This window comes from Carya illinoinensis, chromosome 16 (genome assembly GCF_018687715.1).
Source record: "Carya illinoinensis cultivar Pawnee chromosome 16, C.illinoinensisPawnee_v1, whole genome shotgun sequence".
Lineage (NCBI taxonomy): Eukaryota > Viridiplantae > Streptophyta > Magnoliopsida > Fagales > Juglandaceae > Carya > Carya illinoinensis.
Window position 1 is genome coordinate 6,746,501 of NC_056767.1, and position 136,223 is coordinate 6,882,723.

Consider the following 136,223-nt stretch of genomic DNA (forward strand, 5'->3'; position numbering starts at 1 on the left):
GCATTGAAAACGTTCAATTCAAGTGCCATGTTTCCAAAAGTAAGCTTCAGAACTCCACTTCTGCAATTAATCAAAGCATTTGATGTAGCTAGAAATGGTCTTCCAAGGATGACAGGAGCTTGGTAAATAGTGGAGGCTGGCTGCTGCATGTCAAGAACTACAAAATCCACTGGGTAGTAAAATTTTTCCACCTGAACCAACACATCCTCTACAATACCCCTCGGCTCCTTAACTGATCTGTCAGCCAACTGTAGCATGATTGAGGTCTTTTTTAGCTCACCCAATCCCAATTGCTCATACACTGAGAATAGTAGCAAGTTCAAACTACTCCCCAAATCAAGTAAAGCTCTTCCAATGTGTGACTCGCCGATCATAATGGAAATGTTGGGAGAGCCAGGATCTCCAAACTTCTGAGGAGTCTCGCTCAATATCAATGCACTGACTTGTTCTGTTAGGAAAGCTTTCTCCTTGACATTCAGCTTCCTTTTCACTGTGCACAAGTCTTTCAAAAATTTTGTGTATGAAGGCACTTGTTGTACGGCATCCAACAGTGGAATATTAATTTTTACTTGCTTGAAAATCTCCTGAATCTTAGTGTGGTATTTATTCTTTTGGCCAGCTGCCAATCTCTGAGGATAGGGAGCCACAGGTTGGTAACCCTTACTAGTTTCAGCATCTGCACTCATAGGTTTCTTCAATTCTGGTCCCACTACTTCTGGTTCTTTTTCAACTTCATCCGTCTCTGCTGCATCTTTAGGTGTAGGAGCAACTACCTCTGTGTCTATGGTCATCTCAGGTCGGGGAACTTCCTTCCTACTTCTCAAAGTAAGAACAGCTTTCGCTGTCTCAATAACGTCCCCTGAGACATTATGCACTTGATGTTGTTGTTGTCTGTATACTTGAGGATTAGGCTGAGGCTATGCTGGAAATTTTCCTTTCTCTAGAGTGCTCAAGGTCGTGCTCATCTTATTAACAGTGCCACGCAATTCATTTATGGCCTAAGTGTTCTGATTGTTTGTGGTAGCTTGAATCTGCATGAATTGCTGAAGTGTATTGGCCATCTGTGCCACACTATCATCTAGAGACTTTTTTGCAGATGATTGATGCTGAGAACTCTGAGCAGATACATGAGTCTAAAATCCAGGAGGAGCCACAAAAGTATAGCTCTGAGAACTCTGATATGACTGATACTGGTGCTGAGGAGCACCCTGATAAAATGGATGCTGTTGAGATGGTGGAGACCGGCCAAGCTGATCATTTCTCCATGAAAAATTTGGGTAATTCATCTACCCCGGATTATATGTGTTGGAGAAAGGTTGATTCTATGCTCTGTTAATCTAGTTAGCTGATTGCATCTGCTCAGACTCACTTTCTTGAAATATTGGCATAATTGGGCTGTCTGGGGTCTTATGGTTTGAATCAGCACATATAAAACATGCCTCTACTACTTTCACAACCTTCACTTTTTCCAGTTCCATGACCTCCAGTCTTCTGGTTAAAGCAGTTATTCGGGCTTGAACATCAGTGTCTTCCTTAAGCTCATATCTGCCTCCTCCAGAAATAGCCCTTATTGGCTGTGCTGTTAACGACACTCGATCAGTACGAGTGTTCCACTGTTGTGCACTCTCAGCAAGATAGTCAAAAAATGATAGTGCTTCATCAGGTTCCTTACTAAAGAATTCCCCATTGCACATCATCTGAACAAACTGCTTGCATTCTGGAGTGAGACCAGTGTAAAAATAGCTCACCAACCTCTAAGATTCGAAGTCATAATGTGGACAGATATTTATCAAATCTTTAAATTTTTCCCAACTGGCCTGAAAAGTCTGATCAAGTTTCTGATTGAATTGACTGAATTGCTCTTGCAAAAACTGTGTTCTCTGAAAAGGAAAAAAATTTTGTAAGAATTCACGCTGCATATCAGACCACTAGAGATAGAATTAGGCCTCAAAGAATTAAACCAAATCTTCACTTTATCCTTTAAAGACAAAGGAAATAAACGAAGTCTAATAAATTCATCAGTAATGGTCCTAGTAATAAAAGTAACGCAAGCCAATTCAAAATCTATCAAGTGTTGTTAAGGACTCTCAGGATCCATCCATTGGAACTGAGGTATTACTGACATCATACCATGCTTAATAGAAAAATTAGGTGCATCATTAGGTAAAACAATGCATGAAGGTGTAGTGGTGCGAGCGGGTTGCAAATAATCCTTAAGAGTGCGTGGTGCAGGTGCAGCCATGTTTTGTTCAATTTCAATATCCTCACTCACAGAAGAGACAAAAGAGCTATCTATCTCTGGGCTATGTATATCACTCTCAACATTTGATGTGACTCTAAGCAACCTATTTGAACTATCCCTCACCCATGACATGAAACATCAATCTAAATAGCATAAATAAGATTCAAGTGACTAAGATAAGATAGTGTAACCGGAGATAAGATAGTAAAAATAAAAAAAATTAAAAATAAAAATAAAATAACAAGTTTAAATTTAAGTTAGACAACTTTTCCCCGGCAACGGCGCCAAAAACTTGACTCACTCAAAAATGAATAGCACAAAGCCTATCCCAAGTGTAGGAGGATGTCATGTAATAATTAGGAATAAATTCCTAGATCGTCTCCTCAGGGAAAGTTACTTAAAATCAAACTCGTTTAAAATGGTAGAAATATTCACAAAGAGAAAAATAAAAATGATGGTATGTGCAATAGATGGAAGAGTGCAACAAGAATAAAAAATAAAAAATAAAAAAAGGCACTAGTCATGAACTAGATTCATATTTTTAGAATTTTGAGTGTCAAAATGAAATGTAAAAGACTAACAAATTGAAATTATTAATCAAAGAGTCAACTACACTGAACAATCTTAATTAATCTAAAAATTAAACAATGAAACTGAAATTATATAAATCTAAATCCTATTTAAACTTTAATCAATCTAATATGCAATTGAACTAAGAAATTAATAAAACTAAGCTAAGATTAAACTAGATTAGAAAGTAATTGATAAAATACAAACTGAAAATTGAAAAGTCCCAAAATCAAGATTCTAGAATTCATCCTTGTATTCAAATCACAAATTCTCAAAATTAATCCATAACAATTGTAATCAATACTATTAAATGAAAGCTTAAAGAAGTGAGAAAAATAAATAACATGAAATAAATAAACAGCAAATAAATTGCCCAAACTTCTAAGTCAAAAATCTCAAAATTATTCCATAAACTTTAAACTGAAGTTAAATAAAAATAGAGAATGAAAAGTCTGGACGAAAACTCCCCTTCACCATTCAGTTGAAATCCAAAGCAGAAAAGAACCAACTTCTCGCGTATCACTCTTGAAAATTAATCTCCAAACCTTTTATGAAAACTCTAGAACAACTCATCTACTTGAACCAACCGACCTCCAATGAATCACTCCCTTCCACGTACAACTCCTCCAAGAACCAACCTAAAAAAAATAAATCCAAACCAACTAAAAACTCATTTCACGAATAAAAAGCTTAACTCCCTCTACTCCCCACGTATCATGTTTCAGAAAAATCAAAAACAAAAACTCTCAACCGAACCCTCCTTGCAAGAAATTAAGGTAGTACACTTAATGAAATAAAATTTTAGAACAATTCTTTTGTTTCATGAAACGAAGTAGCACACTTAATGAAAACTTCTAAAACAATTCTTTTGTTTCATGAAACCAACTAGCACACTTGCAAGAAATTAAGGTAGTACATTTAATGAAAATAAAATTCTAGAACAATTCTTAGCACATTTAATAAAAACTCTAGAAAAACAAAGCATTGCAGCCAAAAGAAAAAAACTACCGAACAACAACTCCTTTCAGCATTTCAGCCCCCTCTCTTTTTATTGCACCGGTTCTTTCTTTTCCCTTTAATCATGCCGACATTCTCTCATAATGAACCCACCCACCGACTTCTTCAATGATGTCCAATTCGTTGGAAAGAAAGCAGCCTTTAATCACAACTTCAATGAAAAATTCGATGGAGACAGCCAGCCATTAATCACGCACCGGCTCCAGACGTGGGATCACGTTTCAGCCAACAACTTCCAGCTCATTGATTCCCTTTTTTATTCAATCACATGCACATCACAATCGCCCTCTTCTCTCCAACTCATCCACGTTTTCATCCCTTTTTTTTTAATCAATCATTTCCAGCCTCTCCCACGTGTTATGCAGCTCAAATGGACCATCTTTTCCTTCATTTCTTCCTTGGGATCCAGCTTGCCATGTGAATGGATTAAATTGATATGCAACCACTTGGAAGACAAAAGAGGTACTTTTTCATGGGTTGGAAGGGAGTTGGTGGATTTATTTGAGTAGAGAAAGGGACCTGAGGTGGGGAATGATTGATGAAAGTGAAAGACTTATTGGGTTGAGTAGGTGAGAGTGTGAACGGAAGAGGTGGTGGGGTGAAGTGCATACGGCACTCTTCAATCTAGAGATGGTCAAATATTCAATATAAATAATCCTCTCTTTCCATGCCATGTGTATAGGACTTACAAGCCAAAATTCATTGTTTTGAGTCATGCATGTCTTAATGACTTCCAATCTATTCAAAAAGTTTAACATATGGATCACACACAAAATTTATCTCATACCAAGCCTTCTATCTGTATGACCTTTGCCTTTTTCACTTTTTTTTTCTTTTCTCATTTTTAATTTTTGTATTCTTTAGACTTAAAAAAATAGAAATAAGAAAAAAATAAAATAAAATAAAATAAAATATGAATAAACATTATCCAAATTAATCTCAAGTTATAAAATTAAGCATAAACCCATGCTATTAATCAATTTAAATCACAACTCGTATTTATTCTTATGAACCATTTTTTCATTTAAAACCAATAATAATGTCAGAAAAATTTACAATACATTGGTTTTAAATAGTTAAAATATGCAATATTTCAGCTCAATCAGAGGAAGGTTTTGGGAGATAAAGGGCTTTATTTCATTTTATTTTAAATATTAATATTAAATAAATTTATTTTAATTTTAATTTTACATTTCAATTTTATTTAAAAATAATTCATATTATTTTGCAAAGTAAATTCTACTTTAGACGTTTTTCTTTGGGGGCCTTATTCCACTAGGGGCAAGAATCGACCCTGATGAGAAAGTCAACTATCACACAGACTTCTTTCTCTTTCTCTAATGGAAAGCAGAGGAAGAGCATATAAAGAACCATGAATCTTCTCATCACGGCAATGGACAATCTCCCATCACTTTTCCTCCATAGACCTACCTTCCCTTCATCCCAATCTCCCTTCCTTAGCTTCCCCATCGTTTCAACACCTTCTTCCTCTCTGTTGATGTCGTGTTGCGTACCCTAAGCAATAGGTTGTCTTCATTCATATGTGCTTGCAAGATTTAATGGAAGGGCACAGTGGGTATGGGAAACCTCCGATGCTTAAGGGCATTGTTTGCAAAAAAAATTCATCCAAAAATTCTCATCTCATCTCATCTCATCTCATCTTCTTCCAAAATATCACTTAAACGCAAATATTTTCAAACTAATCATTACAACTTTTCCCAAATTTTAAATAAAAAATAAAAAGTAATTCAACTTTTTCAAATCCATAAACAAAAATAAAATTAAAAAACTATATTCTAACAATATTTTAACTTTATAATATTTGTATTTAACATTTTCTCTCTCCTTCAAAACCCCATAAAACATTAATTCAAACTATCTCATTACTATTCACAAACTACCTTACTACTATTCACAACATTCTCATCTCATCTCATCTCATCTCACTCCCCAAGCTTTTCCTAAGTCAGTACCCTCGCTCACAGTGAATACAGGTTGTAAGTTCAAAGAGAGGAGAGAGTCCCCCTTACCTCTATCCTTGGTGTGTGTGTGTGTGTGTGTGTGTCAATATATACATACATATATATATACTTGGTCAAGGCGGTCCCCTCGGTTGTCAGTAGATTGTGTCGAGCCGTACCATGCACTCTCTATTTGCAGGGTCCTTTCTATCATGTCTACCATTGTTCTGTTCTACTGTACACAGTCCATCCCCTCTCCCTTCTGTTTCCCTAGATGGCAAGTGAGAGGTGGTGTTTCTACTACCCTGGTCGCAAGGGTGAGTGGTTGCTCATTTAATGCATCGTAACAGTCCCTTGCGTGACAACTTCTATATCCATTTAATGCGGCATGTCTATTGTCTGCCACTGTAGGCTATAGGTCATGTTGGTGGCGTGACCCTCATTCCCGTTGGGTGGGCCTTCTTGGGCTAAACTCGGCCTACCCCATTCCTTCCTTCTCTATTGGACTATTTGCTGGCCCATTTGGGCACTAAGTAGGGCAAACCTTGCACAGCACATGGAGGGACATTTATTCCCTTCTCAGTACCCCACGGATTCCTGCCTCACACGTGCAGTGAGAATTCAAAAGTCTTTCATCATGGTTAATCATGGGCCAATCCACAGTGCAACAATTTGTTTCCCACATTATTGACAATCGTTCTTGCAACTCTTGTACAGGGACAAGCCGCCACCTGATCATGGTTGGCCCGTGTTCCCCATGCGCACGATGCTTTTGCATTCACATTTGTGGCATGAGCTGCAATTCATCTCCCTCACATCATTATCCACAGCATGAACTTTGGGATTTGCTCCTGACATTCCCTTCCGCAACGTCTGTCAGTTCCTAGCATGGGAACTTCAACCAATGCAACCCCTCTTTTTATATCACACCCATTCACTCTCATTCCCTTCTATTGCTCCTTCTTTGAGTCTCTTCCTTCTCCGTGCTTCTTCTTGTTCCTCTCTCTTTGGTTGGTTTTCACCAAGTCTCCCTCACGTTCCTTATCTCCTTTCCATCTTCTTCTTCCTCTACCTATCGTGAATGGCTTCCAAGGATGCTTCTTAGTCCTCTAGCCGATGGCCTTTGTACTTCAAGGGCCTTGTTGCCATAGTGGACTCGAACTGAATGGCTTCCCAAGTCACTCTTTGTCCTATGATGTTTGAGAACGGGCTGTGTCTTCCTTTCTGTTGCCCAATCTGAGATGTCCTGGACTTTTTGGGGCTTGCTTTGGTGCAACTTCACCAGAATGCTTGGTAACTTTTGGATGACAACGGTGTGATTTTCTGCATGGTGCGAAGCTCGGGGCCAAATAAGTACCCTAACCTGATGGCCAGGGTGCTCTTGTCTATGTACAGGGTGCTCCACCTTGATGGTAGCCTGCACAACTTCTAGGCACGCTCTAAAAGGAGCATCTCCCCCTGAGAGAAACACTATTTTCACATCGAAGACTGGTCCCGATGCTTCTTCTTCATGTCTAGCTTGAGATGGGAGTACACTGAAGGGCCATCTAGTCATATGTCCCCGACAGCAAAAGCCTGTCCATTGTGTTATCCCAGCGAAATGGGCCAGGTTGGTGACCATGTTGTTATAGATGGTCACTCATTCTGGTGACACCGAGATCAACGTGGTGTTGACCGACACCGAGATCACGTGGTTCCTTACCATGCCCAACCGTTCGTGTGTTTTGGTGCAAAATTTCTTAGGGAATTCTTCTTCGTCTCGAGGCCATTAATGACATTCCAGCCGTTCCACAGCCAGTGTAGGTAGGGAGAGACGGCCTCATGCCTCCCATGAGGCAACTAGTAGGGCTCTGAGGGGCGAGGTTAGGAGCTTCCCATCCCTCAACTGTCCTAGGGGTAGGAGAAAAGCCCCCCAGGCTGAAGCTCCTAAGCAGCCCTTAAGGGCTCTTCCTCTAGCCACGACGTAGGTGGTTTGTCCAACCCTCCCCTCTGAGAGGCCCTTGTAGGAGAGTCACAGCGTCCTCACGCCACTATAATGGCGGCTCCACCAGATTTGGGGTAAGTTGTTCCTAGATTTCGAAGAGACCCCTCTCTTGGCTTCATCTGTGCCTCAATTCTTGATTCCTTATATCCCGATCTCTAGGGACCATCGGACTAAGAGTTTTTCTCCTTGAATTATCCAATGTATACTTGCGAAAAACTCATTGCCAAGGAACTGTGCACCCCCCTGGATTAGTCGAGACACCGTTCTAGACACCTAGTGCCAATCAAAAATAGAAAAATCAACCAAGTATGTTACTTTCTTTTGAATAGAGTTAGCAAAAGCATAAAACTTCATTAATATTTTATAATGAGAATTGGCGCAATGTTGCAATCCAATTAGGACCCCTTTTTGTTTTAGATTTGCCTTGGTGTGTTGTTTTAGTCTTGAAATTAGAATTCATGTAGAAAGATGCTTAGGTATTGTCACATTGTTTATTTGCTATTTTTCTGCACGACGAGCCTTAGCATGCCTTAGGAAGCAATGCTTTTGCACAATTATGCATATCTAGGGTAATTAGATAAGTTTCATGTTACACAAGAATAGCGACTAATTTATAGTCTTCTCTCAACTGTCTTCTAAAGGCGATTGAGGTGGAGTTTGTTGAGTCTGTTCCTACTTCTGTTGGAAGAGGAAGGTGAAGTATCTAGGATCTTCTGAAGCCAAGTGAGGAAGAGAATAGGCCTATTGAGGTCAATTGTAGCATAGTTGAGTTGATTAATGAGGAGGGAGAGGAGTATTGTGGGAAAAATATGCTCAGATAGGAAGATTGGAAGGGACACTGTCAAAGTGACGATGGAGAAAATTTGGAAGGTGGGTAAGCCAATGGAATTTTGGGAGATTGGTTTTAACTGCTTTGTCATTACATTAGCAAATCCAAGCAATAAATATAGAGTACTATCCATGGCTCTCTGATAACCATTTGTTCATTCTAAAAGGTATGATGGTGATACTCAGACAAGCTTGTTAGATTTTGATGATGAGAAGTTTTGGTTTCAAATGCAAAACCTCCCATTGAGTTATATGAATAGATGGATGGGAGAGCAAATTGGAAGCTCAATCGGAAAGGTAATAGAGGTAGATGTCCAAGAAGATGGACTGGCGTCGGGTCACTTTTTAAGGGTGAAGATTGAGTGTGATTTGAGGAAACCAATGGCAAGGGGGAGAATCATGAATGTAGAAGAAGGAATAATACGGGTGCCACTACAGTACAAAAAGCTACAGAAAATATGCTTTCATTGTGGGAGAATTGTGCATGGAAAGCAAGGATGTACTAGTGGAGAGCTTGGAAATTCTTAGAGAAGTGGTGGTGAGTCTCAGTACAGTACGTAGTTGAGAGCAATGACTATAAATCAGAGGCGGACTGAGAGGAAGGGGAAACAGAGCAAAAAGAGGGTTGACTTTGGTTAATCTTATCCTCTGAACTCGTGCTCGAGGATGGAGGAGAATAGCGTGATGCCTCAGAGGGAGAAGGAGGGTCGAAGGAAGAATGGAGCTTGGGAGTCGAGGGAAGAAGTGAGGATGATGAAAGGAAAGATGGGGGACGATGACGATGTGAGGGTTGTTGGATTGAAGGAGAATGGGCTTTCAGGTGGTTCGAAGGGAGTAGGCCTGGATCACTATAATACAAGTTCATGCAACAGTACTCTGGCCAAACAGATAGAGAGGACTATGGATAATACATCTTCATCAAGCCCAATCCAATTAGATTTGATCACTGGAGAAGAAGTGATTGTGAGCTCCATCGACCAAGGGAGAAACAAAGGGGTAGCAAGAGCTACTGGAAGAGAAGAGCTCAAGGGAGGATCCCGATAGGTGAGTGATTTCATCTCCATCTCTGTCTAAATGAGATTTTGATCATGTAGAGGGGGAGTTTTCATTGGGGGTTGCTGAGAAAAAAACTAGGAATGAAGATGGGGAGGACTTTGTTTTGGAGTTGTGTGAGGCAGAGGCTGCCTTGGCATTATGAAAATCATAAGTTGCAACTACCAAAGGCTTGAGAACCCTCGGACAGTTCAAGATCTTTACCCGATGGTAAAGGATAAGCACCCCCAATTGGTGTTCTTGATGGAAACTATTGTTAATGTAGGGAGGTTGGAGTGTCTGGAAATGAAATTACACATGGATGGTTGCTTTGTGGTTGATCTAATTGGTAGGAGAGGGCTTCTACCTTTATTTTGGAAAATTGAGAATGAAGTGGAAGTATTGAATAATTTTCAGTTGCATATAAACGTGTTTATCAAGGGTGAGGGGAATAGAAGGGAGTGGGGTTTCACAGGGTTTTATGGGCACCTTGATACTGGAAGAAGAAGTATTCATGAGAATTATTGAGTAGTTTAAAACCTATGGATCACATAGCGTGGTGTGTGGTTGGGGATTTTAATGAAATTTTATTTCAGTTAGAGAAGGTTGGGGGAAGACAGAGGGCTGAAAACCAAATGCGTCAGTTTTGAGAGGTGCCTGAGGGGAAAAAAAAGTGTTTGATCTAGGTTGTAGTGGTGGATTATTCATATGGAGGAATAAGCATTCAGACCATACATTTACAAAGGAAAAGCTAGATAGGTGTGTGGCAAACAACCTTTGGAGATAAATGTTTAAGGAGGTAAGGGTGTAAGGACTTGTAGGCAGATATTGAGACCACATTCCTATTCTATTATCTATGGTTGGGTTTGACTTTAGGCAGAGAAGAAGGAAAATTTCCTAGAAGCTATGGAATTTCGTGTGACAAGATTTATGACCGACCTCTTACAGAGAGAGTTCATAAGAGGGGAAGTGGAGGAAGCCTTGAAACTGATTGGTTCCTTGAAATCCCCAAGGCATGATTGGTTTGGGGCTTGCTTTTACCAAGCTTATTGGAGCATTGTAAGAGATGATGTGTGTGCTAAAGCTCTTAAGTTTCTTAATGGTGCAGGCATGGATAAGTCTCTTAACCATACTTATGTTACTTTTATCCCCAAGGTAAAACACCACAAGACAGTTAATGACTTTAGGCCTATAAGTTTGTGCAATGTGATGTATAAGGTTATAGCTAAAACCCTTGCCAATAGACTGAAAGTGGTGTTGAACAACATAATTTTCGAAAGTTAGAGTGCTTTTATTCTAGGGAGACTCATATATTACAACATTATTGCTTCTTATGAAATCCTTCATTCAATGAAAATGAGGCAGAAGGATAAAGTGGGTAGCATGGCTCTAAAACAGGTAGAGTGGAAGAAGAACAGTGGTATTCTGGAGTTGTATGAAAAGGCCTCTAGACAGAGTTTCAATAAACAAAAAAACTACCTTGTTTTTCAACCCAAATGCAAAAGCTTCTGTGAAGGAAATGATAGCAAAGTTTTAGTGGGGGTATAAAAACAATGATCATAAGATCCAATGGAGAAGCTGGTAAAAAATGGGGATGTCTAAAGCTAAGGGGGGCTGGGTTTAAGAGAGTAAGAGAGTTTTAACAATGCTATACTAACAAAGCAGTGTTGGAGAGTGTTGACGAGTCCTCAATCCTTTGCAGCAATGGTTTTGAAGGATAATACTTTAGATATTCAAAACTTTTAGAGGCTAAGCTATGCCACAGACCCTTGATGATATGGAAAGGTTTACGGAGCTCTTTAGAGTTACTCAATGAGGGACTTGTGTGGAGAGTAGGCAATGGTTATAATATAAAGATATGGGGAGACAAGTGGATTCCAAGACCTTCATTTTTTTGTATTCAATCCCCAATCACAATTTTAAGTGCTTATGCTAAGGTGAATGAACTAATGGATGCAAACTGTGGAGCCTAGAAAGAAGATCTAGTTAAAACAATTTTGAAAGAATAAGAAGCTAAGATTGTCTGTAGCCTTCCTATCAATCAAAACTAGTCTATTAGACAAACAAATATCGGCTCCAACAAAGAACGAGTTATTTAGTGTTAAAAGTGCTTATCATCTTGACATGTGCAAGAAGAGAAGGGATAAAAGGGAGTCCTTAGAGGGGACTATAAATGGCTAGAAGATGTTATGGAACCTGAATGTGCCCGATGTAGTGAAAATATTTTTATGGAAAACTCTTAATGACAGTCTAACAACAAGGAAGAATCTGGCTCGCAGAAAGGTGGTGGAAAACCCTTGCTACCCTGTGTGTGAGTCAGAAGAGGAATCTACTTGTCATGAGTTATAGAGCTGCAGAGGAGGTACAGATGTGTGGGTAAAACGGTTCATTTATAGAAGTGGTCTGGCAGTGAGGTGGAGTTATATGAGGTTTGGGATAGGCTGGTGACCAGAGTATCTAAGGCAAAATTGGAGTTGGTGGCAGTAGTGATGAGAAGGATATGGTTGAGGAGAAATGCTTTTCTCTTTGAAAAGAAGTTTGCAAGGCCGAATGTGACATCTAAACAAGCAGAAGAGAGTTTTGTAGAGTTCCAACTAGCACAGAGCAAACCTGCGAGGGAGATAGTGGGTAGTGCAGGAGCAAAAAGGGGTAGATGGAGGGCACCAATTGAGAGCCATGTGAAAGTGAACTGGGATGCAACATTAATTTCAAAGGAGAGAAGGAAGGGGATCGGAGCAGTTATCAGAGATGCTCAGGGTGAAATCTTGATTTCCTTATGCAGGTCAAAAGGGAGGGTTAGCAATCCTATTGTAGCCGAGCTTCATGCATTATGGAGAGCATTGAAGTTATGTGCAAAGCTAAGCTTTTAGAAAGTAGTCTTTGAAGGTGATGCATTGGCAATTGTAAAGGCTGTAAATAGTGAAGAAGTAAGTTGGGAGTGGTTTGGACCGGTGATAGAAGATATAAAAGGGGTTATTCATAATCGACCAAATTGGATAGTACAATATACGTATAGGGAATGTAATAAAGTAGCTCATAAACTTGCGAAAATTTCTCTTAATATTGATGAGGAAAGGGTCTGGATAGAAAGTAGTCCAGCAGGGATACATAGTTTTGTTACAAAGAATAAATTGTGTATTGTTGATCTGTAAGTAATACAAAAAGTATGTTTTTTTCTTAAAAAAAAAATAAATAAAAAATAAATAAATAAATGAAGAAGAAGAAGACGATGTTTCATGTTGCTTCACTTTTTTAAACGCTGGTCTGGTTGGTTTTGTCTTGGTGCCATGATGTCCATCCCGTTACATAAATATGAGTTATAAAGCAAACCCCTTGGAGTGGTCTAGGTTATCTCATCTTCTAGACACCTATGAGCAAGCAAGTGGTCAAAGACTAAATAAGGAAAAAACCTCAATTCTATTCAGCAAAGACACTAAGGCTGAAGCTCGAGATCTAATCACTCAAATTGCAGCCATTCAATCCTCTCAACCTTATGACAAATATCTAGGTCTTTCTGTGGAGATTGGAAGATCAAAAACCAAAACCTTTAGAAGTGTTATTGACAAAGTTAGAGGGAGAATTAGCAACTGAAAATTGAAGTACTTATCTCAGGCAAGCAAAGAAATCCTTATCAAGTCTATTATTCAAGTTATCCCTACTTATAGTATGGGTGTGTTTAAGATTCCTAAGTCCCTCTTATTAGAAATTGGTCGATTGACTCAACAATTTTGGTGGGGTTAGAAAGCTGAGGAGAGGAAGATGGTTTGGTGTCACTGGGATAAGATGGTTAAGGCTAAAGCAGTGGGTGGGCTAGGATTCAGAGACCTTAAACATTTTAATCTTGAAATGCTGGCTAAACAAGGATGGAGATTGCTTCATTTCCCTGATTCACTTGCTGCAAAAGTTCTCTCCTCTAAATACTCTCCTGATGGCCAGTTCCTAAAGGCTACAACTTCAAGGCATCCATCGCTTATATGGAGGAGTATCATGTCTGCAAAATCTTTGTTGGAAGAAGGATTATTCTAGCGCTTGGTAATGGTGTAGGTACTAAGATTTGGGACCATAAGTGGTTGCGTATTCCAACATCATTCAAAGTTCAAAGTCCTATTAGTTGTTTGGATCCTGAGGAGACAGTTTCTGTACTTATTGATCATGAAGCCAAAACCTGGAAGACAGAAGTGATTGATCAAGTTTTTCTTCAAAGGGAAGCTAAGATAATTCGATAGATTCCAATCAGTTTATGCAACAATCCTGATAAAGTTGTCTGGAGATGTACTTCTAATGGGATTTTTTCTGTTAGAAGTGCATATCATCTGCAACTTGAGCTTCATTAGAGAGATAAAGGTCAGAACTCTCAAGCCTTTGTTGACAAAGAAAATTGGAACAAGTTTTGGAGGATTAAAGTTCCAAATGCAGAGAAATTATTTTTGTGGAAAGCATGTCACAATTGCCTTCCAACAAAACTAAATATTTTTAAGAGAAAGGTTGTTAAAGATCCTTGGTGTCCTATTTGTAATCAACATGAAGAATCTGTGGAACATGTCTTGTGGGAGTGCGTGGCAGCTGGGGATGTATGGTGTCTTTGCTCCTCAAAATTACAGAAACAATGTAAGAACTAGATTAGCTTCAGGAATTTGTTGATGCAAATGGTTCAGGAACTCGAAGATGAAGTTTTAATGGAAGTAGTTGTGGTGGCATAGAAAATATGGAGAAGAAGAAATTATTTGGTTTTTAACCAAACTTTTTCTAGTCCTCAATTTATTATGAGACAGGCTACTTAGAAAATTGAAGATCTTGCTGCTCTTTCCTCTCAACAGACAACTAATCCTGCAACTACTATCCCTCAAGCTATCCAATGGAATGCTCCCCCTGCTGATGTGTATAAAGTCAACTGGGATTCTGCAGTGGATAAAGTGAATTGCAAAGTGGGTGTTGGGACTATTATTCGGGATTGGGAAGGAAGAGTGATTGCTTGTATGAGGATGTACATTCTATTTCCTGACCCTTATTTGGCTGAGGCTTTTGGAGCTTTACATTATGTAAAGTTGGCTTTTGACATTGGACTGAAACAGATCAAACTTTAAGGGGATGCAGTGAATGTAGTAAATGACATCAAAGCCAACAAAGCTAGTTGGAAACAAACTGGTTTAATTATTAGTGATATCAAACAAGTGTTGCAGGGTTTTGATTCATTTTCAGTTGATTTTACACCTAGAAGTTGTAATAGTTTGGCTCATTGCCTAACTAGAGATGCACTACACATCACTGATGTCCTTGTTGATATTGAGGATGTCCCTTATTCTATTGCTTCTTTATTGTAATCGGCCGATGCTTAATACAACTGTTCCTTTCAAAAAAAAATATGAGTTATAAATGTTGACGTGGTCAGGTGTCTAATTACGATTGATGTGGGTACTCATATATGCTATTTATTTTTTAAAAATTTGATAACTTATTTATTTAAATAATAAACCTCAAATTTTTTAACAGAAATGGATTATGTACTTTAGTATTATATCTAGCATTACTTTTCAAAAAAAATATTATCAAAATATTATGCATATCTATATTCTAGTCATGAAGAAAAATTATAAATTAAAAAAAAAAAGAAAAAAAATGTATAAATTTTTTTAGAAATATGAATTGTGAAAGTATGGAGTACCATACATTTAGAAAAAAGTAAACAAATCTAAAACTCACATGAGAAAAAATATATATATTTAAAAATTTTGAGCTGCCATGCCGAAGTTGGCCAAACGTTTGGATGGAGGAGGTTCCATCAATGTTTCGTCACCCTTTCTAGCTTCTTTTTCGCTCCCAGTTGCAGAACTTGCCCAAAGCCAAGAACCATATTGGGACTGAGTCACATCATCTTACATCTGCTTACCAGCAATCAACTTTGAACATCTTCTCTTCAAATGTTTTATCGTTCCACAAAGGAAGCAGAACGTCGGAAGGCATTCATATGTGAATGAAATCTACATATGCTTATCAACAATTTTCAATAACCTCCCTCTTAATAGAGGTTTGGTGACATCAACTTCGACTCTTACTCAGAGGAACTAATCCTAGCCGAAGCCCCTCCTGTCAGTGTTGACCATGTCCACCCTTCCTATGGCGGAGCCTATTTGTTCACCTATTTCCTTCGTCATACACCCCAAAGGCATATCATCTAATTGAACCCAAAACAAGTCTGAGTTGAAGATAATATCTTTTGGGGGAGTACCACTGTCAAATTCTTGCAAACACACCAGTAGTCTATCAAAAGACCAAGGTCGACCCAGCAATACTTTTTCTTTATCAGCTTCACATTGAAGCTCCACTATAAAGAGATTTTTCACCTACCTCTTTGGAAAGGAAAATTCTATACACCATACTACTATCCCACTAAGTAAGATATGGCACATTTATCACCACTGAATAATCATTTATTACATACTTTTTTTTCATCAAATGGTGATAAATGCACCACATCATATATAGAGAGATGCAAGTGAGATGATTGTGTAGTGTATAGCATTACTCCTTTAAAAAATATTAACCCCTCATGTTTCCACACTTTCAAAATGGTATTCTTCAAAGCCTCTCAGTTTATAACTTTTTCTATATCGATTAGAGGTATAAACATAGTCTCCCCTGAATCCTTAAATGCTTCAGAATGAAGAACTAAATCATGCTTCTCTTTATCTGTTAAATTGAAACCTTCCCAATTTTACATTAACTCGTCCTCCAATCTAACCTAATCTTCAAAGGTATGTCCAAGAGACGAATCTTTGCCTAGGCAAAGAGAGAAACACCTCACCCTACATAGAGGAGAGAACCAACTCTTCCATATTCTTGCCACTTGATTACCCATTTATTGTGCTTCTTGTCTCTTTCACTTTTTGGTAGTTGCTACTAATTTATTCATTATGATTACTTCCACCCTCTAGCTATTACCATGCACATTATTACATATGATCTCTTGCATTTCTCATTTCTTGTAGTTCATGTTAGTTACCACTTTAAACATGATCTTTGTTATGTTATGATGTATTTCAGGTATGCTTTAAGTCAAAAGTCTTGTATTTATATTGTTATTGTAAATATATGTTTATGAAATCATTTAAAACATGCTTCATTAGCTTTTATAATTAAGAATGATAAGATCAAGAAAGGAAAGAAATATGCAGAAGATAAAGGAAAGAAACATCATGTTTTCTTGTCTTTTAGATGTTGCAGGAATGATAGTTGTGCAGTGAAGGAAGAGAAGCGGGCTGCATCTTATATTTATATGATTTGAAACTCCATTTTAGGTGGCGTATAGAGTGTATGATTTGTTTCTAGCCCTCAACTCTCTAACCAAGAAAACAAACTTGCCCTCGCTATCAGAAGTTTTCGACCACCAAAAAGATAGTACCTAATCTTCATTTTTAGCCTCGTCTCTATAACTGAGAAAACAAACTAGTTTTCAGTATTTGTAATAGTTGATTATTGTTATATCATGGAATTCATTAATTCTCTAAGAAAGTTGAGAACATCGAATGCTTTGTACCAATTGTTAGGTGCTAATTTAAAACCAAAAAGAAATCATCTTAATAATATCAAAAAATTAAATTAAAAATTGGCTGCATGTTTGGCAGCCACTCCCCAAGGTTATATATCAATATAACTTTCTTTGACTCTTTTCATCTAAGAGTACTTACATGGACTATTTACCCAAAATCAATTTTTAAAAGTAATGTTATATACAGTTTTAATTAGAGTGTGCAAGTTTCGTGCACTCAATTAGAGTCTGTGAGTAATGCTAGGTACAAGTCCTGCATATGCCTTTTGTAAAAAAGTGGACTCCAATTAAAAAAAAAATGTTTTTTTAAGCACTTTTTGAAGATAGAATATGCTTCTTCTTCTTTTTATAAAGACTTGCGTAAGACTTATTTGTTTAAAAATTTTACAAATCATGTATCTTCTTCAAATTATGTTGGCCGTATATATGTCTTGAATTAGCCCACTAAAAAGTCATAATAATATGCCAAGAGCCTGATGGCCTATTGGCATACGATTTAGTTCTCCAATTGAAAACCTTAGTTTGAAACCCCTCACTTCCCCTTTATTAAAAAGGAAAAAAAAATCATAATATAGACCTTCATATTCTTGCCACTTGATTGCCCATTTATTGTGCTTCTCATCTCATGCAATTTTTGGTAGTTGCTACTAATTTATTCATTATTACTTCCATCCTCTATTAACATGCACATTATTACATATCTCTTGCATAATATCTCGTTTCTTGTATTCATGTTAGTCATAGCTTTAAACATGATCTTTGTTATGTTACGATGCTGTTTCAGGTATGCTTTCAAGTCAAAAGTCTTTTTTTTATATTGTTATTGTAAATAAATGTTTATGAAATATTTATTTTGATATTATTTTTTATTCTATATTCTGTAACATCTAGCTCATGTTTTCACACTCTGAGTCAATGGACTCACTTGTTTATCTTCACTATTTTTTTCAGATGACTTTGATAGTTGTGACAGATAGAATAGATGACACATGACACGATTATAAAATAAATGTAAGATAAGTGTCGTGTCATAAGTTGATTGGTGAGATTTTAGAGACTATGTAAAATAGTTTAGTTTGTTATACTTGAAAGAATTTTTTAGGTACCATATTTTTTGGAAATATTGTATTTAAGCTTTCTTAATTTTTCTTAATATTTATGAAAATAGCCTCAATTTAGAACTAGATAGTAAAATTTTTGTAAAAAATATAATGTCTTAATCATTTTCCTAAATTAAAATAAAAAATTATCATAAGACAAACGAACATGCTATCTTTTTGTGGTCGAAAACTACTCATATTGAGAGCTATTTTGCTTCTTGGTTAGAGAGTTGAGGGCTAGAAACAAATCATACACTCTGTACGCCACCTAAAATGGAGTTCCAAGTCATATATAAATATAAGATGTAGCCTACTTCTCTTCCATCACTGCACAACTATTACTCCTGCAATATCTAAAAGACAAGAAAAAATGATGTTTCTTTCCATCATCTTCTTCGTGCTTGTTACTCATGTTGGGTTTGTTATGCCGACCGGAGAGCTCAAACCCAAAAACATATTCCTCTTAGCAGGACAAAGCAACATGGCTGGACGTGGAGGCATTTACAATGACACCAAAACCAACTTGCACAAGTGGGATGGAAAGGTTCCTCCACAATGCACTCCCACTCCAAACATCCTCACACTATCTTTAAACAAGACTTGGGAGATAGCTCGTGAACCTCTCCATAAGGAAATTGATAATTTGAAGACTTGCGGGGTGGGACCAGGCATGCCCTTTTCCAACCAAATATTGGCAAAACATCCAGACTTTGGAGTTATTGGCCTGGTCCCTTGCGCAGTAGGAGGAACAAAGATAGAAAAGTGGCAAAAGGGTACTATTCTATACAATCAGTTGGTGGACAGAGCAAGAGCTGCAAGGCAATATACTAGTGGTAATATTCGTGCACTGCTTTGGTATCAAGGAGAGAGTGATTGTGGTGAGCGGGACTCTAGGCTCTATATGGGAAGGTTGGAGAGGTTTTTCAATAATCTTCGGCACGATCTTGACTCTCCTGATCTCCCCATTCTTTTGGTATATACTAATTTATATGCAGATATGCTAGATCTTGTTTTTAACAAAAGTGATTTTACAATCTAAAATATCACATCAAATTACGTCAATTTGTAGATTTACTTTTGTAGAATTATAAATTGGTTACACTTCAACATAATGCACCTTTGCAAATCATTATAAAAATATACATTTTTTTTTTGCAGGTTGTAATTTCTGCTGGAGAAGGAAACTTCCTAAGAAATATAAGAGATGCTCAGCTAAATATAAACCTGAAGAATGTTGTGCACGTTGATGCCATGGGATTAACCCTATTACCAGATCATTTGCATTTGGATACAAAGTCTGCTGTTCGCATTGGTCAGAAGCTAGCTGATGATTTTCTATACAACTTTTATCACTAGAAGTAATTAAACCAAATCGATCCCCGAAATTCAATAATCTAAATAAATAATGTTTTTCTATGGAACTAATGTTGGATATAGTATTAGGGTATGCAAGAATTGAGCACTCCTTTTGAGAAAGAATAAGGCTCCCCATAAAAAAAATACAGGGCATGAAGTTTGTACACTTTAAAATTATATCTAATATTACTCGTTAGTAATATCTTAAATAGCAATTCTGATCAATGTCCTCTTTCCATTATTTCTCTTTCCTTCTATGTTCGTGATGTTCTTTGTCCTAATATTGCACAAAATCTTTTAGAATGCTTCTCTATTATCTTCTATGAGAAAAGCTTGTATGCCACCCCATGTTGACCGCTGATCAAAAAAAAAAAATTACTTAAAGATTAAGGAAGTAATTTGAAGTGTATTAGTGTATTTTTTTTATTTTTTAAAAATATTTAAATATACTTAAAAAATGTGAATAGAAAAATGAAAAAAAAAAAAAAAGTTGCAAAAGCAACTAGCGGTAACAATGAGAGGTTCTGCTCTGGCAGTGCTCATCTTCTATATACCAAATCTTTTGGTTGCCCATCAACTTTTGTGTTAATGATTTTATCATTCTTAATAATACAAGTTGACAAAACATATTTTAAAATTTAAATGATTTCATACGTCAATCACTAAAATCTATCAAGTGGTTCCTTCAAAGTCCATATGTTAATTAATAACTAAAATCTAAAATTATAAAAATAACTTACAAATCTTTTACAATGATTTTATAATTTTTTTAATTTAAAATTATTTTATGAAATTAACAAAATTAAATTGGTCAATTATAAAATAAATTATAAAAAATTATAGAAACTATATAATTTACACCAATGATATTATAAGTATTAATTTATCAATAAATTTAATTTAAACTTATATTATAAAGCAAATTATATTATACCAATGATTATAAATAAGCGCTAAATGCGTTGGTATTAGTGGTATATTTCCTTTGAGGTTAAAAGTTTGAATTTAATTAGAGACAAACAATCTCTAAGACCTATTAAATTAAAAGATTATTTTTTGTGACGCCCCCAACTTTCACGTACGGACACGTGAAAATCAAGGCATTGGGATGATGACAACATGGGTCACGCATCCCATCACCAAGTGCCAAATGTTTGGACAAGCAACACGTGTACAACAAAAATAATGTTGCGATAATATAAAGTCTTTCAACTAAATATTAGAATTTTGTTTAAATACAAACTCGCTTAAAATAAGCGCAATAAAATACTACAAATTTTAACATTGTCTCAAATCCAAAATACATAAAATAAAGGTAAGGAAAAATAATTTCCAACAATAGAACTCCAAATCAGTACTCTAGCGGAACCGCCTCCTTAGGCTCAGCCTCCTCCTCCTCCTCATTTGTATCAAAGTCTACAATACTAAAGACGGTACCAAAAGTAAGTAATAATCTAACCAAAGCTCAAGATAAAAAATATATATATATATATCCATGCCACAACAATATGCATGAACATGATATCATATGCATATGTCCCTAAAATCATCAAAAAATTTTAACGCATGCCAAAATCCCATTTTGGCCCAAAACATTTCCTTCAAAACATTTCCTCTCCATTATCCCAAATAATGGCCCAAAAATCCAATTTCGTCATTTTTTCAGAAAATAGCCCATTAACCAAACCATCAGAGCACTGTAGGCAGGAATCACAAGCGGGACTCTACCACTATCCCTGCTCACCACCATCTCTACACGTGTACCATAGACTGGAATAATAGGCAGGACTCTATTATCGTCCCTACTTACCACCATTCCTACAAGTCCATCTGTAGATGGGAATTGCAAGCAGGTACGGGACTATACCACCATCCCTACTCCGCGTGCACCATAGAGTGGCAATAAGCAGGACTCTACCACCGTCCCTGCTTACCACCATCCCTACAGTACCTATGACTCAAACCACTCAATCCAATTATTCAAATATACCAAAAAATCATTTCTCACTCGAAAAACCAGTTTTCAAGTTCCAACACATGAACATGCATGCAATTACACGAAAACCCAGTTTTCCTTTTTCAACACATGTACATGCATGCACTATGCAATGCAAATGACAAGACATAAATATATCCAACAATTCTCAACATCAACCAACATACAAATAATTCCGTCCTCCAATCCATCCGACCCCCGACTCCTCGGACTCAATCCGGCATAACTAACCAATCATAATTTATTGTTAAAGTAAAAATATATTTAAATCTAAAAGGAAGATTGAAAAATACTTACAGCGCTATATGATATTTTTCGAGTGATCAATGGGCTGCAAAAACTATAAATTGAATAACTTTAAAAGCTATAAATTGAATAAAATAATTTAAACACAATACCTTGCTAAAATATAATAAATAACTAGTAAAAACTAACAACAAAATTTTAAATCTAAAAATAAACTAAATTAAATTAAACAGTAATTTAAACACAAAACAATAATTAATATTAAGAAAGCACCTCAAAATAAATTTCACAACTAATAAATCCAATTAAAATTCGATAAATTTAAAATAAAAGAACCAATATTTTAATTAAATTAAAATACTCCTTAATAAAAATACACGTAAAAATGGGGTATCACATTTTTCTTGAATTATTTAAAGTGTAATGTTACATACAATCGTCAAGTATGTAAGTATCGTGCAGTCATTTCGAAAAAGAGTAGAATCTACTATTAGAAAATTAATTTTACTTTTATATGGGTCCCGTACTTATTTATTTTTTAAAAGTAATTATGCGGCGCTTGCACACTCACGACTATTAAAAAATTAATAATGAACTAAACTCTTTTTTAAAATGATGATTATACGTAACATTACACTGTGTATTGGCAAGAAACTCTTCGTCTAGCGCTTGTATTTTGCTACATACAGTCGTGGAGTGCGCAAGTGCCGTGCAGTCATTTTGAAAAAGAATAGAGTCCACTAATAAAAATTAATTTATTTTAATATGAGTTCTGTATTTATTCATTTTTTTCAAAATGACTATACATTGCTTGTCAGTATGGTTTTTACAACCAGCTGGTGCAAAACAAAAATAGGAACAAAGAATCTCTACAAAGTTGCGACTGGGTATTACTGCTTGGGTATTCTTACCTGAGTTTGAAGTCGGATGTTGTGCAAGTTCTTTTATTCAACTGGAATTGAAGTAAGAAATTTTATCATTCACCATTGGGAGATAGTGTATCACCAGAAGATGAAGATTCTGGTACTGATTTTGCAAAGGCATTATTTAATTGTTTGTTCATTTGGTGGAGAAGTTTTTGTTGATTTTTTAGCCACCGTCTACAGTTGCATTGTTTTGATGGCGCTGAGAACTCACATATACGAAGATTCTGGAACAGATTATGCGAGGCAGCGAGGGCATTTTTAGTTACTTGTTTGCTCATTTGCTGAAGAAAGTTTTTGATCTTGTTGCCACTGCCTTCAGTTTCATTATGTCTCAACTTACCTGTTTCCCAATTTGTAAGTTTTTGCGAATAATTGTTTGGAATATCAGTGAAAATTGACATTTTGTGGCTGCTCTTATTTTATTTTGGTGTACCAGATTTTCTTGATTCTTTTACTCCAAAGAACTTTACTACAAGCATTAAGGGTTCATGTGGTGCCAGGTGTCTTATGACTTTTAAGGATTTTCTTGTACTTCCAAATTAAAATGCTTAATAATGTTTCTTTTTCCTATCCTCCCACTCTATACAGTCTTTATTTCTGGGCGTGTTTTATGTAATTAGCTTTTCATTCAAACTTGCAGTTAGGCGGCATTTGTTATTATTGCTTTTTCTCTTCTTTTTTTTTTTTTTTTTCCTCCTTCAATTCAATGCTTGGAAGCTGGAGATCGTTACCTTTCTTTGTATAGTTTCTTTATGGTATCTGTAATTTTGTTCTCTCCTCAATATAGGTTATCGCTATATGTTTTACATCATTTGTGGACAAGTTTTTGATTCTGGCAAACACTTGCTTCTTCCACCTTCTTAGTTGCATTTACAGTTTGCCTAATCTCCTTGAATAAGGGTAAATTCTTCCTTGAGCATTTTTCTTCTTCTTCTTCTATTTCTTCCAATTGCTTATAAATGTCCTGACTTATGATGATTGTGCCTGTTGAGTTGTTGGTCCCTTCCTAGGATTGGTCCTTGGCAGTATCAAAAGCTAAAAATTGACATCTAATCATCTCTGAACTGTAGCATTCTAGGGCTTGCTCTAGCGCAACTTGCTCGAATGCTTGGCGACTTTTAGTTGGAAACTAGGTGATTTTCCTCATGGTGCTGGGCTCAAGGCCAGAGGAGTACCCTGACCTGATGGCCAGGGAGTTCCTGTCATTGTATAGGGTGCTCCGCCTCGATGTTAGCCTATGCAACTACTTCCAGGCATGCTCCAAAAGGTGCATCTCCCACTTAGAGAAGCACTATTCTCACATCGAATCTCAACGCTTCTTCTTCATGTCTAGTTCGGGATGGCAATACCCCGAAGGGTCATCTGGTCATATGTCCCTTATAGCAAGAGCCTGTCCATTGTGTTATCTCGGCAGGAAAGGGCCAAGTTGGTGACAGTGCTATCTTGGACGACAGCTCTTTCTGGTGACACCAAGACCGACATGGTGTTCACTGACGCAAATATCACGCAGTTCCTTATCACACACGACCGATCGTATGGTTTGGGGCAAAATCTCTTGGGGGATTCTTCTTTGTCTTGGGCTCGAAAATGGCATTCCAGCCCTTCTGCAACCGATGGTAGGGAGAGACAACCTTGCATCGCCCGCGAGGTAATTGGCAGGGCAAGGTTGGGAGTTCCCCTCCCTCAACCTCAACCGTTTCGGGGGGTGCGGGAAAAGCCTCATGAGGCAAACCTCCTAAATAGCCCCTAAGGGCACTGAGTGGAGGGACTAGCGCCTAGGGCTTCCTCCAGCAGCGACGTAGGTGGTTCGTCTGGTTGGGAGTAGGCCCTTGTAAGAGAGTTACAATGTCCTCACGCCGCTGCAATGGCGGCTCCACCAGTTTCATGGCTAGCCGTTGTTATGGATGAGGACGATGCCATTTTTCGAATGGCCTTTTTCACTGCTTTCCTTAAATCGGCACCCCGCAGGCCCCCTACGAGGGGGAGCAGTTCCCAGATTTTGAAGAGACACCTCCCTTGGTTTTATCCGTGCCTTAGTTCTTGGTTCTTGAGACCCCAATCTCTAGGGGCCTTTAAATTGGGAGATTTTCACCTTGAATTACCCTAGCTATACTTGCTGAAAACTCCTTGTTAAGGGCCTGCTCACACCCCCCCTGAGATTAGTCGGGATGCTATTCTGGATATCTCGTGTCACTCAAAAAAAGAAAAATCATCCTAGTATGTTTCTTTCTTTTGAATAGAGTTAGTAAAAGCATATAACTCCTACATAAATTGAAAAAAATTAAAAGCATATAACTTCATTAATATTTTATAATGAGAATTGGAAAGCATATAACTTCATTAATATTTTATAATGAGAATTGGTGCAATGCTCCAATCCATTTCTGTTTTAGATTTGCCTTGGTGTGTTGTTTTAGTCTTGGAATTAGAATTAGTGCACAAAGATGCTTAGTTATTGTCACATCATTTATTTCATATTACAAAAGAATAGCTACTAATTTCTAACCTTAGTATGCCTCAGGAAGCAAAGCTTTTGCACAATTATGCATATCTAGGTTGATTAGATAAGTTTCATGTTACAAAAGAATAGCAATTGATTTCTAATCTTCTCTCAACCGTCTTCTAAAGGTGATTGAGGTGAAGTTTGTTGAGCCCGTTCCTGCTTATGTTGGAGGAGGAAGGTGGAGTATCTAATCACCATGGTAGATAGAGTGGAAGTTATGGAGGAAATAGAAGAGATTTGGGATCGTCTGAAGCTAAGTGAGGAAGAGAATAGGCCTATTGAGGTCAATTGTAGCGAAGCGGAGTTGATTAAGATGAGAAGGAAAAGGAGTATTGTGGGAAATATAAACTCAGATAATAAGATTGGAATGGACACTGTCAAAGTGACGATGGAGAAAATTTAGAAGGTGGATAAGCCAATGGAATTTCAAGATATTGGTTTTAACTTCTTTGTCATTACATTAGCAAATCCAAGCCATAAATATAAAGCACTGGGAGGATGTCCATGACTCTTTGATAACCATTTGTTTGTGCTTAAAAGAGTATGATGGTGATATTCAGACAAACCTGGCGGATTTTGATTATAAGAAGTTTTGTGTTCAAATGCATAACCTCCCACTAGGTTATATGAATAGATGGATCTGATAGCAAATTGGAAGCTCAATTCAAAAGGTAATAGAGGTAGATTTCCAAGAAGATGGTCTAATGTGGGGTCACCGTTTGAGGGTGAAGATTGAGTGTGATTAAAGAAAGCGATGGCAAAGGGGAGACCAGTGAATGTAGAAGGAGGAAGAATATGGGTGCCACAATATGAAAAGCTAACAAAAATATGCTTTCATTTTGGGAGAATTTTCCATGGAAAGTAGGGATGTACGAGTAGGAAGCTTGGAAATTCTCAGAGAAGTGGTGGTGAGTCTCAGTGCAGTATTTGGCTAAGAGTGACAGCTGTAAATTGGAGGTGGAAGGAGAGGAGAGGGGAACAGAGCAAAAAGAGTGGTGAATCTTACCCTCGGAACTCGTGCTCAGGGATGAAGGAGAATGGTGTGATGCCTTTGAGGGAGAAGAAGGATCGAAGGGAGAATGGAGCCCCGACATCGGGGGAGGAGGTGAGAATGACAAAAGGAAAGATGGAAGAGGAGAACGAACTGGGCGTTGTTGGATCAAAGGAGAATTGGATTTTGGGTGGAACGAAAGGATTAGGCCTGGATCACTATAATACAAGTCTATGCATCAGTACTCCGGCCAAATAGACAGAGAGGACTCTAGATAATACATCTTCAACAAGCCCAACCTAGTTAGATTTGATCACTGTAGAAGAAGTGATTATGAGCTCCATCGACCAGGGGAGAAACAAAGCAGGTAGAAAGAGCTACAAGAAGAGAAGAGCTCGAGGGAGGATCCTAATAGGTGAGTGACTTCATCTCTATCTCTGTCCAAACAAGCTTTTGATCATGTGGAGAGGGAGTTCTCGCTGGAGGTTGCTAAGAAAAAAGCGACAAAGGAAGATAGGAAGGACTCTGTTTTAGAGTTATGTGAGGTGGAGGCTACGAGGTAGCCTCACCTGGCATTATGAAAATCATAAATTGGAATTGCCAAGAACTTGGAAACCCTCAAATAGTTCAAGATCTTTACCTGATGGTAAATGATAACCAGCCCAAATTAGTGTTCTTGATGGAAACTATTATTAATGTAGGGAGGTTGGAGAGTCTGAAAAGGAAATTGCCAATGAATGGTTGCTTTGTGGTAGATACAATGGGTAGGATAGGGGATCTAGCTTTATTTTGGAAAAGTGAGAATGAAGTGAAAGTACTAAATTATTTTTAGTGGCATATAAATGTATTAATCAAGGGTGAAGGGAATATAAAGGAGTAGTTTTTCACAGGGTTTAATGGGTACCCTGATACTAGGAAGAAGAAGTATTCACGGTACTTACTGAGTAGTTTAAAACCTACGGATCATGCAACATGGTCTGTGGCTGGGGATTTTAATAAACTTTTATTTCAGTAAAATAAGGTTGGGGGAAGAGAGAGGGCTGAAAACTAAATGTGTCAATTTCAAAAGGTGCTAAAGGAAAATAATATGTTTAATCTAGGCTATAGTGGTGGATTTTTCACATGAAGTAATAAGCATACAAACCATACATTTACAAAGGAAAGGCTAGAGTGGTGTGTGGCAAACAACCTTTGAAGATCAATGTTTAAGGAGGTAAGGGTGGAGGGGCTTGCAGGCAAATGCTCAAACCACATTCCTATTATATTATCTATGATTGGGTTTGACTTTAGGCAGAGAAGAAGGAAATACCCATTCAAATTTGAAGCTAGTTGGATTAAAGAGGAAGGGTGTGAACAAATGGTTAGATAAAGGTAGTCAGGAAAAGATTTAATATCTAATCCTATAGAGAGGATCCAAACTCTTTTGAGATCATGTAGTGGAGCTTTGGTGAGTTAGTTCAAGAGGAAGGATAGGGATCGTGGGAAGGATATTGAGCAATTGACTATGACAGTAAAAGAAGTGTAAGATGTGGAGGTGCCTCAGAATGTTGAGGAGCTTAAACAACTGCAGAAAGATGTTGGAGTTTTTCTAGAACAAGAGGATATAAAATGGAAGTAGAGAGCAAAGATGAACTAGTATAGTATGGGAGATAAGAATACAAATTTCTTCCATGCCTATGCTACTCAGAGAAGGAAAAGAAATCAAATTGTATCAGTAGTTGGCTCCCACTCCAATATAAGGATGGATCAAGAAGGAATTGTTGAGGCTTTCAAGGAACATTTTTTGAGGTATATAAAACAACAGCACCATCAAGTAGTGTGGTTGAAACTTGCCTAGAAGCTTTGGAAGTTCGTGTGACAAGAGCTATGAATGACCTCTTACTAAGAGAGTTCACAAGAGGGGAAGTTGAGGAAACCTTGAAACTTATTGGTCCCTTGAAATCCCCAAGGCCTGATGGGTTTGGGGCTTGCTTTTACCAAACTTATTAGAGTATTGTAGGAGATGATGTGTGTGCTATAGCTCTTAAGTTTCTTAATGGTGGGGCATGAATAAGTATCTGAACCATACTTATGTTGCTTTAATCCCCAAGGTAAAAGACCCCAAGACAATTAATGACTTTAGGCCTATATGTTTGTGCAATGTGATGCATAATCCATAAGGTTATAGCTAAAACCCATGCCAATGGACTGAAAGTGGTGTTGAACAATCTAATTTCCAAAAGTTAGAGTGCTTTTATTCCAAAGAGACTCATTTCTGACAACATTATTGCTACTTATGACACCCTTCATTCAATGAAAATGTGGCAGAAAGATAAAGTGGCTAGTATGGCTCTAAAGTTTGATATTTCAAAGGCAAATGATAGAGTAGAATGGACTTATCTTGAGCTAGTGATGAAAAAATTGGGGTTTAGAGACCAATGGGTTAGTCTTATTATGGGGTGTGTTACATCTGCTTTGTATTCTGTTTTGACAAATGGTAGTCTATTTGAGATGGGGAGATCCACTTTCTCCCTACTTATTTCTCCTATGTGCTGAAGGGTTGAGCACTATGATAAACCAGGCTGAAGCTAAGGAAGAAATAAGAGGTGTGTCTATTGCCAGAGGAGGGACAAAAGTAACCCACCTTCTTTTTGTTGATGATTGTATTATTTTTGGGAAGCCAAGCTGGGTAGAGTGGAAGAAAATTAGTGGTATTCTAGAGTTGTAAGGAAAGGCCTCTGGATAGAGTTTAAAAAAAAAAAAAAGAGAGAGAGAGAGAGAGAGAGAGAGTAGTATCTTGTTTTTCAACCCAAATGCAAAAGCTTCTGTGAAGGAAATGATAGCAAAGGAGTTAGGGGCAAGGTTGCAAAATAACTGTGAGAAGTATTTGGGACTGTCTAGTATGGTTGGAAGATCTCGATATAAAACTTTTAGATGCATCAAAGACAGGGTGTGGCAAAAGATAAGTAATTGGAAAAATCAATTCTTGTCACCTTCGAGGAAGAAAGTTTTGTTGAAGTCTATCATTCAGGTTATTCCAAATTATCATATGAGTGTTTTTAGACTACCTAAAAAATTGTGCAAGGAAATTGAATTTTCATGACTAAGTTTTGGTGGCGAATAAAAACAACGATAATAAGATCCAATGGAGAAGCTGTTAAAAAAGTGGGATGTCTAAAGCTGAAAGGTGTTGGGTTTTAGAAAGCTAGAGAGTTTTAACAATGTTATACTAGAAAAGTAGTGTTGGAGAGTGTTGATAAATCCTCAATTATTTACGGCAATGGTTTTGAGGGATAAATACTTTAGACTTTGATACTTTTAGAGGCTAAGCTAGGCCATAGACCCTCGATGATATGGAAAATTTTATGCAGCTCTTTGGAGTTACTCAAGGAAGGATTTGTGTGGAGAGTAGGCAATGGGTATAATATAAAGATATAGAGAGACAAGTGGATTCCAATACCTTCATCTTTGTGTATCCAATCCCCAATCATAATGTTAAGTGCTGATGCTAAGGTGAATAAACTAATTGATGCGAACTGTGGAGCTTGGAAAGAAGATCTAGTTAAAAAAATTTTGAAAAAGGAAGAAGCTGAGATTGTCTATAGCCTTCCTATCAATCAAGCTGGTCTATTAGACAAACAAATATGGTCTCCAACAAATAACAAGTTATTTAGTGTTAAAAATACTTATCATCTTGACATGTGTAGGAAGAGAAGGGATAAAGGAGAGTCCTCAAAGGGGATTGCAAATGACTAGAAGATGTTATGAAACCTAAATGTGTCAAGTGCAATGAAAATATTTTTATAGAAAGCTCTTAATGACAGTCTATCAACAAGGAAGAATTTGACTCACGAAAAGATGGTGGAAACTACTGCCCTATGTGTGAGTTAGAAGAGGAATCTACTTGTCATGCGTTATGGAGCTGTAGAGGAGCTTCAAATGTGTGGGCAGAAGAGTCAAGTCCTTTAGATAAGTGCTCTAGCAATGAGGTGGAGTTATATGAAGTTTGGGACAGACTGGTGACCAAAGTATCTAGGGCAGAATTGGAGTTGGTGGCAGTAGTGATAAGAATGATATAGTTGAGGAGAAATGATTTTCTCTTTGAAAAGAAGTTTGAAGGACTTGAAGTGATATTTAAACAAGCAGAAGAGAGTCTTGTAAAGTTCCAGCAAGCACAGAGTAAAACTGTGAGGGAGATAATGGGTAGTGTAGGAGCTAGAAGAGAGGGTAGATGGAGGGCACCAAATTACCAATTGAGAGCCATGTGAAAGTGAACTAGGATGCAAAATTAAATTCAAAGGAGGGAAGGGTGGGGATCCAAGTAGTTATCAAAAATGCTCTGGTGAAATCTTAGTTTCCTTATACAGCTCAAAGGGGAGGGTTAGCAATCATGTTATAGTCGAGCTTCATGCATTATAGAGAGCTTTGAAGTTATGTGCAAAGCTAAACTTCGAGAAATTAGTCTTTGAAGGTGATGAATTGACAAATGTAAAATGTAAATATCGAAGAAGTAAGTTGGGAGTGGTTTGGATAGATGATAGAAGATATAAAAGGGGTTACTCAGAATCGACTAGATTGGATAGTGCAACATACATATAGGGAATGTAACAAAGTTGCTCATACACTTGAAAAAATTTCTTCTACTACAGATGAGAAAGGGTCCGGATAGAAAGTGCTCCAGTAGGCATACATAGTTTTGTTGCATAGAATAAAATGTGTATTGTTGATCGGTAAGTAATACAAAAAGTATGTTTTTTCTTCAAAAAGAAAAAAAGATAAGTTTCATGTTGCTTCACTATTTTAAGCGCTAGCATTACTTTTCATAAAAAAAATATCACCAAAATATTATGCGTATTTATATTCCAGTTATTAAGAAAAATTTATAAATAAATAAAAAACAATTTTGTATAAATTTTTTTTAGAAATATGTTTTGTAAAAGTATGGAGTACACTCCATTTAAAAAATAAATAAACAAATCTCAAACTCACATAAGAATTAAAAAAAGAAAATTTATTTAAAAATATTATTTTTTACACACCTAACATTTCGCTAATGTTAAAACTTTTCACATTAATTATACTCCCTTGAGGACAGAGGGAATTCTTTGGCCTTTTGACAATCCCATCTAATTGATGAGCAGTTACCTCAGTGAAAGAGGCAACTCTTTTCTTTGGCAACTGCTTGGTATTCATGTTAGCTGAGGCTTTTAACATATCATAATCAAGCTGACCATTTCCTCGTGCTCCTCTTCCAGATGGATGGATTTTTGGATTTCCTATCAGTACTTTGCTCATTAATCACATTAACTACGGCTCTTGCTTGACTTTACTGCATAGTGTGTGAGGTGACTTCTCTATCCCTCCATATAGGTAAGACTTTCCATATCAGCCACCTCCCCTCGATAATTACTCCTTCCAGGAACAAATATCTCCTCATTAAATACCCTGGTTTTACTCCTCTAATTATCTGCAGCTTGATTCTCGGGGGGAGGTGTATTGTGTGACGGCTCCAGAATCTCCTTAGTCAACGTGATTTGCTCCCTTTTCTCCTGTACCTGAGCCTGTGATCTTGGACTTTCCTTTCCAGTGTTCTGATCTACCTTGCCTAAGTTGGCCTGACGTCTGGCTGGAGGATGCAGAGGAGGTTCCATCGATGTTCCGTCATCCTTTCTGGCTTCTTTTCCACTCACAGTTGCAGAGATCCATTCTGGGATTGAGTCTCGTCTAACATCTGCTTACCAGCATTCAACTTTGAACATCTCCTCTTCTCATGTTTTATCATTCCTCAAAGGAAACAGAACGTCGGAAAGCATTCATATTTGAATGAAATCCACATCTGCTTATCACCAATTTTCAATAACCTCCCCTTAATAGAGGTTTGGTACTGATATCAACTTCCACTCTGACTCAAAGGAACTTATCCCAGCCGAAGCCCCTCCTGTCAGTGTCGACCATGTCCACCCTTCCTATGGCCGAGCCTATTTGTTCACCTATTTCCTTCGTCATACACCCCAAAGGCATATCATGTTTCTCTTTATCTGTTAAACTGAAACCTTCCCACGATTTCGTTAACTCGTCCTCCATACTAACCTCTTCAGAGCTAAGTCCAAAAGACGAAATCTTTGCCTAGGCAAATAGAGAAACACCGCACCCTATAGAGAGAAGAGGACCAACTCTCCTATATTGATCATTTTTTTTAAATAATAGTTCATCACCATTTATTAATAAACAGAACATTACATCTAGACTTAGAACATACATTACAAGTTAACTATAACCTTAAAAAGCGCCTCAGTACACAACCGTACCTGATTGACATGATATAGTCCCTACTGCAAATCTCTACAAATCCAAAGGCTGAGAGACCGCACATCTCTATCCAAATACAAAGTGACATAACCTCATATGCCGTCTAAGATGAAGAGGACAAAACTCTATGGACCACAGTCCAAGAGACCATATTTTTTGAACAGTACATAATAACATCAGAAACCATTAGAATAGAAACAATAAAAAACACTCAGCACTCATCCATGATAGACTCATGGGTAGCCCATGCCGCACCTCCACTTTTTGCCCAACAACATCCGCATTTCCTGCGCATTTTCTAGCACAACTTCCGCACCTCCCCCATGTTTCTGCATAGCAGCTATACACACCTGTCATGCCACCCCCGCGCCCAAGAGCGATATGCCTCCCCCACATTCTTGCACTGTAAAAGTCACTCCAAAGGCCATCATCCTAGCTGAAGCAATGGCGTCCACCTCTGTTTTATGCTCCACAAACATAGCATTTACATGACCAAACACACGCCACCAGTCCATGTTGCTCCCTTCATAAGCAGCTTAGTCTTCATTGAAACAACCGAGAACAACCTCCACTTTCCGAAACAAGGGCATGCTCACCCACAAGAGCCTCCATGTTGCACCACACCGTCACTCACCCTGAGAGACCAGAGGCCATCCCAGCCTTTCTCTGACAACCAAAGTCCACGCTACCACCACTTCTGCACCTAACTTGTGCATGGCCCCAATAGCACAACGACTATGTTTTTGACCAGAGAGAGAGAGAGAGAGAGATGAACCATCGAGGGTCTTGGGCTATGTGCATGAGCCACGACGATACAACCACACAAAACCAGCCATCACCGAGAACCCTATTCAAAATGCCAAAACAAAACTAAAACAAACTAACTAAAACCTTACACTAGAAAGAGAAGGGAGGGAGGAGGGAGTCGTGGCTCCCACCACCCATATTCTTAACACTTGATTACCAGTTTATTGTGCTTCTTGTCTCTTTTACAGGAAAAAAATTAATTTTTTAATAATATACTCCACTCTTTTTTAAAATAATTACACGATGTTTATGCAATTCATGATTGTACGTAGAATTTTTAAACTTCCATCCTCTATTACCATGCACATTATTACATATCTCTTGCATAATTCAGTTAATTCAGTGGTTGACTTAAGAAATCATTTAAAACATGCTTCATTAGCTTGTATAATTAAGAATGATAAAATCAATAATAAAAATTTGTAACACAAAAGTTGACGTGCAACCAAAAGATTTCACATATGGGGTAGTGATACTCCGATAGTCGGTACTGAATTGGATATCGACTAGTGTATTCATGTATTTTTTTGTTTTTTTAAAGCATTTTTTGTGTAATTGAAAAAACTATAAATAAATAAAATAAAAAAACACAATTCGGTCCAAATGATAGTTACACTTTCTCGGTGTACCTGTCATTTCCCTTTCTATATAGAAAATAATAGAGAAGCACGTTTCGAGATTTCGTGCAACATAGGGGCACTGTTTTCTCATAACCGTACAAATATTGCTCTAGCTACCAAAGGTCTTGGCAGCATATTTGACGAGTATCAAACTAAATAAAAACATTAACAAAGGGCATCACAAACATAGAAAGAAAGAGCAATGGAAATAGGACATTGATCATAATAATTCTCTCCCATTTCCCTTGTTAGATCTTATTTTATTTAAGATAACACAAACAACGCTAGATCATATAGTTCTAGAACATACAAGTCTCATGCACTCCATTTTTTAATAGTAGGCCTTATTCTTTTTGAAATGGAATATGCAAAACTTGCATACCCTAAGATTGTATCTAAATACATTATTCACATACAAACATATGTTATTTATTTAAATCAATATATGATTTTTGACGATCGACCAAGTTTAATTACAGGATTAATTACTTCTAGTGATAAAAAATTGTACAGAAAACTATTAGCTAGTTTTTTACCAATGCGAATAGTAGACTTTGTATCCAAATGTAAGTGATCTGCTAAAAAGGTTGATCGCGCGGAATCAACACGCACGACATTCTTCAAGTTTATATTCAGTTGAGCATCTCATACAGGTCTTAGGAACTTTCCTTCTCCAATAGAAACTAAAACCTGCAAAAAATATGTATATTTTTAGAATTTTTATAATGATTAATTTGCAAAGATGCATTATGGAATTGTAACCAATTTCTAAAAGAAGAAATGTTTTAGTAATACTGAAATCTCACAAAAGTAAATTCACACACTAACATAGCTTGATGTCACTTTATTATAAATTAGTTTAACATATCATATGAGTCATGTAAGTTTAGAAGGTTACTTATGAAGAAACCGAACGTGCATAAAAGAAATTGATTGAACTAAGCAATAAATAAACCAAATAAAGTACAATAAGAATGGGGAGGTCAGGAGAGTTAAGATCATGTTGAAGATTATTAAAAAACTTCTCCAACCATCCCATATAGAGCCTAGAGTCCCACTCACCATAATCATTCTCTCCCTGATACCAAAGCAATGCACGAATATTACCACCAACACTTTGCCTCGCAGCTCTTGCTCTATTCACCAACTGATTGTATAGTATAGTACCTTTTGCCACTTTTCCATCTTTGTTCCTCCTAATGTATAAGGGACAAGACCAAATCACTCCGACATTTTGCCAATATTTGGTTGGAAAAGGGCATGCCTGGTCCCACCCCGCAGGTCTTTGAATTATCAATTTCCTTACGAAGAGTCTCACAAGCTATCTCCCAAGTTTTGTTCAAAGATAGTGTGCGGATATTGGGAGTGGAAGTGTATTGTGGGAAACCTTTCCATTCTACTAATATTGATTTTTTCATATTTAAAATTAAAATTAAAATTATTTTTAATAAAATCTACTTTTTAATAAATTACATTAAATTGATATACATATTAATATATAGTTGTGATTATAATCAGATTTTTCCAAAAGAATAAGGCTCACCGTACAAAAATACAATGCACGAAGTTTGTACACTCTAGACTATATCTAACTGTACTCATTTGTAATATCTTAAATAACAGTACTGATCAATGTCCTATTTCAATTATTGCTCTTTCTTCGTTGATTTTATCACTCAAAAAGTCAAAATATTATGTAACAATGGATGTTTTTGAAAATTACAAAATTTAGGATGAAAAGAATTTATCCCTGAATGGCTCAAATAAGATGCTTTGATAGTCTATCCCGTTACTTCAAAGTCCATATGTTAATTAATAACTAAAATCTAAAATTATAAAAATAACTTAAAACTATTTTATAATTCTTTTTTAAATTAAAATTATTTTATCAAATTAACACAATTAAATTGGTCAGTTATAAAATAAATAATAAGTATATCATTATGTGTATAAATTTACACCAATGATATAACAAGTATTAATTTATAAATAAACTTAATTTAAACTTATATTATAATGCAAATTATATTATATTAAGTCGTAAAGGTCTTGATATTAGTGGTATATTTTCTTCAAGGTTCAAAGTTTTAATTTAATTATGTGTAAATAATCTCTAAGAGCATTAGTAATGGGCTCAATAAAGTCAAATTTTAGTCAAGAAATAGTTAGGATGCACAATTAATACACTTTAACAGACTCAACAAATGAACAGTATTTTAGCCAAAGATTAATTCACTAGCTAAATTTGGCCAACCCCTCGGGCTAGCTAAATATTATTTTGTGACTAAAAAATTCGTTCCTACTACCTTTACTCCTAAGCTGCTACTTGCTGATTGTCTCTCACACACACAACTGACACATTCAGAGGCACGTATTAATAAGTTATTGATTATGCAATTTGTTGAATTTCGTGTATTAATTTTTTTTTTCATTTTTATTCTAAGGAAAAAGTAATTCTCGATTATAACCATGTGTAATTTTTTAATGACGAATAAATATTTAAATTACACTTAGAATTAAAATAAATAAAAATTTTAAAATCAATATTTTAATAGAATAGTGAAAGATTTGTTGAGCTTATTATTTAGTATTGTAAAAAGTGACTAGTTAAAATTTGTAAAAGTGAATTTTCTAGTTAAATTTTAGTTAAAGTTTATTGAGGTCACTACTAATGTTCTAAGAGTCGAATAATTCTACATATATTTGTAAAATATGTAAATATTATGTAGTTATTTTAAAATATATATATATTATTATTAAAAAATAATTTTTATTTTATATAATTTTTATACTTATTTAATTTTTAAAAATAAATATGCAGCACTTAGAAACCATTCCAAAACATGCTGAGCCAATAAAAATAAAAATCTCTTGAAAAAATTACTAGATATTGTTAACTCAACCATGAAAGGAAAATTGTAAAATTACAATAAAAACAAAAAATAATCTAAAACCAATTAACGATCGATGCGAATGTTATCGTACCAGCTTGAGCTATGAAGATATGAAAATGGCGAGCGAAGGGGATGAGGAAGCCAAATATCACACTGGCTTCTCTCTCTTTCTCTAACTGAGAGCAGGGGAAGAGCATATAATGAACCATGAATCTTCTCGTCACGGCAATCGACAATCTCCCTTCACTTTTCCTCCACAGACCTACCTTCCCTTCATCCCAATCTCCCTTCCGTAGCTTCCCCATCGTTTCAATACCTTCTTCCTCCCAGTCTATAGCCCTACGTCTGTCGAGAATAAGAAGCTTCGCCTCCAACGGGGTCGTATCCTTGGCGGCTTCAGAAATCGACATGGTCAAGAACAGGCATGGGGTCTATACGCCAAAGCAGAAGAAGGTTGTGGTTCTGTGGGACCTCGATAACAAGCCCCCAAAGGGCCCGCCGTACCAGGCGGCCATGGCGCTGAAGCAGGTGGCCCAAAGGTTCGGCGATGTGATTGACTTCTCGGCCTACGCCAACCGCCACGCCTTCATCCATTTGCCCCAGTGGGTACTCGAGCAACGGCGGGAGCGCAAGCAGTTGGACATTTTGGAACGCAAGGGTCTGGCTATCCCGTCCGAACCCTATATCTGTGGTGTCTGCGGCCGCAAGTGTAAGACCAATCTCGACCTCAAGAAGCACTTCAAGCAGCTCCACGAGCGGGAGCGCCAGAAGAAGCTGAACCGGATGAGGTCGCTGAAGGGAAAGAAGCGGCAGCGTTACAAGGAGAGATTCGTGTCCGGGAATCACAAGTACAACGAGGCGGAGAGGTCGTTGATTACGCCGAAGCTTGGGTACGGGTTGGCATCGGAGCTGAGGCGCGCCGGAGTGTTTGTAAAGACGGTGGAGGACAAGCCTCAGGCGGCGGATTGGGCGGTGAAGAGGCAAATGCAGCACTCGATGAGCCGAGGGGTTGATTGGTTATTTCTAGTATCGGACGATTCGGATTTCTCGGAGATGTTGAGGAGGGCGAGGGACGCGAATTTGGGGACGGTGGTGGTGGGGGATTGGGATAGGGCATTGGGTAGGCATGCAGATTTGTGGGTCCCGTGGATTCAGGTGGAGAATGGGGAGGTGTCGGAGGAGGATTTAGTGCCTAAGAGTCAAAGGAGGAGGGAGGAGGATGAGCTGTTCTCTGTTACTAGTTTGGATGACAATGTTGCTAATGAGAGCCATTTTTTGGACGATGTAGTGGATGAACTTGTTGCAGCGAGGACCAGCATTAATGGTGTAAAGATTTCTGCTTTTTCTGAAGTGGAAGAGGAGGCAGAGAGAGGGGGGGAATGGGAAACAGAGGAAGAGAACGTGGAGAATTTGTTTTGGGATAGTGAAGATGAGGAGGATGAGTATTACTGATAGAGCCATTCTTGGTTTGAGGTATACAAGGCATTTATGAGCCATTTAATTCTTTTATGGAACCAGTATGTTTTGCTTGAACTAGAAGAATTAAGCATAGGGAATGGTGGGAAGATGTTGAAAACGGAAGCACCTAATATGCAGTTAACTGGTTTGGGAGTATACAGTGTTAATAGGTTAACCTTTGCCTAAAAATTACGACAATGTTTCACTTATGGGATATTTTGGCTGTTCGCTTTGAAGGAGCTTAAGGCTGTAATTTCCCTTGTGAATGTTTCTTTTCATCAACAAACTCTCGAGGTTGCTGCTATTAGTCTCATTCGAGTTTGCAGAAATAGCATTTGTCTGCTCCAAATCATCCAAGTATGTTTCTTTCTTTTGAGTAGAGGTAGTAAAAGCATATAACTTAATCAAGGTTTAATAATGAGAATTGGTGCGATGCTGCAATCCAATTAGGACCAGTTTCTGTTTTAGAATTTGCCTTGGTGTGTTGTTTAGTCCTGAAATTAGAATTAGTGGCGGAAAGATGCTTAGTTATTGTCGCATCGTTTATTTCATATTTTTCTGCAGGACTAGACTTAGTATGCCTCAGGAAGCAAAAGCTTTTGCACAATCATGCATATCTAGGCTGATTAAATAAGTTTCATGATGCTTCACTCTTTTAAACGATGGTCTGGTTGGTTGTCTTGGTGCCATGATATTATACTCTGGTTTTGATTCAGTAGTTCTTCTTTTCCTGAATTACTTAAAAGTTTATGTATAAAACCCTTTTACCTAAAAAATAGGTAACTAATGCCAAAGTTATAGATTGAAAGGAATCTGCTGTGGCAGAGAAGTTTTTAAGGGAGAGCAATCCTTTGATTTTCTAGAAGATGCAGCCCTAGATAAGGTTGTATTAATGTATTTTCTCAGAAGATAGCTACCCACCTTAACTAGATGGGATGAGAAGCTCTGTTGAGTTTTTGACGAACTTGAACCTCAACCTATTTTATTTCTTCAACTCATATTTAAGGTTGCATTGAAGTTTGAATAGCTGAATGTTAAAGTAGTAGTGATATATGAATTTTTTAGATGTAAATAGTATCTTTAACAGATATTAGTGCATGAGTTTGACTGCATGCACACGCACTTGAACTCGCACTCGCACACAGAAAAGGTTATCTACAGTCCCTAGCCACACATAATTTTGTTAAGAGTTCATTTAATGGACTAAGGATCTTGATCAGGAGCAACAACAAACTAAGCGTGTTTGAAACCTAGTTGCAAACAACTTTCTTAGCGTGATATAGTTTCCTCACATAGTTCTCAGACTCTGATGATGTTTGTGATGTAAGGCAGACCCTTGAACTTTGTTGAATTTACAAATCCTTAAATGTATTTAACTGTAATTTTCATTGAGGTTATGAGTTCTCTAATTTGAACCGATTATCTTAGCAAGTGTCTGTGGACATCTTTGTTAAGATTTGAGTGGACAGAAATATTGAATGAAGGAGAACACGAAGAGGATGAGATAAACATTTTCTTATTCATAAAGAAGTTTTCTGAATTCTATGGCTCTTTACAATTTTGCCTTATATACAACTCACTGCAACTACTATGGCTGGAAATAATAAATAATGCAAAGTCTGCTATCGAATTACACCTATAAAAAAATACAAAAGATAACTAACTCTGCTAGATGGTACATATAGGCCATAATCAGCTCACTCCAAATCAATCCTAGAGTTTCAGTTCTCAGTGGATGTTGCTGGGTGCAGGACCAACGTTGGTAGTGGCCTCTGGAGCAGAGTGACCTGTGTATTTCCTTAGTGGCTCAGTGTCCTTTTTCTGCAGGGGAATCAGTGCCTTTCCTTGATCCTTTTGTGTGCAATTCTTGAGAACGCCAAGCCTTAGGCTTAGGCTTAGGACTAGAAGCAACCACAAAGAACGCAAGTTACACACCTGAAAAAATCGTATGTATTCTTTTGTAGCATGAAAACACTAACCTATTGCCAGATCTATTCTTGAACTCTTCCCCTTTATCAGCTCTCACAGAACAGGTGGCTGGGTATGTCACCTTAATGAACTGCCTTTTATTATCATTATTATTATTATTAAGTAGGAAGATATTTATTGATATTACTATTTTTTTTTTTAATTTGTTGCTCTCTTATGTGCATGTCCACCAATGTCAAGTAGGTTTTCCTTAGGCTTACACCTATAGAATACTTCTTCTTCTTCTTTTATCAGTTCTTCATAACCGATAAAATACTATTAGATTGAACCTGTTGTATGTATAAGTTGCAATTTACAGTACATTTTCCAGTGTATGACAATAATAACTTGTAAAAAAAAAAACACTTACGAAGTTTGTCTGAACATTATATGCTATGGAATACTCTTCTATCTGTGAAAACTTGTCTGAACATTCAGCTCATATGAGCATGCTCATAACTTTCTGTTTAATCCATCTTCATCATAGGCACCACGTATTTTCCATTGGGGTTTTACCTGTTTTGTTGCTTTACAAAGTTGATGCGCTCCAATGGATTTCTAATATATCGTCTATTCCATGCAAGGAGTGAAAAATCATTATGTGCATCATGTTCAATCGTAGTTGGACGCTATTAATTCTTATAAATTGGGGTTAATGAAGCACTAGCATTAGTTTCTCTATATGCATCTTCAAAATCACAGTTTTTGAAAATTGATTTTGTATGTAAAGAAAAACTTCCACGATAGATTATACATCTTTGAACCAAATAATAATAAAATATTATTATTTTTTATTTTTTTCTTAAAATTATTATTTTTATATATTTTATAATTAGCACAGTGTGCTCAAAAATACAAATTTCATATATCTAAATATTACCAATTTCATATATCAAAATGACCAATTTTATCAATAAATATTAATATATACTAAAAAGCACTTTGTATCATCAACTTAATACAAATGTTATATCAAAATCATCTTAATAAAAAATTTACAAAGTTGATTTTAATTGGTAGGAGAGAAAAAATAATAAAATACTGTTTGGACAATGAATGGTGCTTTTTCAAATTTGAATAAATATTATTTATAGTTATGCAAAATTTTAAAGATAAATATAGATTAATTTAGAGAAATATTATGTAAATATAAAGATAAATACAAAAAAGCATAACCCATTGCCGAAAAAACCCAGTCAAGTCAGTCGTGCAGGTTGTGTTTGTTGACCTAATATTGCAGGATTCATTGTTTTGGGCCTTCGGCTGAGTGGCGGAGGATTTTGTTCATTGACTGTCGGAAATGACAAAACCCTCCACTTTCTCTGTAGGAAGCCAATTGAAGCTCTCATCTTTCTTAGCATATGATGAACAGACTCAAAAAATTGGGTGCTAGCTTGGATCTTTTGTACCATCGTTGTCATTGATGATGGGGATTGGGATCCCAGCCGTTGAAGGTGGGGGGGACAATAGAATTTCCATTTTTTCATCTATTTTTTGTTTTTACTTTTTCTATTAAAAAAATATTTTTATTTTTATTTTTATTTTTATGTCTTTTAATAATGTAAGAATTATGGGGTGGAAACAGTCCCTTACAAAAACAGAGAAGAAAGCCCAAATACACAGCAGCTTGATCTGAACGCTGAGTGCAGTGGCCCAAAACATGCAAGCACCCCGAAATACTGATTCATAAAATACAGCACTCTTAACTTCCCATTCTTACAAAAACAGGAAGATGAATTTTCTTCTTTCTTTGTGACACAATAAGAAAACAGAAGCAAGCTTAAAACCAGCACCTGATCAAAGCCTCACCCTGGCTAATGGCTATATATGCGTGGAGTTTTGCACCCAGCCAACATCTCAAAGGAAGACATGCTTTGAAGATGCTATATGTTATACTCCTCAATCCATACCACATCCATGGCTAGCACATTAAAAACATAAAATCCATGACCACCGGATCATTCATAGCCCAATCTCATTTGAAAGAGAAGATACACATCATGTTAGAGGATTTTCGGACAGTATGAATTGTATATAAACATTTTAATAATGTTGTCTGTTTTTCTCTATATCAGACCAACCATTTTGATCTTTGGTACAAGCAAAATGCAACACGAATATTGGAATCTTAGTGAGTTTTTTCTACGAACTTTTGATTATATAATGTTTACAGAAGCACGTAAAGGTGTCGGAGTTCTAATTTAGTGCAGCACTTCAATGATGCGAGAATACTATATGTCCACTAGTTGCTGGAAATTCTAATTCTTGGTCCATGATCGACATGATTAATTTGCAGTCAGAGACAAAACTCGATCTCAGGACTGGCCCATTTCTTTTATTTTATTCTGATTTCTGTTGCTGCCGACTGAATGACTCCTTAGTTTAGACAGTTATCCAAACTCCTACGTCTTCCAAAGTTCATCTGTCTCTCCAAACAATGCAATCTCTCTCTCTCTCTCTCTCTCTCTCTCTCTCTCTCTCTCTCTCTCTCTCTCTCTCATGCAATTATATATATATATTTAGAGTAATACCAACTTTGGCCCAACATCTGACAGTTTGTATATGTCTCATTTATGAATAGTTTTATGATTGTCATGGCTTTGAATAATTGCATAGTGCAGATGTACAGTTGCTATAACACTTCAGTGCTTCGGTACATTTGACTCGCCCGCCGAGCGGTTTTTTCCGATTCCGACGTCAAGCGACCAATTTATTTTCGTAGAGGTCGGTTTCTCGATTTGGTGTATAACCTTAATATTTATTATTGATATAACTAATTCATTCCTAATGTAGAAACTTCAGTAAGAGATCATCCATTGCAATATTAAAAAATATTAAAAATAATATATATTTTTATATCAATTAATACGCAAGATTTTTATATAAATAATTTGTTTGGTTTGTCTATAAGCAAGCTCTTCACCTTATTTTTCAATTGATTTTATATCAAAGAGAAATGTTTTAATTATAAATAAATTTTATAAAAATAAACTCATAAATTAATATAATTTAATAAGATATATCAAAATATAAAATTAATTTTATTATAAAATAGATTTAAATAATCATATTAAATCATATTAATTTGTAATTTTATTTTTATTAAATATTTTTATGATCATAACACTTACCTTTATTAAAATGGTTATTTATTTAAGCTTGGAAAGATGTTTTAATAGGATGGATTTTGAAAGCCTTCATCATTAATGGGATATTAATAAAACTTTTCTTTAATACTCATATTAAAAGAAATAAATTGATATTTAATAAATTTAACTTTTATACTTTTTTTAAACATTAGTTAATTGTGTGAAATGTTACTGTTATAAAAAAATTATAAAATTAAATATATAAATTGATGTAATATAATGTATTAAATTATAAAGTTATTATTACCGTAAAATAAATTTAATATATTATATAAATTTAATTTAATTTTATATTCATTTTTAAAAAATATATTTGTGATTATAATATATATATATATAGCTTGGAAATATGATTTAATAGAGTGAATTTTTTCTGTGCCATCTCCATCATAATTAATGAGATAATTTAATTAATAAAACTTAGCTGTCTATTCTTCTTAATATATTCAGTACTTAACACTTAACAAGTGAAAAGAATGAAACTGATTGCCTCGAACCTTTCGCCAAACCATTACCCAAGTGCCACGTTTCTATATATGATTGATATTGATCATTGTTAGTCACCGCTACCTATGAAGCTAATTAAGCACTCTGTAATAAATATTATTAATTAATAGCGAACAATTTTCAAATAAAATTTAAAAATAAAGAAAATTAATTAAATTAATATTTATTGCATCATCAGTGATGTATGACTGATCATGTCGTAGGTGTATGTTTGTGATATTTTTAGCGGTAAGATTTGTACGTATGCCATTCATCTTGTTAAATAAATATTTTTAGTTGAGTTGAATTGAGATAAATTAAAATAATTTTTATGAATAATAATATATTAAAATAATTAAATAAATTTTATAAAATTATTTAAGATGTATTTAAATGTTAAAATATGTTTATATGAAGTTAAAAAATATTATGAGTCTCATGTGTAAAAAAATATTGAGTTAAAAAATAATTATGGGTCTTACATATAAAAAAATTTTGAATTAAAATGAGTTTAATAATTTGAAAATTTAATATTTATATGTTAGATTTAATTTAAAATTAAACTGAGTTGAGTTGATTTTAGTTAAGTTTTACTTCCAAACGAACCTTAATCCACTTTAATGAACAATATATATAGCTCAAGCATATGACTAAATGGCTTCATTCGCATTTACATCTCCATTTACAGCAACAACATAAGGCTAGGGAACCACAGCAAAGCGAGTTACAATGGATCTAAAATGACTATAACGACGGAGTGAGATCATATCCTTCTTAGTAGAAGTGAGAGATCAGATATCTCGTGAGGTTCACACATCGAGAGAAAGAGGATAAAAAAAAAATGACGATGGATTGATACGAAAGGGGTCTTATAGGTGGTCGTGATTTGCAAGTACTGACAACATATAAGAATTCAATCTAAAGAGAAATTACAATAGGATTGTGCGTGGATGCCACGTGAGTTGGCGGTCGTGTGTAAGCCACATGAGTCGGAATTTTCATTCGACGAATGACAACAAGTTTCGATAGATAAGAGGATGGAGAGTTCAATTGAGCGTCGACAAGTGCTGGATGATGCATGCATGCATGGTAGCTGTCTATGTTAGATGCACTGGTTTTTGTTTGGTCAAAGAGGAGAGAAACTGAAGAAGAAGGGGAAAGGAGAGAGGGAAAAGGTGGTATATGTGAGGATCAGAGAAAATGAGGAAGAGAGGCAGAAGCCGAATATATAATATTATATATTTTCGAAGCTGTGTTCTGATATCTCACCGCTAGATAGAGATAGAATTAGACAATAACAATGCTTATTGACAAGAAGATTATGCAGAATTTGGCCTTCTGCACCTAAAAAAAATGAAAATTTAATATTAGTGTTATGAATCTTCCGCCCTCCAAAATAGAAAAGGTCCACCTCCTCCCTCCACACACCCCCCCCCCCCCCCCCCCCCCCCCCCCCCAAGTACCCCATCACCTTCGTAATTTCCACAGCCTGGGTTCGTTTGCCATTTGCGTGGACGGGAAAGTACTCATTTTCACAGCCGCAAACATCCATCTATGCGCCGACCCTCTCTTTCTATCCCGAAAACCACCTCCCACTTGTCCACAAAAATCAAACTCCTTGTCACCATCATGATTTTAATACAGTCGTATATGATTTTATGAAAATAAATTTATAAATTAACATAAATTTATATAATATATTAGATTTATTTGATTATAAAATAATTCTATAATATAATATATTATGTAAAATTACATTAATTTATAAATTTATTTTTATAAAATATATTTATAACTAAAATATTTTTAAGAATATTAATATCATGTATCGGGTAATGTCATGTTTGACAAACAAAGACATCTTAATGAGCATCAAATTAAGGGTGGGGCTTTGGAGTCGGGTTGCTGCTTTGATTGCTTGCGTACAAGAGGCGTAACCATCCAAGTCGGCTATCACATGCCCCCAAAACCGCTATGTGCATTTTCTTTTATTTCTTTTATGAACTCTCCAAAGAAATTGCCCTTTCAGACCCACCAAAACTGATCAGCAACATCTATATATATATATATATATATATAGTATTACATGCATATTGCATCACCTACTATTATACAAGAGAGAGAGGGGGGAGAGAGACAGACGGGATAGGAGATGATAGATTATGTCGGCCAGTTTTGGACTTATCTTCAAGGAAGATCAACGTGGCGGCCGTTCCCAGAATAGAGACTATAGCAGCCAAGTAGGAAACTCTCCAGCCCCGTCTCTCTCTCTTTCTCTATATATATTGCACTCTGCATATTCCAGGAAATTGTTTGTGGCATGGACTTTCTGAAACTGAAAACGGAATCTTCCTGGGTTTTGTTTTCGTTCTTGGGTTATATGCTGTAGCTGTTGAGATTTTACGAATAAGTAAGGGAGGGAGGGGAAAAGGCTAGGGGTGTTAGAGTAGTGATTATTCTGTGATGGAAGGAGCTGCGTGTTGTTCGACGTCAACAAGCGCAGAAAAGCGAAAGCAGAGGCAAAACCAGGAGAAGCCATATCGGGGAATAAGGATGAGGAAGTGGGGGAAGTGGGTGGCCGAGATTAGAGAACCCAACAAGAGGTCTAGGATTTGGCTTGGCTCCTACACGACTCCGGTCGCCGCCGCACGAGCCTACGACACCGCTGTGTTCTATCTCCGAGGGCCTTCCGCTCGGCTTAACTTTCCCGATTTGATCTTCCAAGAAGACGATGACGAGCTCCGGGACATCTCCGCCGCTTCTATACGCAAGAAAGCCACCGAAGTCGGAGCCAGAGTCGACGCCCTTCAGGCTGCTCTCCATGCATCGCAACCGAAGCCTAGTCGAGTCTCAGAGACGCCCGATTTAAACGAGTATCCGGGACCGGAAAACTCCGACGAAGATTGATCAATATTACACGCTCAGTTATTAGTTTCTTCATGTCTTTTTCCATGATCTTCGGGCGGTGTGCAAGAAAAAAGAAATTGCATCTCGCACACCGCTAAGAGAAATTTAGGAGGAAGGAGATTAAGTTGGCTGTGAAAACACAATCAACAGGTCCTGTTTGATACGTTTGGATTACCAGTTGTAACCAGAACTAAGCAAAAATAGTTTTGATAGTGATCAGATTAGTTTTCTTTTTCTTTTTTCTCTCTCATCAACTAAACAACTTCGATTCATATAAAGTTTCGTTGATCATGTCTAAATTCTCTCTGAAATGAACCCTGCACTAAAGTTTCGGCCATAAATTTGAGGAGGAGACCAGGGAAGATGAAGAATGGCCGTGGAATGAGGGAAACAGCGATGGCCTACCAAACAAGCTTTTATATTTTTAATTTTTCCTTTTTTCCAGAACGCAAAGGAGATAAGATCAAGATAAGGCAGAGTTGGGGCACCAAGAACTGCTACTCATGACGTGCCTGTGGACGCCACAAAAACCATGAAAACCAGAGAGAGAGAGAGTGGTGGTCCTTAATCAGAGAGGGGGCCCGGTGTCACCGTCATGGTATGGTGGAAGCTTACGAAAGCTTTGCTTACTAGAAGTTGATGGGTGATGTGGCGGTGATAGTTTTGTGTTTTTTTTTTTGTCTTCATGTTTTGTTAATTGTAATTGTTTATATTTTGGGTTTTGTCTTTTCTTTTTCTTTTTCTTTTTTTTCTCTTTTTTTTTCTTTTTTTCTTTTTATTTTGTGTGTTTTTATTCATTCTTGTTTTGATTTGCATTTTTGAGTTAATGATAGTATGTTATCACTTCCCTTCACGCCTACTTAATTATTTTTTTGATTATAAATATCTTGGCTTTACGTGCATTTTGTTTTTGATAATAAATAAATACATTAATCGGCATTTTGTTCTCAAACATTTCGTGCTAATAAAAAAAATTATAAGAATCAACTTTCGCATTCTTAAGTATCATATGATTTAATACGAACAATAATGTTACATACAGTCGTAGAATTGTAAACGTTATACAATTGTTTTGAAAAAGAGGAATTTATGATTAAAATGTTAATTTTTTTTTCATGTGGGTCTCATATTAATTCATTTTTTTAAAATGACTGTACGCCGTTTGCACGATCACGACTGCAAATATCATTTCTCTTAATACGAAATATGTCGAATAGATATGTTTGATTAGATTTTTAAGGGTTTGTTTTAAAATATATATATATTGAATTTTGTAAAAGTTTCTAAAGGTGAATAGCTAAAATGAAAAATAATTTCAATAAAAAAATTTTGAGATATATTTTATATTTAAGTTTGTAAAAAATAATTTAGTTAATTACATTAATAAAAATATATAAAAAAATATATAAAAATAACTGTATATATAATTGATGACAATTTATGATGAAAAAATGCAGTATTTTTTTTTTTAATCTTGATTTGATTCATTAAAACAGTTTCAATCCGATGATTATGTTTTGGTTTTTTTCTTTTTTTAAATTTGGTCGGTTAATTTTTTTATGGCCGGAATTCTTTCTTGCAAAAACAATATATATTTTGCTGACCCAACTGTCCTTGATACATTAACCTTTTGACTTTCTTTCATCATACATATAAATTAAGTAAATCTTATAGATCTTAGTGCTCTTTTATTAATTATTTTTTTCAGTGGCTTATGTTTTAATCAAGTGAAATAATTGGCTTCCACAATTATTTTCTTTTCTTTAATTTATCAGTTAAATTTTCCCTTTTGTTTCTTTTTCTTTCCTTTCCCATTACCAAGGAATTAAAAGCGTTGTATGTCCTAATTTTCTTTTTTAAAAAAACTATTTCACTTTAATTCTCATTATTTTTTTATCTTACGATATTGTATTAGATTATAGATTTACAAGTAAAATATAATAAATAATCTATAATTATTTAATGACACGTCATAAAATAATAAGAGAATGATAAGAATTAAGATGATTAATAATATTACTCTTTTTTTATTATATTAAAACACGTTCTATATTCATCCCGATCCCATTAGATCAGAAGTGTTATAATCAGAAAGAAATTTTATTAAAATATATATATATAAATTGATATAATTTTATATAATATATTAAATTTATTTTATTATAAAATATATAATTTTATAATTTATATATTACATCTAAAACATTTCTCAAGATCATTTTTCATTTTACGAAGTCTATTTCTACAAGAGCTAGTCAAAGTCTCTCAACCCTTTCTAAAACTACTACTAAAAACAGTGCGTATCTTATTTAATTAAAAATCTGGTCAATCGATTTAGAGTTCCACTGCAGTACAGTACGAGTATATGAGGAAAAAAAGAAATGAAGAACGAAAGAAAGCGATCCATGTTGTATTACTTGCAAATAAGGTCATCCACCCCATAGTTTTCGCTTTCTACGAAAACGCAACAGTTCAACAGTTCAACATTTGGGTGAGAAAGCTGCCAATATTGTTTTTCAGAGTCGTACGTATCTGTCGCATGACATGACAGGAAGACATTGTCTAGAGGCAACAAAGTCATACAATTTCAGGCACCGCCGAGAACTTGCCACATACTTTAGGGGTTCCCATCAAAGCCACAACTCTCATGACCAAGTACTGAAAGATAGATAAGGATTATCTTATTTCTTAACTTTTCTAAGGTCCAGTATGCAGCTAACAGCACGCCCATATAAAAGCATATTCTCTCGTTTAGATATGATTATCTTTAAGGGATAAAGCTAAGCTGTACTTAAACCTTGTGTAAATTAAAAATTAAAAAAATAAAAGAAAATAAATAAAATAATTTAATAAATATCACATAATTATTTTAAAAAAATATAAAATTTAAATTTAAATTAATTAATTTTTTAATAATAAATTTTATTTTTTTTTTAAATAATTATATGATATTTACGTACTCTAATTATATGTAATATTACTTAAAATTTATTCTTTTTTAATAAACAAAATACCTGTCTAAGACTTGTCTACTTAAAATTTCTACTTAGCATTACTTTAAATACACTCTTACTTTTTTTATACAATGAAATATTATTTATTTATTTTTTATCTGAAAAATACAAATTAAATTTTAATTTTTCTAATTTTTTAACACAAATTTTTTTATAATTATTAGTATTTTATCTTGTACTTCTAGACTAATCGTACGAGAGATAAATCTCTGTCTTAGTTGGTCAGAAGGTCATTCGTTCAAGAAATTGCCACTAGGTGAAATACCATCTTTCCGTATAAGATAAAAATATAATTAGTAGAAAGCTTTCTCGGGTGTTCTACTTTCTAGTACGATTTTGAAGATGCTTCCTTGAATCCTTTGGCTGACATGGAGTGCCACGACCTCTATGAAGCCAGCATCACGACAAACAAGAACCCATCAAGGCAACATCACCAGGTTGTCACTTCCTGTGACCAGGTTGTCATTCTCTTGCACAGCACAACTTAAAAGCAGATAGTGCATGCCCACCCATGGAAGTTCACATATGAAAAAACAATAAAAAATTATCATAGTATAAGAAGTTCTGTGAGAGGAATGATATTTTATGATCTACATTACAACTTGGCTTCAATTCTTTTCCTGCAATAACGGATATTTTGATATCAGAACGTATCACAAAGTTCGGAAAAGCAGAAATGTTTCCATTCTCATTACTTGTAATTGCCTGCATCACATTTCTGCTCCGTTTCTTCTGTAACTGGAAAGCTTTTTTCTTCTTATTTTGGTTTGAATGTCAAATATGTATATGTTCAAATCAAGCCTTACAATAAGCCGTCAATTGCGATGAAAGAACTCAAGTCAAATTCATGAATTGCAATATTTTCATCAAGCATCAAAGAAAAACTAATCTAATAAATTATGAGGATAATTGATGCAGATAATTTGAATTAGATGATGCTGAGTTATCAGATGGCACGTTGATGACACTGAGATACCTTGAATTGGTAGATCTGCACAAAGATGACAAAAAACCGTGATTTTTACCTAATTTGGATAGTTTTAGGTGCGTTTCAATATTTTGGTTATAACTTTGGCAACATTTATTAGAACTGCACACCCAATTCGAAAAGTTTTTTTTGACGCATATATCGTGGTCACCCAGCTACGCTCAATGTGTATCTTTTTCGATTTCAAAATCCACTGATTTTCCTTTAGAATCATTATTTTTATAAGTTATTTTTTGCCTTTCATGATAATATTTCATTTATCATTTAGAAAGTGATTCTGACTGGCCAGATTTTTGGCAAATTAATTTTTTTATTACATATTTAATTTTGGCATGATTATTAGGATTTTGCTATTTTTTGTAAAATTATGATATGGACGGTTTTCAGTTATTACAGCCCAGATGTGGGTTGATTTTCAACCTTTTTAGATTTGATAATTTTGAATTGAATATCAGAATTGTTTTCTCTGTATTTTTAAACGAATTGCTTGTCTTTCTTCTCAGTGAATTATCTATTGAAACTACTAGCATGCAGAATAATCAATATTATGTCCAGTGTAAGTAGGGTTGTACAGAAAATCGGAAAACCGGCCGGAACCGATCAGACCAGCCGCCGGAGTAAGGAACCGGCCGAAACTGGCAGAGAACCGGTCGGTTGACGGTAGATTTTAAGTCAAACCAACATCGGCCGGTTCGGTTCGCGGTTCGACCCAGGGAAAACCGCTGAACAGGCCGATGTCAGCTTATATATATATTTTAAATATACTTATATAGAACGACGTCGTTTCACTCAAAGTGAAACGACGTCGTTTTTAAGATACAGTGTGTCAAAAATATATATGTAACGGCACCGTTTGGAATAAGCCAAACGGCACCGTTTTGAATTAGGATAACTATATCCCTCTCAATCTCATCGTCGTTTTCAATGTGCATTTGGTGTTCCCCGTAGCTTCTATACTCTCCAGCGGCGGCCACCCTAGCCTCTCGCTCTCCGAGTCTCCGTCGTTCCCCAAGCATTGCGTTCGAAGGGTTATATGGCTAAGCCTTAGCCTCGTCCCTCGCTTTCGAGTTTAGATTTCTCTCTCTTTCTCTCACAAGCAGCGTAGCCATGGCCAACCTCTCCAACGATGTGATTCGTTATGGTTGGGGAACGACGGTTTATGGTTTGCGAATGGTGATGGGAAACCGATATTCAAACCGAAGAACCGATTAATGCGAACCGATTGAATTACGGCCGGTTCCCTTCCCCCCTGTCGATCGGTTTCGGTCGAGAAAGATGAAGGTTTTAGGTGTCGGTAGAGTTTCGGTTTTGGACCGAAACCGCACCGAAGACATCGGTTTACAGGCCTAAGTGTAAGTAATAATTCAATTTTTGGAGAAAAAAATAAAAATAAAAGCAAAATCAAAAACAAAAACAGGAACGAAATAGTGAAGATAACCAGGCTTAGAACTTTGGCTCGTAAGAGAGAAACTATTGTGTGGTCTGATCATGTGATTGATCTTCCGGATCATAACGCCCTGTTGTAGCAGGAAGCAGTAGGTGCGTTACTTTCAACAGGCTAGTTTGTTCTTTAGGAGAACTTAAATCATAATATGGTCCTGACAGGGAGAGGTCGGTTTGTTTCTTTTCAGAACGTTTAGTTTGTCGTCTAAGAAAATAATCGGGTGGTCCAATGTCATCAGATTTTCCAGCTAACAACCTGTTGCAGAGGGAAGCAGTCAGCGTGCATTCTAAACTTGTGATCGGTAGAATGCACATAAAAAGGTACGAAAGACACAAGACAAATGAAACAAAGAAATTTGTAATTGTTTATCCATTGTACTGCAATCAACAGCCTGTATGAAGTCAAATCATGCCGCTTCATGCTTGGAATGAGCAGCACCTCTTAATTCTCCTGAAATGCAAGGGACATTCTAATATTAACTCCTCTCTTTGGTGAAATGTTGGATCGGTTCATCTACCATGATGATGCACTTGTGACAGCAACAAGATAGCCATTCAGCAAAATGTCAAGATCTGTTGGAGAGGATGAAATATGTACAGTGATAGATACCATGTGCAAAATGTTAATGGAAATTGACACAGTTTAAAGGAAATTGATGCTTATACAACAGATTTCTAGACATAAAGAAATTAGATTGATATACACAACCAGAGCCTAAATAAAAGGGCCAATCATGTAAGGACCCCAAAAAAGTTCCCATTGCTAGCTCAAGTTTGGTATGTTGACTACAGCATGTTTGATGCCTCTTCAAGTATTTTTTATGTTTCTTAAAAGACAGACACTGCAAGGCCGCCACTACATAGGGGTCATCTGAACCCTTTAAAACCATCAACAAACAAAAAAATGTTAAATAATTGAAGTTTCCTTCAGAAAGAAGACCATCTTGAAGCATGAAAGAAGACCAAAGTCGTCCACACTATATCAGTCAGAGAAAACCAAGAGGTAAAGATGGTTATTTGCTTCGACCTGACTGAGGATGAACCTTGATAGCAAAAGTTAGAAAGTGTCAATCTACCAGCCTTAGTGGCATGCCCAGTAACAGCCTTTTTCATGGTAATCTTAATTGGTTATCTATGCATGGGTAGTGTGCCAACCTTGTAAAAATTGCTGTGAATGAGAGTTTCACAGCATTCCTTTTCATGGTTCTATATGCCATTTTCATCAATGCGCCATGTAGGCTTTATCAGGTCTGGGAAGCACCCAATTTGACAAAAATCAGAACAAAAGAATGATCTTCTCTACGATAATACATCAGATTCTGATAAGCCCAACTCAGATCCACCTCTGGAAGATAATGCTTAACTTGGTTAGATAGAGTTTCAAATGTGTTTCAACTATTTAGTGTTATCATCTGGTGTAATTCGTAGACTTCCAGTTGGACTATATAACAACTTTCTCTATTAATAGCACAACCTGCATACTGGTTTGGGTGCAACAGAACTTAACAGATCTAATAGGCAATAACACTTGGTTTAAGTTCTCAACTCCACTAAAGTTTGAGGCTACCTATAATAGACTAGGAAGCACCTCACCCGAGTTGAGCCCACTATCCAGGCTTAATCAAAGTGATCCAGCCACCTTAAGACAATCGCGTCCTCTTCCAACTAGCCAATCTATGCTCAATCTTCTCAATCACACCATTCCAAACAAAATTTGTTCTTTCAGGCTTTTGCTATAGATTGTAATGGACTAAGCTCCATGACTTCCTTGTTTCACTTTCAAATTCTAACTAGGTGTTTCTCTTGTATTGCTATAGATTGTAATGTTACTATCAATAAAACTTACAATTTCTTAAAAAAGATGAAGCTGCATAGCACGAATTCTATAAGTTCATTAGCTGATTTAAGGAGCTGTGCCACGCAGCAGTAAATTCAAAACCATACCCTTAACCCCAGCTGTGAAATCAGGGACCATGCTTAGTTTACTATCTTTCATACTATACTGCGGTATTGACAAAAATAAAATCCATCTTGCACGAACCTATTTTTCTGTTTGAATCTAATGCTAAATTACATTCCTATTTCCCTGTTCAAATCAAACACGGCTAAGGACGGATATTCCAAATGAGGTTTTGCAAGCACTATGTAACAAATACTTAACAGAGAGTGGGTAAACCTCACTTCCAAGGGAGGGACCTCCAGAAGAATTTGAGGAAGCACAAGAAATCAAAAGATTCTTAATATTTAGGATAAAAAGCATACAACGTTACTCACTGTTTTTAATACCGTACCGTACCAGCTACTAGTCTGGTACAGGTATGTACCTATTTCGTACTGGCCGGTATTTCGGCCTTTACTTTCTTTTTCTTTTCTTTTTTCATTTTTTCAAACTGTAATATCATTTTTTGACTCCCAATTCAGATCAAACTATTTATAATTTATATATATATATATGTATTCATGTATAATTTATTCATATATAGACTATTATTTTGAAATATAATTTATATATATTTATATATATAATTTATTTATATATCGACTATCTCGAAACGGTACACGAAATGGTACCGGTTCTGAAATATTTTGTTCCAGTACATTAACCGGTACGATATCCGGTACGGTATTCAAAACATTGCAGTTACTTCCCCCATTTAAAGGGTATTTGTTACAAACTAAAGGTTTCGCTAATACAATCAATGGTAAGATAGTTCTAAAATAACAATCAACATAATAAAACGATATCACTTAACCATACTATTGAAATGGACTACTAATAAGCTAGTAGGGCCCAATTAATTATTCCTTTGGCCCATTCTTTTGCGTCCATCCCATTAGAGACCCCAATCCACAACCAAATTGTCGTTCCTTCCAATTCACCCTTCAACGCCTAACTCCATTTTTCTACTCCTTCTCAAAACCTCGTGACAGAGCCTCCTCCGTTTTAGAACACATTGCCTACAAGGTGTGGGTAAGCATTCGTTAGCTGATGAAACCCTTCACATGTGGCATTTTCATCTTTCTGCCCCTGCCAACAAACCAGCACCTCCACAACTAGTAAAGTCCTCTTTTTTCAAAACCTTCTGTCTAACAAAGCTTTGGGTTTAGGTTTCAAAACCCCCATGGAGTCCACTAGCGATAAGGTGGAGATCGGTTGAATCTGAGACCCCACTTGGTGGATTTGGGTTCTCTCAAGCAACTTTAAGTCATAGGCGACTTCACCCATCCTCTTGATGACTTGGTACGACCCACAAAACCAAGGAGATAGCTTAGCATTCCTCCTTTGTGCCACGAATTGCTGTTAGTAAGGCTGTAACCTTACATACACCCAGTCCCCCACATTAAAAGTTCTTTCCTTTCTCTTCAAATCAGCTAACTTTTTCATTCTTGCTTGTGCATCTTGCAAATTTTGCTGAAGCAAGTGAAGGATTTGCTTCGAGACTTCAGGTTAGAATCCACTAACTCCACTAGGGACATTCCTTGTTGTTAATTGAGTAGTTTAGGGTGAGGGTAGCCATAAAGGGTTTCGAATGGTGTAAATTAGGTTGAGGAGTGTTTTGTGGTGTTGTAACATCATTCGGCTAAGGGAATCCACTAGGCACAATCACGAGGTCTATCTCCCACAAAAAATCTGAGATAATTTTTTAAGATTTTGTTGACAGCCTCAAACTAGATGTCAGATTGAGAGTGTTAGGCTGAGCTGAAGGCTAGTTGGACCCCTTGCTATTTGAACAAATCACTCCAAATTTTACTTGTGAAAGACTTTTCTCTATCAGAGACTACAGAATTAAGCATCCCATGGAGTTTAAAAATGAGTTTTGAGGAACTGTTGGGCTAAGGTTGGGGCTATGTATGGGTGGGATAAGGGAATGAAATGACTGAATTTAGTTAAACGATCCACCACTATCCAAAGGCAGTTAAATCCTTGGGATGTAGGGAGTCCCTCAATGAAGTCCATTGTAATTTTAGTATAGGGTCTAGAAGGCATGGATAGGGGCTATAACAAACCCCTAGGGAGGCTATTTTCAGGCTTCACACACTGACATGTGTCACAACTACAGATAAATTCTTTTACATCTGACCTGAGACTTGGTGAATAGAACTCTCTTCTGATTCTATGGAAGGATTCTCAAAGCGTAAATGTCCACCAACTGGACTGATGTGAAATAGGTTCAAGAGATTTAGTTTGAAGGGCCTATCCTGGGTTACATACATCCTCTATTTGTAGTACAACAACCCTACCCTTAGTGAGTATTTAAGACCCAATGTGCCCCCATTCCCAAAAGTTAACAACACTAGTAAAGCTGGGCAAAGGGGTATAACAATTTCAACTCCTCCAATAGCTCTAGTTTAGGAACCGAGATCATGGCTTTGGTGTATCCCTTCAATTCCTTCTCTTCCAAGCACCTAGAAAGTGCATCAACCATCTTATTGTCCTTCCTTTACTTGCACTCGACTAAGAAGTCATAACCCAGAAGTTTAAATACCCACCTCTGCTGCATAGGGGTGCCAACTTTCTGATCCAAAAGAAATTTCAAGCTCTAATGGTTAGTTTTTATAGTAAACTTACCTCTCAAGAGATAGGGTCTCCACCTCTCTACTACTGAGACTAGGGCCAACAACTCCTTTTCATAAGTAGACATGTTTGAAGCCCTCCCCTTCAAGGCTTGGCTGAAGTATGCTATCAAATGTCCCTGCTGTAAGAGCACTACACCCACTGCCCTTTCAGAAGCATCGCATTCGATGTAAAAAGGTTGGCTAAAATCTAGAAGCGCCAACACAAGGGGCTTTATCATAGCTACCTTCAAACTTTGAAAATCCTCCTTAACTTATGGGCCCAATGAAACCCATTTTTACTAAGGAGATCTATCAAAAGGGCTAACCATAGCTTCAGATGAACCTTCTATAGTATCCCATGAGGCCCAAGAAACCTCTTAGAGCCTTGAGAAAAGTTGGAGGTCGCCATTCCAACATAGCTCGAACCTTTTTTGGATCAGTATTTACTTCTTGTGCTGGGATAAAATGACCCAAATAAGCCATTTTTGAAACCCCAAACTTGCACTTGGACGTTTTGGCAAACAACTGGTATTGCTTCAAGATTTCTAGGATAAGTTTCAAATGATGGAGATGTTGTTCTTCATTGGATCTATACACTAGGATGTCATCAAAGAAAACAAGAATAAATTTTCTCAAATATGATTTAAAAATAGAATTCATTAGACTCTGAAATGTTGAAGGAGCATTGGTCAAGCCAAAAGACATGACCAAAAACTCATAATGGCCTTCATGGGTTTTGAATGCTGTTTTAGGAATATCCTCTAGTTTAACATAGATCTGATGGTACCTAGACCTTAAGTCAAGCTTGGAAAAAATGTTAAAGCCACCCAATTCATTCAACGGCTCTTCTATAACTGGTATAGGATATTTGTCTTTCATAATGGCACTATTAAGGGCCCTATAATCAACACACAAATGCCCAGACCTATCATCTTTTCTAACTAAAAGGGCAAGGGATGAGTAAGGGCTATGGCTGACCTGAATCACCCTAGTGGCCAAGAGTTCCTTAACAATTTTTTCAATCTCATCTTTTTGAAAGAAAGGATAATGATAAGGTCTCACATATATGGGTTTAGTTCCTGGGTAGATGATTAAGGAATGATCATGGGATCTATAGGGTGGTAAGGTCATTGGTTCAGAAAAAACCTCCTGGAACTATTTGAGAAGTTTTTGAATTGAATCGGGTGGTTGTTGGTCTAACTCTCTTTCATTATTTTACAGCAGCTGTAGTAGGACCCCTTTATTCTCCAAGCAATTGGCAACAAGTAAAATTCCTGCATTAATTTAGTATTTTCTAGGCCTTTTAAGAGTACTTTCTACTTATTCCACATAAACTGCATACTCAACTCTTGAAAATTCCAAAGGATGGTGCCAAGTGTTTGAAACCATGATACCTCTAAGACCATATCACACCCTGCCAAACCTAGTACATAAGGCTTAGTAAAAAACTGAGTTCCCTGAATGGTTATGGGAATTAGTGTCACTTTCCCATCACTTCCAAATATCTCCCCATTGGCCACCTTCACTTGGACTCTAACTGTGCCATCCAATTGTAATACAATTTTCTGAAAAATTTCAAGATCTAGGAAATTGTTTGTGCTGCCTATGTCAATCAACACTACTATGTCTACCTTGCCAATGGCAATCAACACACTCATTATTCTTGGGTTCACATACCCCATAATAGAATGTAAAGAAATTTCAAGGTTGTCCTCAAGGACCCCCCAAATCCAATACCAAGTCCTCTTGGTTCCCTTCCACCCTTTCCAACTCAGACCCTACAACTACTTCAGACCCACTCCCTAGGTGATCATAAATCTTTTCAATTAAGTATAACTTTAGTTTTTGAATTTTGTGACACTAACTCCATTTGTCACCACAATAATAACATAAACATTTTTCTTGCCTCTCTTTCATTTGGGTGTGGTTAATTTTCTGAATAGGTAGGAGATTTTTGGGGATGGGTTTAGGGTAAACAGGTGGTTTAGTGGGTGGTTTAAAGAGTCCTAGATCAAGTGAGTAAGGAAACTACCACTTAGTGCTTTTCTTGTTTAGAGCCACATGCTCTTCTTAGGGGTTGAACATTCTAACTGGTAGTCGAATGTCATCCCTCAAGCCATTAAGGAAGTAACTCAATTTTTAATATTCAAATAACCCTCTCAATCAATTGTACAAGGTTTCAAATTGTGTTTTATACTCCTCAACTGAGACCAATTGTTTCAACCTAGTGAGGCCTCCATTGGATCATCATAACAACTTGGCCCAAATCGAATGATTAAGGCCTAAACAAAGGAATCTCAGTCAGTCATAGACCCTGATTCTTCGAGTTCTTGGAACCAAGTGAGGGCCTTACCCTCCATGTGAAAGAGGCTAGGCATAGCCTATGTTGTGGAAGAGTATTATGGAAAATAAAAAACTATTTTACCTTGTAAAGCCAGCCATTAGGGTCCTCTCCATTAAACATAGGAATCGTAGTGGATGTATCTATACCTTTCCCATAGGAACTAAGGCATGGTATGTGTTCTGTGAACTTCTAAAAGAAGTACATTCCACATGCTGATGACGATTTTGTTTTTGCAACTCCAAGGTGAGGGCGGCCACCTACTGCGCGACAGCTTCAATCTACCGTTTCAAGGCCAACATCTCAGTCTCCACCAATCGAAACTGGGATTCATTTGTCTTCTTTAAGGAATTTGATTCTTCTTGTAGTTAATTAAGTCTCTTTCCTTCAGCGATGAGAGAAAGGAATGATCAAAAGCTCTCAATACCAATTTTAACAAATACTTAATAGAAAGTGGGTAAACCTTACTTCGAGGGTAGGGACCTCCAAAAGAATTTGAGGAAGCTGAAGAAATCAGAAGATTCTTAGGGAAGGTTTGGGGCCTAATTAGATGAGATGAAATGAGAATTAGATGAGATACAAAATTCTCATCTAATCTCATCCCATCTTATTTGCAAACATAATTTAAATACAAAATTTTCAAACTAATCATTACAACTTTTTCAAACTTTCAAATAATAAATAAATCCAAAATTTTAAAATTTTCAAACGAAAATAATATTATAAAATTATATTTTTATAATATTTTAACATTATAGAATTTTTTATTCAACTTTTTCTCTCTCATTTTTCAAAACTCAAAAAATACTCAACTCAAATTATCTCACTACTATTCACAAACTATCTTACTATTATTCACAAAATTCTCATATCAGCTCACTCTCCAAACTTGCCTTAATATTTAGGATAAAAAGCATACAAGGGTTACTTCCTCCATACAAAGGGTATTTATAACAAACTAAATGTTTCGCTAATACAACCAGTGGTAAGATAATTCTAAAACAACAGTCAACATAATAAAATAATATCACTTAACCATACTACTAAAATGGACTAGTAATAAGCTAGCAAGGCCCAATTAATTATTCCTTTGGCCCATTCTTCTTCGTCCAACCCATTCGGGACCCCATTCCACAACCATGTTGCCATTCCTTCCAATCCACCCTTCAATGCCTAACTCCCTTTTCTGCTCCTTCTTGAAACCTAGTGACACACTAACAAGTTCCATCAACATTATTTACATAGCAAAAATCAACGCATGTGCATTATATTAAACATTAGCATTGTGGTATTGGCTAGATGGAAGAAAAATAACATCTATCTTGCAGCAATCTAAATCCACTTGCTTAGCACTGAAACTCGAAATAATATCAATGCTTGTCCATTGTTGCCACTAATAACCCTACCCAAGTTAAGCTATCATGCATATACATTTACCAGTTCATGTACGTAATCAAGATTGGAACGTGTCTTTATTCACTAAAGACTTTTAGGAGATGGCCTGATGGGTAAAAAGTACTCCAAAAGCTAAACATTCAAAAACTGGAAAATAAAAAGAAATGAGTAAACAAACCAGAAAAGTGTTGCCTTTAGAGTGGCGGCGGAGTAAGGGCTCGTTCAGGGAATGAAATGAGATGAAAATTTTGTAAATAGTAATAAAATAATTTATGAAGAGAAATAATATTTGCAGTCATGGTTGTGCAAACACCATCCAGTCTCTTTTGAAAAAGTGAATTAATACGAGACCCACATGAAAAAAGAAACTAACTTTTTAATCGTGAACTCCACTCTTTCTCAAAATGATTGCACAGCGTTTACACATTCTATGACTGTATGTAGCATTACTCATTTGTGAATAGTAACGAGATAGTTTGAGTTGAGTCTTTTTTGGATTTTGGCAAAGGAGAGAGAAAAAATTGTATAAAAATATTATAAAATTAAAATATTGTTAAAGTATAGTTTTATAATATTATTTTTGTTTGAGAATTTGAAAAAGTTTAATTATTTTTTATTTTTATTTGTAGGTTTGAAAAAGTTGTAATGATTGGTTTGAAAATTTTGTCTTTAAATTCTATTTGGGACGGAGATGAAATAAGATGAAAATTTTAAGATGAGATCTATTTTTCAAAGTTTTGAATATCGTACTGGTCAAGGCACTAGAACGATATATTTTGGTATCGGTACCGTTTCGTGTACTGTTTCAAAATAGTCAATATATGAATAAATTATATATAAATATATATATATAAATTATATTTCAAAATAATAGTCTATATATGAATAAATTATATATAAATACATATATATAAATTATAAAAAGCCTAGTCTGAGTTGAGGGTCAAAAAATGAGCTTGCAATTTAAAGAAATGAAAAAAAAAAAAAGAGTAAAGGCCAAAAGAAAATATCAACTGGTACGGGTAGTATTTGGGACAGTATGAAACAAAGGTATTACCTGTACTGGATTAGTGGCCAGTACGGCATATATCTGCCAATACGGTATAGTATCAAAGACACTACTATTTCCAAATGAGCCCTAAGACAGAGACAGTAAGTACCCTTCGACTTCAATTTTGATGTTTGAAGGAAACCTAGAGCAAAGCTTCAAAGAGAAGTACGACGTGTCATTTGTCTCACTAAGGAAATTTGAAGGATTGGTTCACGTTTCGAGTAATCATCAGCCCAACCCAAGCAAAACGTATTCAAAGCCACACCCCCAACTATGAATAATATTAAGGTGCAATTTGGATAGTGAGTTAAAATGAAAGTTAAAAGTTAGATAAAATATTGTCAGAATATTATTTTTTAATATTATTATTATTTTAAAATTTGAAAAAACTGAATTGTTTATTATATTTTGTATGTAAATTTGAGAAAGTTGTAATGATGAGATGAAATACTTCTTGTATTCAAACGGGCCCAAGAATTCACTATTTTAAAATCTAATGGATTTTCTTTATAAAAATTTACCACGAATTATCATATATAATTATGGAAAATTTGCAAGTGAATTATGGCAAATATTATTTACTCTTTGACTTATTTATTTAATGCAACCTCTTTCCTCTATCAAAAATACTAAAACCCTAAACTCATTTGTTAGAAACATGTACAGAAATAAAAATAGAGATTAGAAATTTAAATTTTGCTACTTAGTACAAGCATGTGTATTTACACGCCACTTTAACATGAGACCTATATCAGTTTTAAAAGAAAAAGTTAAACAACAATTATTTTTTAAAATAACTTATATGAAAGGCTTCCACATCCGCAATTTACTGGGGTGTGTAAAAAAATGTTCTTATAAATAATTTTTTTCTAAAATGTTTCAAGTATATGGGACAAAAATTCGTACTGATTTTACAAAGAAAAATGGTATTTTTAGTTTTAGGGTATGCAACTCTAGTGCATTCTATTTGAAAAAAATAGGTAAATTTAAGACTTGCATGAAAAAATGTGAGGTCAAAAATTATTTTTTAACAGTAGACCTCACATTTTTTCAAAATGAATGCACGAAACTTGTACACTCTAGAACTATATCTAACAAAAAATTAAATAATAGTCAATGAGGGCCGTATTTGTCCTAGAAAATTTCAACATTTATATTTCCCATAAGTTGATCATTAATGAAGGTGAAGATACAATGTTAAATTACAAAAAGGAAAAGATAGCATATTAATAATTACATAGTATGGTTAACATGTTAGTAAACATTTCATGTTGGTCTAAAGATTGCATGGGCCACAATCTAAGGACTAAGAAGAAACCTATAAATTCTAGCATTAGTCATTTTAGTCCCATTACCTTATTATGGGGCTTACCTTGACCGTAGATCTTCAAGCATGATCTTGGCTTTGCCTCTTTTCAGCTCTTAGGTTATCTTATTTATAAAAACAATATAAAGATACTATTTATAAGGTTTTTCAACAATCAAGAGGAAACATTTTTCAATCCTCTGAATTAATAAGTATTTTATATGAAAAATGATATTTATAGTCGTGGAGTGTGCAAGAACTGTACAATCTCTTTAAAAAAAAGTGAGTAAATATAGATCAATCCAAATGACAAAAAACTAATTTTTTAATTGTGGACCCCACTATTTTTTAAAATGATTGTGTGGCACTTGCACACTTCACGATTCTATATAGTATTACTCATTCTATATTCTAGATTTCTAACTGTCAAATGGCACTCTTTATAAAACTTTTCCTTTTGTCTAACTCCTAACTGTTATTTATTATTTTGCTAGCTTCGACTAACCGTATAATAGTTTATTATAACTTAACCCTACCTTTATTTTTATTGTAATAGTCTGATTAGATTAACTATGATCCTCTTGTCATGGTTATTATTTTCTTTTATTTTAGTATGGCCTCATTGTGAATTTTTATTGACAATTGAGGCACATTATATATCATGCTGACATTTATTTGCATTTTATTCAATTAATTGACAAATTTGTGTTCCTTTTCATCACTCATAAAAGTTGCACATGTTCGGATAGATGACATTGTTTTTTAGCATGTCCTTATAGCAAACCAATGGAATTATGAACACAATGTTGGTCGTTTTGAAATAAAGACTCACCAAAAGATGTTCCGATCCTCATATTAGTACCATATCTAATTACCGAACAGTGCAATACATCCAATGGCTGATATAGTCCTTAGAAAAATGCACACTCCATGGCTGGAGACCATTACATCATATGAAAGGATGGCCCTAGACAATGAATGGTAGTACAGGGCACATTGCCCACTTCGAGAGAAAAATTGAGCATGCAGATTACAAGTTACCGTGAACAAATAATAATAATAAAGACAAAATTTCATTTAAAGATAAGCATGTCGATAGTATTTTAGCCATTGATCATATGTACTTCATATGATAATGGCCTTTACATGTTCGTCTATTCATATTACGTACCCCTTATTATCTACACCTTGTTATCTGTCTAATTATATTTTGTCTACTTGTTCACACCATTAGCACTGAATATTCCACTTATGAAGTTCTCGATCTCACATATTCCCCTTTATATTTTTTTATAGATGACACTTTACTGAGGACAACTGTCTCAAGTGTGGTAATCACTATCATTGTAGATAATCTATCTAAATGCTTGATGGAAGTTTGCAAGTCTTATCCTTGACAAACGCTCGTTCAAGAATAATTACTAACCAATGGCATAACATATGGGGAAACCAATACTTGCGCATTGTGATCCCCACTCCCAATTGAGACCTCCCAATAGTTAAGATATACCAGCCTGGCCTAAGCAACGCCAACCAACACTTGCACATAGTGATCCCCACTCCTCCACTAGAAAATGAGTTTCCAGACTTTCCTATGAAGGACCTATCTAGTGAGGATGGGGATCTAAGTGGAATATATTCTTAGGATGGATAGGATCAGTACCATTGTTGTCCAAAAGAGGGAATTATGTTGTATATTTTAACCCTCTTATGTTCAAAAGCATTTTTTAATCATTTTCTCGTCACCTTTTCTATGTATGAAAAATCAATTTTTCTATTTAATGCATCTTCTTTATCTATCATGTTTTTCTAGCTAGCATATTTTACTTCATTAGCTGATAATCACATGTACAAAGTACTTGCCACCAAGCAAGCATTACGAGATGCAAGTGCTTGCCACAAGCAATGTGGGAAGGAATAGTGCTCACCATCTCGACGAGGAACATAAAGATGGATAGAGCCCGGGTGGTAGGCGAGCAATACTACAAGCAAAGTGCTCGCCACCAAGTGAGCAATATAGGATGCAAGTGCTAACCACTTAGTGAGCAACGTAGAGAGGAATAGTGCTAGCCATCTTAGCTAGGAACATAAAGAGGGATAGAGCTCGGGCGATAGGTGAGCAATACTGCAAACAAAATGCTCACCACCAGGCATTACAAGATACAATGGCGAGCAATGTGGGAAGGAACAATGCTCGGTCAGGGTGAACACATCATCGAGGAACATAAATAGGGATAGAGTATGAGCAGTAGGCAAGCAATAATACGAGCAAAGTACTCATCATCAAGAAAGCAATACAAAGAACAAAGTGGTTGCCACTAGGCAAGCAATAAATAAAAAAAAATTAAAAATTAAAAAAAAAAAGGAAAAAATCTCAATCGTGACAACTCTCTCGTAGCCAAGCTAGTCACCCTAGTTGTTTCTTTCGTCCTTCAAAAAATTGTTGTTTATTTGAGAAAATGTATTTACTTTTTTTAGAGGTTTTGAAAATCCTTTTGATTGGAGAGTTTTTACGAGTACTTTGAATTTTTGGGAAGAAAATTCTTCGACATGTAAAAAATCTCAATTATTTAAGAGGGAATTTTGACACTCAAATGCAATTAAACATGCCATTGGCCATCTAGTGGACTCGTTTATACACGTAAGCTAAAGAAATCCTACCCAATTCAAGTTGTGACCATAATATTGTTATGCCATATTACTTTTTCCAAAGGCTTAGTTGATTAAAAAAATGAATTACTTGCTAATGCCCAATCACTTAATGGGAGGTAGATAATAGATTCCAAACACAAATTTTTATCGAAGTTTTTTTACATTGTTGGGTTTGTATAGCCTAATATATTTATGTGGCAGCCTGATTTGATAACTCAACCTGATAAGGATGAGCTATGATTTTTTACGACCCTGTTAATGACTCAAGAATTGCAAGATAGAAAATTCACTAGACATTTGCTTGAGCAAAATATAGGCAGAGAATTCACTAGACACTCACTCAACATATCGCTCGAGTGAACATTAAACAAAGAATTTGCTCGAGTGAATAACGCTATAATTGAAAAATTAGAGCTTCCACCAAAGAACCCTATATATATTTATTATAAATAGTATGGTTGTTTGGAACACTGCATTTGGCCCCAAAGTGTATTTTGTCATTCTCTCAAGATAATAAAATCATCTGCAGCTTTGTGGGCATGATAGGGATGTTGCTGAACCACATAAATCTTTATGTTGCATGATTATTTGTTTATTTACCTTTTTATTTTTCTGTCATTGTTTTTCACAATAGACATTTACCCCCTTTTGCTTTCACCATATAATTCTGTCCTTAGTGTCAACCATAAAGACTACTGCATGTTATTAAGTTTAGAAGCTGAGTATAAATATCCCGAATTTTAGCATTGTTGGGTGAAGGTTTAATATACATGAAATAGGATTTAATAATCAACCAATGGCCATAATATTTTGGGCCTATTTTCAAAAGGTCTACTTAGTTTAAAAAATTATCACCAGCATCCTTGGGTTTTTGTAAATTTATTAAATCGATCATTTGCATATAAATCTGCCGTTCAAAAATTTAACAGAAGTTACACACGTGTGCATGAAAGTCCCAAGTAAGATGTTTCAAAAGGTCTGGCCTATATAATTTTTTTGATCATGTCCATGAAGTCCATTTAAAACAAGAAATTAAGAAAATTAATAACATAGAAATAAATGAGAGAATCTACTCTAGAAGGAAGAGAGAAAAAACAAAAGAGTCATGCACCTATATATATGCATGTGTATGTGTGTGGTGGAATTTGTTGCATGAACCGTGATTGGTGAATCTGTCACCAAAATTGGACTCTCTCTGTCTCTCCAAGTTCTTTTGGCGGGGACTAAAGCAAGAAATTGATCGTGCAAGCCAGCTTCCATGTATATATGTATGTGTGTGTGTGTGTGTGTGTGTGTGTGTGTGTATGTATGCATGAGGAATTGGGATACAGATCATGACATATGCGTGTGGGACATGTAATACTTGGACATGAACTGATCATCTATATATACTTGGCAAGATACTTGGAAAGTGATTTTGACGCAGTGAGAATAACGTTTTAAGGAAATGCGTATCTGATCATCTTTTAGCATTGAAGAAGAAGAAGAAGAGACAAACACGTTTTAGACTCTTGTAAGAGTGGTCAAGACTTTTAACTCTTCGAGTTTGTGCAAAATGCCACAAGAGAGAGAAGGGGGGGGGGGGGGGGGGGAGGTGTTAAAAGAACATGGGAGAGGAAAAGGAAAAGGAAAGGATCAGGAAAATAAAACAAAAAACCAAAGAATATGTGAAGGAAAAAAGGTTTGATTTATAATTGTAAGGATCAGCTTTCAGTGCCATCATCAATGGATGCAATTAATTGTGCTTGGACTGGATGTGCTTGGACTGTCATCCATTTACTTCCCAGCTCCCCCCTTAATAAAATGTCTTTCCCCTCCACATTTGCACCTACTTTCCCTTACACGACATGACTATTTTTCTCACCAAGTGATCATGCTTCTCATCCCATCCACTCAACTTTTCTTTCTATTCTCGAGAAAAAAGGAAAAAGAAGGATGAAAAAGAAAAAGGAGAAATTAACACTGTAGATACATAAAGTCATGAGCTAAGTGTGTGTATAAAGATGCGCATCAAAATCTAGTTGGGAATATATTTCAATCCAAACAATGATGCCTACCTTCATTCACTTTATTTGGCATTATGCATTTAAGGGTCAGTGACATTGGCATCTATCCTTTTCCATCAATTTCCAAGCTAAAAAGGCTTCTAAGCAAAATGAGGACTAGAGTATAGAAATATAAAGTCACAAGCAAAAAAAAAAAAAAGGTAGGTGAAGATCATGACCTTTGTCGATCCACACATAGATTTTGTGATGTCCTTGTGTTGAATTTTTTTCATTTTCTTTAATATATATATATATTTATTTATTTATTGTGATGGATGCATGACTTTTCTCTTACCAACATATGTCTCGTCTCAGCTAGCCCGAGATCATAATGAAGTTGAAGGTGCAAATAATTTTTTTCTTTTTCCTTTGGTCATGCACTTTCATTTTCTTCTCTATCTATCATCATTAGCATTTTCATGATTGGATTTACTTTTTGGCTTTGAAGCCAATTAATCGGATCATTACCCTCGAACCTATAAGACAATCATATATGCAGCTCAAGTACCTCTCTCTGCATGCACATATATATATACACACATATATATATTTGAGGAAGTATTATTAATTAATATCATAATTTTATGAAAATTTAATTACAAAACTTTACTTTTTCTTTTACTTGAGTATTGGAATCTAAGACTAATTAATCCCACTTTCATTAATTAATCACTCTCATTCCGGCATATGATGATCATCTAGGTTCTAACAATATTGTTATTATAAGAAAATTGCTTATTTATAGTTAGTTATTTCTTACAAATATGACTATTTCTTACTAAAATATTTTGTTTTCGTACCAAATAGTTATTCATGTTACAAACAATCTATCACAAATTCTCACTTTTCTTGTAGTGTGTTAGAGATTTGAGCATTATTTTTCATCTTAAATTTGATTATTTTCGATCACATAAGGACCCCAAAATGTGTCAAAACATGCATGCATGCAAACATTATATGGTAGATTTTAAAGCAAAGTTTGAATTTTTTTCCCCCTTTTTTCCTTTTTTCTGTTTAAAGCTACAGTCTGATATGTTCATATACAGTGGATTACAAGTACTTTTATATATATGGACTGGAATCATGTGTGGTCCATAGACACGTGCAAATGATGGCGTGCAAATGATGGCATTGTCTTCCCTAATGATGGATTCCCACCGCTTCTTCCACTGTGTGGGATCCACTCCTATCATGCGAACCAACTTCGCATAATCTCATGCCCATTAACTTTGACCGACAAAACACCATTTTCATCCTCCAGTCCTCCTCCGTGTTAAAACTTACGAAAATGCTACATACATTAATGTGTTGCGTTGGCAACATGGAAAATCCAAAGAGATAATTGCAACAAGCTGTGTCAGTGTGTGTTTCTGCAGAAAAAGAAGCCTGCAGTAGCGTATTGGCTGTCCCATGAAATAATTGTGTGGCACTTTTGATTTGGGATTTGTCAAGACTCTTGGCTCAATCAACTACTGTGATTGGTACATGCAGATGATGATCTCAGTTCTTTAATTGACAAAATAATTAACATGGCTTCTAGCTATAGCTGGCTAGATCAGTGCTGGAAATGATCTGTAAAATCTCTGGCATCTGAAGTGCAAATGTTTTTCTTGATCATTAGTCATGGAGACAGCTACTTACATTTAGCAGTATATTTTTCCAAAGCATATATATCTGGGTGAAATCCATGTGTAATTACTTTAACTAATAGAGTTTAGTTTTGATCCAAGTATGATGATAACTATTTAATCACAATTTAATAAAAAAATGATAAAAAAAAATACTATGATCATTACAATTCTGAGTACTTCAATATCGTACCAGAGTGCTAAAAAACTGCCTAAACATAGTTCACAGACAAGATGAAGGAGACACAGTCAATCACAGCTCATTTAATACTTCTCCATCCCATAGAATTAATTGCCTTGTGGGTCCTTGACAATTAATTTTTCACCATGGAGTCTTTGAGTTTGATTCTCTTCACTAGCTAGCATCCAACCAACTCATTAATGGAGTAGCCATTCTTAATTATAAGGATATCCTTCTGCTAATATCGTACGAGACCAAAGTACTGCATATATATATATATATATATATATATCTATACACACACATATAGTTGCATATCTGAGAAATCATGATGATCAGTTAATGATCAGAGAACGCTGAACACCATTTTTAAGGGCAAATTTCTTATGAGCGACCTTGAATAGAGGTAGAAAGTAGCAGAAGAATGTGATAAATGCATGCAAGAGTACTAGACATACATTACATTTCACGTTTTCCCTACCTGAGATCTGTGTCTCAAACGTGTATATATAAATATGCGTCGGTTTCACACTAGAAGTGTGTCGAAGAATAATGATCACTAGATAATATCAGTGACAGAAAAATAAAGGTAACTCAAGCCTATATATTATGGACAAATAACCGAGTTAGGTACAGAATCATGAGTCCCTATAGCTAGCTCGCTAAAGAGCTGGGAAAAGATGTCTGAAAGTGATCAAAACTTAATGTTTGGTCGTGATTTAAGGAGCTTGTTAGATATTGATTCCGACCAAAAACAAAAGAGGGAGGAGGTAGGAACTCATGTTATTGGTGAAACCAGATATCTGATATCTGGGTATTTGCTAGTTACTTGACGCCAAAAAGAAAAGAAAAATGGACTCAAGCTCATGATCCCAAATGTCAACATTGTCATCATTATCCCACCAATTGACGTCAAGCTAGAATGACACCTGTCCAATGTAATTTAAATTTAAAAGGAGCAAGGAGTGATCACCCTTTCAGATCAGCTATCTTTTTCTTTTCTTTTTTAAAGTAGTAGCTGGCCGGAAAAGCTAGAGTTTCAGCTGCAACTTATAACTCGACAAACTCTCTGTCGGAGTATTATACAATTACCAAGACAAGAGGATTATTATCGATTTAGTATATAATTTCGTTTTTGGAGTACCGCGCCCCCCTAAAGTTTAATCTTCGTATCAGTAGTGAGGTTTTTGAGGAATGCTATCTACGTAAGTTTTTATATGCAAGCTTTTTATAAAAAATATGGTTTTCATTAACAAAAAGTGAGTTTTTCTTTTCTTTTTTTTTTTTTATGTTGGGGTCCACTCTTTTATAAAAAATTTACATAAGATAGATTTGTGTATTTGAGACAGCTTGTATGTATTATTTTTAGGAGGTTCTTAGGAGAAAAAAATAAAAGTTTCTAAAACACCAAGTATTTGGTTAAAAAGTGTTAAGAACGATATATAAGAAGAAAAAGAAAAAAGAATAACGAAATCAACACACAAATATAAATTTTACATGATTCGACAACATACTTATATCTATAAAATTGTAAAAGATTATATTCTCTTGAAAGTTGATTATACTGTACGGTACATAATACAATATTCAACCGTACAAAAATACAAGATGTGTATGTGTGTGTATGTGACAAAACCCTAATTAGGGTTATCTAACCCTAATTACAGGTCGGGTCGGTTCAAGAGCTAAACCAGGTTTATAAAAAAAAAAAATTAAAACAAACACTCAATTTTGCGCTCCATGACTCAAGCCTCATTGAAAATCTACTAAAAACTTGCAACAAATTCTTGTTGAGTTGGGTGATTAAATCGGCTTGCCACGCAATAAAACCAAGCTCCACACAAAAAACCTAACCAAAAAAAAAAAAAAGAGGACAACTATATATATAAAGAGATTACATAAAAATAAATACATAAAATGATGTAACTTTATGTGATCTGTTAGATTTACTTTATAATAAAATTAATTTTACGTCTAACATATCACGTCAAGCTAAGTTACTTTATAGATTTAATTTTATGTAATTCTTTTGTAGCTAATATATTTATAAAAAAAAAAATACAAAAGTTCCTTCATCATGATCTAAACTGATTGATTCGAGCATATCATCATTGAAGACATTTTGTTAGATCAGTTATACTCAGCATCGATCTTCTCCACCTAGCTAAAAGATCGATGCAAAATGCCGTTTATCCATCGTGAGCGCGGCTAATAAATTATAAGATATTCTTGTTCATCAATGGACTTCTACTGATCATGAGCATAGTTATGTGCAGGCAAACTTGCCAATACCTTCTAGCAAACTAATCCCCCAGCAACTTAGACCTAAATTTGTATATAAGTCGAAACAAACTTCGATCTACCCGCGGCCTCTAATACCCGAGATTGAGTATGGTTAAGTACTAGTAATTAAAGTGAACCCACATGATTTTATTTTCTAGAATAATTTTGAGACTTTAAATTATGATATTGGCTAATATTCTTTCTAGAATACGTATTATTCATATTTCCTCGAACTCATGTTACACAAGACTTTTTAGATTGTGTATTCCAGAAATGCAAAACGTACAATATCTGATCTATATAATAAGAAACCGCAATCATGAGCTGTTGAGCAGATGGACATCCAAATATTACGCAACGACATCATTGTCATAAGATACCTTCCAAATTACAACACGTACTAGAGACGTGTTCAATTCATGTGAGATCTATAGCTAGGCGATGAGGAAAAAGGGTCACATCATGAAGATGGCAACCGAATTATTATGGCAGAGTACTACCCTAATTATTTAATTACTGGCTGCGATGAAATGGCGATCAGATGCATGAAAGTTACTCTACAGTCTGCATGCTGCATGCATGCATGCAAGCATTTTCGAAGTTCTTCGCATGTTGTTTTTACTGAGGAGAGTACTGTTCTATGATATTTTAAGGAGTTAAAACTTTGTACGAAATTTCTTCCGCAATGATAGAGATAGCGGTCCAATTCCGGTGCCTTCTCTTCTAACTTCTTTTTGAAAACAGGAGGCTTCGTTAGTAAAGTGTTGGGGGAAACGGTGGAGTAGCATCAAAGCTACTTCCCGACAATAATTGTAACACCTAAGGAAAAATATCAAATAAAAGACAGACATCTGTGGATTCCTTTGTTTTATAGCAAGCATGTTTTTAACCCAAAATAATGACAGAAATGCACAATGTCAACATGCACAGTGGCCCAATAATATTTATATATATACTATCTTTATCTAAGTATATAAGTTCCCGATCACACGTACTACGTGATGCATGCAGTACTTCTCAATCACAAGCGTACATTTCCGTGATTGTAGTAATCAGTCGACCCCAGTGATGCCAATATTTCTACATGACAAATGTCATCATATAAGTGGATGAGAGAATCATTATTAACGTACGTACACAGCTCCTAAAAATTATAAACTTTTAATTAACAATCAAGAAATATGAGAAGAAACATATAGGTGCTAGAGTCAAGATACTGCCATAAACAATATGGAAACAAAATCGGATTTGGTTGGAGACTTGGGTTTATACTAGTTTATAAGTAGCTTTACTGTTTGGGAATTTGGAGCCACAGTTTCCAAAAAAGAGGATTTTAGTTGGCATTTTGCTAATTAGAATATTCCCCTAGAATTTAGAAAATATATATTTATGATTTGGACATTTGTTGTTCACAGCTTGATTTCGTTCCTATTATTGTTGAATTTTCACTCAAAGCTAATGAGTATGATTTTTTGTTTTTTTGTTTCCTTTTTCAACATCTCATGGCCTCTCTAACACTTATATGGGGGAAAATAGACGACGGCATTCAGTTCTTCTGGCTTACCCATTATCCGTATCTTGAAAAAGCAAAGAGTTCCATTTTCAAGTTTTGGGATTGGGAGAATCTTTCTCATTCCCTCCCCCTTCTCACTTTATAGTGAAAAAGCTTGAAAGAGAACCCAGAGAGGCCACCGAAAAGCATAGACACCTTATCATGAAAGCAAGAAAAATAATCCACCCGATCTGACTGGCCAACACACACGCACATACATACACACAGTACCCACCACCCACACGCTTATACAATTAGGGCAAAAAGTCCTTCTAAATGACTTTTTGATAAATACATGAAATAGACACTAAAACATATATTATGGATATCATGATCTCTGTAAGTTTTTTTCAAGTATATAGCTACTGCAGCTATAAAAATAATTTTATAAAAATAAATTTACAAATTAATCACAAAGTTTTATATGATACGTTAAATCTATTTCATATATAATAAAAATAATTTTACAATTTAATTTACTACATTAAGTTACGTCAATTTATAAATTTACTTTTATAAGATGTAGCTAAAGTATTTCTCTAGTAATAAATATTATTAAACATATTTTACCTGTCTATCTTGAATTGCAGTGTTTTTGTTTCACTATTCCCCATTTCAATCTCTCTCTCTCTTTTATCACTCACTTTTATCTCTTTATATGTGCGTCTTTTTCTTCTTTGTTTAAACATGGGAAATCCCAAGTCAACCTCACCTCATCATTTGGTCTTGGTTATTTACAAGCTAGGCACCACCTCATTTCCCACTTTCTTTGATGATCGCTTTTAAAATCTCTCACCGGCCTTCTCTATATAATTACTGCACTCTATCATCCAGTCCCTCCACCATGGGAAGCATGAAGGTGCATCAGTTCGCACGTGGATCATTCTGGGATCACCACGAACCCTCCCTCACGCTTGGCTGCAAGCGCTTGCGCCCTCTTGCTCCCAAGCTGGCTAACACCGACAACACTCCTACTTCTACTCTCCCCGCAGCTTTCGATCTCAAGAGTTTCATCAAACCTGAAAGTGGCCCCAGAAAACTAGGATCCTCTGACGACAAACGAGATTCCCCCGCCCAGGTGCTCCACTCAACCATCCATTTTTATACATATATTTTTTATAATAATTCGCACAGTACGTACGTTAAGTACTTGTACCAAGCAAGCTGTAGTTCTACGAATGATTTTACAAAACATCACATTCCTTGTCGAAAAGAGAGTGCAGTTTGATTATTGGTTCATGCATGCTTGTATTCTCGTAACTGCTACTTTTGACTGAAAAGGACAACCATGGACTTGGGTGCATGCCTTGTCCAAGTAGAATAGTCCAAATTTGCAGTAAAATAATGGTAGAATTAATAGATAAGGTTAGAGCAATAATGATTGTTGAAATATTGGCTCAAAAAATGAACGCGCAGGTGGAAACACACCCAGGAGGGACGCGGTGGAACCCAACACAAGAACAGATAGGGATATTGGAGATGCTGTATAAGGGTGGAATGCGCACTCCCAATGCGCAACAGATAGAGCAAATCACAGCACAGCTTGGGAAGTACGGGAAGATCGAAGGGAAGAATGTGTTTTATTGGTTCCAAAACCACAAAGCTCGCGAGAGGCAGAAGCAGAAGCGCAACAGTCTTGGTCTTGGGCATTGTCCCAGAACCCCAGCCCCCATTACCACTATGATCACTTTGGAGACCAGGGTATGAATATATAATCTTCAACTTCAGTTTCTTAAAAAACAAGCTGTGATCATCATCAGCAGAGGTTTTTTATAGACAAACTTGAATGTATATTGTAGGGATCAGAATTGGAAAGAGATCAGGAAGATAGTCCATACAAAAGGAAGTGCAGGAGCTGGGGATTTGAAATCTTAGAAGAGGAAAGCTGCATGATATATTGTAAAGAGGAGGGAGATAGAACTCTGGAGCTCTTCCCATTACACCCGGAAGGCAGATGAAGGGGTTTGAAATAAATTAATAATTTTTTATTTTCTGAGCATTTTAATTTGTTGATCATCCATGCGCGCACCTTAAGCTTAAGCTTAAACTAGCTGCTTAATTTGATGTAGTGCTTTTCTTTCTCTTTCTTCTTTCTTTTGTTTCGGGAAAGAAGAAAGACAAAGTTGTCTCTTAATTTGTACTCTACTACGTACTGCCTACCCATGGCTATTATTCCTGACTTGTAACCAAAGCGCTGCTGCTGCTAGTGATCACTTCTTTATTCGAGGGTCTCTTCCTGGTGGGTGTGACTGTGAGCCTTTTTCTTTTGACTACAGCAACATGAAGCTTTTAGGTTAAAAGCAGAAACCCTAAGGACACTGAAGTCCACGCACTAACGTCTCGATCTTTAAGCCCTATATACCCTTTCATGTTTTTTTGAAATTAAGTTTGAAAAGGGATCATATCTACGATCTATACCGATTACCACTCTGCCTTAAAAATAAAATATGATATATTTTCTCCGCTTAATAAGACTTTTGATAAAGTGGCACATCAACTATCAGATTCTTGCATTTCTTTTCATATTTGCATGATTGACATGCAAATTGTATTACTGTAAGTAGTTAACAGCTTGTGTTGGTGGGGACACTTCACAGAAGATTTGGGAGGGAATTACGTTTGACAATTTATTAACGAGATTTGAATGGTATATATTTTTTAGGAAGGCTTCCACTACAGGATTTCGTAAAAGTAATTTTATAAAAGATTGTAAATTTTTTTTATAATAAAGTGAATCTAACATATCGTATAAATTCACGTCAATTTGTAATCCACGTCAATTTATAAATTACTTTTGTCGTATAAATCTACGTCAATTTGTAAATTACTTTTGTTAAATCTACTTATGACTAGCTTTAGCATTTCTTTTTTAATTTAATGGAAAGGATGTGATCTAGTACAGTTTTTTAGGTTCAGTACGTAAGGCCTCATTTGGATTTGAAAAACGTTTCATTGCATCTTATCATTATAACTTTTTCAAATTTCTAACAATATATAATAAACAATTCAATTTTTTCAAATTTCAATTTAATGTTTTTAAATCTCAAAATAATAATAACATTAAAAAATAATATTATAATAATATTTTATTCAATTTTGATTTTTCATCTAAAATCATCTCATCTCATCTCTGAGTCTAAACTAACTCTAAGTACTACTCATACTGAAGTAATTAGAACAATCACCTTAATTTGTTTCTTTGGCATGCATAACATAATTTGTCAAAACTAACAACTCGCACACTTTATTATTGAATTTTGACAATTTAACCTTATGCTAGCTAAGATTGATTGAAAGTTTAAATATGTGGGTACAATTTTAATTATTATCAGTCAGATTTTAATTGGTTGTGCAATTTATCACAATTTGATTATTTAAGATGACAATTATTGTAAGTTTAGGTAGTTTATATATGCTCCATATTGCCACGTGCAATGATAATTGAAAATTCAAAATGCATTTAAGAACTGATCAAACCCCACAATCTATCAAAGATTTCCCAAATTCTTGTTTGAACCTAAGAGTTTCATGTCACTACAATAGAAATGGCTTTTTGCAAGAAAAAATGCCGTTGCAAACAATCTAATTTTCATTGCAAAAGAGTATTTGTAATGATAAGATTGTTAGATATATTAGCTCCGATAAATCAGCATCTGATCAAGATGAATCTGTTACAGCTGTTACCTAGTTGTTGCTGTAGTTATCTAGTGAATCACTGCAGATTTCTTTTGTATTTTGTTAGTATTCTGTTAGTAGATGTTTTAATATTTGAATACTTGTATTTGAATACACTCATACAACTGGTAATCAATTGAGCCAGACTTCACTTCCTTTTGTATTTCTGACTTGGTATTAGAGCATTAAATTGCTCACGAAACTGATCCTATATGGCCTCATCCAATTCCTCTTTTGTTATCCCAAACATTACCTCTTTGGTTTCTGTCAAACTAGATGGAACCAATTATCTAAATTGGACTACCCAATTCATTCCTGTGCTTAGAAGCCATGACTTACTAAGCATTGTTGATGGGTCAGAAATTTGTCCATCTCAATATCTTCTTGATTCCACTGGGAAATCTACTTCTGATCTCAACCCAGATTACTTGGTTTGGCAGAAGAAAGATCAATTTATTTTGGCCTGGTTAAATGCCACTCTCAATGAGAAGATCCTCTCCACAGTTTATGGATTGACAACATCCAAACTGGTCTGGAATACATTGGCTAGTAAGATTTGCTCCTCAGTCCAGATCTCGCATTTCCCACCTCAAAAGATAGCTTCAAACATTGCAGCAGGGCACTAAAACCTGCTTTGATTACTTGATCCTTGCCAAAAACTGGTCTGATCAGCTCATAGCAGCAGGTAAACCTGTTGATGAGGAAGACTTGATCTCCTATGTCATCGGGGGTCTTAATTCCATTTATAATCCTTTCATCACATCTCTTCATTTTGCCACCCGAGACAAACCAATTTCATTTGATGATTTTCAAACTAAATTGCTCAATTATGAGCAATTACTTGAATCTCAAAACAAGACCCTTCCCAGTGATGGCACTTAGTTTGCTTTCTTCACAAACAAACCAAAGTTTAACCATGGCAAGAAACCCAAATACCCCACCCAGCAAGGCAAGCCTTTCAATTATAATCGACCTCCTGCCAATTCAAACACTAGCGACTCCTCCCTTAAGCCACAATCATCCAACAGCCCCTTCACCTCCAACAAATTCCCACCATGCCAAATCTGTGGCAAACATAACCACCAAGCCCTTGATTGCTATCACAGGATGGATTTTACTTATCAAGGTCGACATCCACCAGCTCAGTTGGCAATTATGGCAGCCCACACTCATGGCACACAAGAAGTTGAACAGCCTTGGTATCTTGACAGTGGTGCCAACAATCACATTACTGCTGAATTGGACAACTTGACCCTGCACCAACAGCCCTATCAGGGCAATGATCAGGTCACAGTGGGCAATGGAGGAGGTCTGCACATCACCAACACTGGTTCTTCTATGCTTCTTAACTCCAAAAACAAATTTCTTTTACACAATATCTTACATTGCCCTAATGCATCTTCTAATCTTTTATCCATCCAGAAATTTTGCAATGACAATAACTGTTACTTTGTGCTCACATCATCTCATTTCTTTGTGAAGGACTTACAGACCAAGGAAACACTTCTTCAAGGGCAGAGTGAAGCTGGACTGTATCCCATGTATCTCAAGCAGCTGAAACTCAAGAAATCTAATCCTAAAGCTGCTCACATTTCCTCTTTCACTGCTTTACAAGGTGTCAAAGCTCCAATCAATATTTGGCATTCCAAATTAGCTCATGCCTCTGAGTCCACAGTTGCTAGGGTCATTCGAGAAGCTTTGCTTCCTATTTCTGGTTCTATCAAACAGAATAATCTTTGTGAGTCCTGTCAAATTGCTAAGAGTCACAAACTACCTTTTCCTGAGTCCAATAACAGATCCACACATCCTCTTGAGTTAATACACTCAGATGTTTGGATCTCCCCAGTTGCTTCTATCAGTGGATGTAAACTCTATGTTATATTTATTGATGATTTTTCCAGATTTACATGGTTGTTTCCTTTGCAATTCAAATCTGATGTATTCTCCTGTTTTCTTAAGTTTAAACAACTAGTTGAAACTCAATTCTCTGGAAAAATCAAACAAATCATGACTGATAATGGTGGAGAATACCTCTCCACTGATTTCAAAAATTTCCTCTCTACCAATGGAATTTTACATAAGCTCACTTGTCCTCATACTTCTGAGCAAAATGGAATTTCCGAGAGAAAACATAGGCATATTACTGACACAGGTTTATCACTTTTAGCTCAGTCCCATCTTCCATCATGTTATTGGGTTGATGCTTTTCTCACTACCATATATGTCATCAATAGGCTTCCTACACCTGTTCTTAACAACCAGTCACCATTCTTCACCTTATTTAACAAACCACCAGATTACTCATTCCTAAAGACATTTGGTTGTGCATGTTACCCTTTGCTTAGACCTTATAAAACCCACAAATTAGCCTTTAGAAGCACCAAGTGTGTTTTTCTCGGGTATAGTTCAAATCAAAAGGGATATCGATGCTTGGATTTAAAGTCTCAGAAAGTCTACATCTCCAGACATGTCATCTTTGATGAATTGAATTTTCCTGCTTCTGATACAAGGGCTCCAGCTGCTGCTTCCTCACGCTTGCAGGATATTTTTCCCTCTTCTGTCAGTGCCTCACAATTAGGTTCTTCCTCTAATTTCTTGCCTCCTAATTTAGTTTCTTCTTTTCCTATTATTACACCTCCTACATTCACTGTCCCAACCTCTTCCCTTGATGCATCATCCTCATTTGTCACACCTGAGCCTAGTTTTCCCAATGACACAAGCCCCCTGCTCCACTTAATGCTTCCATCTCAGAAACACAACCTGCTCCTTCTCCACTTGATCTTCATACTGATCTTATCTCTGCAACCCCACCTGTTTCATCCTCACCTGAGCGCCAACTTCCTTCACCTAATTCCACTCCTCTCACCACCATAAATCTGCCTACCTCCTCCTCTACTCAAATCATTACACGATCCATGACCAACTCCTCCAAACCTAAACAATTTCCAGACTATCATCTCTACTACTCCACCAAATATCCTCTCCAAGCTCTCTCTACCATCACTTTACCTTCTGAACCCCAAACCTATAGGGAAGCAGTGAAGAACCAGCATTGGCTTGATGCTATGCAGGCTGAATACAATGCCCTCATAGCCAACAAAACTTGGACTTTATGTCCACGACCTTGCCATAAGAAGGTTGTCAGGAATAAGTGGGTGTTCAAGCTCAAACAAAAATCAGATGGTAGTATTGATCGTTACAAGGCCAGATTAGTGGCTAAAGGATTTGATCAAATTAATGGGGTGGACTTTAATGAGACATTTAGCCCTGTTATTAAACCAGCCACAATTAGATTGGTACTAGCATTAGCTGTTCATCATGACTGGTTTATCAAACAACTTGACATCTCTAATGCCTTTTTACATGGTTTTCTTGAAGAAGAGGTTTACATGGAACAACCTAAAGGGTTTGAGGATCCTCATCTCTCTAATCATGTGTGCAGATTACATAAGTCCATCTATGGACTCAAACAAGCTCTTAGAGCTTGGTTTTTGAGACTGTCACAAGCCTTACTTGCTCTCGGGTTCAATGGCTCCACAGTTGATACATCTCTTTTTACATTCCATTTGAATGACATTTCTGTTTATGTGCTTATTTATGTTGATGACATAATAGTTGCCAGTAATTCCTCTTCTTCCATTGACCATCTTATTACTCACCTTAGTGCTGAGTTTGCTGTCAAAGACCTTGGTCCCCTCTCTTATTTTCTGGGAATTCAGGTTACAAAAACATCAGAAGGTCTCCATCTCAGTCAAGGAAAGTATGCTACTGATCTATTGAATCGCACAAGGATGGCTGGTGCTAAACCAGCTTCCACACCTTGCACATCAGGTTCAAAACTTTCCAGATTTTCAGGGGCTCCACTCAATGATCCTACTGAATATAGAACTTTGGTGGGAGCTTTACAGTATCTCACACTTACTAGACCTGACTTATCCTTCAGTGTGAACCAACTATGTCAATTCTTACACTGCCCAACCACTGATCATCTAGTAGCAGCTAAGAGAGTGTTGAGATATCTAAAGGGCACCTTACAGTTTGGTCTAAACTTCAGCAAGGGTTCATTGCAACTTAATGGTTTTTGTGATTCTGATTGGGCAGGGTCTCCTGATGACAGGAAGTCCACATCTGGCTATTGTATATATCTTGGTCCCTGCCTTATTTCTTGGTCAGCCAAGAAGCAACCTATTGTAGCTAGATCAAGCACAGAAGCGGAATATAGGTCTATGGCATTCACTGTGGCTGAACTCTATTGGCTTCGCATGCTCTTTCAAGAGCTGCAATACCACTAACTAGTGCTCCCTGCCTATGGGTAGATAATCTTGATGCTTTGGCTCTATCTTCTAATCCAGTATTTCATACCCGTACAAAATATATCGAGGTAGATTATCATTTTATCAGGGAGAAGATATTTAATAAAGACATACAAGCAGGTTACATCTCGACAGCAACTCAACCTTCAGACATTTTTACAAAAGGTCTAACTTCGGCCAGATTTTTGCTCCTTCGTGACAAGCTGATGGTTCGAGATCTTCCCATCACCTTGAAGGGGGATGTTAGATATATTAGCTCCGATAAATCAGCATCTGATCAAGATGAATCTGTTACAGCTGTTACCTAGTTGTTGCTGTAGTTATCTAGTGAATCACTGCAGATTTCTTTTGTATTTTGTTAGTATTTTGTTAGTATTATGTTAGTAGATGTTTAAATATTTGAATACTTGTATTTGAATACACTCGTACAACTGGTAATCAATTGAGCCAGACTTCACTTCCTTTTGTATTTCTGACTAAGATGTCGTTCCAATATTATGCCCTACTCTCGCAAATGCTATGTTGGGGAAAGTCTATCCCAACGATTCTTTTTCTCTTTTATTGCACATAGTCACTTTTAGCATATGTCTATTTGCTACCAAATATATATATATATATATATATATATAAATATATATTTGCAGCGAATGTATCTCATTGCATGCAAATAATCTTGCATAAGAGAAAAAATACAGTATCACATATTAGGCTAATTCCAGAAAAATAGATAAGAAAAGGCTAAATTCAGAGGTGTTTGTGGCACTTCCAACCCCACCTCAGCAAGGACAACGACGCTGGGACGTTGGACACATATATAAGTCATATTTCTCATACTCATTGTGACAACACACATCTTAAAATAAATGGTGTGCAATTATAATTTGCAATGGAAATAAAATAGAAGGATCATGATTAATTCTAATTAACAATAACATAATGGTTAAATTACATCCCAACCACAACATCCATAATTCACTTGTGATCACAAACCCAAAAGGCAAAAGAAAATACAGTCTTTTGATCTTATTACAAAGACTCAAATAGAGCACCTAATCAAAATGAGAAAAAAGCCCCAATCCTCAAGGATTTAAACCCAATATCACAATGATAAAATTATATGTGAACTATGAAAGAACAGTTTGTTCTTTTTAGAAAGGAAGCCCCCTCAAGAAGAGTTGGCAGAATGCCTGAAATGAATGAAGATTACAATTAAAGATGTTTATCCTTAAAAAAAAAAAGATAACTATTAAAGATGCTTACACAAATAAGGTGCTTCACCAGGAAATTGATTAAGTACAATTACCTATAGAACAATGTTGGTTGACCTCATCAAAACTTGTCATTGGTAGCTTGAAACATGAACAGCTAGCAGGTGCTCTCCAACTTCCATCTAGGATGCCACCGATGTTTTGTTTGCGCTGAAAGTAATATACATGTCAATGATGTGAGTGTCATGCATGAAAAACCTCTAACTAAAAAAATGAAGACCTTCCAAACCAACAGAATCCTTAATACAAAACACAGAAGTTTAGCCAATTATTAGTAGGTTTTGAGGGGCAATTATCATTCTTGCACCACATGAAGAGAAGATGCAATTCATTGAATCAGAAAGCCTTGTAGAGATATTTAAATCAAGAATGTCTTAGCAAGATGAAAGTGATCAAATTTTATTGACAATGATTATTAATCAAATTTATTTTCAGTAAAGTAAGGAGAACACAAGATGAGAATCAGATTGAGCATTTCGTTATATTTTCACAAGGCTATAATCCAAGTCTTTCCACAAGTAATTTATTTTCTAGGATTTCAAATCAACATGTTGAAGAGGAAGCTTTGGCATTCCTTGAGCATTACATTATATGCTCAAGGCTCACCAAAATTAATAGGCACATAATAATAAGTTATTCAAAGGCAAATCTAAACCCTAGAATGGATGATTTATTGTTGTCCAATCACTCCATAAACATAATCAATATATAAATAATATATATTTCAATAATATTCCAGCTACTATATTTAACAATATATTTGGTGATTGACCATTTCAGCTTAACAATTATCCTAATCCTTTTCAATATTTTTTCTCACCCTTTTAAGTATCCATATAATATCTTGCCATGGTCTCACTTTCAGTGAAATAAAGGAAAATTAAGAGTAGGTACACCTTCTAGTAAATTTAAAAGGTTGACTAATACATACTCAGCATCTTTGAAAAAGGAAATCATGTAAAGTAAATATGTACTATTTCTTAACTGAAATTGGTCATGTCGAAGAATTGACCATGCAAAGTTTTTCCAAGCCATCAACCAAATAACAAAAGAATTCCCACCCAAGATTTTCTACAAATTGGGAAGAAAGCGATTTCAAGACAACAACCTTTATCTAGGGGTGAAAGAATTTCGGTGCCCCAAATTGAAAAAATCGACCAGACCGAATGGTTCTCAAGATGTGGCTTTTTTGGAACGGGCTGTACCGAAATGTTTACATATAAATTTCTCAAATATTATATATATAACATATTATTTTATATAGTAGTTGTATAAGTTAATTATGTAATTTTCATTTGATCTATCGTCATTGACCATACAAAATGTAAAATTATATATACTATCAATTAACTAATATATCATACAATAAATCCTATGATAATATATGTTATTATATGAAGATACCTACTCTACTATTTATACCTAATTAAAGTAATTAGGTAAGTTTTTTTTAAGATACCTAGGTTGCAAGTAAACATAAATAATCTATAGACAATGAAATTATTTAATATCCATTAACCATATCTAAAATGTTAGAATTTTAGTATAAGCCATTATGAATATTAAAGTACTAAGTTAGTAACTATTAATATCATAATTATAATTATAATTATTTTTTTAATGGGTTATTTACATAATCCACATTAAATAGTTCAATTAATTTTAATTTTACTATTATAATTAATTTTTTTATTAATTTATCTACCAAAAAAAGAAAACAGAAAAAATGTTCATAGACCGAATCGAATAGATTGGACCGACCAGACTAATAGCTAATGGTTTGGTTCAGTCTAAAAGAGTAATTGGTCCAATCCGACAAAAAAAAAGGTGGATCGAGATTTTTGGTCCATGACCCCCCTCTCAAAACCGAACCGATTACACTTTATTACTGTTCAATATTTTATCATTACTTTTCACTACTTTTTACTATTTTTTATTATTTTCACTACTATTTAATATTTTATTATTATTTTTTATTGCTATTCATAAATTATCTGAAATAATCTCACTATCCAAACATAGTCTTGGTAAGTAGAGTATACTTATGAGCTCAAGCAACAAAATAGAGAGATCATTGTCAACTTGATATGTAATATAAGATAGATGTTGTGCAATCATATAAGATAGATTGGCTTCCTTGTTGTCCTCTCCATGAGGGCCAATCCACATTCTTTGGATCAAAAGTGTGCTCTATTCACCTTACACACATGTTATTTATTTCATTTGATAAATTCAACATTCTCTCTTATATCGATATTTTTATAGATGACTATCAACAAAACAAAATTTAATAGATAGTAAATTGAAAGGAATATATGCAACTAATTACAATACAAAATTTTCCAAATTATCAAAGAAAATGAGAGAAATGAGAGTTATCAAAGGGGCAATAGAATATCTGGGAGGTTGGATATGGCGGAGTAGATGGTGTCAAGCTCGATGTGCAAACTACAGCAGACTACCATAAGCAGGCATGGATGTTGTCTTGCCACTTTAAAGAAATCCATCAACATCTCATACGCCTCAATTCATAAAACAAAATCAAATAACTTGGTTTTTTTATCTATAATTTGAAATGGGTTATTGTTATATTCCATTATAAATAGAGAATAAAATAGAAAGAAGCCATTTTGAACTAAGGGAACCTAGTAATAGCTACAAGGAAAATATGAGGGGACCAACAAGTGCTGCAAGTTGCTGAACCAAGAAAAATAAAACAAAACCCCCCTAAATATGTAACCATCCCCAAATTTGCACAAGAAAAACTTCAAAATCATACCAGCATGCTCAAAGATATTAATTTCAACTATAAGAATAACCAAACAGAGACAATGAGAAAGAGACAAGAGAGGAGAAATGGCTCACCGATGGTGAGTGAAGGCAGAAACCGAGATGGCAGGCAATGGCATGATGCTATTGGATTGATCAAAGGGAGACTTATCGATGGCCTTAGATCAGATTGAATGGCACAAATGGCAGACGACAGGGAGTGCCAACGGGAAACTCACTGCGGAGAGAGAGAGAGAGAGAGAGAGAGAGAGAGAGAGAGAGAGAGAGAGAGAGAGAGAGAGAGAGAGAGAGAGAGAGAGAGAGAGAGAGAGATTAGGGTTTGACATCCCAGGGTCAAAATAACATCGTTTAGGGATGGGCTAGTTTTCTTTTCCTAAGGAGTAGTGGCCACTAGCATTCTAAATAGGGGTATAAATCAATCCGCTCCGAGTGATGGGCCGAAATTGTCCATCATTTTCTTAGACCAGACTGGACTAAACATCCATTCAGTCCTGTCCAATTAGTTTGTTATTTTGTTTCATCTTTTTTTTCAAACAAATTAATAAAAAATTATTTAAATTAATACAATTAAAATTAAGTAAATTATTAATATAAATTATGTAACTAACTCATTAAACAAATATTTTACTATAATTATATTTATACTGTTGATAGTTACTATTTACTAACTTAGACTTTACTATTTAGTATACATAATTATTAATAATGTCATACATTTTTTATATGGTTAATGAATATCAAATCATTTCATTGTACATAGATTATTCATGCTTACTTGCTAGTTAGGTATTTAAAAAAAAGAGAAACGCTACAGAGCGGTCCGACTGATAAAACCATAAAAACAGCCCGCCATTCACAATATGACACGAAGGCAAAAACACACTAAAATAATTAGAGCTCATCACACACAATCAATCCCCTTTAATTTCTCTATCACAAAATCATGTTTTCAGAAGTGAGAACTCTGGATTTTATTCTCCATCTTCAAAGGCTGAGACTCTAACTTAATTTTCCAGCGCCACCAAGACCACCGTGACTCCAACATGCCAGTCGACAAGACTCCAACACGCTACCCATTTCTCCCCTCCTTACAATCTCAAGTCCAGTCAAGGTGATGACAATGCTGCCAATTTGGTCAGATTCATTTATGGGTTTCCTTCCCCACTTGCAAAAGACAAGCACGGTTGGTTGTGAGGGATTCTTGAATGGAAAACATTTATTTCCATACTTTAAGCCCTACATTTCTATAAAGCAAGCATCGACATTTGAAATAAAACTCTTGTGTTGTTTTCCTTTTTTGAAAAATTGACATTTGAAGATGAGGTGTGAGGGATTCTTTATTGTAGAGGAGAAAGATCAAATAGTGGGTACAATAATGATAAGAACACACATAAGAAAGATCAAATAGTTGCTTTTTGGAGAGAAATACAGCACAGTAATTAAACTTGTCTTGATACGAACGTTGAAGACGAGAGAGAGAGAGAGAGAGAGAGAGAGAGAGAGAGAGAGAGAGAGAGAGAGAGAGGGGGGGGGAGACTTTTACCTTCCTGTGTTGCCGATCGAAAAAGAGATGCTCAAATCTAAGTATTTATTGCAGGTGAAGAGGAGAAGAGAAAGGTTGAAGACGAAATATTATGCTCTAAGAAATCCTTCCAATCTTCCTTCGTCAGGGATGGAGTGCAAGAAGTGAAGGAGAAATGGCTGCTATTATGATCGGGTGGGAGCAGATGTAGAATAAACTCATTAAATGGCCTACGTGTCACCTTGTGAATGGGGGCTGTTATTATGGGTTTATCAGCCGGACCGCTTCATAGGTATTCTCTAAAAAAAACTACCTAATTATTTTAATTAAGTGTAAATAGTAAAGTATATATAAATGTATGATGTATTAACTATTTATATATAATGACATAAATTGTCATATGATTTATGATTTATTATTAATTGATATCATATATTATTTTTTATTTTATATAATTAATGATAATAAATTCGATGAAAACTACATCAATATCTTATATAATTACTATATAAAAATCATATATTAAATATTTAAAAATATTTTTAAAATATATATAGGGGCTCAGTCCTGTCCAAAATTTATAGACCCCGAGACTAGACTGAATTTTTTTGATCCACAATTTGTGAGACCGAGACCGACCGGTCTCAATTTTGGTGCGGTCTGTTTTTTTGGTCCGGACCGAACTCTTTACACCCCTACTCTTGAGGGCATTGAACGAATTCATGTACCTAACCTAGTCCGAACGAGAAAACCACTTATTTGCTAGGATTTAAGTTTTCGTTGAGAAAACTTATTATTTGCAACAAAATGAAGAAACATGTTGCAAATTCCTAAACAGTTATTTGCAAAGATTTAACCTTTTGTTGGGAAAACTTGTTATTTGCAACGAGTTTTTATTAGTTACAAATAAGAATATAAAAATGTGTGTTGTTATTTGCAATGTCCATCTTCTTTGCAATTGTTAAAAAGATTGTTGAAAATAATATTTTATAGTTGTTCAGTCCACTATTCATGGTTAATACCAACCAGAATTTGTCCTTGCAAAATTTTCGTATGACAAATTCTTGTTGCAAATGGAACTATTTTTAACGAAATATTTTTAGTCGTTGCAAATTATACATTATTAGCAACAAAAATAATGTTGCAAATGTCCATTGGAAAAATTCATTTCTATTATAATAAGTAGAAGAGAGATAACACACAAAGTAGATTTTTAGCTATTAAAACCTACCTAGCTATCAATGAAGATTGCTATATGTCTAGATTTTTCAAGCACTAGTATTAAATTTTTAATAAATATTCATGTATGACCCATTTTATATGTTTATTTTTCTCTCATTTGAGGCTCTTGAGTTTGGCTAAAAACTTGAGAAATGCATTGAATCAAATGTTGACCAAAGCAAAGATCCATTTCCGAATCTTAATATATAGTGATTGCTAAACCCAACTTTTTCGATAACACCAACCTTATGAGCTACAATATAAATGAGTGAATAATAAGATTAATGCTAAACAATGAGCTAAATGCATCTATATATATATATATATATATATATATATCTAAGATGTTTGATTAAATTTTAAGATTTAGAATTTCACATTATATATCCACTTGAACACTGGAATGGCTAGAGAGAGGAAATGTTCTTTATTTTAAAGAGTACAGCTTGGAGATTGGGTTAAGGCCTCTAGCTCAAAAAATGAGTGCATGTGACTATGAACTATGGTGTGACGAGGTTTGAATCCCTACTCGCCCACGATATCCCCTCGGCCCAATAATTTGCTTTTTCACTACAAAATGATATAATCCATTTGATCTTTCTCGGAAATGCCTATTTGAAATTCAAAATAATAAAAAAGTAAACTTTATTATATATTTTATTAAGAGACTTGCTCGATGCACAAACAAAAATAAAATAAAATAAACTCAAAAATTGATGTAGTATTATCTGATATGTCACAAACTAAGTACTGATTGTAGTAAAATAACTTTATCACACGATGTCATATCATTAGAGTCTAGTTTGGAATATTCTGTAAATAGTAGTGAAATGGTTTGTGAATAGTAACGAAATGGTTTGAATACAAATATTATAAAATTATAAATTATTTAAATATTTTTTTAATATTATTTAAAATTTTAAAAAGTTGTATTATTATTATTTTTTTTTTGTTTTACTTGAAAGTTTAAGAAAGTTGTATTGGGTTTTGTGTTTAGATAATGATTAAATAATAATTACATGAAAAAATTAAAAATTAGAAATTAAAAAAATATTTTGCATTTGAATAATATTGAGGAATGAAATTATAAGAAGTTTTGAGAATGTATGAGGATTTTCAAGTGTCCAAACAAGCCCTAAATCTCTTATATAATCATCAGCTTTAAATGATATGGTATTTTGTGATCAATGAGATTATATATATTCATACTCTCAAACAACATGCATGATTGCATTTTATTGAATTTAAACCCATCAGAGCCTATTAACTTGGGTCCTTAGTCAATAAAGTCCAAATCTGGAAACACTTCTTGCGTTTCCAAGTTAATTCCAACAGTCCATATAAAACCTTTTCATGTTGTATGGGCCACAGTTAAAAGCCCAAATAAGTTGAACATTGAAAACCCAACGTGGATTATAAAGCCCAACCTTGGCTTCACTGTTTCACATGTAGTAGGCTGCAATAGTGAAATTTACAAATGTAATACAGCCCACTAAGGTAGGATAAGAATTTTTTGTTTTATATGAAAGTTTAAAATATTATATTTTAATATTATCATTATTTTATAATTTAAAGAAATTGAATTGAGATTTAAAAAAATAAAATTTTTTATTATATTTTATATGAGAATTTGAAAAAATTATAATGATGAAATAAAAATTTTATGTCTCATCCCACTTACCAAATCTGTCCTAAGGTAAAATGTCTCAAAAAAAAAAATGCTCATGACTTGGTCACAATTGACCAAACTAGATACATATATGTGACAACATGCCAATAAAGTCAACCCAAAAACTAAAAACTAAAAACCAAAAATAAATAAAAAATTACAAACAGAAATAATAATAATACATGGGCACCGAATAAATTGGCCTAACATAAGTGCATATACAAAAATATGTACAACTCAAAAAAATAAAACTATAGATTAATAATTTAAGAGTAATATTATATACAGTTATAATATTTTCAAAGTTCACGCACTTCTTTTGAAAAAATAGATATCCATCATTAAAAAAATAATTTTTTTGCATAGGTCCTAAATTTCTTTAATTTTTTAAAATGAGTACGCGAAACTTATATACCATAGAAGTGCAAATATCATATATGATCACTTAGTCTAATACAACATTCACAACACAGCCCCCAAAACCAAACTCCCAAAAGAAGGAAAATTAGAAAACAAATAAATTAGCATATAAAAAGGGCCAATAGTCTACTGATGGAACTCATGACATTAATTAATTTTGGTAGTTGTATCACTCTCTATGTCATATTCACGTTTTGTGTATTGTCTACAGCTGGAGTTTCTTAATTTCTTATTACTTATTTCCACGTCCTTTGAATTAGCTTCTTGGTTACCACTTTGGCAATACTCTTTATTTGAAAAGAGATGGAATGAAAAGTAGATTTTTTTTTTTGGTTTCGTCTAATTCATGTAGAATTTTTTATGATTTTTTCTTTCTTTCTTGCCACTAAGAACCTTTTAAAAGCTTAATTTTTGTTTTGAAAATAAACATGCTTATTTCATTACATTTAAATCAAGTAATACAAGTCATATCATGAGTTACAAGACTCAAAGGTTCTGCTTGACCACTGAGAATTCTCAGATGAGAATTTTGAGTTTTAAGATTAAATATTAAAATATTATATTTTAATATTATTATTGTATTGGGATTTGAAAAAGTTAAGAAAAAGTTAAATTGTTTATTATATTTTGTATGGGGATTTGAGAAAGTTTTAATGATGAGATGAGAATTTTATGTTTGGGATAAAAATTCCTTAAGGCCAAGCAGAACCCAAGAATCTCAACAATCCATCTTCAATCTAGCATTTCTCCCTATCTTGTTGTAGAGCCAGTTTTGCTAAGCAATCAGCCACTTTATTGCTTGCCTTATAGTCAAATTGATTGCTTCAATCTGGCATTTTGTGGAAAACTACCTTCATATTTTCCATAATCTACTTGCTTCTCGTCTTTAAAGCCTTCATCAATGCTTGGGAATCACTTTCATAAGTGGCATTCCTGAAACATAGTTCCTTACCCAGTTGAAGTCCCCTTCACAATGTTATACTTTCAGTTAATAATGAATCTATAGTTGAATCAAATTTCACCTCTATCTTTCCCTCATCTGGACGCTTCCACATCTCACTACTCCTATTCATAGCCTTCTTTACCTGTTCACCTCCTTTTGACTTTATAGTCTCATGAAATTCATCTAGGGTTGTCATTGTCGTGACAAACACCATCGTTGGACTATCAAACTTACCTTCAAAAAAAACTTGTTCCTTCTCATCCATATTCTTCTTAATATTACTGCAAATATTTCCAAGTTTTTAGTTTGTAAATACCATGATAACTTCTCCCATAGCTGTACATAATCAATACCACTATTGCTCCATTTTTGTATTGGACTTGCTTTCTCAACCCACACATCACAAGCCATTGGATAGAATCACAATGCATGAAGATTTGATTCATCTTCTTTTTTACAGATGGGACATAATGAAGAGTCTACAATCTTTCCAACTTTTAGATTTTCTCTAGTGGAAAGAAAACCATTCAATGCTTTCCATATAAATTGTTTAACTACTCCCGAGACATTCAACTTCCAAAATTTGTGCCATTTTTCATTTTATGCGTCTGCATTTGATGGCTCCCCTTCATTAGATCTTTTTCTCATATTGGCTACATAATATGCACTTCGGACAAAGAATTTCTCATCCTTTGAATAACTCCATATGATTTTATCCTCAAAACTCATTATGCTCAAGGGATACTACATATCTATATAACTTTTGATTTTATCCTCAAAACCCATTTTGCTCAAAGGGACACTACATATATGTATATCTTCTTCTTTTTCAAAAATAGAGTACGCCAATTCTTCATTCCAGCACTTTAGCTCCTTAATGACAAGCTCACTAACTTTTGACTTTGTACTCAAAATTTTAGGAGAAGATTGTGCCTTGAAGGTTGTCTATTGTGGCAGCTATTTATGCTCCCATATTTTGATACTTTTTCCATCACCCACTCTCCATATGAACCCTTGTTTTATAACCTCCATTGTTGACAATACATTTCTCCAAATATAAGAAGGTGAATGCCCTAACTTTGTCTCCAAAATCTACTTGTTTTTGTATTACTTTTCTTTGTAAATTCTTGCCAGCATTGAGTTTTGTTCTTGCATTAGTTTCCAGCTCTGTTTTGCTAATAGTGCCAAAATAAAATTTTCTATATTTCAGAATCTCATGCCTGCCTTGTGCTTTGAATCACCCATTCTATCCCATCTCTTCCAATGTACTCCTTTCTCATCTTGTTTACTGCACCACCATAATTTTGATAGCATAGCTTCAATATCATTACAAAGTTTCCTTCGCAATTTGAATACACTCGTGGTAAAGGTTTTACCATTCACCAAAACAACATAAGAAACATATTTTACATAACACATGATTAGATTAATCCACCTATCATTGAATCCCAACTTCCTCATAATAGCTTCCAAGTAATTCTATTCTATTCTATCATACACTTTTGGCATGTCAAGTTTTAAGCCATACTACCATTTTTTGCCTCATTGTCTTGTCTTCATTGTGTGTAATACCTCATACTCCACCAAAATATTATCAATTATCAAGCATCCCGAAATAAATGCAATTTGACAGCTAGATATAATACTAGGTAGTACTCTTCCCAACCTATTTACCAGTATATTTGCAATTAACTTATACAATAGATTACATAAGGAAATAGGCCTAAATTCATTAACTGAAGTGGAGTTGTTGGCCTTTGGTATAAGTGCTAAATATGTGTGATTCAATGAAGACACCATTTAGGAAATAAAGAATAGCAGAGCATACTTTCTCTCCTATGGTCCCCTAGTGTTCTTGATAGAATGCAGCCCCAAAACCATCAGGCCCTAGAGATTTCAATATGGCCATCTTATTTAAGACTTCATATACTTCATCAGTAGAGAATTCCTACAACAGCTCAATATTCATCTCCTCAGTCACTCTGTTCTCAACACATTTTAAACACCCTTCTATGGCTTTTGTTGTCGGATTTGATGATGTATAAATCCCTTCAAAGTGATCCTTGAAAGCTACCTCAATGTCTTCTCTTTCAATCACCACTATGTTATTTTGATCAGAGATTTTGTAGATGAAATTCTTCTTCCTCCTTTGATTAGCACAAGCGTGGAAATACTTCATATTCCTATCTCCCATCTGGTACCAATGCATCTTTTCCTCTGCCTCCACTTCATATCTTCCTTCTCTTATAATTTCTCCAACTCCTTTTGTATCTACTTAATCCCTATCTACACACCAACCCATCTTACCTATTGGTTTTAAGTAAGTTAGCAACTTCCACGATTTCTACCTTTACTAACTTCAGGGTATCCATAAAACCCACTAAACTGCCACTATTTTACATTAGATTCTTCCTTCACAGTAGGAGTGATATGTTTGCTAGAGTAACTTTGAATTGTGATATTAACCTCTTGTCTCCACTACAAGGCTAATCCTCTACTTCTGCCTATCGGATCCACTGAAAAACATCCATCAAAACCTAGTCTTTGTTTAAGAAACATCCACCTACTACTGATTATTTTAGTTTCCATGAACAAAACTAAAACGGGTTGCTTTTCCTTCACTATGTTGTGATGATTTTGAACTGTTTGTGGGGTTCCCAAGCCCCTGATAGTTCCAAATTAAAGTTTTCATGGCTTCGTCAATTTATCATTTTCAACTTCTTTCCCTTTCGTCATTCCCTTTTCTTACTTTCTTTAGATTTTATATTTTTTAAATCCCTTTCTCCTCATCTATCAATTCTTTTTTTTTTTTTTTAAGATACTGATATGCTCAGAGATTAAAAGCATACCTTGATCTCTAGCTTTGCATTTCCATCTACCCCGTTCCTGATAGATCTTCTTTTTCCTTGTTTTTTTTTTTTTTTTGAGCTTTGTTCCACCGTGCCTATTATTTCTGCATTCACCACTCTGCTTTCATTCACTTTTAGCATATCATCCTTCCCCTTAATGGTCTACCTGAATGAGCCAAAGCCCATTGCATCCACCACTTCGATATTATAGGCTCGATCGTTTTAGAATTAATGGATTTATCCTATTAAATAGTCCATGTTTCTTGGCATTTTCAAGATTCTTTCCTTTGCCAATTACCAAATTGCCATCGCCTATCCCCATTGGACTGGAGCTTTCTTCCGATCGGCTACCATCATCTTGTTTTGCTCCCACCATATTCTTATCACTACTTCCTTCCTTCTTTTTCTTTTGGCTTCCAATTAATAAATGATTCATTTGATGAAAGATTGGACCAGTGTGTAACCAAAAACCAAATTGTTGATTCTTCTCAGTCATAAGAGTCCCTCGTTTGTTCCAAGTTCGTTCTTCATGTATGCACATCCACATTTAAAACACATTATAGGAGTTTGTCATATTTAATTGAAATCCAAATCTTCTTCCCATTAACATTAATTGATCTACCCCTTGCTAGTGCCTTTGATAGCTGTATCTCAACTTTAACACAAAGAAATTCACCCCAATCAATTCCTTTGTTAGGGACATTCACATCAATTATATTGCCCAGTGACCTTCTAATCTACTCTCAACTATAGCCATGGCCTCCCATCCATCATCTTCTGTTTGTTAACTTGAGTAGCAAAAATTACTATAAATATATTGAGTCCTTCATCCTGGAACATAGCCGGTTTACTCACCTCCTAGATTTTTGACATTGTTGATGCAATTACCACTTTGCCTATAGGCCGATCCATACAAATTTTAACAATCAAGCTTCTTTCTCCCTTCTTACGTGATTCTTCCATACCTTCACCACTTCATGCAATCGTCATACATTCTTCAACCGTTAGACTCAAATTACTCCATAACTCGTCCAAATCCTCCATCCCTTTATCTCTATATTCCATCCTTGTAAGGTTGCAGTAATATCACCACCCACAAACAGAGAATGTAATAAAGACTTTGAAACTCCGCCACTACTCTATAGAGAGAAGCCGAGAGGAGACTAGATATGATATCAACAATCTAGATAAGAACGTGTATAATGATTGCTCCATTCTTATTTCTCTCACAGGTATAATTACATGATATATACTATCAGCTACTAAAATATATTGTATTAATAAGTATGATTAAAGTTGACAAAATTTAAAATAAAAATATATTAAGTGTAGATAAATATAAAATCTTTTCTTAAAAAAACTCTTAAGTAGACTTGAAAGAACTTTAAAGAATAAAGCCTCGTTTGGATTCAAAAAGCATATCAACTTATTTCATGTCATTTTATATCATTATAACTTTCTCAAATTCTTAAATAAAATACAATAAATAATTCAATTTTTTCAAATTTTTAAACAAAAATAATATTAAAAAGTAATATTCTAACAATTTTTTATTCAATTTTTTATTTTTATCTCATCTTATTTCAACTCAGTATCTAAACCTCTCCTCATCTTCAATTACATGACTTTTAAAATAAATTATTTAAAATATATCACATCAATAAATATGATTAATATAGACAAATCTTAATGACAGAATAGATTACTTTTAGGAACATATAAAAGGTTTTTTATTTATAAATATTACTCTATTTTAAATTTTATTATTCATAATTATATGGATAATATTATGATAATTATTAAATATATCCATGAAATATTTAAACTAATATAAATAATTTTTTTTATATTTTTTTAAGTATTCTTAATGATTAAGAAAAAAATACAACATGAACCAAAACGTCTCGTTATATGCTGCACACGCACATCTCCTCGTCATCTGACCATTTTGGATTTTTCGGCTTTTAATGTACATCCGACGGTCCAGATTCCATCTGCCACCACAAACTGGGGTTTCCCAGACCCACCCACCTAACTCGTATATATAAAGCAGCACGGTTTTCTGCGAACACGTGCGGTGCAGTGCAGTGCGGTTCGTTCTGCCCTCCCCCACACTCCCACCAAAAAAAAAAAAAATTAAAAAAAAATTACCCAATTCTCTCTCAACGTCGGCTTCCGGCGAGTCTCCGGATTGTGTATCCGGTGGATTTATCTCCAACTCTCCTCCCCTATCCTCTATCGAAAAACCCCAAAATAAAAAAAAAAAATCCCCGAAATTTAACTTTCAAATCTCCTTCCTGGGTCCTTAGGTTTCTTGAAGTTTCAGTCTAGAATCTGAGTTCTGACTGCCTTCTTTTCTATCTCTATAGGGCTACTCTCGATTAAGCAGAGGAGAGGGAAAGAAAAATTCGAAAAAAAGGAGGATCTACAAAGAGTTCGTGTTTACTTTTCTTTTGTCGGTGAAAAATGGCGCAGATTCAGGTTCAGCATCAGACTCCCATGTCAGGTCCGAACGGTGTGGTTCCTGGCGCCGGTGGGAACCAGTTCGTGCCGACGTCGCTGTACGTTGGTGATCTTGACTTTAACGTCACGGACTCGCAGCTCTACGATCTGTTTAACCAGGTCGGCCAGGTCGTGTCGGTGAGGGTCTGCAGGGACATGAGCACCCGGAGATCTCTCGGTTACGGTTACGTCAACTATAGCAACCCTCAGGATGGTCAGTCTCTGCATCTTGCTCATTGTGTATTTATATATATTTATGTCTTTGGCTTATTTATTGATTTTTGTTTGTTGCATCCTGGTTGATTGTTGTGCTATGATTTTCTGAACTGGATAACTTGTTAGAACATGGCTTTCCCAAATGATTGCAAATTGCTGCGTACTATTCAAGGATTTGCATTTGTTGCCGAGGTTTTAATGTGAACGATTTTTTTTCCTGTACATATCTTTTCCTTGCAGAGTCTATCGGTCGGATTTGGTAGGGGGCTATGTGATTTTTATATTCTATCAAATTGGTCATTTTTATATCAGGCCCACAAAAGATTTAAACCATTTTTATTTTTATTTTTTTGGGAATAACATTGTATAAAGAATAGTGCATAGTTCAACTTTTTTTGTAAGGATGTAATTACTTGTAGCTTTACAAGTTGCAGTCAATCATAATAATTACATATGTTTTTTTTTCAGTGTTTGAGTGTTTGTGTATATCATGTTTCATGTGATACTTTTTTCTAGCAATGCGTACAAAGGATTACTTCATGGTTATATTGAATATTTCCTAGCTGTAATGCTTTAGTTATTTTGGTGTGAAATTAACATGTAACGGCTTTATCTGGTACACCAACATTCGACTGTATTTTCATTAGTTGCTTCTTACCTGTAGCGGCAAGGGCTTTGAATATACTGAACTTCACTCCAGTGAACAACAAGCCCATCAGAGTCATGTATTCTCAACGGGACCCTAGCATTCGCAAGAGTGGAACTGCAAATATATTCATTAAGGTATTCATATTTGGGTGACCCATTTGTGCCCTCCCCTCAACCATGTTTCTCCTTCTGTTTCTGTTACTCTATAAGTACTGTATGCATACTTTGTAGAATGTATTGGTGGTGGTTTGGCTGGTTGGGATATTTTTTTGGTACAAAGTTGGATATCTTGTGTGCCATTCTGGAAAATAGTATTTTGGTTTTAGGTGACCTGCACTTCAATTGAGTTGGCATATTTCTTCTTTTCTGGTTTGGTAGTTGTAGCTTCCCCCCCTTTTCCGCGCTCTCTCTCCCCATCAGACACGTAGTGTAGGCAAAGGGCTTGATCATTACGTATTTGTTCTGTCCTCTGTGTCTTACTCTAGGAGTTGAGGGATGTATTCTAGTAATATTCATGAACTAAACATCCACCTGTATAAAATTTTATAGCAAATCTTCTTGGGTTCAAACAATTCTTAGGAGCCATTGGACTGAGAGACTTTCCCCTTGAATTACTTGAGGTGCACTTGTGGGAAATTTCTTGCCGAGGCTTGTGCAGCCTCGTGATTAGTCGAGACATTGTTCTTGGACACCCGATGCCAATAAAAAAAATTATAGCGTGGGCTGATTTTTCCATTTTGTGATTTGTTATGTTGGTTTGCTAATAATGCTTTGATTGAATTATTGGCTTCTGTTCTTAATTTTATTATTTTCATGTTATATGGTGAGTGCAGAATCTGGACAAGGCAATTGACCCCAAAGCATTAAAGGATACATTTTCTTCTTTTGGAAATATTCTGTCATGCAAGATAGCTACCGATGCCAATGGCCAGTCCAAAGGCTATGGTTTTGTTCAATTTGACAACGAAGAGTCTGCACAGAATGCAATAGACAAGTTAAATGGCATGCTGCTCAATGACAAACAAGTGTTTGTGGGACACTTTCTTCATAGGCAGGAAAGAGAAAGTTCTTTAAATAAAACAAAATTTAATAATGTTTATGTGAAAAATCTGTCGGAAGCCACAACAGATGAAGACTTGAAGAGAAGTTTTGGTGAATATGGACCAATTACTAGTGCTGTAGTGATGAGGGATGCAGATGGGAAATCAAGGTGTTTTGGTTTTGTCAACTATGAAAATGCAGATGATGCTGCTAAAGCTGTTGAGGCACTAAATGGGAAGGTGGTTGATGACAAGGAGTGGTATGTTGGGAAAGCCCAGAAAAAATCTGAAAGGGAGCTTGAACTGAGAGGAAAATTTGAGCAGAGTATGAAGGAAGTAGATGACAAATATCAGGGAATGAATTTGTATATTAAGAATTTAGATGATAGTATTAATGATGAAAAGCTGAAGGAAATGTTCTCAGAGTTTGGTACAATCACTTCGTGCAAGGTTTGTAAGTAGGTTATTTGTATGCTGTCAACCTGAAATCCTAATTCTATGTCTCCTATTATCTTGGCAGTAAGTTTTTCCCCCCTTTGCAGGTAATGCGGGATCCCAGTGGAATTAGTAGAGGCTCTGGATTTGTTGCTTTCTCAACTTCTGAAGAGGCTTCTCGTGCTGTAAGTCTATACTTCATGGTGGTGTTGTAAATAAAATCTGAAACTGATATGTTATTGCTTATTTACAGCTTGATGCAATGAATGGTAAAATGGTTGTCAGCAAACCTCTCTATGTTGGACTTGCACAGCGGAAAGAAGACAGGAGGGCAAGGTTACAGGTATGATTAACAAGTAGCGTAGCATGTTTAAATGTATCTTGGATGGAACATCTAGTTGCTACATCTTTTTTTTTTTTCTTTTCTTTTTTCTTTTTTTAATGCAAGTGTCAAATTCCTCAATCAACTGAAGTTTCAGGATTATCAATTTCTCTAATCATTGCAATTGAAGTGTTGTTTCTGTTGTTGTGTTTTAGAAGTTCCATCATAATTTACCGATAAAACAAGTCCCATAATAATAAGGGCTTGTAGAATTTATTTTTAGATTGAAAGTTTTGGACTATGTTGGTCTCATCAGTGTGAATTGAAAGGTGAAACTGTCATTTTCAGAATAAAAGGTGATCTGTTCAGTTTTTCATTTAATATCAAATGATCTATACCTGATGTGTTGCTAATTGGGTGTGGTGGTCGGTGCAAAGTAATTATTAGATAGTTCAGAAGTACAGACACATAATACTACCATCCTATCACAGTACTCGATTTCACGTTTTTGCAATTCAATGCCTCAGTTTTCAATTTTTGCAAAACTGATACCTAAAATTCAAGAAACTCTCAAATAGGTACCACTGTTAGAAGATTGATGGATGGCCACTTGTCTATCTCCAATTGGCTGACATGAGGCATCAATATCCACATTAGTTAATCAGCGACTTACACAGTGTATGGGTGTGATGCCGTTAATTTTCTAATAGTAAAATTAATGGAGGCATTGAATTGTGAGTTTCTTGAAGTTCAGGTATCAATTTTGTAAAAGTTGAAAACTGAGACCTTGAATTGCAAAAACGCGGAAACCCAGGTACTAACTTTTGATTAATTTAAATTTTAATGGCATGACACTTTGGGATAGGAAAGGACTACCACATCATTCATACACCAGGAGTATCTAATAATTTTCTGTTGGTAAGATTGTTCTTATACTAAAATGAGGTAGTATGAAAAAATCCTTGATTAACAATTGAGTTTGTAAGGGTTATTTTGTGCACAGGAAAATTTATTGTGAATATGAGATGTATTAATTTTGCACTTGGTATTCTTCTTCAGATCTTGCTTATGATGAATATTTTCTCTTTTATTTAGTTTTTTTGTCTCCAACACAATTTTTTGTCCCGTATTCTTTTCTTGTCTACAATGTGTTGATGAAATTTGGTTTTGTAGTTCCCTATTCAAGACATTGAGAAGTAGTCTAACATATGTAATTAAAACAATGGTTTAAGTGGTAAAGTCCTTGGGCTTGAGGGCATGCTCCCCTTAGGTCTAAGGTTCAAATTCCCTTAGGTGCAAACAATCTCTAAGGGCCATCGAATTGGGAGATTTTTCTCTTGAATTACCAGAAGTGCACTTGGAAAATTCCTTGCTGAAAGCTTGTGCACTCCCGGGATTAGTCGGGACACTTCTCGGACACCCGATTCCAATAAAAAAAAACCAATGGTTCAAAGTTGTGTGCTCGCATATTTAAAGTTCTTTAATTTTTCATCCCATACTGGTTAGGAGCCACTTACTGACTAATAATGGCTAGTCTTTTCTTTGGGGACTTTTAAGTTGTAGTTTAGCTTTGATGCCTCATATGATAAGTGAGGGTAGGTGGTGTATGGAATTGTACTTTGCTTAGGAAGAATAATTTTTTGCTCTTTATAAGGTTTCAGTGTAGCTCTAATTGTGTTATTGACTAGTCCTTTTAGAGTACAGGTCATGGGGTTTGAGTCTTCTATTGGAGTGTTTCAAATGGTATCAGATCATATCTTATTTAGAAATGTGGGACTTGAGCCGTGTTCCAATATGGCTCTAATTGTATTATTGACTAGTCCTTTTAGAGTACAGGTCATGGGGTTTGAGCCTTCTATTGGAGTGTTTCAAATGGTATCAGATCATATCTTATTTAGAAATGTGGGACTTGAGCCGTGCCACCTACGATAGATTGACCTGGCAAAGATTTCGAGAATTTAAGAGGGGTAGATTGTGATACCCCCATATGATAAGGATAAGGGTAGTTGATGTATGAGATCCCACATTGCTTGGGAATGAAAAGTTCCTAATCTTTATAAGGGTTCCAATGGGGCTCCAATTGTATCATTGACTAGTCATTTTGGAGTATAGACCATGTGGTTTGGACTTTCCATTAAGGCGTTACAAATGGTATCAAAGCTTATCTTAATTAGAAATGTGAGACTTGAGCATTGTCACCTACGATAGACGGGTCCGACGAGAATGTCGGGAATATAAAGGGCAGAGATTGTAATACCTCATATGATAAGTGAGGATAAGTGGTGTATGAGATTCCACATTGCTTGAAAATGAGAAGTTCTTGCTCTTCATAGGATTCCAATGGGGCTCCAATTGTATTATTGAATAGTTATTTTGGAGTATAGACAATGTGGTTTGGGTCTTTTATTAGGGCGTTATTTTACCAAGTCTGGTTTCACTCAATTCTGTGTTCTGTAGTTGAAAGAAATAATATAAAACTTTTATACTAGGGAATAAGCTAAATTTTGTTCATAACCTTTTTCATGATTTATTGGTGAATAGAAAGATAAAGAAGTAAAAATGTTGTCTTTAGAGAGAGAGAGAATCTCTTCCGTCTCTCAAGCCCTTGCCTGTGAGTCCGTTTCTCTCACCAAGTTGATCTTAATCTATACAATTGAGAACAATTAAACATAACATCAAAATTCTTCCCATTCCAACGAAAGGAAGATTTCACAAAAGTAAAAAGATTAATCATCTACCTTCTTCCAGATGTTAAAATCATTGCAATAACTAAGAAATTAGTTTTTTTTTCTCCTGTGTACTGTTTGTATTATTTTTCACCGAGTAGAAAAAAGTTTCCTACTAAGAATCAGTCAGGGCTTTTACAAGCACATATCAGCAAGAAAATCCCAGCTTTCTCTTGTTCCTTCTGTTCCCAATTCTTTTCCTCCAACCACAGCCTGCTTCCAACCCACTCCTTGTCCTAAACATGAAAACAGTGCACCCAGATGTTGGATTGAAGAACCAGTCATGAACATCCCACATCATCTACTAGCAATCCAGCTACAAAGATTTCTGGGTTCCCCCTAAATTTTTTTTTTTTTTTTATAAGTAAAAGATTTTATTGATCCACGTAAAAAGGCAAAGCCCGAGTATACAGGGGGTGTACAAAAGAGAGCCTAGTTACAAACTAAGTGCTACAAATAGTAGCATAAAAGTCGTGAAGACTTGTTCCGTTCAATACAATAGAGGACGCCCAAAGTAATAGGGTATGAAAGAAAAAAGCCCTGAGACCGTCGAGGGAGTGTTCCTTGTTCTCAAAGCAGCGTCTATTCCTTTCGATCCATGTGCACCACATTAAGCATAAATGTACCATCTTCCAAATAGTAGCTATCTGACGATTGCCCCTTATCCCTTGCCAATAAGACAATGAATCAATCACCCTCCTAGGCATAGCCCATGCTTTTGATCAGGGTTCCTCCCCCTAAAATTCCAACTGAAAAATCCAAAAAAACATTGGAAGGTTTTTCCCCATCTCAGATCTGTAGACGGGCTTGAGGGAGAGATATCTCAGTGGCTTGAGGGGAGAGAGAGAGAGAGAAACTCTTAGGTTCTGCTTGGTCACTGAGAATTCTCAGATGAGAATTTTAAGTTTTAAGATTAAATATTAAAATATTATATTTTAATATTTTTATTATTTTGGAATTTGAAAAAGTTAAGAAAAAGTTGAATTGTTTATTATATTTTGTATCGAGATTTGGAAAAGTTGTAATGATGAGATGAGAATTTTGTGTTTGAGATGAAAAATTCAAATGGCCAAACAGTACCTTAGTTTTGGCTTGAGAGAGAGAGAGAGAGAGAGAGAGAGGTGTATATGCTGTGTTGCATACGTGTATGCCATGCTATGCTATTCTCTACCATAATTATGCTATGCTGTATACATGTTACCCTCCCATTGGGGGTTGTAAATCCTATTTTTGCACCACATCCAGTCCGGAGGGACTCTCATATGTATGTGTGTGTGTGTATATATATGTATGTGTTAAAAATTCTTTCCCAACAAAGAAAGAAAAGGCACGAAAGCTAGAGCCTTGGTGCACAGGTAGCATAAAAAGACCATCAATGTAGAAAATAAGAGTCAATTGCCTGAAATTTGTAACATTATCAAAACACCAGAAGATAAAATTCGAGTGAACAGAGGGTGAAGAGATGAAATGTAGTGAAAAACCGCCAAAACTTGAAGATTGGAATTACAACAATTCCCAAAAGCTCTGATGTCATGCTGATTTAGACCCCCCACATTATGCCTACTGGTACTGTGGGCAAGGCCACACCTGTTGTACTCTTCCTATGATTCTTCTCTAATAGCCAAATTGCTGAAGCAGTATTTTGATTTATCCATGATATGCCTTACAGAAGAAAGGCCATAGACCATAATACTGATAAGTATTTCCTGTAATACCTACCTTCTGACAAATGGACGGCAATAATAAATTTGTTTGTGGTTCATAATGTACTTCTATTCTCTCTCTCTCTCTATCTCTCTCTCTCTCAATTAATTGAATGTTTTATTTCATTTATGCAGGCACAGTTTTCACAGATGAGGCCAGTTGCTATGGCTCCTTCTGTTGCTCCACGTATGCCGATTTACCCTCCTGGTGCACCGGGTCTTGGTCAACAATTTTTGTATGGGCAAGCACCTGCGGCTATGATTCCTCCACAGGTGATTGCACTTAATAATATGTTACATATATATAGTAGTTCATCTAGATTTTATACTTGTATTTGACCATCTACATCCTTTCATAATTGTTTGATTGTTGTCATATGTTAGAACAATTTGGTTAATCGAACGGATTTAGGGTTTACTATTGTTTGATATCATACCCACTTCAAGATTTAAGGAATCTTAGATTCTAAAACGGTGAATTTCAATACTTATGAAATCATGTCAACTTGTGGACATCTTTATTTAAGACAATTTTAATTTTTCATGATAAGCTTGAAGCATCTGTCTAGTATTTTTAATTTTGTAGTAATTGGGATCAATGATTTTATCAGCTGCCTATAAAAAGAGCTTTTATCAACTTACCTATCTTTTTAAGCTATTGCTTTTTTCCAATTTTTTATTGTTGATAAATTTGTTAGTTTGAGACTTGGAGTGTTATGTGATGTGATATATGAATGCTCGGAGATTATATTTTGTTTCATATAATCTTTTTTATATTCGTTGCCCTATTCTTTTATATCTTTTGGAAAATTACATTTTATATTCCTGAACTACCACAATTTTCTTTCTTTTTCCCCAGTTTGTATCCTAAACTATTAAAGTAGGCAACTTGCACCCTAAGCTATCAAATTTTTGCAATTTGTACTAGGTTAAGATCTGACTATCAAAGTCATAAAAGGACATTAAGCACAATCTCAAATGTCAGAGGGTGCAAATTGCCAAAATTTGGTAGTTTAGAGTGTAAATTTCTATATTTGGTAATTTAGGGTGCAAAAGATGATGGTAGTTGTGAAAGTATAACTTGTTTTTGGAATTGATTGTGGTGCTTTATCTAGGGACACCTTAATCGGTAAATTTTAATTATCTAGAACTGTTTTTACTTTCTTAAAAAAAGATTCTAAATGCCTAGTTATTTGTTGGAGATTTATGTATGCAGAACTTGCTTTTATGAGTTTCATAGAAGAGTTATCTGGAAATTTACTGGGGGCCAAGGGTAGTAACTCATTGTCAGTTGACGCCTGTTTGAGGTTTTTAGCAAAATCTAAGTTTTGAACCGACTAATATTCTCCAAAGCGTGCTGTCACATTGTCTGATAGGGCTATTAGTGACATAAGTTTTAATCTTAGTTTTGTACCCTCATCGATTTTATTTGGCTCACTTGATGTATAATGAATCGAGCTGAGTTTAATTTTGATCTCTTTAATTCTAAAATTTTCAGAAGCATGCCATGACATTGTCTGATAGTGTTCAAAGTTTGAATTTTAATCTGAACTTGGATTAATTTTGAAATATAACTGAAATGAATCCCATATTGATTTTGATCTCTTAGTATTTTCAAACTTATTTATTTTATATCAAGTAGCATAATATTTGATTGGACTCTGCTGGACTTGATTACAAAGTGACCTGCATGTAGCTGTAATTGCAATTCGCTCAAAAAGGTGATTCCAGTTAGAAGTGGCCAGATTCTAGAAATGCCTTTGGAGTAATGTGATTTGTATGTACTCGAGCATGATGCCCAAGAAAAGGAATAAAAAAGGATCTTTGTTTAGTAGTGCGTATTTTGAAGACTAAAGTGGTTAGAAATCTTGTGTATTGGGGTTTGTCGTAAATGTGCTTCATTTGACCTTAGATCAGGAGCATTATTTTTTCCCCGCCAAAAGGCTTACCTATTTTTTGAATGGTTCTGTCCATTGCAGTACCTATAAAAAAAAAAAAAAAAAATGCTTCCATCGGTTTTAATGATTTCCATGTTGGTATAACTGATAAAAAAAATGATTTCCATATTGGTATTCCATCTATTGATTGTCTTGCATTAGCTATTCTGAGTTGTGGTAATGATTCTCTTGGCAAAAATATTTTCTAGGCTGGGTTCGGTTACCAGCAGCAACTAGTTCCTGGAATGAGGCCTGGAGGAACCCCAATGCCAAATTTTTATGTTCCACTGGTCCAACAGGGTCAGCAAGGCCAGCGCCCAGGAGGCCGGCGTGGAGCTGGTCCTGTGCAGCAAACGCAACAACCTGTACCAATGATGCAGCAGCAGGTCAATTGAAAATTTTATTTTGCATTTCATTTGTGTTTTAAGTTGCTGATTGTGCCTTACCTGAATAATTCTGTTTCATTGCCAAGATGCTTCCTCGGGGACGTTTCTATCGCTATCCACCTGGTCGCAACATGCCAGATGCTCCAATGCCAGGTATGGCTGGAGGCATGCTGTCAGTTCCTTATGACATTGGTGGTGGGCCAATGAGGGATGCTGTGCTTGGACAACCTATGCCCATTCAGGCTCTGGCTACGGCTCTTGCAAATGCTACACCTGAGCAACAGAGGACGGTGGGTCTATAGCCCTTATTTCCTTTTTGTTGTAGTTTTCTGTTCATCTGCTGGCATAGGTATTATTCTTTATACTGAACTTCTGGGATCCGAATATTAATTCCTCTCTCTTATTCTCATGGATGGTCAGATGCTGGGTGAAGCCTTATACCCTCTAGTGGATCAGCTGGAGCACGAGTCAGCAGCCAAGGTTACTGGTATGCTTCTGGAAATGGACCAGACTGAGGTTCTGCATCTTCTCGAGTCGCCAGATGCTTTGAAGGCAAAAGTTGGAGAGGCCATGGAGGTGCTGAGGAATGTTGCACAGCAGCAGGCTAACAGCTCTGCTGATCATTTAGCCGGATTGTCTCTGAACGACAATCTTGTCAATTGAGCAGGATCTCGAAAGGGGTGTATTTGATGTGTGTGGTTTGAACCGTTTGAATTGAATTTATGTTTTTGTTCCCGGCGTTGTTGATGATGATAAGGTTTAAACTTGGATTTTGGCTATGCTTTTTATTTCTCTGTGTAGGATTCGTGGTCTTGCTACACTAGCTGTGTTTTGGTGAACTAAAACTGGAAAGGATCTCGACTTTTGGCTATTGTTATTTTCTTAGATCTCCTTCCTTTCCTGTCTCCTTGAACCCAGTTTTAAGGGTGTAAGAATAAACCACCAAACCGGAAAATCGGCCTGGCCCTGCCCGGACTTGTTGGTTCGGTCTGGTTTTCGACCGGTTCAATTTGAAATTAGTTGTTTCATTTTAAAAACCGGTCAAATCAAATTTAGTATGCTTTCCAATACCGGACTGAATCAATTCATATAATATATATATTTTACTAATTTTTAATATTATATATAATATATTTTTTATATAATATATATAATTATGGAAGAAATAATATATTATAATTTATAACATAATATTTTAATTTTAAAGATGTATTTATTTGATCATATGTTTTAAATATAAAATATATATATTAAATAGTCTAATAAATTTTATAAATACAATTTTTAATATATTTTTTTGATAAATATTAATATTAATATATTTAATATATTAAAACTGAAAAACGACTGGACTTTTTTGCGTATGAATTTCTAATTTTTTCATATATATATATATAAATATAATATTTCACTTTTGGTCTTGTCCCCACGTAACATGTCATATCCCTCGAAATTGAAAAAATATAGTTACAAGTATAATTGTGTATTAATATGTGCATCAATATGATGTGATTGGTCAAAAAGTAAATTTTATTGAAAATAATGTTAATTTAAATTTTAAGTATGAATAAATCAGTATTGATATACAGATTAGTCCATAACTATGCTTGTATATAGCAGAATTTATCATTGTGACCTCATCACCAATCATTACGAAGTAAGTCGTTTTGGCACAAAATGCATGCATTCTCCTACCGTAAATATTCTGCCTACCGCGAACTCAATAATCACTTTTTTTTTTATTGCTAGTGTGGAGTTAATGGTGGAAATTGGGAATTTATAATGACACTCATTTATTTCCACTTTTAGAAATCGAATTTGGAATTATTAGGCTTTGTTTGGACACTAAGGTGATTTTCGATAATTTTAGTTGATCTGTGAATAGTAATATTTTATGAGTTCCTTTGAGAATTGTTTGAATGTAAATATGTCGATATATATGTTTTAAATCTATGAAGTAGATTGAGATGTGTTTAATTTTTTATAAAAAGTTAAAAAAGTAGTGAATTTTATCAATAATTAGTTTGAGATGAGTTGAAATTACTTTAACAATCAAACATAACCTAATCTTGGAGTATCAAACTTCTGTTACAAGATTTAGTATAGAAATTAGAGTAATTAAGAGAATTCCATTATTAAAAAGAGATAAAAAAAAATTTTTTTGATACTCCAATAATAATTAATGGCAACTAGTAGAGTACTTACATCGGTTTATTTAAATTTTTAAATAAAGAAAAATATTTGTAATTAAATTAATAGATCTTGAGTTATGATGTAATAAATATAACTTTTAAGAGATTTCCTGAGTTAACACCTTTACTTTGATGGAATGGAGAGTGACAAAAGAATCCATAAAATATGTGCACAAGTAATTCTATCTATTGAAGAGTCTCTCTTTACTTCACCAAGGGCTGAAAATTGGAGTCTCAAGTCACCAATTGTATAGAGAAGTCTCATGATCTCTAGGAAACAATAGAAATTTCATCTCTAATAAAACTTGGAGTAGTTTCATTTATTCATTTGATTACAGAGGGCTTGAATAAGAAAATGGGTTACATTTATAGTGATATGGTAATATTTTAAGATAGATTGATGGACATCGTAGTTATTCCTTATTTGATAATTGGGTATTTGGATTGTAAGATGTGACTCCCAAATGTGCCTATCAAATATACAGCATGCTCATTCATATATTTTATTTTTTTTAATTTTTTTCTTAATGATTAAAGAAGTAATTATTAATGAATTTGTATTTTTTTAATGGTTAAGGATGCTTTAAAAATATTTAAAAGAAAAAAATCATTTGCACTAGTGTGTATATTTGGGATGCACATTTGGTGTGCACCCTAGCATTGTCCATTTGGATTTCTTACCCTTTTTATTGAAGCCCTAGAGTGGTAAAGAGATAAGTCAATGAAGTTGGCCATAGGCATTTATCTATTGGGGTATAATTAAATTTTCAATAAATATTATAATATTAACTTTACTTGTTTATTTATGTTCCTCTAAAGTGACGGGCTCGTTTGGATACTGAAAATATTTTAAAATATTTATAAACAATATTAAAATAGTTTGTAAATAATAGTGAAATAATATAAAAACAATTTTATTCCAAAAAGTCTTTTAGAGTTGACATAGAAAATGTTTACAATTCTGAATTTAAAAGTTGGATGGCTTAGATATTAATAATATATAGAACTAGCTGGTCACCCATATTTGACAAGGTCAGAGTTAATACAATTATATATGTTTATTAACCAAGTAAAAAAAATGCATTGCACACATCTATATATATAATAAGATCCTATACTCTCTCTCTCTCTCTCTCTCTCTCTCTCTCTCTCTCTCTCTCTCTCTCTCTCTATATATATATATATATATATAAACGGTTGTAGAGGAGGAGTCCAGCGTGAAAATTATATATCTGTATTCATGTAGAATAATTATTACATACTATTGAAGCACAGATACGCAGTACTCTCATCCTATTCAAAATGACATATTAATTAAAATTTGTATTTGTATAAGCAATTTTAATTATACGATATATTACGATAGAATAAGAGTATCATGTCATTCGTATTCTAACATAACCTAATAATTATTTTTATTTTTATTAATTTGGTAAATAATATATATTTGTTAGCTCTACTTAACCCATTACTATATTTATTATTTCTAAAAAACCACAAACCAATCGATTGCACCAAAGGCTTTCAAACCCAAGTTGCCGCACGTTCAGCCATCTTGTATTACTGTTGACTCATACGTATAATAGCATTTGTCCCTTTCAAAATCTTTCTTTACAAAGTGACAAAAAGATTACAAACACAAAAAAAATCAAAACAAAAATAAAAGACATAAGATACCTTCGAGGAAGCAGAGCCAAGCTATGACCATTGACCGAATTACTTCTATATATGTAAAGGCAGATTGAGATCATAAGGTACACAAACAAAGACTTGTATGCAATAATGGTAGGAGTGGCAAAACAAACAGGCTTTGGTGTGCAACAATGTTGGAAGTTGGAATCAGTCAGTCTTCCACCTAACATCTGCACCATTCAACCGCGGCAAATAATTAATTTTTATATTTTAATAATATAAATTCAACGAGGTAGATTTAATTATTTATTATATTTTTAATATTCACTTTTTCAAGCATGGATTAGTCTTTTTTTTAATAAGTGGGTTAGAGAGTCCGTATTTATATTCAGAATCTCTACTTTAATACTACTTCAAAATTTAAACGGAGAAGATATTAAGGTAGCGTTTTCTTTAAAACATAATTCCTATCTCATTTTGGCATATATACCGCTTGTCTGGGAATATATTTGTTTTAAAATATTCTTAAACTATTTCTTAAATTATTCTTAAACTATTTCATTACTGTTCACAGATTTTTGAGATATTGTTATTATCCAAACACAAAACATATAGTTAGAATCCGTTTGGATACATAACTATTTTTAGGTATTTTTAAATATTCTTAAATATTTTATTTTCAAATATCATTTAAACACAAAACACTTCTAAATTTTAAATTTCTAACTTTTTCATCTAATCATTACAATTTTATCAAATTTTCAAACAAAACACACAAAAATATATATATATAATTTCTTAAATTTTAAAATAAAAATAATATTAAAAAATAATATTTAATTTTATAATATTTTTATTTAATTTTTTTAATTTTAATAAAATATTTTAGTTTAAACTATTTCATTATTGTTCAAAAAAATATTTCATTGCCTTTGACATAGATATTTTGAGACATAGGATCAAACCAACCTTAGAGTACTAGCAGTGGAGGAATCAACTTAGCTAAAGCTGCATAAAAATTGACTACAATAAACTCAATATATCTATAGTGTTTTCAATTAAAGTTATTTTCACTGGCCAAGCCCAAGTTTCTGTTCAAATCATATTTTGGGCATAAAAAATTACTCCTATGACACAGTAATATACTGAGTAAAAAATTACTCTTATTTTCATTGGCTAGATAGAGAAAGAAAGTGACACAGTAATATACTAAGTTAATGGATCCCTTGATTTAAAATTTTCCATTCTAATTTTTTCTAAGATTTAAATTTCTTTGAATTTTTCCGCTATTTGAATTTTTCTTCGGATTTTAATTCGTAGAATTTTTCATATGATTGAATTCTTCTTAGGATTAAATTCATAAAATGTTATGTTATAAGTTGTTTTCTTAATAATAAATCTTTCTTATTCAAATTATAGTTAAAATCAAAATAAAAGAAAATTAAAAATTAATATTTTAATAAAACATTGATAGTTTTTAAAATTAATAGATCGATGCCGCACGACTTCCGAGGCTTCCCTCACGAAATTTCGAACACCCACTCCTTCAAACCAATCTTAAGTTGGAACCACATATGTTTGACGATTTGTCTCTTACAAGTACGTCAGCACGATGGGTAGGGTGATGTGATATTTCTCGCACTAGTGGACACCCTTGATAATGAATGTTTCTGCTATTTATTTATTATTTTTATTTAATACTTAAAAAGGTGATTATTAATAAAGTTGTATTTTTTTTAATTTTAAAAAATGATAAAAAATATTTAAAATAATAATAAAAATTTTAAATACACTATAAAATAATAAACCGGTAATAAAAAAAGTAGTAAATTTATATTATAGGTAAAGGTAGGTAGGGTGCTCTGATCATTTCTTTCACCGGTGGGCATCCTTGCTTGCTTTATTGTGGAGTATGTAAATGATGGGTGCTCTGAAGAATATGGAACAGCTGCAGTCTAACACATGTTTCGCTTTATCTTCAGCTATATAAAGCCAGGCCAGAGAAGGGATTCAACCAAATGGTAACTGGGGGAGGTTGAAGACTCTCACTTTCCTACAAGAACCGGCATCTTCCCCTTACAATTCTCATGTCGAAACCTCCCAGAGTTCGACACATCTCAGAATGCTTTATCAAACCAGAATATGCATCGGAAGAGTCGAAGCAACCCTTATACCTGTCGCCATGGGATCTTGCCATGCTCTCTGTGAACTACATACAAAAGGGCCTTTTTTACAAGAAGCCTCCCGCATCAGATGACCAAGATCAAGCCTTCGTCAAGACTCTCTTGGACCGGTTGAAGAGCTCCCTCGCCCTCGCCCTTGTCCATTTTTATCCACTTTCCGGTCGCCTTGTGACACAAAATAATGAAAACCCACCTTCCTGCTTGGTTTTCGTTGATTGCAATAACAGTCCTGGAGCTAAATTTATCCACGCAGCGCTAGACATGAAAATAGCAGACATCCTTTCACCGACAGATGTCCCATCTGTTGTTCAATCGTTATTTGATCATGACAGAGCGATCAATCATGATGGGCATACAATGGCTCTGCTTTCCATTCAAATGACAGAGCTCAAAGATGGCATTTTTATAGGCTGTTCCATCAACCATTCAATTGCAGATGGAACATCTTATTGGCATTTCTTTAACTCCTGGTCTGAGATCTTTCAGGCAGATGGAAATAATGTTTCCCTTTCGCGTCCACCTATCCATAAAAGATGGTTTCCTGATGGATATGGTCCAATCATCAACCTCCCTTTCACCCACCCAGATGAGTTCACAAGCAGGTATGAAGCACCCGAACTCAGAGAGAGGATGTTCCATTTCTCATCAGAATCCATAGCCAAGCTCAAAGCCAGGGCCAATGCAGAGAACAACACAAACAGAATCTCATCCTTCCAATCCTTGTCGGCACTTGTCTGGAGGTGCATAACTCGTGCACGCCGTCTTCCACACGACCAAATAACCCATTGCAGGATGGCCACCAATAACAGAACAAGAATCGATCCACCCTTTTCTCCCGACTACTTTGGGAACTCGATTCATGTGGTGGCAGGAGTAGCCACAGCAGGGGAATTGCTTGAGCAGAGTCTTGGGTGGGCGGCATGGAAGTTGAACCAGGCCGTGCTTAACCACTCTGACAAGATTGTGCGTGGATGGCTCGACGCCTGGCTGCAGTCTCCGACCGTTCATCAACTTAATCGGCTATTTGACCGTTACAGCGTGATGATGGGGAGTTCACCTAGATTCAACATGTACGGGAATGAATTTGGAATGGGGAAAGCAGTGGCACTTCGCAGTGGATATGCAAACAAGTTTGATGGGAAAGTTTCATCATACCCGGGATATGAGGGAGGAGGAAGCGTAGATTTGGAGTTTTGCCTTCCACCAGATTCAATGAGAGCTCTGGAATCTGACGAGGAATTCATGGATGCTGTCTCTCTTTCCAATCGGCTGCACTAATATTTGCAAAGCTTTTCCCTGGCGTCTGACCTTTCTAAATCTATGGACTGCAAGAAAAGCAAGCAATGGCATGTTTCTAGGGTGCCAAAACAGTGCCATGATTCTTAGGAAATCAATAGTTATGTTTGTTGCACGATTGGTAATATTAACAGTGACATATGAACCTATGATGTTAGAGTAAAGTTATTCTTAATCACCTAATATGCATCAATATTTGAAAATTTTTATTTAATTTTTCAATTATCTGTTTATCATTTGCAGTCACGTCAAGTGGTAATAGTCAATTTGTCATTAGTACAGAACAAAAAGTCTGAACTGTGAGCATTAGTAGTAAGCTAGGCATACTCAAAATTTAGCCAAGATTTGGTCAATTTGCTAAAAATGCATCCACATCATACTCTATATATCCACAGTAATTTTAACTTTCATGTTTTTGACTGGCTAAATGTAGCCAACCTACCTCTTGGGCACTTACATAAAGCTTGGAGGCCTCTGCATTTTAAATCGTGTCATTTGGTTGAGGTATTTTTTTCTGCTCTTTTATTTTCTCTAAAGTTTTGAATTTTTGTTGGATATTGAATTCATTTGAGTTCTTACACAACTTGAGTTGAAGTGAATTAAATTGTTGAGGAAATATTATGTTTTATAGTGAAAAAATATAATTGTTGGATAAATATAGTTGTTAACAAAATATATCTGCTAAAAATTTGACTATTAGAAGAATATGACTGTTGTAAAGAAGAGACTGTTAAAAAATTATAACCGTTGAAATAATATGAACATTAGGTAATTAATGTGTACTTTTTTAATAACAAATAAATATTTCAATTACTATTATAATTAAAATAAATGAAAACAAAATTAATATTTTAATAAAATAGTGATAGATTTAAAGAGTTTGTTATTCAGTGTTGTTGAAAATTGGCTAGCTAAATTAGAAAAAGTGATTTTTTCTAATCAAATCTTGATTAAAGAATGGCTATACCACTTCTAAGGCTCTAATATGATTGAAGATTTCTATGCAAAAGATGTTACTAAAGTGTGTAGCAAAGGTGTATACAGATAGAAGTTCCATTCCTGAGGAGGTCAAAGTAATACTATTATACTAACTATAAAGAAAGATGGGTGTCCATTATTGAGATGGACATGATGAAAACATGCATTTTGTACAGTGGCCTTGCTCATGCCCTCTTTTTCAGCCGATAAATGAGAATTGATTTAGTCTTTGGGGGGACAAAAAAGTTGCAACTATACACAACCTTTGTCCTAGCCATTCTAGCACTCGTGTCGCCAACGGCACTTCTAAAATTTTCAATTACACGTACTTATAAGTCTTCTTCTATCAATTTTTTTTTTTTTAAATTTAAATTTTAAATTCTAGATTTCATAATTTTCAGCATATCAATAATTGACACGTAGATAAATAAGGTTTTTATAAATTTTTTTAAAGTACTGTTAGCATTTCTCATTCTCCATGTGTTCTATCCATTTGACTGTTTGATAAGATATCTCATGATTTATCTAGTTTCATTTTTCTCATGGTAATTGATGGAAAATCATTAGATATTCTTCGAGTATGTATTTTTTTATACTTTCATTTTATTTAAAATGTCATGTCACTAAAACTGCTTACGTAATTAATAATTTTAATTACATGACATATTGTATCCGAATGAGAGTATTATGTGTTCATACTTTCGAACTATCTAATAATACTAATATTAGTCTTGATCCATTATTTTCTCATTTTATTTTAATTTTAATATTAAATAGATTTTTTTTATTTAATAATGAGAAAAAACGAGTTTATTATGAGAGAGAAAGTGATAGTTCATGTATAAATAGGAAGTTAGCAAATCCTTCGTACTTCGCAGTGGATATGCAAACAAGTTTGATGGGAAAGTTTCATCATACCCGGGATATGAGGGGGGAGGAAGCGTAGATTTGGAGTTTTGCCTTCCACCAGATTCAATGAGAGCTCTGGAATCTGATGAGGAATTCATGGATGCTGTCACTCTTTCCAATCGGCTGCACTAATATTTGCAAAGCTTTTCCCTGGCGTCTGACCTTTCCGAATCTACGGACTGCAAGAAAAGCAAGCAATGGCATGTTTGTAGGGTGCCAAAACAGTGCCATGATTCTTAGGAAATCAATAGTTATGTTTGTTGCACGATTGGTAATATTAACAGTCACATATGAATCTATGATGTTAAGGTAATGCTATTCTTAATCTCCTAACATGCATCAATATTAGAAAATTTTTTGTGATGCCTCCAAATCCCCACGCCCAAACACGGGGAAATCGAGACGTCCGGATGGTGACAACCCGGGTCACCATCCCATCGACGGGTGCCAAGTGTGTGCAAAGGCAACAAATGTGCACGAAAGAACACGCAGCGGATAACGAAAGTCATAACTAAGTACCAGAATTTTTCTTAACGTAATACAAGCTGTTTAAAACGTACATAGATAAAATATTACAAAAACACAAATACAGTTTTAAACAAATATAAAGCATAGCATCAGCAACCCGGCGGAGCCGCATCCTCGGGCTCAGCCTCCTCCTCTTCGTCCACCAACTCTGCACCAAAAGCTACGGAACCAAAAATAGTACCGCAGGTAAGTAAAACCCAAACACTACCAGATAAAAACACATATAGAACTCAAACAATATGCATGAACCATGCCCAATACACAAAACCCAAAGACACAGTTTTCCACACACGCCAAAAACCCATTTGGCCCAAAAACACATCCTTTCTGAAAAACACGCCAAAAGTCACATTTGGCCTTGATCCGACTCAAACCATTGTCCATATTAACCGTATGCACCATGACCTCCCCTAGGGGTCATCCGCACACCCTAGCTCCAGTGCCACACCGCAGAGTACCACCATGCATGTGACACCTAACGAGTGATGCCCAGTTCCGTACCCCGCACGTTCGTAGCCAAGCATCCTCTAGCCCTCACCAGCGAAGGGCCACGGAGTCGGTGTGTAGGGCGATGCTCGGTTCCGCGCCCGGCGCGTTCGTAGCCAAGCAACCCCTAGCCCCCGCTCCCGTCGTCTAGCGACAACTCAGGGGACATCACTCAGTTTATTCCGCTCCCGAGTGACCAGAGGAGCTCCACCGGGATAATACCCCATCCCGGCTTGGGGTCGTGATACACACGCACCCGTAAGACCACTTACGCTAATACACAGGCTTTTCACACATAAACAAAAACACACGTGCATGCACCATGTAATGCCATAACAATGCATAATAAAATAATCCAACAACATAAAACAATAAAACAAGCAACTCCGTCCTCCATCCATCCGACCCCCGAACTCCTCGGACTCAGTCCGGAATCAACCAACCAACAGCAAATAAATATTGTATGAGAAAAATATATTTAAATCTGAAAGTAAGGTTTGGAAAATACTTACAGCGCTATATGGCAATTTTAGAAAACACGAGGCGTTGCAAACGGCGGCGAAAAAGCAACGTCACAGTGAAAATTCACTGTGGCCGTGGGTTGTGAAAAACTCACTTTTGAACGGGGACAAACTAGGGCTTGGGATTAATAGGGAATGGTCTAGGGATGGTTGTGAAGCTATTGGAAGTGGTGGTTGGCCGTGGGTGGCGGCGGAATCGCCGAAAATAGGCCGGATTTCTCAAAAAGGAAAGCTACCTCGTAGGAGCTGTTCCGGTGGTCGTTGGAGGCCGGAAATAGGTGAGTTAGGACGGCAAGGGACCGGTGATGAAGTGGTGAAGAAATGGTGGCCGGAGGTGGAGCGACGGCGGCGGATCGGGGCAAAATTCGTGCAGCCTTTGGAGAGCTTTTCCGGCCAAACGGCCGGCCGGATGGGGGTGGAAATCGGTGGGGTGGTGCGCCGGAGGGAGACGAAGAGAATGGTGCCGGCGGTGAGCCACATGGTGGTAGATCGGGGGTGAGAGGTGTTCCGGCGTGAGGGAGAGAGAAGAGAGAGAGAGAAACCGGGGGGGGCTCGAGCGGGAAGAAAGAAAAGAAAAAAAAGAAAAGAAAGAAAAAAGAAAAAGAAAGGAAAAAGAAAGAAGGAAAAAGAAAAAAGAAAAAGGAAAAAGAAGAGAAAAAGGAAAAGAGATGTAGGGAAAAGATGAGGTTCAATCCTCATTCTGGGAAACAAAACTAAACTGCCAAAAAGAGATTAAAACCCACAAAATAACTAAAAGAAATAAAACACAACATCAATTAAATTAAAAACAATTTTAAAACGCAAATAAATAAAATAAATAACTAATATATTAATTAAAATAAAAATAATTATTTCAGCGAAAATACACTCAAAAGCGGGTCATCACATCCTCCCCTCCTTAAAAACAAATTTCGTCCTCGAAATTTGCAGATCAACCACCAACTTAAAGCAAGCCACAAGAAAGCACATAAACTAACTGTGATCAACATTAAGATACATACCTTCTCTATTCGAACAAGTACGGGTACTGCTCCCTCATGTCCGCTGCTCGCTCCCAAGAGAAGTCTTGAGCTAACGGATCTCCCCAAGCCACTTTAACCAAAGGTATCGTCTTGGACCTCAACTGTTGCTCCTTCCAATCCAAAATCTGCGACGGAACAACTTCATAAGTGAGATCCGGTTGCAACTGAATACCCGCTGGGTTGACGAAGCGTGGTTCTTGCTGTCCAAAGCTCTTCTTCAGGGATGATACGTGGAAGACATCATGAACATCCCCAAAATAATCTGGCAAAGCAACTCTATAGGCGACGGACCCTACTCTCTCCAGAATCTGAAAAGGGCTGACGTACCTCGGATCTAGCTTCCTCTTCTTACCAAAACGCTTAACACCTCTCATGGGAGAGACTTTAAGGTAAACCCAATCACCAACTTCAAACGACAACTCTCTCCTCCTGGTATCAGCGTAACTCTTCTGGCGACTCTGAGCTGCCGCCATTTTATCTCTGATGATCCAGACTTGGCTTTGCATCTCTTGAATTATTTCGGGTCCAATTACCCTACTCTCCCCAACTTCATCCCAACACAAGGGCGACCTACACTTTCTCCCATAAAGAGCTTCATAGGGAGCCATCTGAATGGTCGCATGGAAGCTGTTATTGTATGCAAACTCGATGAGCGGCAAATGGTTTTCCCAACTTCCTTGGAATTCCAGGACACATGCTTGCAACATGTCTTCCAGGGTCTGAATGGTGCGCTCTGACTGGCCGTCTGTCTGCGGGTGATAAGCAGTGCTGAACTTCAACTTAGTACCCAAAGCTGCCTGCAAACTCTTCCAGAACTGCGACGTAAACCTTGGGTCTCGATCCGACACTATACTCTTTGGTACGCCGTGTAGCCATACTATCTCTTTGACATACAAACGGGTCAACTTACCCAAAGAGTCCGTGTTATGAACAGGCAGAAAATGAGCACTCTTCATTAATCGGTCCACAATCACCCAAACAGAATTCTTCCCACTAGGCGTTCTCGGCAAACCCACTACGAAGTCCATCGTGATGTCATCCCACTTCCACTCAGGAATAGGGAGGGGTTGGAGCATACCTGCAGGTCTCTGATGCTCGGCCTTCACCTGACGGCACGTGTGGCATTTCTCCACATATAAGGCAACGTCCTTCTTCATTCCATCCCACCAGTAATTTTTCTTCAAGTCTCGATACATCTTTGTACTGCCGGGATGAACTGAATACGGGGCCGCATGAGCTTCCGCCATGATCCGTTCTTTGAAATCTGAGTCCTTTGGGACCACTCTGCGATCTCGGAACCGAAGTATCCCATCATTATCCATGCTATAATGCAACGGCCCTCGAGATTTTCGGACTCTTTTCCTGATGTTCAGCAGCTTCGGATCCTTTCTTTGGAGAGTTTTCAATTCTTCAAAATCAGTTACCCGAATATCAAGAACTGAAGACAAAATCTCTACTTGCTGCGAACTCTCTATAAGGAGCCTTCTCATCCCACAAAGCAACGACTCCAATTCTGATGGCTCGGCTTCATCTTCCAAATGTGACTTCCGGCTCAAAGCATCAGCAACTATATTAGCCTTCCCCGGATGGTACTTGATCTCACACTGATAGTCACTGATTAGCTCCAGCCATCGCCTCTGCCTCATATTCAGATTTTTCTGGGAAAACAAATGCTTCAAACTCTTGTGATCAGTAAATACCTCGCAAGCTTCCCCATACAAGAAGTGCCGCCAGATCTTAAGGGCAAAAACAATCGCAGCCAATTCTAGATCGTGCGTCGGATAATTCTTTTCATGGTCCTTTAGCTGACGAGATGCATAGGCTACAACCCGTCCTTCCTGCATAAGGACACAACCCAACCCAAACCAAACTTAGACGCATCACTGAAGACTACGAATGGCTTATGCGGTTCTGGGAGTGCTAACACTGGTGCCGTCGTCAACCTGTTCTTTAATTCCTGGAAGCTTCTCTCACATTTCTCTGACCAAACAAATTCTGTATTCTTCCGAGTCAAAGCTGTGAGAGGTCCGGATAGGCGAGCAAAACCCTCTACAAATCTTCGGTAGTATCCGGCGAGCCCCAAGAAACTCCTGACCTCGCGCACTGTAGTCGGGCGCTGCCATGACAAAATGGCTTCTACCTTACTAGGATCAACAGCCACTCCGCCCCGGAAAATTACATGCCCAAGAAATTTAACTTCTTCCAACCATAATTCACACTTGCTGAGCTTGGCGTATAACTGGTGTTCTCTCAACCTCTCAAGTACCAGACTAAGATGATACACATGTTCTTCAACATCTCGGGAATAAATCAGTATATCATCAATAAATACTACCACAAAGGAATCCAGATAAGGTCGAAACACTCGATTCATTAAATCCATGAACGCTGCAGGGGCATTAGCTAACCCAAACGGCATCACCTTAAATTCATAATGCCCATACCTTGACCTGAAAGCAGTTTTAGGCACATCCTGGTCTCTGATTCTCAGCTGGTAGTATCCCGACCTCAGATCAATCTTAGAGAACACGGCTACTCCTTGAAGCTGATCAAACAAATCATCAATCCGCTGGAGAGGGTATTTATTTTTGATGGTCACCTTGTTCAATTCCCGATAATCAATGCACATACGGAGGGTTCCATCTTTCTTTTGAACAAATAAAACTGGTGCACCCCACGGCGACGTACTAGGCTGAATAAATCCCTTCTCTACCAGTTCTTGCAACTGAGTCTTCAACTCTTTCAATTCAGCCGGTGCCATGCGATAAGAAGCTTTATGCACATGAGCCGCTCCAGGTTCCAAGTCTATAACAAACTCCATCTCCCGAACAGGGGGTAGTCCGGGCAAGTCATCCACAAACACATCGGGGAACTCTTCCACAACTGGAATGTCTGCCAAAGATTTCTTCTCAGACGGCGTGGACACCATCTGCACCAAGAATGCATCCGCTCCCCATGCAATCTCTCGTCTTGCCTGAATCGCCGATATAATTATCGGTTTTTCTTTTAATCTACTCCCCACAAATTCCAGACAATCACCATCTGGAAGCTGAAAGCTAATTATCCGACTTCTGCAATTAATACTCGCAGAATATCGGTATAGCCAATCCATCCCGAGGATGATGTCAAAGCCCAACAGTTTGAACACCACCAAATCCGCATCCAAGAACCTTCCCTCAAAATTTAACGGGCATCTCAAAGCAACCTTGGAACACCACACCATCTCACCATCGGGTAGAGCCACTACCATAGACTTCGGCAATGGTTCCGTGACCAAATTACACACCCGAGCAAACGTGGAAGATACAAACGACCGTGAAGCACCGGAATCAAACAAAGTACAAGCATAAAACTCATACAAACGGACTCTTCCTGAACCAAACACATCAACCCATGAAATCCAAAAAAGCAAAGAATAAACCACATACACCAAGAATTAAATCCAACTTAAAATTAAATTAAACCATACCTGTAATTACTCCAGCATCATGGGTCGCTGGTGCCTCATCATCCACCTCTCCGGGTGTGACAGCATAAACCCGGGCTTGCACTGCTTGTCTCGGGTTGGTTCTTCCACCGTGTCTACCTCCACGGCTTTCTTGAACTCTGACAGAGCAATCCCAAACGATATGTCCCACTTGGCCGCACCGATAACATTGGGGTCCGCTACTCATCCGACACTCGCCCTCATGAGCTCTATTACAAGCTCCACAAATAGGCACCCGTCCTCCCATACGAACACCTGAGGACGTTTGAGGTCGAGTTCCGGCCCGCTGAACAAACTTCTGGGGCGAACTCGAGCTGCTTCCTTCACCAGAAAAACTCCGCCTCTTATGTCCTGGAGGGGAGCCCACACTCAGATTATTTTCCCGCTCCACAAGGGTGGCCACATCTACTAATTCCTGAAAAGTGGATATCCGATGGCTGACCACCATACGGCGTATGTCGTGGCGTAGCCCCTCCTGGAAACGATCTGCTCGCATCTCTTCAGTGGCGACAAGGTGAGGAGCAAACCGCTCAAGTTCTATGAACCTCCGGGCGTACTGTTCCACTGTCGCGCCCCCTTGGACCAGATTGGAGAACTCTCTTGCCTTTTGCTTCCTTACCGATGCGGGAAAGAAGCGGTCATTGAACTCCTTCTTGAAACGCTGCCAGGTCACCGCAGCGAAAGATCCCAGTTCAGATTCCAACAACACCCTCTTGGTATCCCACCAATCAGAAGCGGTACCTTGCAAGAGATAGCTGGCGTAGAGTACTTGTTGTGCCTCAGTGCATCCACACACCTCAAAAGTTTTCTCCAGATCTTTGATCCATTTTCCAGCCTGAAGTGGATCCTCATTTCCAATGAAGTGTGGAGTCCTATGCGCCAGGAAGCGCTCATAGGTGCATCCGGCTTGCACCATGCTACTGGACCCTCCTAGATACATCCAAGGCCCTCCCTGATATGGCCAAGGACCTCCTGGTTGTGGCCAAAACCCTCCTTGTTGCGGACAAGGCCCTCCTGATGGTGGACAAGGCCCTCCTGATGGTGGCCAAGGTCCTTGTTGTTGAGACCTCGCACTCTGCTGCATAAATTCTGTCATCTGCCGTATTGCTTCGGCTAGGGAGTCATCCCTAGAGGTATTGTCCCGTGGTTCTTGGGTAGATTTCCTTGGTCTCCCCATGTTCCTGCCACAACACCACACTTGACCCTCCTTTAAGAAAACAAATAAAACCATCATAAAACCAACAAAAAACAAAACCAACACCACACAGCAAGAAACAAAGAAACCAGCTTGCAAAAACATAACCAAATAAATCCAAACAAACAAATAAGCTCAAACAAATAAAACAAATAAAACAACTGTACTTAACATAATTTTCGAAACATAACTTTAAAAAGCATTCTGGTACTGCCTACGGGACATGTGGTTTTACCCAGAGCCAAACCACTCTGATACCACCTGTGACGCCCCCAAATCCCCACGCCCGAACATGGAAAAATCGAGACGTCCTGATGGTGACAACCCGGGTCACCATCCCATCGACGGGTGCCAAGTGTGTGCAAAGGCAACAAATGTGCACGAAAGAACACGCAGCGGATAACGAAAGTCATAACTAAGTATCAGAATTTTTCTTAACGTAATTCAAGCTGTTTAAAACGTACATAGATAAAATATTACAAAAACACAAATACAGTTTTAAACAAATATAAAGCACAGCATCAGCAACCCGGCGGAGCCGCATCCTCGGGCTCAGCCTCCTCCTCTTCGTCCACCAACTCTGCACCAAAAGCTACGGAACCAAAAATGGTACCGCAGGTAAGTAAAACCCAAACACTACCAGATAAAAACACATATAGAACTCAAACAATATGCATGAACCATGCCCAATACACAAAACCCAAAGACACAGTTTTCCACACACGCCAAAAACCCATTTGGCCCAAAAACACATCCTTTCCGAAAAACACGCCAAAAGTCACATTTGGCCTTGATCCGACTCAAACCATTGTCCATATTAACCGTATGCACCATGACCTCCCCTAGGGGTCATCCGCACACCTTGGCTCCAGTGCCACACCGCAGAGTACCACCATGCATGTGACACCTAACGAGCGATGCCCAGTTCCGTGCCCCGCACGTTCGTAGCCAAGGATCCTCTAGCCCTCACCAGCGAAGGGCCACGGAGTCGGTGCGTAGGGCGATGCCCGGTTCCGCGCCCGGCGCGTTCGTAGCCAAGCAACCCCTAGCCCCCGCTCCCGTCGTCTAGCGACAACTCAGGGGACATCACTCAGTTTATTCCGCTCCCGAGTGACCAGAGGAGTTCCACCGGGATAATACCCCATCCCGGCTTGGGGTCGTGATACACACGCACCCGTAAGACCACTTACGCCAATACACAGGCTTTTCACACATAAACAAAAACACACGTGCATGCACCATGTAATGCCATAACAATGCATAATAAAATAATCCAACAACATAAAACAATAAAACAAGCAACTCCGTCCTCCATCCATCCGACCCCCGAATTCCTCGGACTCAGTCCGGAATCAACCAACCAACAGCAAATAAATATTGTATGAGCAAAATATATTTAAATCTGAAAGTAGGGTTTGGAAAATACTTACAGCGCTATATGGCAATTTTAGAAAACACGAGGCGTTGCAAACGGCGGCGAAAAAGTAACGTCACAGTGAAAATTCACTGTGGCCGTGGGTTGTGAAAAACTCACTTTTGAACGGGGACAAACTAGGGCTTGGGATTGATAGGGAATGGTCTAGGGATGGTTGTGAAGCTATTGGAAGTGGTGGTTGGCCGTGGGTGGCGGCAGAATCGCCGGAAATAGGCCGGATTTCCCAAAAAGGAAAGCTAGCTTGTAGGAGCTGTTCCGGTGGTCGTTGGAGGCCGGAAATAGGTGGGTTAGGACGGCAAGGGACCGGTGATGAAGTGGTGAAGAAATGGTGGCCGGAGGTGGAGCGACGGCGGCGGATCGGGGCAAAATCCGTGCAGCCTTTGGAGAGCTTTTCCGGCCAAACGGCCGGCTGGATGGGGGTGGAAATCGGTGGGGTGGTGCGCCGGAGGGAGACGAAGAGAATGGTGCCGGCGGTGAGCCACACGGTGGCCGGACGGCGGTAGATCGGGGGTGAGAGGTGTTCCGGCGTGAGGGAGAGAGAAGAGAGAGAGAGAAACCGGGGGGGCTCGAGTGGGAAGAAAGAAAAGAAAAAAAAAGAAAAGAAAGAAAAAAGAAAAAAAAAAGGAAAAAGAAAGAAGGAAAAAGAAAAAAGAAAAAGGAAAAAGAAGAGAAAAAAGAAAAGAGATGTAGGGAAAAGATGAGGTCCAATCCTCATTCCGGAAACAAAACTAAACTGCCAAAAAGAGATTAAAACCCACAAAACAATAAAAGAAATAAAACACAACATCAATTAAATTAAAAACAATTTTAAAATGCAAATAAATAAAATAAATAACTAATATATTAATTAAAATAAAAACAATTATTTCAGTAAAAATACACTCAAAAACGGGTCATCACATTTTTATTTAATTTTTCAATTATCTGTTTATCATTTGCAGTCACGTCAAGTGGTAATAGTCAATTTGTCATTAGTACAGAACAAAAAGTCTAAACCGTGAGCATTAGTAGTAAGCTACGCATAGTCAAAATTTAGCCAAGATTTGGTCAGTTTGCTAAAAATCCATCGACATCATACTCTATATATCTACAGTAATTTCAACTTTCGATGTTTTTGAGTGTTGCTAAATGTAGCCTTGGACACTTTGCCTCGTTTGCTTTCACGATTGAAAATTAAAATTTTAAAAATTTCTCAAAATTTTCGTACGTCATAGGTTTTACAAAAATAAATATACTTTTTGATCTATTAATTTTCATTTTAAAAGATTTTAAGTTTCTTTTTAGGTTTTCATTTCCTCAAATTTCATCTTATTTCAATATTGTTCTTTCTAATAATATATTTTAAATAAACAGTATATTGACATAAATACATATTGTAAAAAAAATAAAAATTATACCAAACGTGCTGTAAAATATTTAATTAAAAGATAAAATATTTACACATAAGATAAATAAATAAAGAAGCAGCAAAATAAATTTTTTTTTTTGACCAAATGGCTAAAAAAGAAGAAGGAAGTAACCAAAAAAAATTGCACAATTAGTAAATATATAAACAAAGGAAGCAGCCAACAAAAAGAAAAAAAATTGCACCATTACTAAATAAATAAACAAAGAAAGTAGCCACAAAAAAAAAAAAAATAATAACCAAATGGTTTAAAAAAAAAAATTGCACTATTGATAAATAAATAAATAAATAAAATATTATAAAAAGTATTATAAGTATTTGTGAGTCCCATCGTATTATCAATTATAATAAAGTTAAACTAATCCCATCTTATCTTTATAAATAAATATATATTTCATCTAATCTCAACATATTTTAAAAATTTTTACCTTATCTTATTTCATATATAAAAACAAATGAGGCTATACATCTCTTCCTCTAACTCTCGTTTGTTTGCGGCAACGAAGAATCATAAACCTTGGGAGGCCTCAGCATTTTAAATCGTGTCATTAGATTGAGGTTTTTTTTTTTTTTTTTCTGCTCTTTTATTTTCTCTAAATTTTTGTTGGATATTGAATTCATTTGAGTTCTTACACAACTTGAGTTAAAGTAAATAAAATTGTTAAGGAAATACTATGTTTAATAGTGAAAGAATATAACTGTTGGAGAAATATAACGTTAAAAAAATGAGAAATTTTATTTGTAATCCCTATTTGAGAATTGCATATGCAGGCTATTTATTAAAGAAAAAAAATATCATTTTAAAAGAGATATTTTAATAATTTAAAAATAAAATTGTTTATGCCTACATTGCAGTATTTAGAAACTGTACGTAACATTACTCTAAAAAAATATATCTGTTAGAAAATTTTGATCGTTAGAAGAATATGACACTTGTAAAAAAGAGACCATTAAAAAATTATAACCATGGAAATAATATGAACATTAAATATTTAATGTGTACTTTTTAATAACGAATAAATATTTCAATTATCATTACAATTAAAATAAATAAAAATTTTAAAATTAATATTTTAATAAAATAGAGATAGATTTAAAGAGTTTGTTATATTATGTTGTTGAAAGGTAGTTAGCTAAATTAAAAAAAAAAAATCAAATTTTGATTAAAAAATGGCTATCAATGCCGCTACTAATGCTCTAATATGATTGAAGATTTCTAATCAAAAGGCGTAGCGAAGGTGTATACAGATAGAAGTTCCATTCCAAGGAATACTATTATAACTTTAAAGAAAGATGGGTGTCCATTATTGAGATGGACATAATAAGGACATGCATTTTGTATAGTGGCCTTGAAGACTTCAGCCGATAAATGAGAATTGATTACTCTTTGGGGGAAATAAATAGTGGCCCTGAAGATTTCGGCCGATCAATAAGAATTGATTAGTCTTTGGGTCCAATAAAGGTAAAGGTAGGCCAACAACCCATTCGTAATTTATAAATAATTTTAAATATAATAATATTTTTATTATTATATTTAAACACATCAAATCAAAGTAAAATTTAAAATAATATTATTTTATTACATAATTATATACAAGTTATTAATTAGAAATAAATTTATCATTTTTCTTTGAAAAAATCTAAAATCAGTCAAATTGGTGCACCCCTTGCCCACTCTTAATGACATGTAAAGGGGTTTAATGAAACGATGCGTGTTGGAAGCGCCTCAAACTAAAGAGCTTATGGACTTATTCGAAACGGTGTGTTGAAGTCCTCCTTCCCAAATTCCCCCATGATCGATGTTGAAGCTCTAATTCTCATGGTTCCCCCCTCACCCTTAGTTCATCTGCGAACGAAGAAGCTTAGATGAAGGAATTGTGGAATATTCACGTGTTTAGTCTACTTTCTCTATATTTTTGCATTTTTTAATTTTTCTGGCATATATATAGATGATTTTCAGTTCATAAAAACCTGTAATTTCTATTCTTGAATTCCTGAAACCTTTAAAAACCCTCAAAGATTTGATGGTTGTTTTTGCTTGCAAGCTTTGGTTATGGCCTCCTTGGTCTATTGAGTCCTAAAAAATAAAAGCAGTAAAATAGTTCCATTTTGCTGTGGCATTGTTCAAAATCTTGGAAAAATTAGAAAATGTGTAGCTCTAATCATAAATGTGTAACTCTTGGGAAAATACTTACTTCTTCATGATCTCCTAATTTTCTTTTCTGGGTTGTTGAGAATTCATTATCCTTCTCGATTAGCTCTTGATCTTGAAGTTACTTGCATTTATTTCAAGATAAATAGCTCTTGATCTTGGGCTCAGAGGGATCTATTGTTAGAGAATATTCAGATTCATTACCATCATCAAATGGAGGATTAAATGGAGATGATGGAGGCTTAATTAGTGGCTCAAGTGAAGGCCAACTACAGATATGGAAAGACAGACCAAGATGACAAAGTGTCAACTGTCCTGCTTTATTTCTTTCCTTGATACTAGCTTGTATACTTTCCTTTCAATGTAATTAGCTTATGTACTTTCCTTTTCTGAATGTAATCCAATCCTTTTAATTACTTTTGTAATCCCACCAATTGTGGTTGCACTTGTATATATATACAGTGCTGAATTGTAATGCATCAATTCAGAAATACAATATATTTTTTCCTCAAGTTTATATCTTTTCATGGTATCAGAGCCCCTAGAGGGCTAACACCTTGTTTTTCTCGATCCATTTCTTCCTGTCACTATGTCCAACTCTGGTCAGTTTTCCTCCTCCACTCTATCCCTTCCAAGTATCACTCACTTCATTTCTATCAAACTTGACAGCAACAACTATCTTAACTGGGTTTCACAGTTTCTGCCTGTGCTACGCAGCCATGATCTCATGGGGATAGTTGATGGCTCTGAGCCATGTCCACCTAAATTTCTCTCTGATGACTCAGGAAATTTAAAAACTGAGATCAATCCCAACTTTTTGTTGTGGCAAAAGAAGGATCAATATCTTCTTAGTTGGTTTAATACCACTTTATCTGACAGTGTATTATCATCTGTCTATGGCCTACACACTTCTAAGCAAGTGTGGAACTCATTGGCCACTAGGTTTGCCTCTCAATCTAGATCCAGAATTGCCTATCTAAAGAGGCAACTTCAATCTTTGAGTCAGGGTTCACAAACCTGCACTCAATACTTGAGTCAAGCTAAACTTCTAGCTGACCAACTCACTGCAGCAGGAAAGGCTGTAGATAATGATGATCTAATTTCTTATATTTGGGAGGACTCAATCCCAACTATGCAGCTTTTATAACCTCTTTCAATTTTGCTACCCGAGAGTCACTTATGTCCTTTGAAGACTTTCAAGCTGAACTGTTAAACTATGAAATTCTTCTTGGAAATCAACACACTCAACAGAGCAATGATTCTGGCAATTTTGCTCTTTACAATCACAAGTCCAAATCCTCGAATTACAAAGGAAGAAACTCAGGACCACCAAGGCAGAATCTTCAGTCAAGCAAACCAGAAGGGTTCAAACCCAAAAATGAAAATAATCAAAGAGTTCCTTGTCAAATCTGTGGAAAGATGGGACACCAAGCCCTGGACTGTTACAATAGGATGAACTACTCCTATCAAGGGAGGCATCCTCCTGCACAACTAGCAGCAATGGCTGCTCGAATGAATTCTGCTGAATTTGAAGAACAACCTTGGTTTGCTGACAGTGGAGCAAACAACCACATCACTGCAGACCTGAACAACCTTACCATTCAAGAACCTTTCAAGGGAGATGAAGAAGTGGCTGTGGGAAATGGTGCAGGTTTACCTATTCTAAACACAGGCTCCTCAACCTTATTTCACTCTCAAAATTCCTTTAAATTTAAAAATGTTCTTCACTGTCCCAATGCTGCTGCAAATTTGCTTTCCATTCAAAGATTTTGTGTTGATAACAGTTGTTGGTTTAAACTAACTGACACTCATTTCTTTGTGAAGGACAACCTAACAGGGAGGACACTTATGCAGGGACAAAGTAGAGATGGTCTTTATCCAATGAAACTTTCCAAGTCAAATCCTGTCAAGACCTTTACCAGCTTCCTTGGATTCTCTGCTAATGCAATTGTTTGGCATCGTAGATTAGGACATCCAGCACCTTCTACATTAGATAGAATCAGAAAATATACTCATCTTCTTGTACTTAAAACTATTAAACATGCAGCAATATTTGAGGCATGTCAGTTAGCTAAGGCAAAAACTCTTCCTTTTTCAGCTTCTGTTAATGTAACCAATGAGCATTTGGAAATAATACACTCTGATTTATGGACCTCTCCTATTCTTTCTATTGATGGCTTTAAGTACTATGTTGTCTTCATTGACAATTTCTCTAGGTTCACTTGGATTTATCCTCTTAAAACAAAATCTGAAACATTTGAGTGTTTTATAAGATTCAAGTGTCTGGCAGAAAATCTTTTCAACAGGAAAATCAAGGCCTTTCAATCTGATGGTGGAGGTGAATTTCTCTCCACCAAGTTCAAAGAATTTCTTCTCACCAATGGAATAAACCATCGTATTTCTTGTCCATATACTGCTCAGCAAAATGGACTTGCTGAAAGAAAACATAGGCACATAGTTGAAATGGGTCTTGCTCTCCTAGCACAGTCCAAACTCCCAAATACTTATTGGGTGGATGCATTTAATACCTCTGTCTATCTTATAAACAGACTCCCTACTCCTGTGCTCAACAATGCTTGTCCTTACAGCAAGCTCCTTAATAAAGCCCCTGACTACTCTTTTCTCAAAGTCTTTGGGTGCACTTGCTATCCTCTCCTCAAACCATACAGCACTCACAAACTCATGTACAGGTCCAAAAAGTGCATCTTCATTGGTTACTGCTCAAACTATAGAGGATACAGATGTCTTGATCCTATGACGGGCAGAATTTTCATAAGCAGGAATGTTGTCTTTGATGAGCATTCCTTCCCTACTCTAGACTGGAAGCCATCTCTATCAAAGTCCACTGCACAAGAGCCTTCTCTACAAGTAAGTCCATTACCTTTAAATGATGTCATGTTGTCCTTAAATCACACTGCATCCACACAAGGCTCTGAAAATACACTCACTGATTTACCACAAACTGAGCCACTCCTTGAAGAAGATGGAATATCTCCACCTCATCACCACACTCAAGTTGAAGAACCAGTCATTTCCACTATATCCTCTCTACCTAATTCACCTCAGGTAGAAGGATCAATAGCACCTGCAGCACCTATTTCAGAACCCATTGTTGTTCCTACTGTCCCTTCTCATTCTATGGTCACCAGATTAATGGATGGGTCCAGGAAGGCCAAAACATTTTCAGATTACAAAGTCTACAATGCCACAAAACATCCTCTTATGGCACTGCATGTCTACAATTCCACCACTACACTGCCACCAACACCATACCTCTTCTCACAGGCCATCAAGTCACCTCATTGGACTCAAGCCATGGAAGAGGAGTTCAAGGCTCTTGTATCCAATCATACCTGGACTCTATGCCCAAGACCTGCCAACCAGAATGTTATTCACAACAAATGGGTCTTCAAAATCAAACAAAAGGCAGATGGTTCATTGGACAGATTTAAGGCAAGACTTGTAGCCAAGGGATATGAGCAAGAAGATGGAATAGACTACACTGAAACCTTCAGTCCAGTAGTCAAGACCTCTACAATTCGAACTGTTTTGGCTCTTGCAGTTCACTACAATTGGAACTTGAAACAACTTGATGTCTCCAATGCATTTCTGCATGGGACACTCGAAGAAGAAGTATATATGGAACAACCACCAGGATTTAAAGACCAAAAGCATCCTCATCATGTTTGCAAACTTCACAAATCTTTATATGGTCTTAAGCAGGCTCCTCGAGCCTGGTTTAACAAACTGGCCACAACTCTACTTGCATTTGGCTTCCAAGAATCTAAAGTGGACTACTCACTCTTTGTTTTTCATCATGCTGACATCCACATGTTTTTATTGGTTTATGTTGATGACATCATACTCACAGGCAATAATGTTCCAGCTTTGACAGATTTGATCCACTGCCTCAAGAAACACTTTGCTATAAAGGATCTTGGCTCTCTAAATTTTTTCCTTGGAATTCATGCTCAACATTTATCTACTGGTATGCTACTTTCTCAGTCAAAATATACTATGGATTTGCTTTCTCGATTCAAAATGACTGAAGCAAAACCAGCCAAGACACCACTACCAGCAGGCTCTCAACTCTCTCAAAACAATGGTGATCCTTTGGAAAACGCAACTGAGTACAGACAACTTGTTGGAGCCTTGCAGTACCTAACTCTAACCAGGCCAGACATTAGCTTCACTGTAAATCAATTGTGCCAGTTTATGCACACTCCAACCTCTGCTCACTGGACAGCAGCCAAAAGGGTTTTAAGATACTTAAAGGGATCACTCAATCACGGCTTGTTGTTTACCAAGGGGTCACTCACTCTGAATGCATACAGTGACTCAGATTGGGCTGGGAGCCCAGATGATTGGAGATCAACTATTGGTTATGCTATCTACCTTGGCTCATGTCTCATTAGCTGGAGTGCTAAGAAGCAAAGTGTAGTGTCCAAATCCAGCACAGAGGCAGAGTATAGAGCACTTGCAGTAACCACAGCTGAGCTCTATTGGCTCAGAATGCTTCTAAAAGAACTTCAGGTGCCTCTAAATGCAGCTCCTACTCTCTGTTGTGACAACCTAGGGGCACTATCATTGGCAACTAATCCAGTTTTTCATGCAAGAACAAAACACATAGAAGTTGATTATCACTTCATTCGAGAGAAAGTTGTGAATGGGGATATCATTATCAAATACCTTCCTACACTTGATCAAATAGCTGACATTTTCACAAAAGGGCTTACTTCAGCACGATTTTTACTGCTACGAGACAAGCTGAGAGTGACTCCCTCACTCATCAGCTTGAAGGGGGATGTTAGAGAATATTCAGATTCATTACCATCATCAAATGGAGGATTAAATGGAGATGATGGAGGCTTAATTAGTGGATCAAGTGAAGGCCAACTACAGGTATGGAAAGACAGACCAAGATGACAAAGTGTCAACTGTCCTGCTTTATTTCTTTCCTTGATACTAGCTTGTATACTTTCCTTTCAATGTAATTAGCTTCTGTACTTTCCTTTTCTGAATGTAATCCAATCCTTTTAATTACTTTTGTAATCCCACCAATTGTGGGTGCACTTGTATATATATACAGTGCTGAATTGTAATGCATCAATTCAGAAATACAATATATTTTTTCCTCAAGTTTATATCTTTTCATCTATTCCATTAGAGATCCACATGTGAAGTGGGTTATCAATGATCTAGATTGACCATAGGAAACCAAATAAAAATGCAGTCTACTCATTCTCACTAATTTTTTGCAATTTTTGCTCTCATTGATATGTGCTAATAAGCCTTGATCTATATTGCATTTGTGTCTTGTTCATACGGATTTCGATTCTTTGGATTTAATTGCTGTTGGGCTCTCTTTCTTCTCTGGAAATATTTGATCTGATCACTTTTTAGGACTTGGAGACCTCTCTTTAATGTAGTAGAGGAGACGAGCCGGTAAGTAGCCGTGCCGATGGTAGCTGAAAAGGGGCTGGGTATCGTGTATTTGCCTGAGTGCCGCCTTTGTTCGTGTTGAGCGGGAAAGATGAAGGCCTCTGCATCCTTAATTCAGCTTCAGCACAAATTTACAAAATTACCCTCTAGGTCAGCATGGGGTGCGCAAGGGGTGCACCAATTTGACTGCCCGTAGCAGAATTGTCTTTCTTTTGCAGGACTACACGTATTTATAAATGTAAGTTTTTAATAATAAATATTTTTTATTTAAATTATAATTATAATTAAAATAAATAAAAATATCAAAATCAATATGTTAATAAAATAATAATACGAATGTACAATTTACATAATATGACATAATTTTACATTTGACTATTTCACTCAAAAAATATTTTCACATTAGATTATCTATTTCTTAGTTAAAATAATAATAAAATATTATAAATTTAATAATTTTTTTTTCTAAATTAAGAGCTTCTATGAAATATATTATTATTTTTCATTAAATAATATGGAGAAATACTGTGGGAGGAAGAATAAGAATAGGGAGGGAGAATAGAGGGAAGTGAGTGTATAAAGATATTATTTTTTATTTATTTGGATGTGAAATAATAACAATCAAATTTGGTTGCAAACCTTAATTTTACTATAGTTAAAAGTAAAAAAATATTGAAGTTAGATAATCTAATATAGAGTATTTTCAAGTCCTATTAACTAAATTTTTTATTGGATTTGCATTTGTATAATCCAATAAGAATGCTCTAAGACTGTCAAACATAATGAGCATACAAGTTTTTTCCAATTTTCCCGTGGTTTATTAGCCAAAAAGTGGAATCACTCCTGCTTAGATCGATGTCGCATGTCTCCGAGGATGCCCTCACATTAACATAAGAAATTTCTTATATATATATATATATATATATATATATTTTGATTGGAATTAACATATGAAATTTTGAAATTTTTTTCCGGGCCTACCGTTAGTGAGTTCTTGGCCCACTTACCATTTCTGAAGAAATGAAAGAAGTTCATTGATCCATTATTGGACTATCCAATAAGATCAATTAAGCCCATTTGAGCATAGCTTTATAATAAATAGCTCGGTAGCTCCCCCCATTTTAGAGTGTAATGGGCGATCCACCTCTTTCTTCTAAAGAAAAATGTTGACTGCATTTAAAAGAAAATTATAAAAACATCCTACTTTTTCACGTGCCGGTTATTAATATATTAAAAATTATTAAAATTAAAACTCAAATTTGAATTTAAAAAAATTTGATAAGATGAAACTTGTACATAAAATTATAAGTATATGTAATACTCTTTTTCTTAGGTTTTTATCATTAGCCATAGAAAATTCAAATTAAGTTAATAAAAATAGTAATTAATTATTTTCTCAATTTGATTTAACATTGATGGTTGACGATTAATGATGATAGTAGTTAAATTTCTTAGAAGTAGTAGGCTAAGATCCCTATGACAAAAGAAGTGATCATTTTAAATTTGTTTTCACTAAATTATTTAATGATACATTTATTAGGTTTTACAATAAGATAACCATTCCATACTAAAAATATATATATATATATATTTTTTAAATCAAAACATTGCTTATAGCTATTAAACTGATTCAATGCAATGTTCATTACTCTCTATACGTGAATTGGAATTTCCAACTTTGTCTTTCTTCGAGCATGCAGCTGCTACATTTATAATGATAATCCCAATTGCCACCTTTTTTTCTTTACTGTCAACCGCAACATCAAAGTTAGCTTTTGCATATACGCCTCTTGGTTTCAACCATCTAACCTATTATCTCACTATGGCAGTTTGTTGGTGATCATCTTGCACCTAACACTGAGTTGATTGGTAGTCTAGTAAGCTTTGTTTTGCAGATCTATATAGTTGTCTAGGATTCTCAAATTTATTCTCATAAATTAGAGATTTCTTCTTAGCCATAACATCTTCATGATACAGGCCACCAGTTCAACATCTTCAGGTTTTAGCTTTCCATGCATTAACTTTTTCCAAATATCCTTAAAGTCTTTCTCAACGCTTGATAATTTTTGAACTTGTCTATTTGTTTCAATCCAAACATTTATTGCAGTTGGACAACTCCAAAGTACATAGACTATGGTATTTTCTTCTCTTTCATAGATTGGGCATAAGCTTATGTCTATAATCCTTTTATTATATAAATTACTTCTAGATGGGAGAATGTTATGAGCTGCATTCCATATGAAATGTTGAAAGATCTAAGAACCCTTAGATTTCATATGACTTACCTATTTGATTGTGATTCATAGTAATTTGAAGACTCTCCTTTCATCATTCTCACTCTACTTTGCTCAACAATAAAGGCATTATTTGCTGTGCAGATTCCTTTTGGACTGGGACCCTGAGTTATTTTATCATTTGCACCTGTTATACTTAGTGGAATGTTCTTTATTGTCCCAACCTCCTCTTTGCTGAAAATTTCATCCACTAGCCTATTCTTCCATTGCCTTGTTCCCACTCCAATTAGTTCAGAAAATTTTGCTTCAACATTCAAATATTTTACTGGTGATTATACTCTAATGTATGATTGTAGTGGTAGCCATTTATCCAACCATATCTTAATTTTGTTCCAATTTCATACCCCCTATATCAAACAAGTTTTGATCAAATCAAAAGATGAGCACATACTTTTCCACATCAAGGATGGTCTTGCACCTTCCTCATCTTTAATTAAAACCTTGTTTTTAAAGTATTTTTCCATCATAATTACTGGTAGGTCCCAACAAATGCGATTGACGTTAACGTAAATACTTTCTCTTCGGGTGAGAAACAAACCACAGTTTTTGAATGCAATACTTGATAATTCATTAACGAAAACATGGGCTGCTTATATAAGCAAAGCAAAGCCACGTACAACTGAGCCAAAAGGAAAGGAAACTAATAGGAAATTAAATGAAACTCAACACACGTAAATAGAGCATGTGAGTTCACGTAAAAATAGAGTAAACAAACGGAAATAAAAATGATGTAAAACTCGAAACTACGGATCCTTCTTCTCGTAAAACTCTCAACCGTCGTGACCCAGTCAAAGTCCATTTCTGCATTGTTCTTCATCTGTGTAATGGCCTCGACTGCATGCATGCATAGTCCTCTACATCCCAACTCATCTCAAATATTTGGGATTTGGTTTAAGGCCTCTCTCAGATCGTCGTGGCCTATCAATTACTCCTAGCAAAGTTGTTGGATTTTGGATTATCCTCCAATGCTGTTTTGCAAGTAAGGCCTTATTGAAACTTTCAAGGTCTCTAAATCCTAACCCACCAGTCCTCTTTGATTCTCCCATTTTGTTCCAACTTCTCCAATGAATTCTAGAACCATTATTTTTGAAGTTCTACCAAAATTTGGACATCATGGAAGTCATTTATTTACAAAGATTTAGATGCATTTTAAAAACACTCATAAGAAAA

The 136,223-nt window shown here is 35.8% G+C and overlaps 6 protein-coding genes and 1 non-coding gene across 7 annotated transcripts; all 7 read left to right on the forward strand.

Moving 5' to 3' along the window:
* The first annotated feature begins 18,650 nt into the window (after positions 1 to 18,650).
* On the forward strand, positions 18,651 to 19,636 carry LOC122298753 (probable carbohydrate esterase At4g34215). Its single transcript, XM_043108612.1, has 2 exons — positions 18,651 to 19,253; positions 19,439 to 19,636. The coding sequence occupies exons 1-2, from the start codon at positions 18,651 to 18,653 to the stop codon at positions 19,634 to 19,636; spliced, it is 801 nt and encodes a 266-aa protein (XP_042964546.1).
* A 17,323-nt stretch (positions 19,637 to 36,959) lies between these two features.
* Positions 36,960 to 38,699, forward strand: LOC122299630. The gene has a single exon (XM_043110024.1). The coding sequence runs from the start codon at positions 37,115 to 37,117 to the stop codon at positions 38,357 to 38,359; it is 1,245 nt and encodes a 414-aa protein (XP_042965958.1). The 5' UTR covers positions 36,960 to 37,114; the 3' UTR covers positions 38,360 to 38,699.
* Positions 38,700 to 46,062: 7,363 nt separating this feature from the next.
* On the forward strand, positions 46,063 to 47,094 carry LOC122299873 (ethylene-responsive transcription factor RAP2-1-like). The gene has a single exon (XM_043110349.1). It carries the CDS (start codon positions 46,432 to 46,434, stop codon positions 46,873 to 46,875), a length of 444 nt encoding a protein of 147 aa, XP_042966283.1. The 5' UTR covers positions 46,063 to 46,431; the 3' UTR covers positions 46,876 to 47,094.
* A 26,919-nt stretch (positions 47,095 to 74,013) lies between these two features.
* On the forward strand, positions 74,014 to 75,532 carry LOC122298600 (WUSCHEL-related homeobox 4-like). The gene is made up of 3 exons (XM_043108420.1): positions 74,014 to 74,389; positions 74,728 to 75,012; positions 75,111 to 75,532. The coding sequence occupies exons 1-3, from the start codon at positions 74,084 to 74,086 to the stop codon at positions 75,267 to 75,269; spliced, it is 750 nt and encodes a 249-aa protein (XP_042964354.1). The 5' UTR covers positions 74,014 to 74,083; the 3' UTR covers positions 75,270 to 75,532.
* A 2,144-nt stretch (positions 75,533 to 77,676) lies between these two features.
* Positions 77,677 to 77,821, forward strand: LOC122300002. The gene has a single exon (XR_006239851.1). It is a non-coding gene; the product is annotated as a small nucleolar RNA Z247 (small nucleolar RNA).
* Positions 77,822 to 96,047: 18,226 nt separating this feature from the next.
* On the forward strand, positions 96,048 to 106,767 carry LOC122299057 (polyadenylate-binding protein 2-like). The gene is made up of 9 exons (XM_043108909.1): positions 96,048 to 96,697; positions 97,364 to 97,482; positions 98,181 to 98,837; positions 98,930 to 99,007; positions 99,076 to 99,165; positions 103,709 to 103,846; positions 105,720 to 105,896; positions 105,983 to 106,186; positions 106,317 to 106,767. Exons 1-9 carry the CDS (start codon positions 96,448 to 96,450, stop codon positions 106,557 to 106,559), a joined length of 1,956 nt encoding a protein of 651 aa, XP_042964843.1. The 5' UTR covers positions 96,048 to 96,447; the 3' UTR covers positions 106,560 to 106,767.
* Positions 106,768 to 111,612: 4,845 nt separating this feature from the next.
* On the forward strand, positions 111,613 to 113,421 carry LOC122298402 (uncharacterized acetyltransferase At3g50280-like). Its single transcript, XM_043108125.1, has one exon. The coding sequence runs from the start codon at positions 111,808 to 111,810 to the stop codon at positions 113,179 to 113,181; it is 1,374 nt and encodes a 457-aa protein (XP_042964059.1). The 5' UTR covers positions 111,613 to 111,807; the 3' UTR covers positions 113,182 to 113,421.
* The last annotated feature ends 22,802 nt before the right edge of the window (positions 113,422 to 136,223 follow it).

What these genes read in the sequence shown, in the direction of transcription:
- LOC122299873 (XM_043110349.1), top strand. Translation starts at nt 46,432, where the DNA reads ATGGAAGGAGCTGCGTGTTGTTCGACGTCAACAAGCGCAGAAAAGCGA.
- LOC122298753 (XM_043108612.1), top strand. Translation starts at nt 18,651, where the DNA reads ATGATGTTTCTTTCCATCATCTTCTTCGTGCTTGTTACTCATGTTGGG. An exon ending in CTGATCTCCCCATTCTTTTG is followed by an intron (nt 19,254 to 19,438) that starts GTATATACTAAT and finishes TTTTTTTTGCAG; the next exon opens with GTTGTAATTTCTGCTGGAGA.
- LOC122299630 (XM_043110024.1), top strand. Translation starts at nt 37,115, where the DNA reads ATGAATCTTCTCGTCACGGCAATCGACAATCTCCCTTCACTTTTCCTC.
- LOC122298402 (XM_043108125.1), top strand. Translation starts at nt 111,808, where the DNA reads ATGTCGAAACCTCCCAGAGTTCGACACATCTCAGAATGCTTTATCAAA.
- LOC122299057 (XM_043108909.1), top strand. Translation starts at nt 96,448, where the DNA reads ATGGCGCAGATTCAGGTTCAGCATCAGACTCCCATGTCAGGTCCGAAC. An exon ending in CTATAGCAACCCTCAGGATG is followed by an intron (nt 96,698 to 97,363) that starts GTCAGTCTCTGC and finishes TCTTACCTGTAG; the next exon opens with CGGCAAGGGCTTTGAATATA. An exon ending in CTGCAAATATATTCATTAAG is followed by an intron (nt 97,483 to 98,180) that starts GTATTCATATTT and finishes TGGTGAGTGCAG; the next exon opens with AATCTGGACAAGGCAATTGA.
- LOC122298600 (XM_043108420.1), top strand. Translation starts at nt 74,084, where the DNA reads ATGATCGCTTTTAAAATCTCTCACCGGCCTTCTCTATATAATTACTGC. An exon ending in AACGAGATTCCCCCGCCCAG is followed by an intron (nt 74,390 to 74,727) that starts GTGCTCCACTCA and finishes ATGAACGCGCAG; the next exon opens with GTGGAAACACACCCAGGAGG. An exon ending in TGATCACTTTGGAGACCAGG is followed by an intron (nt 75,013 to 75,110) that starts GTATGAATATAT and finishes TGTATATTGTAG; the next exon opens with GGATCAGAATTGGAAAGAGA.